Source organism: Calonectris borealis, chromosome 15, assembly GCF_964195595.1.
Source record: "Calonectris borealis chromosome 15, bCalBor7.hap1.2, whole genome shotgun sequence".
NCBI classification, from domain to species: Eukaryota; Metazoa; Chordata; class Aves; order Procellariiformes; family Procellariidae; genus Calonectris; species Calonectris borealis.
This window is the reverse complement of record NC_134326.1, coordinates 9,360,071-9,504,249: the sequence shown is the minus strand read 5'-3', so window position 1 is coordinate 9,504,249 and position 144,179 is coordinate 9,360,071. Positions and strand designations below refer to the sequence as shown.

Sequence of the window (144,179 nt, the reverse complement as noted above, 5' to 3'; positions counted from 1 at the left end):
TCTGGGTGAATGTGGATAAGCCACTTTTTCTATAATTGCTGCATTGGTGAAATGGTAATAATGATGCTGATCTGCTTACAAATGCTCCGAATTCATATTTCCTTCTTTAAACAAATGAAGATAAAGAGGAAGAATTATTTTGCGGTTCACTGGGTTTGAAGAAATCAGGCAAGGATCTACCCACTCTGCTCTCCCAGACTTCTTATATGACCTTTAGATTCTGCTGAGAAAAAATGTCACATATCAGCTAGGTATTATTGCTATTAGCTATAACAGCAACTAGAATCTGTGGCGAGTGATTGGGACTTCTCAGCAGTGACTGTTGTACAAAGAGGTAAGAGGCAGATGATTAGAAAAAAGGAAGAAAAGATGGTAATCTCACCACAGTAATGGTTGTGATTATGTATATTAGAAGTCTCAGCAGAGAAATGTGCTACTGATAGCCAAAAGTCTAGCCCATACTAGACAACAGTGTACAAGACTATTGTGGCTAAGGCAGTTTTAAAAGAGAATTTTAAATAAAACAAGAATACATTTTATGGAAACTTTTTTCATCCCAGCACGTTTCTAATTAAAAAAATCTAAGATTTTTGAGATAAATGGTTCTCACGCAGTTTATGAAATTCTTAGCAGAAGTCTAAAATATGTTCAAAACAACTTTGTGTTGTGTATTTACAGGGTAGACACATTCCCTGTCTTTCAAGGGGTTTCTTCATAAAGAAGTAAGTTTCTTAAGTTTGAATAGCCTCTGTGGGGACTGATTCCCAGCTGTAATATATTTCAAAAGAACTGTCTCAACTCTCTGTACTCATGAAGCTGTCACTTCTGACATCCCAGAAATCACCAGCCTGACTTACATTTCTTCTGCCACTCATGCCACTGCTGGCCAGTGCAGTGCAATAGGTCAAGGGGCATAGCTGTAAAGATATGCCAAGATGAGGAAAATCAATTTTGGAGCCCAAAAGGCAAAACTACTGATGCAGAAAATTACTAAACACAACCAGTTGCCTTATGGCACTTGAGTCTTCCAAGGAAGACACTGTGAGGCTGCTATTCAGTAACTATGAAATAAGGTCTTATGGCAAGTCAGAAAGAATAAGGTTGTGGTTTTTTTCCCTAATTACTTTTTGCTGGGGGGAAAAATGGTAGAGCTTATATCTGTATAAAATACATTAAAAATATTTCTATGGCTAACATTACAGAAAGAGCGCAAAATCTGCTGACCCTTAGACAAATCTGGGACTCTGCCAAGAGCACAATGTCCTTGGGGAAAAATAACTATGTCTTAAATATGTATATTTAGAGCTTAATTTGTGGGATAATGAGGGGGATCTCTCAAGCCTGATGGAACAATCCTAAACCTCTAACCAAATTATTAGAATGCTGTTAATAGATATTTTTTTAATGTAGATATATTTATACAGACATACATATGAATTTTCTCCCCAGCTTCAAGTGGTTCTTCTTTCTGCCATAGCTTCAGTATTAATTTGCACTTAAACTTTGTTGTCTAGTCACCTACTAATACAACAGGATTCATGTAGGGGATGCCATATTACGTAATTTCCTGAAAAGTGTGAACAGTCCCACAATTCCTCCTAAACTTTGTGGGAATCAATGGAAAGTTTTGGGTTTGGCACCCACTTCAAACTTACTTTCCTTTCTTCTCAAAGTAGTGAAGTGTATTAGAAGCTCAGGTAAAACATCCCACTACTCAATGGCTGCACCATCTGTTAAGATGGTGAGTTTTGATTTATTAAATTTAGTTTCAGTCTATTTATTAAGTTCTTTTCATAGATTTCAATGGTGAACCAGATCACATAATCTGAAAACTTCCCTTATTTGCCTCACTGTAATTATTAGCATTTTGATAACAAAGTGCAAGATCCTCTAAAAGTAATTTTTCTGATACGATGTTTATTCTTGCCTAGTACATTTAAATATTTTCAGTACCTGAAAACAGCGTGCTTGCATATGACTGCTCAGTGCCACTGAGACACAGGCATGACAACCACTGTCACCAACGTACCTTCCAACCCCATTTCATCCACCCAGCTGGAGTACACCTCTGATTTGCTGTGAATGCATTTGGCTGAGTGAGCTGTGAGCACAGCTGGGGTGAATCAATCTCTACATTTGTGGCCTGAGTTGTAACCACAATTTTAAATGAGCCAGAGAGCATCCTCTGGTTACTGAGTGATGCACATCTCAGTAACCCCCAAAACTTTGTTCCAATTTCCCATGGAGATAAATGGTGAGCTATTCAAATGTGTGAATGGCAATTATGTACCTGACCTGGAAGTCTGATTCTAAATGAATATTTCAACTTGTGATAGATGCAGAGCTCTTCATTCTGCTTTGCTACACTCATCTTTTCTTTCTCCTTTCTCCACAAAGTAACTGTTATTATATGGGCATACTTGGTTTGACAGTCTTGGGGTTTTCTACAAACCTGTTTTTCAAGCTCTGTTTACCTAGACAGAGTCGTCACTTGAACTAGGAAAATTAAAGTGGCCAAATGTGATGACTGGGCACATGATGGCCAGATATCTCTTCCTTAACTGTGATGAACCACTGAAATGTGGGTGCCTAAACAAGTTCGGGTCTTGAACCATGTAGGCTGAAATGTATTTTTGATTTTTCATTCTCAACATATCTTGTTAAAATAATAAATCATGGAAATATATTTCTGTGTGATATTAACAGAACATTTGAGCCAGAATTTCACTGCAGATTCTCTCTATTTTGCTAAACCTTCAATTACCTGCTTTTCTTTCACTCTTGCCTTTGCCAAGACTCGTTAGGGATAGATATAGGGAATGGACTCAGGACAAAAGTGAAATGACAGATTTTTTCATGCCACAAGGGACCATGGGATTAAAAAACACAAAGAGCTTGTGGAAAGATTTAGTGGCTGCAGGCAACCTATGTCAGGATTAGAGAGCAATAGTCCTGGGACAGCAGTGCCCCAGAGCTGTGACTTGTAATAACTGTGTATGGCCTAAATGCCAAAAAAACCCCATTTAGTCATCTCTGATCTAGTCAAAGGAGACAGTAAAACATAGAAAGGAATAACCAAGTAGCTGCTGCCCTCCTGGCCATTCTGAGTACCTTATCATGAACTAACACTGCCTTTGGATTTGACAAAAAATTAGCTTTTAGAGCAAAAGTGTTTTGTTACTCTCTGTAAGATGTTGTGAGACATCACCAAACCGGAACTTTGGCATGAGTACCATGAGTACTCCCCCCCATATTTTTTTTTTTTAATATAGTTTTCCTCCATATGGTAAATTTTACTTGGACTCAAGAAATGGAAGTGAAGGGAGGGGAAGATTGTGGCTTTTGCTTTGATTATACTGGGAAATTACCCCAGGTTTGACAGTTGATAGTCACCCCTGCAAGTATCATTCCTTCTACAAACGTACAGCAAGGGAAGCAGTAATTTGCAAAGATAAGGAGTGGGGAGGGAGATAAGGGTGCTTTCAGTTTCACTGAGTGAAATATCTCAGAAAAACAAAGTTTATCTGTGTCTCATTTGAGATCTAGCAATGGTAACATCCGTCATTGTACAGAAAACAGTAATTGTATACCTCTCATTGATCATGATTTACAATTGTTTGTGTTATTTAAGGTCTTGAAATGGTAAGCTATTTAGTATTATAACAAAGGATAAGACAACAGATATTTCTGACTAGATCTTTTAGACTGTTTTTTTCCTAGTGCACGAAATTAGTTTACCCCTAATGAGTGTTGAACAAATACTGGAATTTACATTTATTAGATCATACTTAATGAGCAGGTACTTTGAACACCAAGCTTCTTGGAGTCCAAGTCTTTATGAGTCAATAATGTACAGTTTGAAAAACCTGAATTAGGAATATCCATGTACCATTGCTCTAGTCTAAACCAAGTACAATTACACCATATATATAAGATATATGACTGAGCTATCACTATAAAAATAGCATCTTAAATACTGAAATATAAAATTTCACTGGCTGTGCTCATAAGGTTTTTTCTGCTGATTTTAAAAGACACAGATGTACTTTATTTTGAGGAATATATTCCTGCTCTAAAAGAATTGTGATCAGAAGTTGTAGCAATTTTATTTCAAAGTGAATAGAGGATATAAGATATTATGAAAAGAAGAGTGGAAGTCTAAATATGATGACTAAAATGTTGATAATATAGTAATATTATTAGTGTGGTATCAAGTGATTTACAAGAAATAAATAGCTGACTGAAAAAAAATCCTGCTCAACTTCCATGAGTTAATAAAACTTATTATAAATGTTAGGTATATTCTGCTAAATAAAACAAATTCTCACATTTGCATTCTGTCTTGTGTTTTATACTGAATGGTATAAAAAGTGTATTATGTACAAAAGACAAAAAGATGATCAGTGAGGCCTGCCAGGGAAAAAAAAGCAGCACAGTATCGGATTTCAGAGATTTGCCTGGAAAGGAAAATACTAAGAAGTGAAAAAAGCCCTATGTGCAAGAAAAGGAAGACTCAAAGAGGCTGCAGCAGAAAGAGGGAACAAACTCCCACCCCCAAATAAAGAAATTTGAGGATGTTCATATACATTCCAGGACTTTACTATTTAGCTGTATTTGTAAGTCTTCATTTTTGATTCATGTTGAGAAACCAAGATCTACGTAGTGATTTCATCTAAGAAGTCAGGCCCCTCTCCAGCTACATCACAACACTTTTGTTATTGTAGTAATTGAGCCAAAATACATATAATTCAAACACATACATATAATTTCAATTTATTTGGAGGAAAGACATATGGACAAACAAAAACATTCCTGTACATTAATCAAGGTAATTGCCACTATCATCTTCTACACGGCCAAAAGATCTGATGAAAAACTGCAGCCCTAATTAGGAAAAACAGTTCGAACCATCCAACTTTAGACCTGCATACAGAGTTGGAAATTATGTGGGTTATAGCTGTGGCCTTTTTGCACCTCAGCATTGAGCAGAGATTTGAATAATTTGATACAGTTTGCAGGTTGTGAGTATGATGCTGAGTCATGTGTGAAAAAAGTGCATGCTGAAATCAGGCTGGGATACAAGTAAAAGGTTTTTAGTGAAGTAACATTTTCAACTGTAGAGAAATAGAGGATTTCAGGGAGATTCAGTGGCCCTATTCATAACTTGGGCGGCAGTTTTTAGGCAAAAATCTATCATCATAATCTTATGAGGTGATTAAAGACAAAACCTCAATTAATGAGGATTGTTATAATATGATTTGAAGTGGATTATAGTATCATTTTACTTCCTGGGCTTAGATGATGGAGATAGCAGATGAGTGCAGATACAAATAAGATCCTTTTATTTAGCAGTAAAAGGAAAACCTACAAGCCAAAACTGGGAAGCTAAAACCAAAAAGCAAGCGAGAAAATTACTTACATGAGGTCTAGGCTTATGTTGCTGCATACTGACCAGGGTAGGGATTTGGGAGCTACTGCTGAAAATTTACAATTTCACTCCAATGCACTGCTGTCATGAAGGAGGAAAACGAAAATCAGAATCAAAGCTCCAAAGAGACAGAAATGGAATATAAATAAGAAAAAGAATTGATGGTGTTGTCTATTTTATTCTCACCTACAGCAGGTGAGATGTAAATACAGAAATGCTGTTCATCTCTGAATGAGAAAATTGAGACAAGGAATGAGCAGAGGTTACCCAGCAGTGACTGAGTAGCGTAACTAAATACATCACATTACTTAATACTAATCAGAATTAATTTTTAAAATACAGGAAGTTAAAAAATGAAAAAGTGTGATAGAAAAGGAAAGATTAAAATGTGTGGCAAGAACAAGGAAATATGTGCAGTAGTTCAGACAACTAAACATAAAATATGTTACCTGTTTCATTATGAAGCAGTAATCAAGCAAGTTAACTGGACCAATTAATACTATGTGGCAAATTCAAATTAATTGGCCTACTGGGATATTTTCTGTAAAAGTAGAATTATTGTTTATCAGGAAAGCCACATTCCTAATCTGAAGCAAAGGAAATTAATCTGCTTCATCACCAAATCCTGCTGACATGCAAAGTGTAAACCTCCGAGGACTGCTTCTTGTTCATTTCTCAGACTGCTGAGAAGCATACGCACAAACCAGTCTGGGAGCCCTCATTGTGTGTCATCTTGATCGATGACCAGTTAATTCCAGTTAAAAGAGATACTTGTAAATGCTTATTTAGATAGAAAAGCTTATTTGCTCTGCCTTGGGTGAAGCATGAGTTTCAGTCGGCACAACAGATAGTCCAGAGCCCCAGACAATACTGTGGCTTAGTTGAAACGGGCACTATACCAACCTGAAACTATACAAATCATGGGGAGGTCTTCGGGAAACTACCATTAGCAAAGCAAGAGAAAGAAAGGTTGAAAAGAGAATCAGACACACAGATAAGGGCAGAGCAGATCAATATCAGAAAGAGAAGCAAATCTTCCGAGTCTTGCCCGGAGTCTCCTCTATACGATGCTGTATCTCCATCATACTTGGAATATAAAATGTATATCTTAGGGTTCTCCTTTTTTGCTTTTCTCACTGTCCCAGTCATTGCTTTTTTCCTTGTCCTTTCAGACACTGGAAGATGACTAGACAACAGACTGGAGGCTCACTTTCCAGCTTTGCTGGAACAATCATCCAAATATTTGAAAGGGATTGCATATAACTTCTCTATAAAATTAATCTCCCCCCCTCAACAGACCCTTGCCACTCTGAAATACAAAATAAGTCTCTCCTGAATCCCCATAATAATGAAAGTGCTATAGCCCTTGTTATAAATAGATTTAAGTGATCTCAGCTCACTTGTTGCATCACTCTACCAGATAACCTTGCTATCACAAAGGGATTATCATAAATGGCCTGGAAAACTATGTTAACCCACAATGACTCCAGCGTTATTATAGAGCAAGACACCTTAAAGTAGTTATTTCTATTCTTAACACTTATTCGTAAAAGGAAAATCTGTACTTGGGGGAGTTCCTTTTTCTACTTTTCTTTCTCCAGATCTTATTTAACTTACAGAACAGGCACACTCCTAAGAAACAACAGATACTCTCTAAAAAACTTTTTTTCTAATTTCCTAATCTTCTTTCCTAATTTTGACTTTAAGAGACCAGAAGTCAAGGTTAGTTCTAAGGCATTTTCTTCAACATATAACAGAACCCATGTTCTTTGCACAGCCACACTCCAATTAGTTTGTGATTGACAGCTGTCAGACTGGTTCATAATCAGGATACCCTATAACAGATATTTAAAGAGACTTAAGAAGAAAAAAGCCATAGAAACTGAATTTTGGTAAGTAATCAGGCTACAGTGAGTTCATTGAGACTTTTTTGGTTTTGCACATGCTGCTTTATTGATTTCTAACACAGGCATGCAAAGAAGTAGTTAGCTTTTCCGTGCCAGAGACATCTAGTGAAATTTATAGATAAATGACATCATCCAGGAATGAAAAATCAAATTAGTTCACCCAACAGAATTACATCCTTCAGAAGGAATCTGTGAAATAACTTAAAATATTGAACACAGCATGTGCAAAGAAAGCAAATATATGTAAATATGTAAAAGACATATGTGTAGTATAATTTTACAAACAATAGAAAGGGATCTTAATACTGGAAATGAACATTTCTAAAAGTGTGTCTTGCTCTGCCAGACTTCCAACAATGTAGTATTTTATTTCTTCATTCAAACAAAAGGCAGTTAGCAGGAACTGCCACCTATTCTTCCTGAATGCCTTGTAATTCATCACTGACATTATTCGTTCTTCCTCCCTTTATTATTGTTTCTATCATAACCAGAGCCCATACTACATTGTGCAACGTACTGTACAAACATAGCCTGAAGAAATGGTGTAGTCTTACTGAGTTTTCAAGCCAAAATTCAAAACTAGTGCCAGCTGTCTTGACACAAAAAAACCACTATACATTTAACGATCAGTGTAGCTGGAAATGACCAAATGCATTTTCACACCTTCTCTAATTCCCTGCCTGCAACAACTGTTCACTAGAACACACACTAGTGTTTAAATTGCTATATTTTAGAAATTCTGTGCTCTGAATTTGGCCACCAACGACTAGTCTACAAGAACCAGTTCAGTCCTCATAGGAAACAGAAAAGCTCTCATGGAGTAACAATTACAGTTAACATCATCACATTCTGGATTGAGAACAATAGTCCTAACTATCGCTTTCTTTGCTTAAAAATTACCTCTGTGTTAGCCCCCCCTTTTCCATGTGTTCTCATGTGGAGACAAAGAAAAATCTAAGTATTCTGGAAGGTGACAACTAGACACAGTTTGGGAATTACTTTGTCTTACTGTGCTGATTTCACTGTGCTCCTAATTGTGGCATCAATAGTCATAATTAAAATGTCACCAAGAAACTAAAAATGTTGCTACTCAGCAACACAAATAAAGCTCTGTTTATTCAACCAGGAGAAGGATTTTTGACACAAAGTACCCTTCTCACACATATTTAATGAGCTCATTTTCTAGGGAGGATTAAACGATAGGATGTTTGGGTGGAACTTAATTATTCTTAGTGAGATAAAGTAACAAATTAAGGTAGACTGTGTGAATTAGTAAATAAGTAATCTATTTTTCTATATAATTAAGACCTAACTTAAAGCACCAAGAAAGATGAGTTGTGTTATCAAGAGACTGCAAGCTACATTTTCCCCAGCATTCCTGAGTTCCAGCATGTTAGTTTATAATCCAGAAGTTAAGGACATTTAAGAAAGAGGAGAAGATACAGCTAGAAAATGAGTGGGTACAAAATGCTATAAGTTTTCATGATAAATATTTACATATGAAGCAGATTTTCTATTCAGATTTCAGAAGCGTTTGAGCTGAAGAGGTCCAACTATTTTCAGAATCACAAGAAGACAAAATGATAGTCTTTTATATCTGTTCCATTGTTTATGTTAGGGTTTTTTTTGAAGATAAAGAGGTAAGTATAAATTCATTTTATCTATATAATCACAGAAAGATAGTTAATACAAATTGCATAATTTTCAAAGACACTAGTAATACTCCAATATCATTATGCATGATCATTCAGTATCCCATAACAAGGCTAGAAGCCATAGGCACAAATTCTGAGATTTTCTAAGGTTTTCTTGCTGAGATTTTTAAGTCTGAATTTTCATAAAAAGTTTCAGATCAATGAAAGCTCTTATTTTAGCTAGATCACCCACATTCAGCTTGCTTTTAAGTTGCATTTCTATGCTGGAATACATAAACCATAGCACCATGGGACAAACACCAAACCATGTTAATGAAAATTGGGAATTTTTCAGTTCAGTTTCATTTAAACTGAAACAGGCCCATAGTTTAAAGCCTACTCCATAACACCATTAGTAGTTATACACTTGGAGCTATTGAGCAATGCTCCAGCCATACCATGGTTCATTCAGGACTTAAAGCAAACAGGAAAGACATCAGTATCCAAAGCAGCTACCATTTTGCTCCTGCCAGGGAGCTGGAGGGACTGTGCAGAGCAGGCACGCCTCTAGCCAGTCAATAACACAAGTTCATATCCTCGTAAAAGTCACTTTGTGCTACTGCGTTAGCATTTACATTTGTAATCAAGCTATTAGCTGTCATTTCTGAAAACAATTACATAAATAATGATTGATTATGTAAATTAGAACATCTCATAATTTACATACGCTCTCTAAATATATCACAGGTTTCAGTCTACCCATGGCAGAAAGGTGGGGAAGGTCATACTGTTCCCAGTGCCTCATACCATTAGAATTTGAGGAGCTGCAATACTGCCCCCCACCCCCCACCCCTTTAATACCCAACAATAACCATTGCAGAAAGGACGTACCTACTGCCTTTTGACATTCAAGACGACTGTAATTTTACTCCAAGTATTTTCTTTAATTCTCATTTTTTTAACTTCAGATTCTTTCCCTTCTGGTATTTTTCTCAATAAACTATGTTGCTGACAACTAATCAACCAACTGGGTGCAACAATGAACCTAGTGACACACAAATGGTCAAAGAACATTAGCTATAAATGGTACAAAGACAGAAGATATGTTTAACTTTCACCTTTTCCACTGAAGCCTCAATACCTAAATGACCACAACACCTAGATGATGCTTCTCTCTGATTCTGTCATACCTTGTCTCTAATGCTTCTCTGGGTTTAATCAACCTTGTTTGTTTTGGTCCCTACAAGTGGATGTAATGCCCTGAAAACAATTACTCAAGTTGCTGGTCTGCTTGATTCTTTCAGGAGATGGCACAAAACTGGATGTCAGACATGTCATGTCTGTATTAGACAAACTGCTGGGCAATCAGTCAACAGCACAGTGGCAGAGAGGGAGGCAAATGATTGACTCCAACCTGGTTTCACATTGCTACCTTCCTTCCCACAGGCAAACATAAATCACCCTCACATGTCATTAGTTATTTAGCTTAAATCAATTAGCATATTCTAGTCATATTTGGCTGTATCCAATTGCAACCATATTTTTATATAAATTTATTATTCCTTTTCTGCAAGACAAAAACATTTATCTTATGGTGAGCTACAGCTCCCCTACCACAAAATTTCATTTCAACAACTGTTATTTTACAGTTGTCTGCTGCTTCTTTGCCCTAAAGCTTCAATACTCTTTTCTCAGAGTTAACTGCAGCCACTCAAAAAAAAGCCTGATGTTTATACCCATAGACCTTGTTTTGTTACTAAGGCTGCATGCTTGCCAACATCAATGACAAATGAAGAGGTAGAGTACAATCTAGTCACCACAGGGAAGATACATTAAGAGACTATATTGTTCTTTGGTTACCATGTTACCCTATTCAGTTCATAATCTACCATAACCCTTAAGTCACCACTCCTCAGAGATAGTACCCCACTCTTCCAGAATGGGTATCTAAACCAACCATAATAAAATGCTTGTTGCTCTTTTGTAACCTTTATTTAAAGAATTCAGATAATTCTGTATGGGTGAACTTTCCTATCCTTTCTTTACTACCTTCTTTTTTTGGCTCATATGCAAACCCTGCCAGGTAATTATTTTATATTCTTTTAATGGACCACAGAAAAGCATAAGTCTGTAAGGAATTGCTGTGGGAATTCATTAGGAACACATCCTTTCCATGATCTATATTTTATTTCCTACCTTTGCTTTGGAATTATTAGTTTGTAATTTTCTATAATAACTTTCAAGTGTCCCATCTTGATTTTCTACTGCAACAACTTGCAATTAAAAAGACAGTATGCTACCAAGCTAAATACCTTATACAAGCCGAGACAGATATTGAAGTTCTGTGTGCGAATTTATTTACACTTTCTGTAACTCTTCAGAAAATTGTATTAAACCCTTTATCAATTTGAAAGTCTTATTTTTGTTCTGAGGAAAATCTCCTTAAACTGGAATATATTCTGAAAATTTTTTCCTTTGAAGTGTGCTCTGTGCTTTTGATGGGTATATCTTTCTGGACATCATAGATTATTTTGCTCTTTTGATGGGGGAAAACAAACAAACAATCCAACTGATTTTAATTAGGAACTCCCCCAAACAGTTACAATATGCCATCTCATTTCAGAGAGAATCTTTGTCTGCAAGACCTAGACTGCAGGTCTAGGTTTTTCCTATGGTGTATTTTATCTTGTATATACTGTGTATTGTTATTCTTTCCTTAAACTAAAGAACTTTTTCATAAAAAGCAAAGCTGCACATTACTAGGTGCATAATGATGACCTGCTTGCATTACAGAATTGCTTAGCAGGTAACTAGTGTCTTACCCTCCAGAGAAGTCAACCAGCAGATGTAAGTTGCAATGCAGTTATTTAGATTGTATATGTCTATGAAAACTGTACCTATACTGTCCCTGACTGTACCTATAGTAAGGAGTTAATATAAACAAAATACCATCTTGAGCATAGAAAAGCAAAATAAGCAAATATCAAAGACAGAGGGAATAACGACAATTGATTAACCGTGGTCCTTTTATTAACACAAAATACTCTAACTGAATATTGGGCAGAGTTATAGAATCAAACAGATATGTCATTATACAGTCAGTGACCTAAAACTGATTAATTTGATTTCTCTGGCATTTTCAGTGTATGTATGGGGGCATCTATTGACTTAGTATAGAAATCATAATTCAGCAATTATTCCTTAGGCTGATCATGTGTTCAAATCTTTTTTTTGAGATTCACGACCAGGGTTGCTGCAAAATATGCTAAATTCATAAGTTGCATTTTCTGTCTTTATAATATAATGACAACCTTTTTGTCTTACTGGAACTAGGCGATGCAGGTTCTAGGGTAAGATAAAATACATTAGCCCTGTGATATGAAAAGAGGTTGTTTACCTGACAGATTTGCAAACATATCAACTCATTTTCAATTTCCTTGGATGTTTGATTGCAAACATGTCATTCAGCATCACATTTGCCTTGTCTTTTTTCCCCTCACTATTATAATACACAAATAAATTAATATCCAACAAATTAAACAAAAGCAGTTTATATTCTTCTCATACACAACTTATTTTCAACCGTTGTCATTCCTGCCTACCTTTTGCATTTTAACTTGGTGCTATAATTTTGAAAAAAATCGCTACTTTGGTTTACAAGAAAACATAAGATGCAAAAGTTTCTGGTCAAAATAAATCAAATGATTTAAACAGGATTGGGGAAAAAAAAAAACTGCTCAGACTACTGTAATAGTTAGTGAGGAAAAGGATTCCAGTGTATTGCATAGCTAGAAAGACAAGAAATTGGAGAATTAGCAATGCAGTAAAGTGACTATTTTTTGTAGACATTGAGTCTGATTTATAGTTCAGTTTCACTCTAGACAATCATTCACACCACTACAAGACGAATGCAAAGTTATTGTAAAAGACTATCAAAACTAATAGCACTTTATGTTTACTTGGACCTGGTAAAAAGATTACAGAAGGCACCCAACAAGAACAAACCAGAGCATGTGCCTTCTCTGCAGTCAACTTCTGAACAGTGTAACTCATTTAAAACATAATTTTCCTTGTAGAAAAGAATTGGAATTTTTAGCTCTTGTCTCTCATTAGAAGATTCACACAAGATAGATACTCAGGTAATTTGGTCAGTGAGGCTAAAGAGGTCTTTACACAAATAGGTAAGGAACTTTCCAAACCAAAATTATTATGGCAAGATTATCCTGAATCTGTCAATATCATTAATAAAATATCATTTGGAATAAATCTGTTATTAACCCAATAGATGATGTGTGCAATTTGAATTGCAATGTAAAAAAAAAGATTCTAAACTCTTTTCTTTTTTCCCCTCTTCAGTCATGATTTTATTTAATTTGAGACAGCAAGATCTGCACAGGAAATGGCTTTAATTCCTCCCAGTATTACCATAATTCAAAGGGGTAAAGAACATCTAGTCACCCATCCTGCCAAACAACTGCGGTGAAAATCATTAGAAAGGCTCCAGGTTGGAAACCTGTTATGAGACTCGATAACATCAGCAGAAGGAACCTGTCTGCGAGGTTGAGAGCAGCCGCCTTGCAGGAGCACAGAAGGCTGTGGCAAAACTTGCAGCAGCAGCTGGGCACAGACCTGGGGAGAGCCTGGGGGGCCAGGGGGCCAAAGAGCTTCAATTCCTGCTGCCCTTGTGCAGGTCCAAACTTCCTCCTCCTGCTTATTCCCAGCAATTCCATACACTCCTGCATATTTAACTTGGATTTCCCATGCTTATTTAAAACAAAACTGAGGTAAAACACTAGGCAATTCGATGTGGCTGAAACAGAAGGGGAAAAAATAAAATAAAAAAGGACTGAAAGAAGAATATTTCCTTGGAGAAAAGATTAACTGCTGTAGTAAGAAATGCTTCAGGAAAAGCCGATATGGAAGAACTCATGGAAAGTTGGGGAAGGTAATATGAGAATCTGTTTGCTTGTAGCATTTTTTTAAAGTTTTGGTGAATTTGGGCTTCTTTGTACCTGTATAATCTTGAATATGACAGTCTTTTCACAGATTGTAGCTCAGATTTCATGAAGAATGCATTTAGCAAAAAAAGCAATTAATAATGATACAGCCCTAACTCACATTAGTCAGAGGTAACAGTAGTAGGGTCTCAAAATACATTTATGGTTCCATTAAAAAAGAAACAGAACTTAAACTAGGATAATGAATGGTGCAACAGTGTCAGTGCCATGATAACACTTTTTTGAAAGTTATAGAACTTCCCTCAGACAAAACTAAATGGAGAGATTTGAAAATCTAGGGGTCATTGAAAAAACACTCATTTTCCTTCCCAAAACAATTGTAGGATGCCTGGCTATGAGGTTTTTCTGAATTTCTTCTCTTTCTAAAATTTGTTGCATCAACTTTTAAAGAACACAATCTTTTCAGAACAAGTTGCATCACAAGTGGTCATAAGAACTACTTACAAAGGTTTTGCTCCATTGGAAAAGGGGATACAGATGAGCGAAAGGAGATGTTTCAATCCAATTCATTAATAATCTGTCACCATCTATTCTGCTCAAGCCTAAACAGTGTCACCATGCACCTCTTTTTATTTTGAACTTGTCACTTAGGGCAACTAAACAGATTATTGATCTCTTCATCAAGCATCTCAGTCTCAAATTTGATTAATTGCTTGTGTTTCTTTCTGGGAGTGAGAATATCCCTGAACTGCAGTGACGGAGGAGAGGAAGCTGCGAGAGGCTCCTTCCAAACTCATGAGTGTTCACCTGAATGCCTGGGCAGGCCCTCAGAGGGTCTGAACACCATGCTTTGGCACATTTGCATTTGTACCTCATTTGAAACATAAGCGACTATTAAAGCTCAATGTCGACTCAAGGTCATAAAAATAGTTAAGCTCTGAGAATCCTTACAAATTTCAAAAGAAAGTACAACTGAGGCAGAACTTCCCATATCTCATTAATCACTCACTGAATTAAAACTAGGGTGATGAAAAAGCTTTCACCAAAACAAGGTTTTGCTCAGGAAAAAAAAAAAAAAAAAATCAGAAAACATGCATAGAATTTTGTTGTTGTTGCTGCTGCTGGTTTTAGAAAAGTTCTAGCTAATATACACAGGAATTTTCAGTAAGACTTTTGTCCAACAAAAGTAATTATTAACCCTTTGGATGACTTACAAGACCAGAACCCATAAGGAAAAACGAGAAATTCAACCTGATGGAAGAGGACACAAAACACCAGCCTCCTCTTGGGAACCACTGGATCTTTGTAAAAAGGTGAGGATTTGGAATTGTCATCAAGGAATATCCTTAGTTTCCCTTTTCCTATAATAGAAAGACCGCCTCTTTGGGAGATGCTCTTAGATATTCTTTCTGGTCTTTTTCCTTTTTTACCTGTTTTTGGTTTATTCTAGCCAGTTTATTTTCTCTGGGGAAGGAATTTATTTCCTTCCACATTTACTTAGCTGCATGTCATGAAACAAAGTTATCACTGATAAGTGAATCAAAATTAATGCAGTGCTTCAGTTTGCCCTTCACTAAGGCTTGTGTGCCCAGGAACCAAGACCGTACCCACTGAACATTAAGTGGCTCAAAAGATTCACAAAACCATGGCAGGCTCAGAAGTGGAAGACTAAAAGGTCTGAGGCTGAGGGGGTGGACATCACAGTGACCAAAAGGAAGAAATCTTGACCAATATGTGAAACCTGTATGGGTATCAAATAGCTACACAGGAAACACATTGAAGAAAAATAAAGAACTGTAATACCTCTATTAGCTTGGCCATATTTTTATGAGGACAGCACTGTAGGCCTAAATATATCTGTTGTCTTTTTTATTGCTTGGATCCCAAAGAAATATTACATATTATTTCAGTACTTCTGTCTTTGGTGAGGAGGGGAAATCAGAATTCAGAAAAATTAATTCAGTGGATTTGGAAAAGGTTGAGACATATTCAAGGCTATCTCTTGTGATCTTTCCCTGACTAAAAGCCCTCAAATACGTAATTGATGCTCATAATTCCACAAGTTTAATGTGTAATTTTTCTATTTATAATCTGAAGTAGAATACATTAAACAAAGCTGAGCAATCAGTGATGCTTTTCAAACTGCTGTTATTCTCTGCTGATACTGGGTCTGCTCCTTGCAATCCTGATGCAGGGGAAATTCTATTGACTTGACAACCTTTCTCAACCTTATCTCTTGAGTTAATATAGCTGAACTCTGATTTTTCCAAAGAAAGGGACTTTTTGGAACTATGATTTACTGTCAGCTCTATTCAGGATGGAGGGACCTCATTGTGTCCCATTTCCAGCTTGCTCAAGTACATCAGCTTGCAAAGGTCATGTCAAACTTCACAATTACTATCCCCACACTCTCCTCTGATGAGAAGAGGGGGAGAGGAGAGAGTTAACACATGGTGGGGACAGATGAACTGGAAAACACAGCGGGAAACAGTCTGTGAGAAGTTTACGCAAGAACTTTCAAAAAGGAGTACAGTACATCTTATAAATGGGAAGTTTACTTGTGCAGATATCCTTAAGGAGAACTTACCTAACATTTTGATGTATAACGGTTCTAAATTTGGCAACTATTTCCTGTGCAAAGAATTTTCTGAATTAAAAACCTTTCCAAATACCAGGGATCTCTGAAAGAACAAGACAAAACTCTCACTGGTTTCCTGATTTTAGGTGTTAATATTGTTCCCCATTCCCACCCCCATTGTGAAAGGGTGATTTTGGGGTATGAAAGAAGGGAGGAAAAAAAGTCTTTTACAAATGTATTTGCCAATGGTTAATAAGTTACTTGAGTAGGTGATCCTGTTAAATTTGAACTCCCTCTCAGAAGTAGAGGAAAACCCTTTAAGATATGTCTGTGGATTTTGCTACTTCTACCGTTCTCCAACCAGATGTGGCCTTTTCCAAAATAGATCATTTTCTTTTTAGCACTGATTTTATCTTGTGATACTACAGATAGAGCAGAAAGCAGCTCATTGTTCATTAATCCTAGTTCACTCTGCCACATTCCTTAAACAGCTATATTTACTATATAGAGAGATATATGTACTAGAGAAGAGATCCACCGTTTCAGCATAGCAATACTAAGACATTCAGCAGCTTATAAAAATCACCAGCAAAATGCCTTTTCAGTTTTAGTAATTTGGAAGAAACATAGCTAGTTCATCATTTGACAACTCGACATTATGAAAAGACCAAACTAACCAAGACCCCAAGCCATGTTGGTTTCATTTCTAATATTTAAACTATTACTTAAATAATTCAGTTTCTTTAGGAAAAAATATTACTTAGTACTTTTACTCCCCCACAAGAATCAAGGTGGGCTTTCCCTTACTCTCTGAATTTCATAGACTTTTTTCAACTAGAAAATTCAAAAAGTGGAGAAAATTGTGATTCTACTGAAGTGAGCTACATATTATCACTGACTTTGGGAGGATTTCGTGCTTCAAAGATGATTACATGCATATGTAATGTTATTCCTGAATTGCCTGTATCTCTGTAGGAATAGGAAGGAAGTATAAACAGGTAGACTGATCTTCACATTTCTCAGATGGTCCTTCTTCAAAGATTCTTATCTTTGAATTTTTAACTTTGAAGTGTTTAGATTCAATGGAACAAATATGATTATTCTCTGGGAGACTTTAACCATCTTAAGATTTTTTTCAGAAGTGTTCTGCGTATAAGCAGTAAACTAATTATATGCAATTAGAACACAGCAGAAGACTCAGAAAAAGAGAAGCTGATAGAAAGCTACAAAATCATACCAGAAAGAAAGCATAACTATTTTTAAATACAGAGTTCCATCTTTCAGTCTTGATTTCTTAAACCCTGCATCGTATAAAACAATTAGATAATTTAATGTTGGTAAACGAATGCAAATGACTATACATGTATATTTTAAATTAACTTACAACTTTGTGTTTGCTTTTCATTAATATTCTAGCAAATAGCCTAATATGAGAAAAATTGCAGAAGTTGCAACGCCAATATGAACGTTACAGAATATTAATAAAAAAGTGGTCATGAAAGCAGTCATATATATGAACATCTGTTAAAAAAAATTCTTTGTATTTTCCCTATCCAAAGAGAAGCACATCTGTATCTAAGTATTTAGGGTAGATCAGTTAGATTAGAAAATATCTAGAGCTCAAATGACTTCGGCATGTTTATGGCTTTTTTTAGAAATCCACTATTCCTTTTTATATTTTAAAAAAAAATTTACCACAAATTTATCTGAGCCCAACTGAGGTACTAGTAATGTGTGAGAGACCTAAATGACCTAGTAAGTGGCCAGTAGTGAGATCTTGAAAATCATGTAAGTGTATTAATCCACAAGCCAAATTCCAGCCATTTGCTTAAGCCCCAAAGCCTCATGATGTTTGCTGTGCGAATACACATATTGTCTGCCCCCCTCAAACACATTATAAAATACTTTAACAACATTCACATAAGAGAAAAATATCCCATTTGTGCAGTTTCACTGATTTCTAAGAAGCTAAACTCATTTACCCACTCAAGTCTCTAATCCACCACTGCATATCAAATAATGACAGGACTGGTAAAAGAAAGGAAAAAATGGCATGGTAACATTCATTAGTTAGGTTCAACATGGCTGTTTTCAACATTGCATTTCCAACTAATACTGTCCTTTAAAGTTCCTACAACATATATAATTATAGAAACACAATTTTTCTATTACCATTAAGGAAGAACCTTGGGAAACAAAACAAAGACCCTGCTGTTGGCAGAGAATGTCTCTGCCGCTCTTCACTCCTCGATGCAAAGGCTGGTATTGAAAAATGAAAACAGTAGCCTGGGGGCTGGGAACATCATCTGTCTTCATTAACCACCATCTCCAGTGCTATGGACTCAGAGATAGCCTGAGGGGAAACAAAGTGCCACAGAAAAATCTCTTCCAAATAAATCACATTTTTAAAGAATCAAGTCAAGCATTCAAACAAATGGCAGCCAGCTGCTAGTGTTAAAAAAAGAAATCCAGCCTTTACTTTATATGTGCACTTTTCAAAGCTTTTCAGCTTGTAATGGGAAATTATTGCCATTTGGAAGGAAAAAGCAACCAACAATAACAACCCTACTTGGCACCATTATACATTATGTCACAAATCAGTTTGTTTCTGATCAGAGTTTCTGATCAGGTATATAGTTTACTATAGTTTAGTATTCTCATACTGGAGCAGTCAAAAAATTCTAGACATAATCATAGGTGTGTGTGATTAAAGGATCTTAGCACTGCACAGTTTAGTGGCTGCTTTCTGTTTACATTCCTAGTGAATTTAAATGATGATGTTTGGTTAGCAAATTATTCCTCTTAAAGATCCTTCATATTTTAATTGTAGGAAAGCTAAATGAATGAACACTGCTAGATGATTTCAGAGTGCAATGGGACATCATAACCTTCAAGTTTGACTTTATGTAAAATGTAAGCAAGAGGGCCTTACTGAGGTATTTTTGCCTCAAGTATATACTTTGTTTAGAAACACTGATTTTTTTCTTCATAATCTTCAGGTATTGATTTCTGATTAAAAAAAAGCCCAGAAACTGTAAGATATGGAAAACCACCTTGTCGTCCCGAGTTAGGTTCTCTTGAGGTTAACTATCTACCCTATTAAAGTGATTTGCATCCTAGGTTTATGCAGTTATATTTTCCACATATTATAGTTCTGGTGGATTAGTCCCCTAGTATTCAAATTTTTCATACATATGCTTAATGTTTCTACCATGAATATTTCCATCTACCTTTTATTTTCAGAAGTGACTCATAGCTTTCCTAACTCCTTTTAATTCTCTCATGAAAAAAAAATAGATCAATTGAATTTTTTAGTGTATAAAAAAAAGAAAACCCCGCAAAAGTTCTAATAAAATGTGTTGAACAAGATTTAACAGAAGAATATATACTGAAAAAATGTTTCAGGAGGCACTTTGTTGCACATCTGTTTCCATAAAAAATAACCACCACCATTGTTTCTCTTAGATTATTTTTTTTCCCATTCTGTTTGGTAAAAACCCTTTTCTAGCTGGTATAAATCTTGGTACAGTGACTGTATTTTTGGCAGCTCAATATTAACTGTCTAACCCCATTCAGCTGCCAAATCAAATGCCAAACACTTCTGCCTACTCACGTTGCCAAGTATACCTTTAGGATTCCTTTAGATCAGTTCACTGATCTTTCAGCTTCCAGCTCCAAGTGATTGTTCCAGCTCCAAGTGATTGCGCTGTTTCCTCACTTTGAGGAAGTCACAGTAAAGACCAGCAAGGGATCTGAGCTGGAGCCCCACCGTTTAGAGAAAGGTGTTGGCATGTTACTCATGATGAAAAATCGTTATTCTTAGAACATGTTCTTCTCTGACATCCACCAGAAACATGACTTGTCTCTGATAACAAACAGCTGTCATCTCATAGACTGAGAAGAGAGTGAGCTGTGCTGGGAAAAAAAAAGTGACTAATCCTTATTTTGTGGGTTTTAGCTGATGTGATAGTCACCTCCGTATGACTGTGTTTCAGTGCTCTGCCCAGACACACCACCTGCTCCCACGCCCCGCGCGTGGCTGTGGGAACGGTTGCTTACTAGCTTAAACACTGCAGAATTGTCCCTCAACATTTTCTAGTCTTCCAAAAAACTCCACTGTACTGCAATTGGGCTAGTAATTATCACCATCTTCAGACATTCAATAAAGACACACCACCCTTGATGTACTCCTAATTTGTCAGCTCAAAGTATTTGAAAGATTAAAAACCAGCAGTTGGTTTTGCTGAATGCAGTTTTGAACTTAATTTTTAAAATAAGACTGGCTAACCTCCCTTAGCTTAATGAAATGGAAGCAGGATCTGACAAAAATACAGAATTTGGCACGAAGAGGAAGGTTTTACTTTGTAAAAAAATCATACTTTCTGACATTATGACAAACTGCCAAAGAACAGATGAGCTTCTAAAATACCAGTCTGTTTGGATCATATTCCCCAAAGCCCCCAGATTAAACCAGGAATCTTATGGTGTGGAACTCCAGAAGTAGCTATTGCTATAGTTTGCCAAAGACTTTTCTGAGACATACTTCTCTGCATGTATGCCTGGTTCTTTAGTAAGCCTGTTATTTCTAAAACTAAGGAAGCTGGTCTGAGAAAGGGTAAATTAATATAATCTAACCATAGCTGCATTTCAGAAACAGAAATATCTGCTAAATCATCTATGAGCTACTAACTGGCATCAGAAACAGGTTTGCCCTGGCCAGTGGCACTGCATAGAGCTGTTGGGAATGCCCAAGAACAGAATCAAGACAAACGACTTATTTCAAAATGACATTTCATATTTTAATCTAAGGTTCAGTTGTACTTAATGTAAAATCTTGCTTTGTAGTTTATAGTTTTTCTTCCTACTTAGATATTTTTTAAAATTTCTTCCCAACATCTAAACAAACAATAAAACAGAATTTTGTATAACTAGCCCCAAGCTTTGTGCATGGTGCTAAGGAGCCTGCATCTTGCATTACTTTAGCTATACTTGTTCTTCAATCACAAATTCCTGCTGCATTTATGAAAAACTGGCATCTCTGTTCCCAGCCAAGTTGTAGGATGGGTGCGGGACTGGCTTTTTGTCAGCTAACTCCCTGATGTTTGTTTGAGCTCTTAACACTTAGAAAAAAGGCTCAACAAGCAAAAAAGCCCACAGTGTGCCACGGAAAGAATGGAGCAGACATGTGACCTGTCTTTAGAGGGTTATAATTTCCCTGGCGACCCAAGAGGAGACTGACAGAACTCGCTTTAATCAATTAGCCACCAACTTAGCAGTCTGAGTGTGAGTCTGAAGAAGACATTCTTAAAAGATATAATGGATGAGTGTATGCAAAAAGGTATGCCTTATATGTATTATGTCTCACTCCAAGTTCTCTGTTTCTGAAAGTTTTATTCAGTACTCTGATGAAACTCAATTTTGAAGCCTACACACCTTTTTGGTCATTCCAAGTTGCTCACTGCAAAAGATAAAGTCTAGGGACTCCCACTCAGAGCTCTGACAAAATTGAGTCTTAGCACAGACACTTTATCACTAAAACATGTCAATCTTGTCAAATTTGGCATGGATGAGACTTTGTGCTGTGGGATAACAGAGATATATGTATAGAAATGTGAATACAAGGCATGCTCATGAAAGCACACCACAAACATTTAGAGAATAAATCAACTCCTAAAAACTAAGGCAGACTAGAATGATGTGCTACTTGCTAGACCAACACACAATCAAAGAGTTCCAGCTTTAGACTGTCTAAATAAGTGGAAGCAAAGGGTAGTGTGTGAATAGATGAACAGAAAACTGAATGATCTGGACAGGTCTCAGTAGATCAAGTGAAAAGTGAGAATTCAGTGCATGGTGCCTTTATCCCCATTCACTGCTCTTTAACCTAGGTTGCCTTTTACACTATGGACAAAAAACCATCAATAAAACCAAGTCTGACAGGCTGACTCAAGCAACAAGTTCAGCAGCTTTCCAGCATGCTTTCAGTTCTCTATTTCTGGCACTACGTGCTATGGACAGAAACAAAAATATTCAGCTGACAGTTATGTCAAAAATTTCTGTCCTGTACATCCTTTAAAGGGGAGTGGGGTGCGAGGGAGAGTCATCTGCAAAAGTGACAAAAGTAGAACAAAAATGACATGAAATAAAAATGCAGGTATAATCACAACAGGAATACCTGGTAAACTGCAGACTTGTGAAAAGAGCTGCTGACACAGACTTGGAACCTTTTAAAAGGTTCACTGCTTTTGTCAAGATAATGGCACAATTATTTTAAGTAAAAGTGTTTCTATAGATATGAAACTTGCAGTTTCGTTAATCAGCTTATATTTTTAGGAGAATCAATCAGATAATTTGATCGTTGTTCATATGTCTAAAACATAGTGTATTGCACTGTTCTTTATGAACTAAGCTCACCTCATCTCATTCTTGCAGACATTTCTACTAAACTAAATGAGGAAGAAGAGAAGTTCGGTAGAAATCACACTGCACAAAACACTCTTTTGGCAAAAGGTTCTGTCCAAAATACTCAGAGTCAAAGTTTGTAGCTTTATTTCTACCACATTGAAAACTGAAACAATGGCCAGCTTGATTCAGGCCACTATTTATAAAATGATGCAGCAGTGACATTTAGACCTTAAATGCTGTTTATTGTCATGCAGGAAGTGATTATACAGCAAATACCTTGTCTTGACACTGCTTGTGGGAATTGGAAAATTTTGCTTGTCTCAGCTCCTTTCCAGTTGAATTCTGTTCTTTATAGAAGAGAAAAGCCTAAAGCCAGTCTCCCTGCAGTCAGGATGCTAGTTGAGGAAAGACATCATTACCTACAAGGTACACTGAAAAGGATAATATTTTATTTACAGAATGTCAGCTGTTGCTGGAACAGTCATCAACAGCCATGTTTTCTCATGATTGTGCAGTTCTAAATGCAAAGTCTGGAGTGACATTTGTGGAAAATAAAACAGTTTTTCCCCAAACTATGCTGCAAGGTTCTAAGAATCAGTTGTACAAGTGCTTTGAAAATGGCGAAAAATAATTGATGCTTGGTGAAAAGGACAAAGACAGACTATCAAGTCAAAAGGGCAGAGTAGGAAAAGGTCCCTTGCCCAAATGTAGAACAGAATAGCACAAAGGAAACTGTCCTAATAAGAAATTATAAAAAAATACCCCTTACTTTTCATGCTGCTTAGTAGAAGATACAAAGATTGTTGTAGGATGAACTGGCAAGTACATGGTAATTATTGATGGAAGTTTGCAATTAGTAGGTCCCACTCTATATGATTAGTTTTGACATGAAAGCAAGTCATCTACTGCTTCATTCTAGAATTGAAGTGACCCATTTCAGTACTAGAATTGGACAAGTTAATTGTAGCAAATACTAGTTTAATTCATTTTTCTAAATTAATTTAATGTATTAATTAATTGAACTTTCATCTAAGCTATACAAATTTACTCATTTTAAATTACTTTGTGAATGGTTTATGTACCATAATTACACTGAATAAAAGGTAAATGTTTAAGTTCATCTTCTAGACACCTTGGACATATTGACTTTGTAAACAAAATGACACAATTGTAATTCTATTGAAAGTGGCCTTCTCCTAAAATGACTAGAGAGGAAGCTTATGTGCCTTTCAAATTGAGATGATTAAAATTAAACAAATGAATTCTACTGTAAGTCACTCCCTCCCTGAACGGAGATTGAAGAAATGGAGAGCCTTTCTCTTTGGGAGATCTAGCAAGTTGTAAGGCCTAAAACTTGGTATGAATAAACATTAAGTAAATGCATATTAGTTGTACCACGCCCTTGTTCAATGCTAGAAAAATTATACTTCATGACTATCCTTTATTGCATTTGTGACTCAGACCTTGAAGAATGTATTATCGCTATTTCTCAAAGACCCAAAGCTGTGGTTGCTGAAAAGCCATGTGCTGTTGGCATGGTGTAATCTGCCTAGTCTAGATTTAGTCCTTCCTTCACCTTGTCCTCTGATATATTTATTTAAATATTAGACCATTAGAGAGCCAACCAGACCCTCATACACTGCTGTAGATCAGTCAGTTTTCTGTACTTCAAAGAAAAGTGAAAATAGAATTGGGCCTACTGTGTCTTAGCTGAAAATCACCAGCTGTCTTCAAACTCTGATGTTAGCAACATATGCCATTTTTATTTATCACAGCCACCCTTCTGGAATATGCAAGAATGAAACATATATATACATTTTGGCCAGGGAGTTAAAAACACCCATGGAAAAAGTTAGTGAGCAGATTTGGCTTCTGTTAAATCTGCTTTTTACCTTGCACTGCTCTCACTATGCAAATTAGATAGTGATTATTTAAATAATGACATACATCACAGGATTCCAAAAGGGGTGGAGAATCTCAATATAAAGCCATACACACTTGTTTTGACAGCCTTCAGCACAGAGACATCAGGTATGAGCAGCTTTGTGATGATGTCCATCTGTTAAAGTAGCCCCTCAGAGATTATCACAGCTGGATGTGAAACAGCAGTCCCCAGGGAGCTCTTATTTACACCTGTGATTGAAGTGCCCAGCAGTAACATTGTGATAGAAAACTGCTTTTGCCATAACTGCCATCTGTTTCTTTGCCAAGTGTAGTTCTGCTGATTCAAATGGCCCCTAAAACTTACCATACTTCTTTTGTGCAAGATATTAAAGTCTTTAGTCACAGCTTGTAGAAATCACTTAATGACAATTCATTAGATTACAATAACTATTTATTTTGACAAGCTGTTTCAAGGTGACTTTGCTCTATATTAAAAAGAAAGAAAACAAAGAAACAGAATAAAAGTCTAGCAGCCTCTCCCTATCAACCTGCTACAGGCTGCTGTACTCAGCCAGCCCATTCTTCTATTGGTGACATCTCGAATTAAAACACGTTCATCTGTTTGTCGAGAACATTTTGTCAGCTTAGATTAAGATTCTGTTTTGTCATCCTTACCCAGACCAGTGAGTAGAGGCATGCATTCAGCTGAAGAAGTGAAATAGGACTGGGATCTATAGGACTGAAATCTATAAGACTTTATTATAAGCCAAATATTGAATTTAGCCCAGCCATCTTTTCACTGTGTAAATGCACACTGCATACAGAGTTGACTTTGCAAGAAGAGTAGCTTTGCACTTAAGTTACTGCATGATAATGTAGTCAGAAAGAGGATGCATTTGTGATCAGCTTACTACGTCCCTCAGTCTTTCCACCGAGACACCCACTCAAAGGAAAATTGCACCAGCTTTTGCACACACCTGAAGAGCATTAGAACAGGCATCCAAGTATGGATTTCACTCTGTAAAATCATTTGCAGAAGAAATTCATACTTTTCTCTGAAACATTCCAAACAAAGTTCTTTCAGATAAATATGTACTAAAGCCTTTCAGTAGCATGATGAGACCATTCAAATTAGCAAACAGAGTAACAAATGCAGGGAAATTTCCCCATATCCCCTTTCCAACTTTTTTCTTTTTTTTTTTTTTCCTTTTCTCTCTTTCTGTTAGCTCCATTAGGAGGAGCTCTTGCAGTATTTGGCCTAGATGGGATTCCGGTTTATCTAGTAACATTCAAACTAATCATTACCAGTAGAAAGGGAACTACTCAGCTTTAAAAGTCAGAGCGAATACATTTCAAGAAGTGTGACTTCAACGATACAGCTTTGATTAATATTACCTGCAGACAATAGTTTGACCAGTAAAACCAAAAACCCACTATAACAAATAGGACTGCTAATATTTTTGTGTTTCAGGGCATATGCACACCTTTAGAAACTCCCACAACATACCAACCTTAAAGAAACATCATATATATATATGCTGGGAACATAGAAAAATACTAAATCATGAAATATAGGCAGAGTCACTCATGAGCCATACCCTTTGTGCAATCACAGTGAAAATATATCTTCACAAAAAAGTAATGACACATCCCGGCATTGCAACAAATACTATGTTACTGCATGGTCCAGTTTCTGGTATGTTTGCTAACTCTATCATATTCCTCGATGGCATTGAATTGGCAAAGTTTAATGGACAAGAATATAAAGGTGGTTCTGAGAGATGAAATGGAATTCATCCAACTCTTACCAAACAAAGCACAGGAACATATGTGGAAAGACTCATTCCTGCACACACTAACCATAGCACATGGGATCACTACACGCTGGATGTAGTGATGAGACAACATTCAGTACCAGAACAGATGATTTCAGTACTACTGACTTCAGTAGACTTAAATTATTAAGTAATGGGTATTGCTACCCAGCATATCATCTACTTATTTGACTGACACAAAATCTGACACTTCATGAAGAAGGAAAAAACCCCAAAATATTAAGCTTCTGAGCACCTATTGCAAGTTGCTTCAGATGCATAACTGTGTGTAAATCAAAGGACAAAAGCTGCAAGCCTAAGTTCCTTTAATAGTCAATTGAGATATGTAAATGTCAAAGCACATACTTTAGTGCTATAAAATTACTTAGGTTACCTAAGGAAGGAAATGTGAAGCTCCTCTTGAGTCCAAACTACAGAAGTGACTTAAAGATAAATTTGATTTAATGTTTTAAAAATAATTTTCATAAATATTTCAGCTTTGGCAGTGGTTATGTTCAATGACATACTTATCTCCATGCTGGTTCTTTTTATGTAAACTCCACTTGACGGCCATGCACCATTAGCTTTTTCAGTAAAATAATATTTACTGTACTGTTTGGAGAAAAATAGGATACAGCATATCATAAACCTGTCCAGTCTGATGAAAATGTCTAATAAGGTGCCATTTCAGCTAGTGCTTGAGTTTTCAAAGTTTCTCATTTGAAGAAGCTTACATTTTAAGTTTGTCAGAATAAGGACCAAGAGTAAGGAAGAATAACGTGAAAAAACATTTTTCAGTGCTGGAAGCTGTTATATAAATTTAACTTCCCGAGATGACTTTTTTTTCTTTTTTTTTTTTTTTTTTTTTTTTAAAAAGCTGATACTGTATCCAAGTCTGTAGAAAATTTTCAAGGCAATAGATAGTTTAATTTCAGTCTCAGGATCAGGGTTCTCTTTCCACATCATAAATACTGAAACATAGACCTGAGCTAGATTAGCAGAATGCTGAATAAAAGGGGAAAATTGCAGGTGAAATTTGATTTAGCAGTTCAGTAGCCTTAATGTGTGTACTTTCCATAACTAATATCTGATTCATTCATGCAACCTAACTTCTTTTTCCCTCTAATGCTAGAGGAAAAATTTCTAATATTATTCTTACTTTTCCCTATACCCAAAGGTATAATTTGATAAAGAAAGGATTGACAACTTATGAATGGACAAATACCTAGTAGTTACATGGTCTAGACATTTACTTCTTAGAAATTATTGGTTTACATATTGTGCAATACCACCTTGAGACACAGAAATCCTTCTTGGTGTGCAATGCAGCAAGGTCTACTGTCTGTTATTCTTGCCGACACCCCTTCCACACGACCTCAAATGATGCCTCACACTGTTCCTGAGAAATATCTACAGGCTAAGATGGAGAAGGAAAAATTAGATTAAGTATCTCTCAGCACTTTTCACCCTCTTCAGCTCCTGCCATCTGTTGTATTTTATAAACCTCCACAGATTTCACAAATTTAAATGATTTAATCCAAAAAGAAATGTGATGGAGGGCAAAATTTGTGTCTACAACTTGTCCCAATCTCTGATTACGTTGTTCTTTTTTTTCTGATAGATGTATGGGTACATGGTAAATAAGTTGTGGGTTTCTTCTTTTTAATATATATACTTTTTAAAAATAGATTTAAAACACATTTCTTCATCTTCTACAGATTAAAGAGGAAGTGACATTTACAGCAAGGAAATGCTAAAAACAAAGTCTGCAATACTGAAGGTCTAATTTCAAAGGCAAGAATGTTCATATTTTGTCTGAAATATCTATAAACAATCCTGCAGAATACATATGAAAAGTTTTAACAACAATAAAACTAAATTCTTTTTAAAGGGCCTCAGTTATTAGGCTAGCAAGGACAAGTAAAGAATAAGTTAAATTTTAACATAAGTTTTTGTTGTCTAGTATATATAAATAACAACGTTAAATACTTTCAGATGTCCCATTCATTTTAAAAGCTCCAAATACATTGGCTAGACATAAATTATTCATGTAATTAAATAATGTGAACATCATTTCTTGCATGACAAGTTATGAAGAATGGGAATTGCCTCGGTGCTATTTTTCTCCTTGACTCAGTACTATTCCTTTGAAAATCCAGGGTAATTTTACACTTGATATTATTTTTCAGAGCCACCATTTTCATTAATTAAATAAATGTTTCACAAAGACAAGTCTATTGAGAGATTGTATCTTGTGAGACAAGTTAAAAGAATAGCCCAGTCATTTCTGTAGTCAGGGCTCTTCTCTAATTAGGTTTATATACAGTATATGTAGTGCCATTGCCAAACATCAAGTACCAAGGAAGTAAAAGGTCCAGTCATAGGAACATTAGAATAATTATGATGTTTTGATTTATCAAAAACCCTCCAAAATGAAGAGGACAGTGATACACTGCTGCTTCCTGACAATCAAAAGCTTTTGACAGAGAATGATAAAGTATAGTATCCTAAGAAACTCCACAGAGGCTTAGAATAAAACAGTTTAGCAACTTACTGGAAATATTAGGACAATTCAATGACTGTCTCAAAGAATAAAGGTGAAGACAATTACAGATGATCTTTTAAAACTTAATTCAAAATAAGTTTACATAACAATGCTTCATATTTCATAGGTTCTGATTCTGAAATGCTTGAAGACAAACTAACAGTGGGACAATATTACCCTGCAAGTTCATCAGTAGTCATAGCATTTTAGGAAACGACCCTTGTATTCTTGTTAACCATTTTGTGAAGTAAACTATTTAGCCATGACATGTTCCTCTACCATAGTTTTCATACCTCAGAGTAGATTTGGTAAAATTTAAAAATGAACATTTGACAGATTAATCCATCTCCAGGTGTGAAAGAATTTGAAAAATCATGCAAATACGAAAATCTAGAATTATAGAATTTTAAAGGGGAAGGTACCTTTAAAGGTCATCTAGTCCAACCCCCCTGCCATGGGCAGGGACATCTCCAACTAGATCAGGTTGCTCAGAGCCCCGTCCAACCTGACTTTGAATGTTTCCAGGGACGGGACATCTACCACCTCTCTGGGCCACCTGTGCCAGTGTTTCACCACCTTCATGGTAAAAAATGTCTTCCTTATATCTAGTCTGAATCTACCCTCTTTTAGTTTAAAACCATTCCCCCTTGTCCTGTTGCAACAGGCCCTGCTAAAAAGTTTGTCCCCATCTCTCTTACAGGCCCCCTTCAAGTACTGAAAGGCTGCAATAAGGTCTCCCCGAAGCCTTCTCTTCTCCAGGCTGAACAACCCCAACTCTCTCAGCCTTTCTTCATAGGAGAGGTGTTCCATCCCCCTGATCATTTTTGTGGCTCTCCTCTGGACCCGCTCCAACAGGTCCATGTCATTCCTGTGCTGAGGACCCCAGAGCTGGACACAGCACTGCAGGTGGGGTCTCACCAGAGCAGAGGGGCAGAATCACCTCCCTCGACCTGCTGGCCATGCTGCTGGTGATGCAGCCCAGGATACAGTTGGCCGCCTGGGCTGCGAGCGCACATTGTGGGCTCATGTCCAGCTTTTCGTCCACCAGTACCCCCATGTACTTCTGGGCGGGGCTGCTCTCAATCCCTTCATCCCCCAGCCTGTATTGATACAGGGGGTTGCCCCGACCCAGGTGCAGGACCCTGTACTTGGCCTTGTTGAACCTCCTGAGGTTCACATGGGCCCACTTCTTGAGCTTGTCCAGGTCCCTCTGTATGGCATCCCGTCCCTTTAGGCAGAGGTGTGAGATCCCCAAAGTGGTCTGCCTGAAGAAGTAATTTTGCAAATAAGACCACACCCAACAAAATACCAGGAAGGTGGCAGTAGAAAGAAAGGTGTCAGTGTTTTGTATTCAAATTATGATATTTATTGCTGAAAGATTCCCCTCCAAAGACAATGATGGCCATACAATAGAGCATTTGTTCGTTTGAACATGTAGATTAGAGGCTGACATCGCAGTGCAGGATGTGATGACTGATCTCTTGGTTCTGACTGACAGATTATAGAAAAGGTGACTGTAAAGTGAAAATGGAGACAAGTAGCTTGTATTTGGTGAAACAGGGAAGAAAAAGCAGATCAAGAAAGGTACAAGGTAACGAAAGCAATTTGTGAGGCAAATGACTTTTTATGGTGGTGTTCTGGATAACTCGACTAAGTCTTTTAGGCCAAAGAAAAAAAAGATTACAGCAACTAGATGCTAGAGGAAAAGAGTGGAGAAGACTCTTACTGATTGCACACATAAAAAAACCCTATCTTACATGTCTTTATTGATAATAATCATCGTGATAACCTAGATACGAAGGCCTTGATACAAGTCTGAGCAAAAAAGTGATGCAGAGGAGACAAATGAAAGAGCTGTAGTCTTTGAGAAAGGAGATAGCAAAGGGAAAACATGAATGGTTTTGCCTAAAGAGGAGATGGATTCATCTGTGAGGACAAGTCAGAAAAACATGTCATGATTTTACATTGAGCAGGTGGAATCATGTCACACTGTCATTCTAGAGGTGGGTTGAAACGTTTGTGCTTGCAAATAAGAACCTCCAGAAATATGGCATGAAGGTAGAAAAATAAAATAGCAAAAGTTTAGGGAAATATGAAAAAGATGCTAAGAAAATGACTGACAGCAGATTAAAAGTCAAGAGAAGATGACAGTGATAAATAGCATGATAAATTTTTATTACAATGAAACATACAAGAAAATTAAATGTTTTGCTCTGTCACATTCCTATGCTAATCTACTAGGATGCTTACTTATGGTGACTATAAGAGAAGTTGTTTCCTACCAACTGGCTTAATTTTTTCACACTCTAATTATTACTTAATGACACGAATTCCAAGCCAGATCACCTAATTTCTGCAAAAATCTAATCAAAGGCTTTGACTTGAAGTTCTTTTGTGATATCAAACATTTTACGCTGTTGTTCTTTAGTAAATAGCGATGTAAAATGTATCATCAGTCCCTGTGTGTACACTGGCAGTATCAGAATTTATTCTGGTAGACGTATTTATGAGCTACTTACATCTACACAGGATGAGCAGACTTGCTCATGATAAACACACAGAAACCTTCAAACTAATTATTTTGAAACATTTCATTAATCCTAAACGTTTATAATAAATAACTGATTATTCTATTGAGTGTTTGTCTTCAAGTGCAAGAGAAGGGACATTGCCCAAGCGACATTCATTGCAAATGAAATGGTAAGGGCTTGCAGGCTTTCAAGAAAAAACCCAGATCTGTTCACCCAAATGGATATTCACAGAGGGTATTAACATATACTCATATTTTGTGACTTCACATTCCTGAAAAAAACAGCAAAACCATCCCATATGACTACCTTAACATTTGGTAAAAAGGCTTCTAGAATATTGTTAATGCTGTAGGTCCAAAATATCCCAGATAAAGTTTCCTCCATTAATTCAGTGGGAGACTCCAGAAGGCCAAACGGACTTTAGTAGAAATAGATGATTAGTCAAATTAAATGAGTACTGAAGAACTGAGTTTCATGAGTTTGAACACCTGATCCTTTGAAAAATATTTTGACATCCTAAGAGTTCTTTTTTTTTTTTGCTATAAAAAACGTGTTGGTAAATTCAATTGCCAGGTTAAGTTAAAATAAAAGAGAAAACAATAATACTCCGAGAAAAGTTTATGAACAATTGAATCCCATTCTAGCAAAAAACTGGAAAGGCTTAGATACAAATATTTAAAACCATACAAAAACTTGAAATCTCTTAGAAGTCCCATTTGTTATAATCTTAGAGCTAGCCTATTTGAATTAGATTTCAAAATGCTGAACTTGTCCTTGAAAATGAATGTAGACTTCTTCAGACATTGAGATGTTTTTGTAAAAACAATGTTAACTGTTCTAGTGGCTAGACATAATCCTTTATAAGTCTAAAGGAGATGAATGGGATCAGATTGGATTCAGCTGATGAGTTGCTTCTTCAATGGTCACTATGATCCCTAGACACGAGTGATAGATCAGTATGAATTCTCTGACTCTGGCTATATTACTGTGTATTTCCCTCATCCTAAACTTGACCCTAGTGGCAACACGTAAAGTTCTAGAAAGTGTAATTCCATGATATTGGTCAGCTTACACATACACTAGATTTAAAACAGTATGACAGAAAATGGGTTGGTCTCTTATAAAAATCTTACTGCAGAGTCCAGTAATGACTATATGCATCCAGAGAAAAAAAGTAGAGTTATGGCACAGCCACGGGCAGAAAGTAGTCAAAAAGGAAAATAGGCACAGCTCTACACATTTTGAAGACAATCATGATTAAAACATATATGGGATCCAAGTTTTCAATATTTATTGTTTCCAAACCTACATATAAGGAAATCATTTACAAATTTCAAAAATTATTATCTATTCATTAAAAGGTAAGTTTTCCAAGTTTTCTATTGTTTTTTTCCCAGATTCTCTTTAAAAGGATGGTCAGATTGTGCTGTACAGCAAATTGTTTTTAGTTTTCCAATTATTAAAGTTATCATAGAGAAGATATCATGTACGTTTCAACAATTATTTAAAAACAGAAGTGAATCTAAAGGAGTTATTAGAAAGAAACCAATTTAATTACGTGAATGCATAAAAAGGCCTAATATTTAATCAAATATTCCTAAAACTGTTTATAATTGGAATATTCCTGTTCTAATTGTTTTCAACTGTCATTCCAATGGATACATTATTAAATTTTGAAGTTTCTTCCTTCTACCTGGCACAGAGCACTTGGCAAGCCACTTGGATACACCATTTCCTTCACATCGAATCTATTTAATTATTGTAGCGTTGCTGGGTAATGATGCTGTTGTACGACCTTATAACAATTTTAATGATTTAAATTTTCTTTTTCATGAGGCCTCAGAAAACCCTGGTAAGATGGATACTATCACGTCCACTTTACAGATGACTAAACTAAAACAGTAGTAGTTCACTGTTTTATTAAACCTAACCAATGAGTTTAAGTTGGAGCTAAACCTGAACTCGGTGATCTTAATCCCACACCTCCATTGCCAACCACTCTTCCAGGAAATACATAACAGTAATGCAGCTCAACATTTCTTGTAGTGCTGTTTCATAAGTTTGAATTCAATCACATACGTTTCCTTCAAACATCCTACTTTAGAGCTTGTTGCAATGAAAAGATTAGATCATTAAACATATCTTGGTAAGATCCCTACTCTCAATTAAGTCATACTTGAAAGCAAGTGCAAAAATAGGAATGGGAGCAGAAAGGGTGTTGATTTAAATGGAAGTTTCACCCGTGGTGTTTACATCAAGAATGACAGCAAAATTACTGAGTGACTTCAACGTTCATACATTTGGATAACTTCAGGGTAGTCAGTATAACAGAAACAGCGCTTGTGCTAGACAGTTTGTATACAGACATGAGAGTTCAAGTGATTCCCAAATCAACAGCAATTTGTTCTGTAATAAATTTTTTTTTCTTTTATGTAGAAGAAAAAGGATTTATGATATAATACATTTTGCGAATGTCTGGAAAGGTTGATAAAATTACAAATCACTATTCTTATGATCAGATCATAATATATTTCAAACAAACCACGGTAAATCAATCACCTATTAAACTCAGAAGTAAAATTTCCCTTATTTTTTATTAAATTGTGCTGCTAAATCCTTGAAGTAATACCAGAAGTCTAATTTGCATTGGTTTGCATTATATTTTTCCATTTCCCATCTCTTTAGCACATATGTTTGGCCATTCTGTTTTCAAACCATCAGCTACAGAATTCTCCAAGATTATTTTTCTTTTTAAGCATTGTTTGATTTACTATATTAATGCTAAAACTTGGCTATTTTACTTTTTTAAGATTTATAATCATAAGCTTAAAGAGAAAATTAATTGAAAAGAATTACAGAGGAAGTTGTTATCCATTGTTACCCTTGGATATTCCTTGCTGAGGAAAGGATTTGGTATAAAAAAGTATCCTGAAGTATTGAGAACTGCTTACCCTATTCCCTGATCAAAAAAGGCTGTCTAATCTTCTTGCCTCAAGCTTATCTGCACTATTGTAAAACCACGTGGATGTACAGGGTGTAGGTGTCGAGGGTTTGGCAGCAGGGGTGCCCTCTGTGAGAAGGGGCCAGGTCCGCCCCATGCTGAGCACGGCTGGTTCCAGCCACTGCCGCCCGGCTCCAGCAGAACCCTGTGGGACACCCCCGGGCCCATCAGCAGAGCTCCAGGGGCACTCCAGGTGCCAGAGCAGTGGCAGGAAGTGGTGGGCAGTGTTTTAATTTTTTTGTCTTTCTCACTACCTAAATCTATTTTAATTGGCAAAAATTAATTTTCCCCAAGTTGAGTCTGCTTTGCTGTGGTAGTAACAGGTAAGCAGTCTCTCTGTCTTTATCTTGACCTACGACCTTTTCCATCCTATTTCACCCCCCCGTCCAGTTGATAAGGGGGAGCGAGTGAGCAGTTGGGTAGACACACAGCTGCTGGCCAAAGTCAACCCACCACAGCAAGTCAGACTTTCTACTGCTTGATTGCACATAAGGGTTGTGGCTAGACACCCTAGCGTGGTCACATGATGTGTTATCCAGTCATTGCATCATTTTTATTTGGTCTTTTTTAACTCTGCCAGTGAGTGTAAACTACTGGTCACAATGAGGAATGCTTTAACAATTACTACAAGTTTAACAAACAATAAGGAGTGAGACTTTCTAGGAGGTCTAAATAAATCCACTTGCTTCCTTTGGATCAAAGGAGTAGCCTTCGTTTGGCCCTCATTTCACAAGAACAAGGAACACTAAGTGTTCAGATATACTTCGAGTGCCTCCATATGAACTCTGACGAGCAAGAGAAGTCATGGTAGATTAAAGACAGTAGAGAAAACTAAAAAAGATTAGAGACATTTGAAAGAGAGTATTTGGAGAAATTTTTCAGGCATCTTCAGTAGATGAAACAAAGCTGCTTTAGCTTTCATATCAGATTAGGTTTTGCCATAAAAAATACATAAGAAGTAAACCAAGATAACAAGCACAGAATTACCTCTGAAAATATGTAATGAAGTTACTTCATTTTTAAAATGTGAAAATGCACTTATGACTTCTATTAATTTAATCAGCTTTTTTTTCCTGTAATAGTAGCTTCAAGGAAATAATTTTGCCATAATTTAACATTGATCATAGAGTTTTACTTTTCAAAACAGCAGGTATTAACTACTTTCTACATAAGACCTATTTTTAAGAGCTACAGTCAAACTTCTCATGTAACATAGAACTGATTGGTTTCAGCCATCTCTATAAGTTTTTTCAACTAACACCTGAACTATAAAGTCCATATATCTGCTGAATGAATGTGCTATCAGGCTTTTTAACACGCAAATCTACTGCTATGATAATGACCACTTCTTCTGTTCAACAGGCTGGCTACTGCTCAAGTAAGTAGCCCTGGGTAGTCTCAGATCTACAGAAAAGTGTTACTTGCTCACACTGTTCTAGTTTCTCAAAATAACAGTTTAAAAAGCTACCAATACCATACTTTGCAAAGTAACGCCAAAGAAATGGTAATTCTGCTGCTATTTTGGGGGGAGATATGCTACTAGTGAACCTTCTTTCATCAAGAAGTCACAGTAAACTAGGCAATTATCTTTAGAAAGAAAACTAAAGACAGATTTTTGAGAAACTAGTGAAGATTAATACATCACTTTCTAAATAAGCCCGTCCAGATCAGAAGTATTAGCTGCACTCTGTAAGAAGGGAGAGAATAGAGCTGTATGCTACCTAAAGAATAATAAAATATAAGTAAAACATGTCAACAAAAACCTTTTTACTGTAGGCTCCTATAGTTTTTCCATTACACTACTACTAACAAATATCATAGAATGACAACTGAAATTTGAACCCTTGTTTCTTTTTAACAGCCTCTAGCCAAGCTCTCCAAATCCCCGCATTGCATTCACAGCACTTACCTCTCTCCTCTAGCAACTAAACCCAGATGTCCATTTAGTAAGCAATTTGTTCTGGTACCAGTCTTTTATAGACTTTGATGGTTTACCAAAGTGTCCGCACCTGAGCACGCTCTCTCTTTCAGTGGGGATACAGTCAACCAATTGCAGACATATCTTCTGATTAGGGATTACTGCTTAGAAGACAGCCTCTGCATTTCTCACAAGTATTTCTATAAACCAGAACTCTACAGAAATTAGTTCCATTGCAAATGACCAGAGGCGGAATTTCAAAGGTATTTAGGAGTGTGAACATAGATATATATTTAGTGCACTTTCCAAAGCACTCTCCCCCACCTGCTGCATCGTGAATTAAGTTATCAGCAAAATCAAGGACTGATGTGTAGCTAACTGCAAACAAGTGATATTAATGAAACGTCCTTTTCAAGACTTTAGAAGCAAAAAGATCTCATATTTATTTTATATTGACCTTATAATTCAACAAGAAGGAGCAGATACTCCATGATCTGAGCAAATTGAATTCATGTGACATTGAAAGGAAAGCAGTAGTTACAGTATAAGTGAAAAGGTGTCAATTTCTCTACTTTTCCTTTTGGTGAATTCTATTCCTCATCTCCATGTTTTGAATCTGAATATCCCTATCCCTTCTAATGATAGTTTGTCTAAGGAGCTTTCCTTATTTTTTGTCTTCTTTAATCAAATCTACGTGCTAGAGGTTAAAAAGAATTTCAGTTGGTGAAATTCAAGATAGCCTTAAATGTAGAAAAAAGAACTCTATTGATTTTACCATAGTTCTCTTTGTTTATAGCACTTCAGCATTTGGCTCGCAGTAATTTTTCAAGGTAAAATGCACATGGAGAAAGGCCATATTATCCACCGCCAAACTCAAAATCTCTGTCATCTCTGTTTTAAGAGAGAATAAGATGAGATGGCAGCTATTAGTTTTGTCAGCATCAGCAGCCTCATGGCACATGGCTGGAAACTCCCAGAGCTAATCTAAAAAGTTAAACTTTTTGCTGGTGAGAGAACATAAGGAGCAATCTGAGGACAGATTTCATTCTGGTATTGAGTGAATACCACCACTGATGTTTCTTTATTCTTTCCACATTAACATCAAATAAATAAACAAATAACAACTGTAAATAGAGTAAAACCAATGTACTTCTGAAGTGAATTAAGAAATGGCTTCCTGGGAAATGTGGTAAGGGCAAATCTTGATATAACTAAGAGCAAATATTCAAACTTGCCTCAGCATAGAATCTTTAATAAATTTTATTTCAACAGGTGAGGGGCAAATCGAAAGTGGAAGGCTTGAAAATTTTCAGCACAGCAGATCCAGTGCTGTGTCTCCTCATTTGTGGTATTTTTATTACAAACCTTTCAATGGACTCAGATGCAGAAAAGAGTCCACTCTAAGAAGAAAGCTATGCCCACCGTATTTGTGTCCAGAATAAGGTTTCTCTCTTCTGTGTGGCTAGCGTAGCAATAATAACTAAACAACGAATTTGTCCCATACTGTTCATGACTGGAACTGAGCATGAATTGAAATTGTAGACTTTAAAGAATAAATTTTCAAGACAAAATATTTTCTTCCAGTAATACTTAATCATTTATCCCTCCTTGAAGTTCTTTATTATTAAACATTATTTCTTAAATTAAATCCTTGACCATAAAAATACATTTCTTGAATGTTTGTCAGCCTTATTGAACTTTTTCCTACCTTTGGATTATTTCCATGTTAAGTGGCAGATAAAAGTATTTTTTCCCCCAAGTCTTTTGATTAAGTTCCGTGAATAATTTTATCCAAAGTATCCTAGAGGAGCACTTATGCAAATTGTCTTATAAATATGTACTATTTAGTTATTAATACTTGTAACTTTTGGTCCATATATTATAAGAATTATCTGGAAAAGATAAGAAAAATTCGAAAACACAAGCAGTCACTGGACAAAAACAATTCATCAGGAAGTGACCTTTAATATCTAGCGATAATCCTCCCCAAAGGAAGCTAAACTTCAATTTAAAAGTTAAAGAAAAATGGATTAAAATTCAAAGAACTGTCTCATTGCATGCATGGCTTTATTCTACCAAGAACAAGTTTTGCCAAAGGAATGAATGAATCAGGCAGACGCAGAAATCAAAATAATCTTTTGGATGTCTATTATTTAATAATGTGGAATGTTCTCTCATCAAGGTCACCTAACTGTTGTATATCATTGCTGAAGGGGAACATTAATTAAAATCACTGATGATGAATACTGTATCTTTAGATGTTAATAAATGAAACTAAATGCTTGTTAGATTTTCCAGAAGCCAATCACAGCTTTAAATTAAATATCACACTAAATACCCCAAACTGGCACACAGTGCTTTACTAAGACAAGTACTAGAATACAAATTCAACAGAATGGTAGATTAATACATCATTCTGAGCAGAAATTTTTTACTTATTTTTCTCTTTTCATTTGGATAACTCTATTTCAATTTTTTTTTCCTTTTATATAATAGATTCATCAGCATTATCAATGTTTCCCATTAATCACATATCTAATGAATGGTATGTCCCTGTTACCCTTGGGCACAATACTGTCATATGGGTTGTGGTATTGCTATGGAACACCATACAGTTTCCATTTATGCCCCCTGCCCTTAGAATAATTAATTTTAGAGCAGCACATTTTTTCCTCTTATCTCTTCTTATTAGAGTCAAGGTTGCAGGATCCTTATTCTGGTTACTTGCATTTTTTTGCTAAGATATGAGACATTCAATGGAGTTCATCTAATTCAACTATTACACTTTTCATTCAGTACTCTATTGTGATAAGTGCAGGATTTAATTTTCTAGGGCATAAGCAGGTTTCTTGAACTTACTGCCATATGTGCAAGCCCAACAACCGTACCAGGGAATGACAACCACACTGAACAAAGCAACATGCTCTAACATAAATAAAACCACCAGACCTGAATACTACAAAGATTTAGAGGTTGCCTCTGTTTCCGCTAGTAATATGTAGCATCTTTCATGCTAAAACTGCTTCACTCCAGTTTTGCTGTTTAGACTTCAGAGGAAAAGGCCAGCAGTTAAGTTATTAGTTTATGCCTTGAGGAGCCTAATTTCAATTACATTCTTTGCTGTTGACTTCCTGGTGACTGAAGGCAAGACAGTGGCCCCAAATATCCAGTATTAGCCTGTTGTCTAGCTCCTATTGATTTCAACAGATGAATAGACTATTAGATGATAGTATCTTCATGAATATGGAGCTAAGCTTAAAAATGTCCTGTGATAGACAATACATCCCATCTACACATACAGAGTATTGGACCCCAGTGAATGTTGCAAGTAGTTTCCTAATTTTTTTTATTCTTTCCATGTTATGTTAGTACCTGGGACCTAAAGTAAAATCTTAATCCCAAGTCCAAAGCAGTGAAAGAGCATAGCAGAAAGACAGATTCTGCCTTAACAGGGAGATATCATGCCCTGAAATGCTTTTACTAAGCTTTAAGAGCTTTAAGTGCCTCAAGTTCTTGGATTTCCTAAGTAACTTGCAGTGCATCACTTTGTTCATTGAGGTTATTATGCAATGAAATAAAAACAGGGGCTATTTGTAATTTCCCTTCCTCCCCAGCCCTAAATACTGGCTCTAAATCAGTCAGACTCACCTTCTTCATTAATGTGCTTTACCTCTTAGCTATTCAGCCTCCCTTCTTATTTTGTTGGTTGTTATTTTTGTTTGTTTTATCCTGATGATATCATTTCAGTCTTTTACTTTTTCCCCCTCTTCTTCCTCTTAATGAGAAAAAGAAGTACCATTTACCAAGTGGTATCAAAGAGCAAACAGTTAAGAGAAATTACCTACAATTTAAAGAACAGAGTAATTAATTACCTAACTCTACATTTGCCTTCCTTGTACACCACCTCCCAAGTTCAAGCAAGATTGAAGATCATCTGAGTGCAGTACAGCTGGGCAAGTACTCAGGTAACAAGGGCATCGCTGAGAGAGAGAACAGCTATATAGGATATGATGAAATTATACTTTCTGTGGGCTGGACTTGTTTCAGAGCATTGTGAAAATAATTTCTATTTCTGTTTCAAAACCCCTATTTAAAGAAAAACTCAGCTGGAAAACCTCACTAATGTTCATTATTGTAGAGCGGGATTTTTAAGAAAGTACTCGGGAGTAAACTCTGAAGCAATCAAAGCTAATGAGTTTTGCCAATTCCTTCTATAGCTCAATTCTTAAAAGTTTATCCCTAGTCCAGGACTTCAATTTTCAGCTACGTAAAATTTCTGAACTGCCACCTTTTACTACACCATTGCAACAGACCTCTGGTGTCTGTGGCAATTAATAGTGCTGGTCCCATACTTCTTAGAAATTAAAAAAAACTTTTACAACAAGAGTTGAGAAATTAAAAAGAGGGGGGAAGCTGGCAGGAGGCAAAAATAAGGTTAGTTGCCAGATAGAGCCTCTTTGTTCCCTTCATCCTTCGCATGGTCACCTGGACCACTGTTTGGGATACTGTAATTGTCCTTACACAGAAGCGTGTTTTCCCTGTTGAACTGCAAACTTCTGGTCTTGTCAATGTCTGCTGAATGATATGCTATTGAATTTTGTACCAGCCAGGCCCAGCTCAACTCTTTTCCTTACTCTCAGCTAGAGGTCTCCTAATGACTCAGAACTGGAAAGTCATTGTGTGTTCAACGTATCCTGTCTTGCCCTCTACCAGAAGCTCAAACCAACCCCATGAATTCCTGCCAAAGCACAGGCCAAAGCAACAAGGACGTGTCAAATCTCTTCATTTACTCGCTCACTGCATAGGAAGAAAGATAGTAAGACAGAAAGGCCTCAAATTGTTCATAAATAGAAATTTGATAGAAATGAATGAATGTGATTTTTGATAAATTATCTAAGCCCTCAGATAAGTCACTGACCATCTGGCACTTGGCAACACAGTAACTCATGAAACTACTTTGGTGAAGCTGTGGATTGAAATACTACATTCTTTCTCTCTTTTGCTTTTAACCGACTCATAATGCTGAACAGCTTACAAATTCCGTTACAACAAATGTAATAATGACTCCTATCCTCTTCACCTTCTTAAGTTCATTTTTTTAATAGTACTTTTAGCAATCCACTGTGACATGTTGTAGGTGGGTTAGTAGCTCAGAATAACTTTTACATACCTTCTGATTTCATGAAGCATTTGAAATAGAAGCCTGTAGGAGGGAAAACCCTTTGCTGGTACAGTATTTGCAGGTCATGCTGTATATGCCCCTATATAATTGCAAGATGGCAATGTTAACAGTTAAAATTAGGGATAACATTTACAAAAAAAAATATCTGCATAAGAGGTTTAGCAGTTTCAGCTTTCCAGAATATCATGTGCTTGGCAGTTGATACCAAGAATACAGCAGATAATTTTAAACATAATCTAAAATTGAATTTGAGCTACAAAAAGAACAATCAAGTAACATACTGCTGTAGACATTTGAACAATAATACTATGTTCCCAGCCAACAGAACAAAATTTTTAATATGTATATGTTTCTCTAATTTTTAAAAGAACTGATGAAGTTAGATATTGACTAGTCAGTTCTGAAGATGTAGACTTAATAAAGCACTTAGAATTGATAGAAATTTTCTTTGATAAGTATGACAGCACTTGTCATTTTGGAAATTCCTTCCATCATTTTTGGAGTTTTCCAAAAGCTTGTGTTGAAATATATTATTAAAAATAAAATTGTCTTTAAGGAAAAAAGCAATAAAAGTTGAGTAAGCAACAGAAAAATAAACATATTGTAACGGAAATGTATAAAAGGGAGTAAAGGTGTGCAGACTACAGATAATTTAGGATTATGTGATGTAAAAGAAAAATCTCATGGATAAGTAGAATACATCACTTGTTTTCTTAAATTCATCAAATTTTATATATTTATAGCATTATATACTTTTTTTCTTTCAATCCTTAATCAGGCTGGCTGAATTGCTTTCTTGTGTGCAAGCCTTTGACCTAGTAAAGCTGGAATTCCTCCCTACAGTACTTCTGCACGAGGAGGGCTCCACTGATAGACTGCTAGTCCTCTGTCTGCCTGCTTGACAGTTTGACTACTGCCCCCTCAGTGAAGCATTTAATTCATCTTCCCTGAAGGATGCACAATCTGATATGTTGTCAACTCTTTGGCCACCACCTGCAGATACTGGGAGTTAGTACTGCTGTCATGATCATAATTGTCTTTGTAAATGTTCTTGTAACATGTGACTGGTATGTTAGATATCTAGAAAAGGAGCAATCAATGACATCGAAGTCAAACTCTTGGCAGTGCAAACAAGGCCAGAATGTTACTCCACAAGTTCCATTGTGGTTTTTTTCAGTAGGAAGTACCTCACGTAAGCCTGACTATTATTTTAATATAAACACCGAATGACAGAAACAAACCTAAGTTTATGAATGTTGCAAATGTTATTGCCACAGGCACGAACACTTAGGATTTAGAGTTCTGAAAATCTAATACAAACAGCTTCCTAGCATTTTTGTAGGTAGGTTACCCTTACATGATAGCAATCAGTTCTCAAATTGACTTGAGAATTTGAAATAACTTCCTTGTATGAAACCAGAAATTCTAGCCTTTCCAGCAAAGAACAAAATAAACATCTGCAAAACAGGAACATGGTGCTCAAAGACCATAAAATATACAGATAAAGTATACAGATGAATCTGTGAATATGCTTCCCTGCTAACAAAATACATCTCTGGTTTCCTTCCATCTGTGATTAAGTCTCACCTTAATAAATTAATAAATAGAATCTATCACTGTAGCAGCTAAAGTCCTTTATTTGCAGAAAGTAAAATTCAACACTTGTGCATCAAAGGAAAACAAATAAATCCGTGCTTGAAAAGTCCTTCATAAATTGAGTTGCTGACATTTCTTACACATACCTATAACTAAGAAGGTTAAGAGACCATATATTTTGCGATTAATGAAAATTAGTAATGTAAAGATTTATTAAAGATGTCATAATATCAAATGCCTCTTATGTTTTCTTAATATCTTCAATCATATTGAACAAGAAGGGTAGCAACGTAGACTTTCCTTATATTGAATGACATTTAGATATAGTGTAAATAACGTTTCAGTGGGAGGCCTGACTGAAAATAATAATGCTTCCATTTGCTCACATGAGTCTTGTAGAATAAATTTTAAAAATTGAGATAACACCTGATGTTACAATGATGGTTGACAACTCCAAAAGAAACCAATAAGACCAATTGAATCAGAATATTCACCTTCCTTTTCTTTCCATTTTACTAGCAAAAATAATTATTCACAGTTATTGTCAGAATTGTCTCTGGGAGCAAAATAATTCCTCAATATCAAATAAAAACATGAAGAAAGATATACTACAAGTGATGGAAACATTTAAGAAGCAGGTAAAGAAGGAAGTAAAACTCCAGACCAATTTTCTTACACCTGGCATAGATGCGCCAAGTACAGAACTTCTGTCATCATGTCTTGATTTGTATTCTTCATGGAAAACAGAAAATTACGTGCTGGTTGTGAAGAACAGCTCATTTAATCATCAAGATTACTTGTAAGTGTCACTTAATAATGTTACCAAACTATAGAGGAAATGATGATTTGATTATAAGTGGAAAATCTGCATACAGTAACTCCTGTCATGATGTCATAGTTTTATTAAAAAGATCCAGCTTGATTTTGAGCTAAAGAGAGAGCCACTGTGATCTTATGCACAAGAGCAAAATGCAGATGGTTGACTAAGATTTCTCTAGCACTTAGAAGCCTAATCTGATTTAAATTCTTCCTAGTTAATTTATCTGTATTACAATAGCGCTCACAGCTGAGAACAGAACTGGCACATGTAGTTCATGTCTACATCAAGAACCGGTTATTTCTTCTGAGATCTTACAATATATTTTGAGAAAATAAAGAAAAACATGCTTTTTAACTGTGTTTTACAGACAGGGAAATGAGATATACAAAGTCTGTGGCAGAAGAGGTAGCACTTAAGTTATCTACCTACTTGTATATTATCTTCTTCATCTGTTAGTCCTGGATCAAGCCTAGAAGTAGAACATCTTTGTTCCTGTTGATTAATGTAATAAACTGGTGTTTACCAGATACTTTCACAAAATGTAGGTGATTCAAGTTCTATTAATTTTTCTAGTTTTTATCTGATTCAGGCTGGGGATTAGAAACAAAGAGACTGATGGCAACACTACAGATCTTCTTCCTCAGTTTAGTAATTGTTTAAAAGAATACACAACAATCAATAGCAACACCCAGGGGAAATGGTGAGTGAGCACCTTACTCCATGTTACCCCACAACGCACTGGTTAGAAGGCTTTTGTAGGTGCTGTAGGTTGAGATCCCCTTATGCAGTAGAAGGAATTGAACCTAGGTGTTACACAATGTCGGATAAATCACAGTTTTAAAGATCCTTTTTCTTCTTTTTTTTTCCCTTTTTCCCTGAAGGGAGAGGAAGGGTCTTGCCTGTGCTTTTGGCAATTTGTGAATCTAACTCTTCGTTGCCTTTGCTTCAAATGTTTGATAATTTTAAAAAAAAGGAAATATTCGGGTTATATGAAGATTTTATTTGTACTAATTCAAGTTTTCTTTTCTGTTAATAGCTTAACTGAAACCATTACTCATTTATACAGTATTAGTAATAAAACCTGTATACAAAGGAGCTCTCCATTCATTGCTGAAAAAAGTTAACAAGTTTAAGAGTATAAGCATAATTTGAAAGTAGGATAGATGAACAAAAAAAAAAATACCGTAAATGATTTAATAGATGAATGTTTTATATCGACTCACATGTTCCTTTGTATTGTTTATGAATGTTTCATATTAGTATTGATTTAAAGTTGGCTCGTAAAGTATTCTGATGCCTATAATTCCTACCAATAGTTTGGCTTTTTTCTTGAAACATATGACTTGTCATGAAAATTGCTGTACCCAATTTTTATTCTCAATGCACATAAACTACAAATCTATTTATATTACTAAAAATTTTAATTGTGATTCATCTAGGGTACTTTGAAATGTTTTCAAACTTTCTATTCTTACCCTCCTGCAGAATATCAGCCATTTGCATCATAATTTCTAATGGAGCTCATGTGAGAATGGTAAGTAATCATGGGAAAAAATCAACTTATTGCTAAGCTCTGTTATACTAGCCCAAAAAGAAAAATCCTTGTAGTTAATCCATGTCTCCCTTGTTCTCATTATTGAACCTTATTTTCAAAATAGTGGAAAAGAACTTATTTCTAATGAAACTGAATTAATACCAAGGGAAAATAAAAAAGATGGGAGTGAAAATAAAGCTTAAAGGCAGATAGGAATTCAAAAGCAACTGGAGAAGTAAAATGTTACCAGTGTTATGCTATCAATATCCAAGAATATGCAGACTCACTACATTACACTCTCACTTTTCTTGCTCATAATAGATAGCCTAATCATCAACTAATACATACAGAGCTATGCGTATTTACTGTCATTGTGTTTACAAACCCTTTAACCCATGATAAATATGTTTACAGCTGTATGATTTACCTTGAGTCAGTGCAAGCCTACAGGAAAAGAAAAAACTAGTTGATTTGGCACCAGAGATATTCCTGACTCTTGCAGCTACTTGATGTATATGCACACAGCAAAAAGTTTGAGAAGTTTCCAGAAACATAGGAACAGAAAATACGCAGTACAGAAAACCTTCATGGCATGCTTTTTATTTCACCAGTTTTGTTGTAATGTCTGCTCAATCAAAGGGAATAAACTTTATTAAAATTAAAGAACAGAGTGTATGGTTCCTAAATTGTAAGACAGTTTATAAAAGGTCATTGGATATTATTTTTGTATCATGATATGAATGGCCTATTACAATGAAGCACTCTTCTCAAAAAGCAAAATACAACTACACAATTTAGACAGTTACTGTATGGATGATAACTGACCATTTAAAGGCCTTTTTCCACTCAGACCCACTTCTAGGTTCAGTAATATAATGGTATACTCTTCACCTTGCCTTGAGGCTTGTTTATTGTATTTCCACAAGATTTCTCTCCCTCTGACAGAATTAACATACGTTGCTGGTTCAGCAGAGCCTGAAAGAAGTTTATGGGAACACTTCTGTCAAACCCAGTTATATTTAACAGATAATGTTATTTACAGTTGGTTCAATTGCTATGGGAAAATTATCAGTTGACTCTTGACTTCAGTTTTTCCTCTCCACCACTAGCCTAAATAAGAACAATTTTGCAACAAAATAAAATTGTCCTCCCTGGAAATGAGTCATTTACATTATTGTGGCCTTCTAGGAGGTGAGCATCTGTACATAAAAGAATAGTTGAATATATATATTTGTCTTAATTATGATATATTTCTCCTTCTAGTGTCATTAAACTATATCAAGAATAAAATAAAATAAACATGGCACAAAGACTAATAAATCAGGTCAGACGTGCAAATACATTTAAGTCCTATACTAATTCATTATGGAAAGATTTATTGATAGGTTCATCTGGAATTTGGTGAAATTTGATCTCTCATTTGGTTTGCATAGTTCTGGAATTGATACAAACATTTTTCAGCTAAGCTAAGACAAGTTAATAATCACATGGAAAAACAACATCTCTTCCTTTACTTTACTCTGAGACATCACTGATAAAGAAGAGATATTTTAATGTTAAAGAGTACAGTATTGTCCAAGAAAGTGAGAGTAAGTATAGAAAGAAAACTTTCCAAAAAGCTGCAGAGAGAAAAAAAACCTTTGGTTGATTTTAGGCAGAGTGTTGTGTACTTTTAAAGGTTCATTTCCTGAGGTCTTTCTTCCTATTATGCCTCTGATGCAACATAAATCTCCCCAAAATTAATGGTGTGCTTGATTTTATCAGGGTGGCTATTTTTCACAGGTTCTTGCCTAGTGTTTAAACAACAGAATATTCACAGCAAGATTTAGGAAGAAATTTAGAATTTATTGCAGAAATATAATCCAGTAAGGCTAGAAAAGTCGTTCAAGGCATGTGAAAGTATAGCTCTTAAATTCAATTTACCAGCAGTACTCTGTCAGCGAGTAGGCAAGTAGGCCAACGAAACGTCTACAAGAAAGATGATGGAGACTGTCAAAGCCGTCTAAAAACTGCTTGAAAATCTGAAAAATCCTGCCATTACTATGTTAAAGTTTATGAACACTAGAGGTTCAGCTGAAGTGAGGATCTGACTGCAGTCTGGTTTTCTGATCTGTGTATAGCACAGCTCTATTTTATAATGTACTTTATTTTAGTCCTTAATGTATCTATTAAATGAACCAATGAACTATACTTCATCCAGATAAACCCCTTTGTCTACGTTTTGTCTGAATCATGCTCTCATTAATGTTTGCCTATGCTTTTCAACAAATATTGCTGGCATAAATGGAAGCAAATCCAGAGGAAACAACTTTTTATTTTTTTCCTGGTATAAAAAAGCTTCTAAAAGTAGAGAGACAGTTTCTTCAGGCAGCTAAATCTGTTAATGATCAGCCTCCTTCTCAACACTCTTTAAAATCATGTTATCTTAAGAAATTATGTAATTTAATTACCAATTATATATTTGAAAATACTTCTTTGAAGATATACAATAAGAACATGATATTAAACATAATTACAAAAACAAAATATAAAATTACATAAACAAATAATTTATGCATTCATTCTCATTGCACAGATGAACATGACCCACCATAGTTGCTCAGAGAACAACTTTGATTCCTATGACATTTTGACTAGCATATTGTAAATAACACATTCTTTGAATGGCAAAGAAATCAAACGATAAAGGAAAATGGCTATTTATAATGTAGGGGAGCATTACTTTGTTCAAAGCTGTGAATTTAATGAAACTATCTGATTTTCCGTATGACATAGGCACAGTCATAAAGAGGTTTATGGCTATATTCTGGACAGCTGCTCAGGTCTTATCTAATTGGAAAGATGCATTGTAGCCAAACTAAATGGCTCAGTGAAATGTGTTTAATACTTGTATTAAAAATTGCTTTAGACAGGAATAGAGAGATAGCACGTCTTAAATGAATAAGTAAAAAAAGGTTCTTAGTTAATAAATTAGTGAAGAACATCTGATTTCAATACTAAATTTTACCATCTAAAGATGTAACTCATATTGTGTTTTGGGCCTTAATGGATTCACTAAAATTCTTGATCTTCAGTAGGTAAATGTATGTTTTACAAATTTTTTTTCATTTTACCCTTTCTTCATCCTCTGTTCTTAATTATATCTTCACGGTATTTGTCCAGACTTAGAAAAGGATTCAAGGACCTGAAGGGAACTTTCATTTTAGGTGCAGGCATGTACGTTTTGATGTGTGACTCTTGACACCAGTCATTCAGCTTCTGCGTGACCTTGATGGGGCCCAGATGCTGTCAGCAAGAGATTCCTGATGCTCCTGATTCTGCTTTTACCCCGAGTACCAGTTTTGACCATGCTGATCAGTTCTGTACGTAGTCTTCCCAAACATCATCATCAGAAGTGGTATACTTCATGTTCTGCTTCCAGCCTCATCCTAGCTAATCAGGCTGGTGAAGGTTTTTGGAGCACATGTAATGAAGAGTGTTTTGACAAATTTCAGATGTGGTTGATTTCTCCTTTAAACCAGGAAGGCCTGCATTTTTCATTAAAAAAACAGCTTTAAAACATTCATTTCTTTTACAGGTTCAAGGCCCTTTGCTGCCTAAATACTACATTGCATACCTCCAAAGAGCATATCCTAAGCAACTGCCTAAAAGCTAGGTACTTCAAAATACTTCAGTGTTTTGGATTGCAACTTTCTCAGGCATGATATGATGATTATCCACTACCCCAGACCATTTTCAGAATCATTGCATCTCTGGTACTACTCTTTACATTTTAAACATGACCTACATTCTTTAATCTTATATATATAACTGTTTCAATATGATGCCAGTGACAATTTAACTGAGGATCTATCCATTTTACATAATGACACCAAAAAAAAGCTTTTGTCTAGCCCCAGCCACCATGTTGACTAACCTGTCACTGCACAGAATATGCAAGTGAGTCTACTCTGTTTTTCTTTTCACATGATAAAATAAGAAGTGCTGCCTGAATTCAACTGGAAGTTTCTTGGCAATGCTACAAAATTTTGGGTAGTAACTGCGGTCCTAAAAAAAGAGTTAGATATTGGAGAAATCAAGCATGAAGTGTGTAGACAGCTTCAAGCCAGAAGCTACAGACACTCCTTTTTCCTTTGGAGAGACATTGTGCCAGAGTGTCTCTGATGGATATTACCGTGAATTTAATTTGCAAATGCGTCGTGCAGATCTGATCATGTAAAATAATAAATATTTTCTTTCAAATAAATGCAAAACTCTTAAAAAACCACAAAGAACAGATACTCATAATTATTGTAGGTATCCTTGCAATTCCAATTTAACTAATTAACCAGTTTCATGTTGAAATTGGTACTATTTAGCAGTGTGATTTTCAGTCTTCATATCCATACAAGGTAGAGAGAATAACTATCATTTATTAAAGCTATCTATTTACTTCATTATTGTAGATGAGCTTGGATAAGAGAGTATCAACAGAACATTTCTACTATTAAAAAGGTTGTTATTTATCTTTTCAGTTTCCCTCCTACCACTTTATGTAATATAATATCTAAAAATGTTAACTTAGGCCATCTGTTCTTACTCTTATTTTCAGCACACTTTTTTTTTTTTTTTTTGCTGTTTCATTCCCCTAGTTAACTCATTTTAGCAGTACTGGAGCTCATTCTGTGACATTTTGCTACAGGGAAAATCCATGTTTATTTCCATACAATTTAATAGACCCAATCAAACAATGAATATGCAAATTCCGGAAATAGCAAGACTTCTGAAAAAGAGAGCTGTGAAAAAAAAAGAAAACTGTCTACTTATAAATACAGAACCAAAATGTTAGAGAGCAGCTGTAGTGAATGTTACGACACAGAACAAGTATTATAATTAGCCTCTATACACTACAAAGGAATATACGAAACACTGCCCAGATCAACAAACAGAATAAAGAAAATATGATTTAATTACACTTAAAAATGAATGGGGATGGAACTAGAACTCTGTGAAGTTTAACAGATTAATGGTTTATTCACTGCCAAAAGGAGAACAGAAGTGACGAGAAATATTTGCATATAGGGACGGCATTTCAAGCAAAAAAAGGGAGAACTTTCTATTTCAACATTTTGCTTTCTATGTTGGTGAGAAGGACAAGAATAAGTGGCAAAAAACCTGGCCTAAGCTTGGCTGGTATTACCTTTGGGATCCTGATGCCAAGAATTTCCCAGCTGCTTAAGCAAATTTCTGTCTGTACTTCGAAGCGGTGTAAAAGAACCAGGGTTGGGAACGTGTTCTGACAGAACACATCTGAAAATTCAGTTAAACCATCCATGAACAAAATGGAAGGAAGTAACTAAGCAAACATGTTGTTATGTATAAATAACTCTGGGTCCATGTGCAGTCATTTGACTGATTAAAAAAGCCTAATTTATTTGTTTTCCCAGGATTTCCTTTCACAGATGCTGCAAAGAGATTTTTTTTCTCCTGTTTCTCTCTGCAGGATTGTGAATGCAATGTCCATTAGGAAAGATTATTTCGAGAAATAGTCTCCCCATCTGTTAAGTAGTATTTTTCCTCCCTGGAAAAACTGCCCACATATTCCATTACCCCTGTGCAGCAGCGGCCTGGAATGAACACCTAGGAAATGCAACTGAGTGGAGCAGTCTCAAAGAACAATGTTTGTTTAACTGAAAGTAAGAATGGTCTTACATTCAGATAGAAAATTATACTCATAAAAACAAAGACTGCGCCTATTAATGCACTGTAACCTGTGGTTTAAATCCCTTCATATCTCAACAATGCACTCTGCCTGCAAGAAATGCCACTTTTTGTTCTCTTCTCTGGTGAAGCCTTGGTGGAGAAGAGTGGGAGCTGGCAGCATAAGGGCACAACTGTGCTCTTTCTCACCCTTCAGGGAGAAATTGTCCAAGAAGCGCTGGGGTAGCTGCATGTTTCCCTGCCTGGGTACTTCAGAGCCAAACTCTTGGGCAGTAGGGTGAACATATCTATTTCAAGAGTGGAAAGAAAGAAATTTCACATGTAAAAAACTATTTCAGGGCCAGTAGGATAATCAGCTTTAAAACAAGTTAAAATTTCTGAATTTTTGATTTCCCATATCTCCACTGAAGTCTGTGAAATTTCAGTTTTGAATCTAAACTTGTGAGTTTTGCCACACCTCTCTGTGTTTTTCCTAGAATTTGATTTAGACCTTGATGAATAATACATAAACAATTAAAGGTTTTGCTGGTGGTTATGCAAACATGCTACCTCAGAGGCATAAAAAGTTGCTTCTGTTATTCCTCAGTCTTGCTCTGAAATTATACAAAACTTAGTTAAGAAGCATTTCTGAAAAAAAAAAAAACATTTCATTTCCTTTTGAATTCTAGTTTAAATAATGGTGCAGGTGCCTACTGCTAAACATCCAGATATAAAAGCAGCAGGTTAGCCTTTATTCCTGGAATCACTCTGACATCACTGTTGTTGACATCATCTGACAAAGATGAAAGTGTACAGTCCATTAGTTTCTTGGCTTGCTCTTTGAGAAAAGTATGAAAAATTAAATCATTATTTCCTGAATGAAAAAGATCAAAAGTTTCAGGAAAATAAATCTTGGTTTATAGCTTCTGAAACACATTCTAAAGAAAGAGGAGTGTGTAACATTTAACCAGTAATTAAAAAGTACTTGAAAGCCTCCTTCTAATGGTTTCTTGCAGTATCAATTCACTAGTAGATTCACTACTGTGTCAGAGGACAGTACACTTCATTTTCTTTCAGATTCTCCCATTCTAATTTCTACCTGGTTCTCTGTATCTGGCAGTGACAGCAGATACAGGGATATTCAAAATGAAGCTTTCTCATAGTACTTGGTTTAATTCCATTTTTCTTGTTTTGCTTTATTCTTTATTAATATATACATTAATATTCATTTTAGTCCAAGTCCCTGGAATAATAGCACACACTTCTCAACGCCTTCAGAGTTCAAACTAGGCAATGCCACCTAATCATGATTATCACATGATCAATTTTAATAATAGCACATTTGTTTAATAATTACCACTAATAATAATCAGTATCCTAACCTGACTAGGCATTATAGTGTTTTGTATGTTTAAATTTATTTGAACTGACATTATTTTTTCAGTTCTTTTTGCTTTAAAATGCAGTTTAATTTACTGAGGTTCTAATGGGATTGTGTTGAAACATGAACTCATTAGTTGTAACAACCCCTCTGATAATAAAGCCTTTACTGTAAGAGAACTGGGGAACTAAACTAGCTTCCTTTGAAAATAAAGGAAGTTTACAGATTATTTTTTTTTTTACTGTGAGAAGGTGCACAAAGTACCTAGCATACAAAGCAGGCACAAATAAAAAAACGCCAAAATATACCCCTGGGCAGTGCCAGAGAAAAGGGTCATTAATCAAAGAGGGATAAAAAATAATTCGCTATGAGCGTAATTAAGGATTGGAATGAATTGCCCAGAGATGTTGTGAAATCTTTATCCTTGAAGCTTTTCTAGACGTGGCCAGGCAAAGTCTGGTTTAAATTCAGTCAGTGTTAACACTGCTTTTGAGTAGGAGGCTGGATGAGAGACTTCATGCCATCCCTTCCTGCCTGTCGCCAGATTCTATGAGTACGTCCCAACAACGTACCCAGGCCTCAGGTTTTAGCCTGACAATAAATTACATTTTTCTATGACAGGTTTTTAGAGATATTTTGTGTTCTCAGTCCCAGTTTGGAGAGCTTTATAGTACTGAAAAGAGTCAAATACTCAATTCCTACAATTTCTTTGCTTCCTGTCACTGTATCACCTCAAAGCAGCTCCTGAAGCCTCATTTCATCTGAGAAAATAAACTGTGGTAGCCAGTTAAAGACAAAGATGGGAGAATAAGCCTTCACAGTAGGGGAAATGTTTCTTTCAGTATACACTTGATTTACTAAGTGGTGTATATGGATGATATAAAACTACATCACTTCATTTTCCCTTGATGAGTCATTGTTTAAAATATATTACGAAGTTTATATTTTGGGGCATTAGGATTCTTGAAAATTTAAACCCATAGAGAAACATTGAAACAGAAACCTGTTAACATAGGTAAAAGCTAGAATCTAGTCTGCAGCTGAGATCATCACACAATCTACATTTCAGTGGAGAAGGGATGATTCAGACCTCATTTTTTTGTTATTATATGGTGCGTGTCATTTATAGGTGCAAAAGAGGACACTATAAGAGAGTGATGCTACTCTTTAATGTTTACAAAACAAACACACAATAAAAGACAAGCAGACAAACAAACAGGAAAGAGGAATAAGAACCTTACAGGTCTCTTGCAGTCCCAGCAATTTGAAGAGATTTTCAATGCAGCTACAGTTCTGAGTGTGTTGTAAGTAACAGAAGACCAAATAATATGAAAAGTAATAAGGTTCAGGTTTTTCTTAGGAATATTTTCCTGAAAGTCACTACTTAGCAGTGTACTTTCATGTGAGAAAACTGAACTTGAGAGACAGAGATTAAAAGAGGCTATCAACTTTACATAAGATCTTTGGAAATCAGTATTTTTCCTTTCTTTTTCTTTTCATCTTGTAAGCAATACTCTGAATTTCCCATTACTTTTTCTCCATTTGCTTTTTAATTCATATGCCTCATTTCTCATTACCTTTAATATGTGTGTTTTCCTCATTTTTTTTTCTCATCTAAATAATGAAAAATGCATGCCTTTATTTTTGTGGCATCAAATGTTTTCATTGCCCTTTAACCTATCAAATGAATGAATTGCTATCAGTTCTTACAGATAAAAAGATATGTAGGAGACCGCCTTTTTATTTTTGTGTTTAAAAGCTTACCTGAACAATTCTCTGTTTGTTTAATTTCAGCCCATTATTTAACTTACTTATACATAGCACTTATCTATCAATCATAGAAAGCAACATTGAAGGGACCTCATATACATACCTGACCTCAGCAAACTGTTCCAGTCTGGGATTCCTACAACAGGAAATTTTTTCCAAGTTATCCAAACGTAATTAATCTAAGAAGATGTGATAAATCTCTATCATTCTACAAAACAGAAATACCAGCTATTCCCTTCCTCATTCCACCAGCACATATTTGTAAACTTGGCATAATTCCTCTCAGACTAAACTGCATTTGCCCCATTTGCTCACTTTTCCTTTGAAAACATTTTTCAAGACTTCTGGCCATTCTTTCTGAACGTTCTGAAATTCATCATATTTTTTCAGATCCAATTCTATTTTTTTAACATCTAACCCTATTCCCTACCATGCCCAACTCCGTCCTGCCTCTGGCTTGGCATCCTTACTGAATATAGTAAGGATATTATTCATACTATCATCCAGATCATTAATTAATATGTTTAGTAATAAAAAGTCCTGAATAAACACCTGATGAATCCTACTCAGTACCCACCTGTATTTTTAAAGCAAACCACTGAAAATAACTGAAAATAAATTTCTAGAACTAGATCATATATCCCTAGTTTGCTCATGAGAATATCATACACAATATGAAAAGTCCAGAGTCAAAATGTGTACTCCTTGCCTGCTAGCACACATGGACTGTTATCAGATATCTTTTCCAATGTGTATTTGCATCCACTGCATGGAATGTGATCCTTCAAAATGCTGAAAGTTTGTTTATAGATATCAAAAGAGCTTACCCTGAACAGAAAACATGGTCATACTATGAGACTTTTTCTTCAGCATTATATAAAGGCAAAAACATGTACAGAAAATAAGCCAACCTTACAACTCAAACATAGACATGAAAAACAGATGTTGAATCCTGTACTGATAACTATTTATACTGTCGTGTATCCTTACTCTTGCATAATAAACATAACACTTTAGCACAGTTTTTTTCTAGTTTTTCTTCTTTCTTAAAAGGAGAGAATGGAGTGCTTCCTTTCTGCAGGAAAAAACATTCTTTATGGCCTACTACTTCCATTAATGTTTTGGAGGAACATATCAAAAAACATTAGTAATGATTATACAGAATGGACATAACATTCTCTCGGCAAGGCTGCCTGTAAGATTTCACAGCATAGGCTGCACAGACCTCAGTACTCTGGATCCGTTCCTGATGTAGGCATTCCCGCTCCACCCAACCTGCACAAAAACATATTTGTGCCCAAATGTGTTCTTACACAAACGGCAGGAAGTTTTTCCTCACATTTACACTGGGAAGGAGATACGGCCTTGCTGATGGAAATAGACTTTGAATATTACAGTCATAGGAAATAATGATACATCAAAACAGATCTTAAGATTATGTAAACTGTCTAAAGGAAATATCGAATCTACCATGGAAATACAGAGCTTTTTGCTCTGTGTTAGTGAACACTAAGTAAAATGTCAAACCTACATGGTATGTCAAATCAGATTTTCTATACAAAAAGGATGACAACCACAGAAAAAGTCAATGAGGTTGGGTCTAACAGAAAGAGTGGCATGCTCTGAATGTTTGCTATAATACAGATGTTGGAGACCGGTGTCTTAAAATACTCACTGATGAACAAAGTCAGGTTTTGTATTACTAAATCTCACCTTTTTACTTTTACATCTCACTTTCCTGGTAAGAGAGAAAATCAGAAACAGCAAAAATGTCTTTACTGAGAAAATAGTGATTACAATTGTGAAAAACTGACATTCTGAAGTTGAACTGGTTTTTGTCAAGTAATGGCCTTTTCTTGCATTAATGAAAAAAAAGGCCGTACCTCCTTGTGCAAATTAAGAATGGGACTTAGATAATCATGATGTTATAGATAGCAGTTAAACATGCTCTTAATTCTCATCAAAGTTTGTGAGACTTGACCTTGGGCTTTATTCTAAGCACGCATTTCAAGTTGCTTCTTGTGGCCTCTTGTCAGGAAATTGCAGACTTTACTTTTCTGAAAAATGCATATATTTGTGGAAATACTGATAAAATACTTCTTTCTGAAAGGATTAATCACTCTTACAATAGCTGAGGTCTTTTTCTTGTGTGGAAACCAAGTATCTGGTCTTGATGTTGTCCTTGTTGCATTATAGATTGGGGAAAATGAATGAATGAATCAACCATGTTTTCCTTGTCTATCAGAATTTTCATTCTTCATCTGGGAATAAAAATAATATTGTAGATGTGTACAGTTTACATGAACAGATTTAGCATCCTCAAGAGTGCTATTTTTTTGTTAAGAGTAAATAAGAAAAATTCTTAAATTTTTAGTTTTCCAAAAGCATAAAAAATCACACTGTATAAAGAAAATTAAAAGATTGAACAACTAAAGAAAAGAAGCAGGACTCTATTCCTTTATCACTTACCTATACCTTAATATAAAATAGAGTGATAGCGAATGCTTTTGATATAATGGCAAACTGGCCATTAGCAGTATGAAATAACTGAGTGTTGATAGCTCTCTGCTATATACACAGTGCTTTAGAACATTAACAAATCATTTACAGAACACATTAATCCTGCCCTTTGTGAGTGTATACAGATGAAAATATATTTGCAAGCATATTGGTCCATCAAATGTGCTGTTTCTTAGATGATTTCAAGAATACCTGTTTGGTTTCATTCCAATACACATATATTCAAGTACCAGAACACAGTTATTGAAAAGTACCAGTTCAAAATTATTTCCTCAGAATTCTAATCTGTCTTTCCCTTTGGTATTCAGTGCTGATTCTGTACACATTGTATTTCTTCCTCTATCATTGCTAAATAGAGAATATATGCCGTTACAAGTTTACTTATGCCATGCAGGTACTGAAAGATAACTTCCAAAAGAAGTATGCAAGTAGGTTGAATGACCACTGATCATAATCATACTTGAAACAATTGAGCCAGACTCGTCCCACTGAAAGTACATGTTATGCAAATAGGGTTCCCTCATTCCTCCATGTAAAGATCCTGGCATCATCCCAGAAGTGACAACAGCATTGCCTGTCTGCTATCCCTCACTTTTTACTCTCAGGAGTGAGAGGAGGACAACTCTAGCATTCTCCTTTCCCCTTCAGTTCAGTGCTTGACTAGAAGAAGCAGAGACTGCCTTCTTGGGATGGTTTCAAAAGCCATTGGTCTTAAATTTAGAGATTAGCACAACGTATGGGGAGAAAGCTATAGTTTGAACACAGAGTTTTGACCTAAGCTCTTTATACAGTATAAACACACCCAAAATACTGTGCGTAAGAAACCCTGCTACGGACTAATATATATGAATATATATCAATATATGGCTCCTGAAAATCATGCTTTTTTGAAACTCTTGTGGAGCAGAGCTTTCTCTTAGGCATTAATAAAACTGTTCAGAAAACAACCACTATTGTGTTCCTCAGAAAGTATCTTATTATGGTGATTTCTTCACATAAGAATTTAGTGTAATGGAACTAGGTCCTCTAGGTTATATTACAGGATAAGAAAGCTTCCTCAGGTCAGTGGCAGGGAGATGGGGAATGCAGTTTGCTGAAATAGTTTTATGATAAAAGAATCTTAGATGTTTACAGCACAAAATAGCATTTGTTAAGTCTGTTGCTGGCAAGAGCTTGTAAATCTAAGTACAGTGAGGGAGCTCTTAGCCAAAAACTTGTTTTCTTTACTGTTTTAGCACAAGATCAAAGCATATAAACAAACACAGTATTTTGGGTTTGTGTTTTGGTTGTATTTAAGCTACCAGCATTTTTTCTTGTAAGTCAAATACTCAGAAAGTGATTGCTTGGAATAGAAACCTGATGAAAGAGTTGAAATAAAAATCTTTCTGAAAAAATGTTCACTTTGCATAAAAAAACTGAAATACCACTGTATACATATTTTAGGAAAGAATTGCCATTGTTTTATTGCTAAGCTCTGAAATAATGATTTAAAAAATAATTTCCCAAGCAGCACAAGATTTTGACTTTTTAAAAAATGCAGTAGGTTGAATCGTCTAAGAAGTTGGCTTCAGCTTGATGGCTTTCTTGAAAGAATTATTATTTTTGCTTTTTTAGTCTTATTCTTTCTTTTATCCTGACAGCTCAAGTGAATCATCTTAATTCTAATAAATACCACTGAAACAATTCTTAAATTATAGTTTTTCAGTTAAGTAATAAAATCCATCTGGAGTCCTACTTTGCCAATCTAGAATATCCACATTCAACACAATGATATGCAATTTTTCTGACTCCTTCATCCAATATTTACCAGGGAAAAGTAGCAGGGAGATTCAATATTAAGAAGTTACTATTTTTAGTTATATAACAATAAATTATTAGATTTAAGTTACATTTGCCAAAATAGACAGATCTGTATTTGGATACATGATGCTCATGTAGTTTTGAGCTCATGTACTTAGTACTGATATGAATGTATAAATTCGTACAATTGCAATAAAGCTCAGTTAGACTTGATTAAAAAAACTCTTTGAAAATCCCACATTTCCTGTCCATTAAGAAGTCAATAATCATCTCTAAAATATTATTTCAGTCTCGCACTAAAGAGTGTACTTTCTATTCAGTCCACCTCCATACCACTCCTTCATGAAATATCTGTATTTTGTGCATATGAATTAAAAGAGAACTAGATGTCTAGGTCTTCTAAATGAAATGTCCACCTACAGTCCCTTGACTTGGCAGTAAGTAGTCAGACCTGACAGTTCCTGCTGTAGTACAAAATTTTCTATATCAGTGAGATAACTAATAAACTAATAGGAAAACACAGACACCCTCTCATACACAACCACAAACATATATGTACATTAATAAACGTACAAAAACATGAGCTACCTGTCTTATAGGAATTTTGCAAGATTCATTTTTAGTTGTTTTTATTTTTTAATATACATTTATACCCTTATCGATGAGCAGAAAATGTATTAGAAGACAGGCCATGGGAAAAGTGAGAGATTGTATCAAATCCTAGAATTCCATCTAAGAAATGTCTTATATTGGATGGTATTTTCCTCAGGAATTCAGTATTAATATATTTCCCCAGGACTAGAATATGATAGGAAAATCCTGGAGGAAACCAAAATGTTATCAATGTTATTACTACTACTATAAAATATGTATTTATATATAGCTTTAAACAAGCTATTTTTTAAAATATGTGGATTCATGCAGTTCAAAAAGCTTTTTTTTATAACTAGGATATTTTATTTCTTGATAAAAATAATTTGAAACATTTAATGTCTTTTTCCAAGTATCACAACATTACTTGATAGGTAATTAACAGTCCCCTAAATCATCACTAGACAATTTAGCTACCTAGATGTTTCCTTCTTTTGCCTTTAAGAAACCATCCTTAACATGACCCGTAAAAAACAGTTGCCTCTTACCCAAATCTTGTGCCATTTGAGAGATAGTGAAATTAGCATTTTATTTTTGTCTTTTTTCTAAAGCAACACAAGGAATTGCAAGCTGAAACAGAAAGAACTTCCAGATACAAACATGTGATAAAAGAAAAAAAAAAAAAGTAAACTTTTTGTGGATAACTTGGCAATATATTGACATTGACAGTATCCTTTTTTACACTTTATCTATCTTTCATAATATTCCTATTTTTGCATTTGCTTTTTCACATATATCTTTTGTCTTCTATGTTAATGTATGATGTAATATTTGATACACAGGAAAAAAAAATTTTAGAGTAAGGAAGAGCCATGTTTTTTGGGGGCTTAAAGATACAGTCACCTAGCAAAACCAATGGTAGCTGAGAACTTCCTTGTAAATGCTCAAGCTGTCTGCCAAAGTATAGTAAGATACTCTTGTGAATATTATTCTGGTCTGATATAGAATGCATGTTTTTGGAACAATCACTTCTGTGTTTAATTATTCTTCCTAAGACATTTTTTCCATAAAAAAACTTTAAGTCATTTGTTGTGAAGATACCACATTTGTGCTCAGGGGCAAATTACTATGTGGGATTGGTTTATCACACAAAAGGTGTCAGGAAAACATTTCACACTAGGCAGTGTCCTCATGTAAATTTGGTCCTTTGTGATAATTTATTATGATGGAATTCTAAAACATCACTGTCTGATCTGAGCTTGTGTGCACAAAAAGCAGAACCCTGTGCTTCAAAGACAACATGTTTTCAAACAGAAAACAGCCTATTAGATTTTTGTTTTCTGTAGCAGTTATATCTGCTACAGATAAACAAATTTTTTCCCAGCAAAAGGTATCATCATCACCAGAGATTATAATATTGAAATGCATTACGCATAAAACCTGGTTTTGCTTTCTCTTTCTTAAGGCCTAAGGTCAAGGTTGCAAAGAACTGCAAGGACAATTTTGCATTTGAAATTACTTACAGACAAAATTATTATTGCTTAATTATTAGTGGATAAGTTTTATGTATCGTGGTCAAATATTTTGACATCTAAATGATGTTAGCTCTGATATCTACTATCTAGGAGCACTGAAAAACCTGACTTGGCCTTTGTGTGGTCCACTGCTTGTCCATCAAAACCCACTGATATCCAGTTGTCCTGATTTCGGCTGGGACAGAGTTAATTTTCTTCCTAGTAGCTGGTATAGTGCTGTGTTTTGGAATTAGGATGAGAATAATGTTGATAAACATTGATGTTTTAGTTGTTACTGAGCAGTGCTTACACTACGTCAAGGACTTTTCAGCTTCTCATACTGCCCTCCAGTGAGGAGGCTGGAGGTGCACAAGAATCCGGGAGGGGACACAGCCAGGACAGCTGACCCCAACTGACCAAAGGGATACCCCATACCATATGATGTCATGCTGAACAAAAACTGGGGTGAATTGGCCGGGGGGTCACAGCCACTGCTCGGGAACTGGCTGGGCATTGGACAGTGGGTGCTGAGCAATTGCATTGTGCATCACTTGTTTTGTATGTTCTTTTATCATTATTACTATTTTCCCTTCCTTTTATGTCCTATTAAATTGTCTTTATCTCAACCCACAAGTTTTACCTTTTTTCCGATTCTCTCCCCCTCCCCACTGGGGGGAGTGGGTGAGCAGCTGTGTGGTGTTTAGCTGCCTGACAGGTTAAACCACGACACCAATTAGCAATGTGAATAGAAGGTACAGCTAATAAAATACCTACAGGAATAATATTACCAATGGGCTATGTCTCTGTACATCTTAACGAACTCTAGGTAGTCAAGGATTAGTATTACGGTATCTAACTTTTTTGACATACCCTCTATGTGAAGGGAAGCCTGGAAAAAAGTCTTAAGATTTGACACCAGCAGGTTTTTCTTCTACTGCAGAACCCTTGCCTCTCTCAACAAGAATAATGAGCTGAATCTCTGGAGTAAAACTGCATAACAATTTTGTAGGAAGTCTAGGAACTATTTTCAGACAAGAAGGATGTGAAACATTTTGCTATGGAACAAATTTCAGTAAATAAAGTGCAGTGTAAAGCTGATATTCCCTGTTACAGCAGACATAGTTGCTATAGCTAAGACAATTACTATTTGCACAGTTCAAATTCTTAGCTATCAACAATTTTGATTCCCTCATCAAAATATACACAGCTTTATTAACCTTCAGAGGAATGTTTTGATAACTGATGAGAGAGATTACAGCAAAAAAATCACAAAAGTATCATGTTCACAGGTAATGAAGTGAACCACAAGCAAATGTTGATATTTGAATAAGCATACATACATACATATATATATATATAGTGAGAGAGAGAGAGATGCGGGAAGAGCATTTAGAATATTTTATAGCTTTTTATCTCTGAAGTGGCTGTATTTCACAAGTTGATGAAGTGACTTAATTAAGAATAGGACCATTGACTGGAAATATTAAGAACCAGGTTCATAGCTTGTTACTTTGTTTGGAAACACTGATAAAATACAGTGATAGTTTAGATATGGGCTCAAATTATCACAGTTCTATCCAGGGGCCAAGATGTATTTCATTCAACTAATAACATTGGTCTATCACTTATTGTTGTAGTTAAATATATCATGTTTGGAAACGAAAAAAATTAGCTTGATGGCTGAAGGCTTGATCTATGTTTTTTGAGAATCTGGGACAGCAACTACTGTAACTATCTATTTTTGACAGAAAAATTTCATTCTGCATTTGGACATTAGGAATTACCAGATTGGCCTGGGTATTGGCAGGTGTCAAATTTGGTTCAGACTAGACTCAGTTCAGAGGGAAATGTTGATGCTTTTATTCTATTAGGAGCATTTCACTTTCTCTCCATTTAAGTGTTCTTTAGAAGAATTATTTCTTTATTTCTCCATTGAGTTTTAGAAAGATGGGCCTTGAACTGAAACAGTGTCAGGTCACATGTCCTACTTCCTGATGATTATGTTTGCACATCAATCTCCCAGTGTATAAACAGCATTGGGGAGGCTTGATGCTGTCTACATTTGCTTTGGTTTTAGCCAGAAAAAAACGGGGAGATAAAAAGTTTGTTATTGTACGTCATGGTTCAAGCACCTGTTTTAGACTGAGGTGCTCTTACTTTGGGAAATCATGAGATTCCCTGAATTTTTTACTTCACTAGTAGCTGCTAAATTGCATTTTTGGACAATGGAACTTGGGATTCCGGTTCCAAAATTTGGCAAGGTCCAGCTTTTATAACCACCTAGTGTTTCCCCTCTGGCCAGGAAGCATTTTCCGTGTCTGTGTAGCCTGATTTTATTAGGGGGAGGGGAGAAAAAACGTTGCATATTCCCCCTAATCCTATCACACACTAAATCACCTCATTCATAGTGACTCCACCAATGCTGCTTTCCCCATTTCCTGGGTTACTTAGCAACAACCATCCCTCCCTTTTCCACTCCCCCATCCATCCTTTCATTTTTTTTCCCTTTGCAATCACGATTTCCAGGCTGTTTAGAAAAAATGAGGATGCTCAGCAGCATAGGGAAACCTTTTTCTTCCATCCTCCCTTTTTATGCCTGCCAAATCCTTCTCGCCTCCAAAATGAAAATCCAGGCTGCCTGCATATGTGTAATCAAAGGTTAAAAAGCACCCCGGCTGACACCACGCATGTGTTAATCTGTGCTGCAGCAGAGTGCATCATTTCCACTTTGACCTCAGAGTTAATCTGCATTCAGGCAGAAGCTCCATTGCTTTATTCTTTCTTTTCTTTTTTTTCTCTCGTTTACTCTTTCTATTGCTTTATTGGATTTTGTGGCATGTGTGTGAGTGGTTCTGTAAATATGTGCATGTGTATGTGTTTCTTCTTTCCTTGACTGTTTTTATTCTGTTAGTGTCTGTGGTTTTGTGGTTTTTTTTTCTTTTCTCCCAATTATATTATTCCCCTAGATTTGGAAGCTACTGCCTGCTGCCTGAGCTGACGTTTTCTGATTATATCTGCAAAGGGCTTGTGCAGATCTAATTTCTGTCCCCCTGCATATTAATTCCCGCAGCTGGGCGCAATGTATCATCCCACTGACGGGACCTGGTAGGGAGGGGGGGAGAACCACTACCAAAAAAAAAATTAAAGAAGGGGACGGTTCCATCTGCAACCAAGAGGAAAGGGGAAAAAACCGGGGGGGGGGGGGAGAAAAAGAGATGATTCCTCCAAATCCAACAAGGCTGGGGAGCACTGCATTCTTGAATCCTGCATTTTCTCTCAAAATGATGGTGTGGGCACTTCTGTTCCTCTCTCTCATCCAGTGGTAAGATGTGCTTTCTGATTCTGTTGGGGGGGGGGGGTGGAGAGGGAGGGCTGGGGGGTGAAGAATCTGTTTGCAAATTTGCAGAGCTGTGGTGAGAATGCCGGAGGTTTGGATAGTGGCATTGCATTTATCTATCTCCTAGCAGCTGAGATCTTACAATGTTTTATTTCTCTTACAATTGTTGTCGCTCTGAAACGGACAGGGAGGGTAAGCAGCGGGTGTGTATGATGGTGGTACATGCCGGGTGTTTCATAGAATTTGATGCCATATTAATGAAGCCTTTTATCTCTGAATTATCATTTGCTACAGTGCATGGAGTTATAATACAGCTGTGTTTTGTGGGCAGAATGTCAGTGCATTCATGCTTGTTTTCACCTAAGCAGCCACATCATGGCTGTGCCTGGGCTACAGGCTCCGAAGCGCCGTACGTTTGTTCCATCTATAAGGAGCCAGTGCACAGATTTAGGACCAAGGACAGAGATGCAGATCTCTGCACAACCCTCCCAAGGCAGGCAGCGAGGTGCTGCCTGCATTTCCCAGTTACTGAAAGGCTTTTAATGCTGATGGAAGAAGCAATGGGATGTAATAGTATTCACTGATCATATGAGATGAATGTTTACAATAGCATTTACCTCCCCACACTGACACATGTACTGTTTGAAGACAACCTGTGCATGCTGCATGTCTACTGTATACATAAATGTAAAGAGGTAAAAATCTTAACAGCAGAGGAAGAAGTAGTTTATATGTGGATGAGTAGAAAGTGGAGGGGGGGAGTGAGTATTGCTGCAGTGCCAAGCATTACGCTGAACCAGACATTCTTGCAAAAATTTGTGGACTGTGCATTTAACAGGTTAGATGAGAAAGTAGCACTGCATTGCAAAGTACCTGGCCTTTCAAGTGGTAATAGACTTTTCCTCACAGCTGCATAAGCCATGTTGTCATTGATACATTAGAGAAGTTAGAGCCCATTCTCTTTTCTACAATTAACCTTGTATTCATACAGGCTCCTCATTCAAATTTACCTTCTTTCTTCTTCCCTCCTTTTACCTGGACACCACCATACTAAAAAGTGGGTTCTTTCTGTTTGCTTTTTTGTTTGTTTGTTTAAGAAAAATCAGACTTTGTAGCAGCAGTGGTAGGATTTTAGTTCTAAACAATATGAAAGGCCAAAATTATTGGCCAGGGAAATTAAAAGCTGTTGGGTTTTAGAGTAACTTTCTTAACACAAAAAGGACTTTGTGAAGAATTCCTGTGAAAAGAAACTTTAAATGGTTGAAAATGGAGTAGAAAGTGAAATCAAACTTGGTGAGCCTACCATGAGGGGTACTTTGTAATTGGGAGTAAGACAGGTGTAAGGTATCTCTGATTCTTACAGAATCACTTATGATTACTATGTGAACACAGCAATGGAAAATGAGCTTTTACAGGATATCACGAACACAGGGTCTCAGATTGTTTTGACAGAAAACTTCTACTAAAATAATCCCAGATATTTATTTTAACACACTTCCTTCTTTTCACTCATCTTTCAGAATAACATAGCCTGAGAGGAATTTTGCCAAAATTATTTCATAAGCTTTAAAAGAAGCTCTTCATAATGCAAATTAAAGTTTTATCTCAGCAAAAGGTTCTGTTTTCCGTTCATAGCCATCTGATAGCCAAGATGGTTTCCTCTGACAGCTTCCTGACATGATTTTAAAGAATAAATAATAGAGAAACTATATTAAAAATCTACAAGTAAAGAGGAAAATTATCCTTAGTGCTTTACGAAAAACATTTTAAATGAGTCAACATGCAAATATGATTTTAATTCTAATAGTCAGGACACTTTTCTTCTTCTGTTGTGGAAGAAAACTTACTATTAGTTTTGGAAACTGATGGACCAAGACAGAGTTAGAAAAGCTGAACTTAGATACTGTTTATTTATAGCCAGGATGAAAGTTTTTCTTTGTTAAAAACTCAGCAAACACTTCAGAAGGTGGGGAATTTCATTGTATTATGTTTCATTTGTCTTGGACACTGAAATTCTTAAAGGCCAATGCAACTGAACACTAAAGTATGTGCTCCATGTTATGCATGTGAATAAATGTGTTGACATCAATCAGAATACAGACAAAAGTTTAAGTATTTGCAGAATCTGATCAAAGTAACTGGACACATAAAAATTGATTACCAATATTGTGCAGAAGTTTTTCCTCTTACTAGAGAATTACTAGAGAAGTTAATTGTTGTGCAATTGTTGATATTTAGAAAATTGGAGAAAGAAGAGGAAAGTTAAGGCATCATTCAGGCATTAATGGAAGTAGCTAAAATTCTGGCATTGATTTCAGCAAACCATGATTTGAATGAATTCAGAACAAATGTTATATTACAAATGTTATGTATTAGTTTTATTACTTGCACAGAGTACATCTTTACAATTGTGCACAGTAAAGTTTTAGGAAGTGCTTTCTTCCACTTTGTTTCTTGACATTCATAACTGTACTGCAAACTTCTTGCATAAAGTTCCCCCATCGTCTTATCACTCAGACCAGCGTAACAGCATCGTGCAGTCCATCACATTGCCTGAAGCTGTGTTTCAGTGAAAACAAGTCAAACCAAACTCCAAATTTCTGAAAATTGTGCACTAAAATTTTTGGGTTTAGAAACACTTTAAAAATGTAAATAAAATAGTTTAATATTTGCACACCTCAATATGGGGTTTAATTGGAACTAATTATTTGATTACACTTTACATGTTACATGTAATAGAGCTCACTCACCAGCAAATTTTCAAATAGATTTAAAGCTATACTCTGCACACTATTTACATATAGGTTTTATTAGTTATTTTTGCATAGTCCTTAGCTTTAACAAATTTTTAGCAAAAATCACATGAACACAGCACGAAGTAACGTCCAGATGTGAAATGTTGGACACTAACTACTTTTATTTTTTCACTTGTTAGTGCCCAGGCAGTGTCATGGAATGTTTCTATGCTGCAGCTAGGTACCTAAAACTGAAAACTGCCAAGACTGGTCAGAAAAAAAAGCATAAATAAAGCAATCATTTTAGCACCAAATTAGTGTGGTACATATACGAATATATGTATTTTTACTAGTAAATTACTGAACATGGGAGTAAATAAAATTGTTTTGTTCCTGTAAAGCACTAGCAGTGTCAGTTGGGTTCTTGCACTGTGATATACTGTGCATAAGTGATATAATAACAATGATTAAAAGGGGCATGAATATCCCTGAGCTGAGCAGTCATTTAGAATTACTGTAAAGTTTGCTAACATTGGTTTGGTATTAATCCTGCAGCTGTAGTTATATTCATACACTAGCTTCCAATACTTTCACATAGTGTATAGCACTAAAGTTAATTTAGAGGTCTCACTGAAGTCACTTGGAGCATTATTGGAATATCACACTCAGAAAGAGACAATTTCTAAAGTTACAAGAAATTGTCCCGTTTAAAGAAGTGTCATGATGGAAGATGTGAATCTAGGTACTGCTAAATGATGACTTTATCCTTGTCTATGATACTATGAAATTGAATATTTATTGCTGACTGGCCGATATACTACAGTGTTTGTTTCAGCATTGCTGAGGCTGTATGGACACAGGACTTTGAACAGTTCAGGAGTAGCAAGGAGGATGAGACTGTCTTTCTGTTTTTCATAGCCATGCTGCATTCCTGACTGCTATCAGTTGTAATGCTGGCATACAAACTTGGAACAACTATTATAGTAATAAAAAGACTACCAAAAACACTGATCTAAAGTACATTTGAACAATTAAGTAAAATTCTCACTATTTCATTATTAATAACTTGATGGGGCAAAAAAGATTACAGACATTGTTTCTCTACTTGCAAGGTTATAATGATGGGGAGATGTGGATTAAGCCCTTTAACTAACTTCTGCTTTAGTGACTATACCACCTAACCATTACCTGCATGACAAAATTAACGTATTCAAAAATGTTTTTGATTTGTGCTGATCTGGAAAAAATATCTTGTTGATTTGGATTGCGATTGCATTGTTTTCTTCTTTATGCTACATTTGCTCTGTTGGCATACATCAAGAAATTCTGTAACAGTTGCACAAAAACTTTAAAGGGAAGAAGACTCTGATAGGAGTGAACAAATGAAGGGAAAAGAAGCAAATGTCTGGTCAAAGGAAACTCATTCCAAGTCTCAGTTCCAGCACAACTAAATTCTTATACACTTAAGTAATGACCACCACTTTCTCCAACAAAGAACTGAATTGTGAATTGAAAGCATGAATTATTAAAGGATTAGATAAAGCATTAGACACAGGTGAGCAATAACAGATGCACATGCTTATAGGAAGGTTGATTTTTTTTTCATATTCTGCCTCTTTTGCCTGCTCTACCTTGTAGAGATACATTCAATTAAGCTCCAAAGCAGAGGCAGTTTTAAGGTCAATACCTCTGACTGGCATTGTCCTGCAATGTGAAGATGCACTAGCTCATTTGAAGCCAGCTCAGTACCCTGTAGCCTTTCCCTTGTTATGTTCAGCCACTCCAGCTATAAAAGTTCGATATATTCCTAGATACAAAGATTCTATTAGGGTGATCTTTTTTTTTTAAAAAAACATTCAACAGAATAACTAGAGTGTACTGTGGTTCTCTGCTTCACTGGTATTCTGAATTGCTGCTTTACAACTATTCTACCTGCAGCCCCACTCACAGTCTTACACAGAAAAAGAGGTGGGTTTTGTGAGAATGGCAGTGAAGAATACAATGCTAGCTGGGGGCTTGCTTAATACGAATTCGGGCTTAGAAAATATACACATTAAAAAATGATTGACATAGGGATGTTAGAACTGAAGGTTTTTTCATAATTTTCATGCTTCATAGCCTAGCTAGTGTTGTACTTCTTTTATGGACATTTGTTGCAGTATGAATTCCCTTTAACGCGGAGGTAAGGTTTGATTGTCCATTTTCCCAGTTATGTCTACTAAGAAATCAAGACCTTATCCTATACCTAAAGCTGAAAATCTCAGCACTTTTAGGAATCTCCTCACATGACGGGCCTAGTTTTATTCTGTCAGTAATCTCTGACCCCCTGAAGTCAGCCTGTTGCTGAGGAAAAGCCAGGACCTATACAGCATAAATTCTTACAGGTAGTTATGTGTTCATAAGTAAGAACTGGGAAATAACCCAAAGTTAAATTATAACTCAGTAAGAATCTTCAAGAAGTGTTTCTTACACTGAATAATGCTTTTACTTTTTGCAGAAAGCTCTCAACCTACATTCCAACTAACTGATTTACAATACCTCTAAACACTTTTTTTTCTTCATTTCTTCTTTTTTATTCTGTAGAGAAGATCAGCTTAAACTTTACACTCCACTTCAGCCCATAGACTGTAATGTAAATTGATCCTAAGTGGCACATAGGTCTTGTCCTGGCCCTTTGGACATAAAGGAATTTCTCTATTCAAGAACAGAGCTTGTTTTCTGTGAATGGAAGTTCTGAACAAGAACTAGGGAGATTTTGTGGCAGTAAAAGAGAAAGAAACATGTTTATTTATCTCTTTTCAGAAAAGGTATGACAACTGATGATAGAAATAGATGTTCAGGTAACTTCACTGGAAGTAGAGGTATGCTTCTGGGCTCAAAGGTGAAGGCTGTTTACTTAGAATAAGATACATTCATTATATGATGAATAAAAAAACTCCAGAAAGTCCCGGGAAAGAACCATAAATTGCAGGAAAAAAAGTCCAGCACCATAGACAGGTAACTATAATTATTATTAGGTAAGGAAGAGCTTATTTCATAGAATGAGACTCAAAACAAACTTGTTGAGCACTAATGAAATTAGGGACTACAATTGCCCCTAGTGAATATATCCAAAGCACAAAAAACAGAATTAAGAGCTATTTTAGCTGAAGGAGAGATGAGAAAGGAACAGCATAAAGTATCCATTCTAAATGCACTGATTTTTTAGACTTTAGACTCAATGACTTAAAACTTAACATTCATTGCATGCTTCCTTTTGATACTAGGTTACAGCCCAAATTGTCATGATGTTAATAAAAAGCATACCATGAGAGTCTGAATTCACCTAGTGTGCACACCTACCGAGGCATATTGTCTTTCAGGCATTTTATTTAGGTGAGCTCCTGGCTCAGAAGAGCTCCAGTGCAATAACTAAGAGCTTTGCTGTTGTTTGAATTGGGTCCAGTTTTCTATTTGTGATGTCTAGAAGTAACCTGCTTGTTTGATTCTTCCAATTAAGAAGAAATTCAGCTTTGCACTAAGCCAGAAAGTGGAGAAAACAACTTTTAATTTATCTTTGGAAATAAGAAAATATATTACTTGCTTTTAAACTTGACATATGAAGTGGTTAGAAATTCATTTATATCAGAATGTATAACCATATCCTTCAATGTGAGAAATTCACAAAAAATTATCTTTTTTTTTTTTTGTCCATATGAAAAAAGAGTGGGAAGAGGGAGATAGTGGGTACATATTTTCACAAGTCCCAGCACCTGCCAACTGGCTGAGACAAACGGAGGTAAAAGAGGGGCGAAGGTGGTAGGTTGAAGAAAGCTATTAAGAGAACAGTGAGGATTACATATAGTGTGATTCTGGGGTATTTGTATAGTTGGGACAGGAAGTTAATATGCGAGTCTTGTCAGACTGAGTATTGGGTATTCAGTCTGACACACGGTGATATCCTGTTATTCATATAACTGGGTAATATTTTTAGCACAACTACTGTCAAAAAAATTGGGCTTTAATGCTACTGAAAACCACCAGTGAGTGCATAAGTAGAAAAGAAATGTAGCAAACACCTTCCCATGTAAATGAGCACCTCAGTTGCATAATGCTTTTTCATGTGATGTCCTAAGCAACATGGAAAAAGTTGACTGCAGAAGCGTTACTTGTTTTCTCTTATATGAAGGGCATAGAGCACCCAATGAAATTATCATTAGCTGCCTGAAAACTTATGAAAATGGTTTTCTTTCTAATCAGTGAGGTAATGCAGAGCCCAAAGATTTATATAGATTCAAAAAAAAGAAAAATACTTCAAAGTTCATTAAACTCAGTGGTAACATTTCATTACAGGAAACCTCTAGCTGCATGTTTCTGGAAGCAGAGAGATTTTACCAGGGAAGCATCATTATATTCTTGCCCTGATCTTTTGGTCTTAGCTTCTGCTATTAGCATCTGCCAGATGCAAAATACATGGCACAATATATAGCTGATGTGACCCAGAGTAATCATTACATTATGATTACTCTAAAGTGATAGCAGGTAATAGAACTTCAGTAATTTATACAAGAATCTCAATGCAACAAATTATTACCATTAAGGAAGAAAATCACTAATGTGTAAGTCAGATTTTCTTATCTACAGGTTCAGTTCTATTTTTTCAGATTTAGTGGAAGGACATTTTCACACATATTCAGTAAAGTACAACACAATGTGTAGGCCTAGCTGTGAAATCTGGCCATTGTATATGAAACTAAATATTACTCTTACAAGATAGAGCTTTCATCTGTTCGCAGACAGCCAGCAAAACATTAAAGAAATAGCATTTTTACAAAACCTAAGCCAAAATATACAGATTATTACCAGAAATAAAACACCAATACATGGGCAAAAAATATTTAAAAGAAATGATGGATAATAATGAGCATTTGGAAGGAATGGAGTGAGAAGAAGATATCTACTTTTTATGCTTGCATTAGCTCTTTCCAGATGATGCAGGTGATCATGTATGAAATTGTATTTTTTACTGAATGTCATCTTGGACTTTGGTGTGAATCCTTAAGATGAAAAGTTAGCTTTTTTCTGAGCTATTTATCATCTTAAGCTTTTTGAATTCTCCATGTTCTACAGAAAAATACCTATGGTTCTATACATTGATGAGAAATGCATCTTAAAGAGGATCTCATGCAGACCCAAAATAACCTTCTGACAGAATTTCCTGGAAAACAGAGGGTGGTATGAGAAAATTAATGTTTTCCTTCAACAGTGATTCAACGTTATATTGTGTAACACAAATGGCATTTTCTGGTCATATGAAGCTTTTGTTAATCTGTCGTAAAATATCTTCAGATCTAAACAGAAATCTGCCTGCTGTGGCAGATTGAGGATTATCTGCTGAATTCCACTTCCATTTAATTCCCTTAGATTATTTTTCAAGACAGAGAAAAAGACATAGAAGGAGAAAGAATGAGAAAGAGAACAATTAAGAACAATCAATATTAATGAGATAATGCTAGAAAGCCTTACTAAACTAATCAATGTATTATTCAATATATTATTAAGTGATAATGCACTTCTGGGACCTACTGATCCATGCATTTGTTTGATAAAGCTGGAGACAGTGTGTCACCAAACCAGAATGAATTATACTCGTAATGGTCAGATAAAGAGATCAGTCATCTCTTGGCTATTTCGTGTACATCCTATGAAAGGGTGGTAGAGGATGTACTCTGCTTTTTCTTTCCAGAAATTGAGGAAGACACAAAAGACGTCACACTGTAGATTAACAGTAAAAAGGCTTCAATCAGGTGTACAGCAGATACTGAGGCAGGCAAGGGAGAACAGTTGATCAAGGAGTCTGCAATCATCTTTCCCCTTCTGCTATTCTGAACGTCTCTGGTTTCTACTTTTATAGGCCTGAGAGCCATTCTTCCAAAATTTAGGCATTCAAACTGCCTCTGTGTGCAGAAAAGTAATCACCTGGCTCAAAAAAGTCAATTATATAATTCTATATTCAAATCATTAGCTCATGCTTATTTGTCGTAATGGCCAATATTTTCAAAACAATTGCGAAACCATTGCCCAAATAGATACCACACCAAAGGCAAACAAGCACATACATGTCAGCGAATGAAGAATGCCTCCAAATAATTGATATATAATTAAAATTACAGTCAGTTTGACCTTTTACAGATGAATCACCGATAGCTCTTAGAGTTCCTTAATATGGAGGGTAAGGACTTTAGCTATGAGCCCAGAAAGGCTGTACAGCTACTGCGAATAGGAGGCAGAACTGAAGGAGATACGGAAGTGAATTATGAAGGCTGGAATTATACAGCATTTTCAACATAGTGACAAGAAGCCTGCTATTACTTCAAATAGAAAAACAGTGCAGGGATTCAGAAAGATGAGTTATTATGATCAAATTAACAAAGATGACAAATGTAGGACAATCTTTTGCATGAAGTGAAGATAGCCTGCGTATATGTTTTGGAAGTTAGAGGCCAGGGAAATGCCACACTCAAATAAGAACAGAAGTGAGAAAGCTAGTAGTAGCTCTCAGTTATGCAGTAAAAGGAGAGAGAAGCAGAGAAGATAACTCCCTTACTACAATAAGTAACTTTGATTGGAGACGTGGTCATACTGTAAGGTGGCTTGGAAAAGAAGATGAGGCATGTGATCCATGTAATAATATTTATACTGCCAAGAAATGTCTTAGTAGCTGAACTTGAAGACTGAAAAGACACCTTTTGGCTTCTGTATACGTAACTGAAATGATGCATTTTGCTCCTACATCCTGTGAGGGCTGTGAACCCAAATATGTTTGAGCATTACAATTTTGTTTTGCAAGGTAGTAAAGGAATCAGTATTTTCTTGGAAGGTAAGTATTTGGAAGAGGGGAGGATTACCAGCGGTAAAATATTTGGAGGACCTTAGAATACAATCACAAATATTGCTGCTCTTTTATTGGACCAATATAATTAAGTAGTATCGAAGACTGCATTGTATTGAATAAACGTATCAGCTATTTGTAAGCTCTTTGGAGCAAGGACAATCAACATTACATTAATAATAGCTTTTTTCATTTTATTTCCCTGGTTTCTAAAGAAAATACTAAAAAACCTCACTAAGCTGCTTTGAAGACTTAAAGCATGCATTTAAAATGACTTAAAACCTTAATAAAGCTCTAATGCAGCACATGAGATTAAAGTCACCCCAAATCTTTAGGGCCAAATTCTTAACTTCCAAGTCCAGCATAACTAATGAGGCTCTGAACACCGTATTTAAGAGGCAATGGTGAGCAACATGAAAATATTCTTCTCTGCCACTGGTTATTGTGATACAGATCCACAACTCTGCCTCCTTGATGTCAAAAGGTTGTAAAACTAAGATACTTCTATTTTGCCCAGGTGAGGACAGTGTTTCTTTCCTCTCTCAACATGCCACCACTGCCTCTAGAGAGAGTTCATTTCTCAGAAATTAAATTCCAAATTATTTGCTATTAATATCCAATCACTTTTAACCACTTTTATACCCACTTAATACACTTTAACCACTTAATATCCAATCACTTTTGTTTTGGGTATACTTCTTAATAAGGATTATTTCTATAATGAGTTCCAGAATTTATTATTCAGTCATCTAGGGATTATATATGTGAAAACAAACCCTATATAGATTTTATTTTTAAAGGGAATAGGAATAATTTTAGCCTTACAAATTTCAAAAAGTGGATTTTATTTTAAGCTTGGAAATAGAATTAATCTTTGGCCAGAAACCAAGAATTTTAGCTTGCATGGTAACTTTGAAAAAGTTCTGAGTATGTGAAGGCTTTTGGAGAGTATTAGAAGAGAAAATTGATTATAGCTTTAATTATACAATTTGTTAAGGAAGAAAAAAAAAAAGGAAACATATTATATCTGTAAAATCAATTCTTCTGTTATGGTCCCCAAAGCACTATCTCTTTTAATCTCTCTAAAGTAGATAAGCAGCAGAGGTGATTAAATTCAATGCAATATGTATTCAGATTAAAAAAATGAGAAACATTTGTTATCTGCAATTGTTACCTGTATATGCAATGTTCTGAGCTCCTCAATAAAATAGTAATGAAAGGATTTAATGAAAAAAAAAACAGAAGTTTAATAGTCAAATTACATCCATATTTTAAATAGGACTTCTCATTTTGGTTTACCTGCAAGAATTCCAAACAGCATGTGAAGAATGTATTTCTTTAACAGAGACGTCATATCTGCAATGACCCCTTGGGAAACTGGCTGAGGCAGCTAAACTGGGGTTCAATTCTGCAATGTTTTAACCATTCAAACCTTCACCCAGGAAAGCACTTTCACTTGCGTTTAAATATTTACCAACATGGTTTTCTGCACCAGGATCAGAATAACTGAGCTGTTGGCAGTATGAACAGCCATAATCTTGGAAAATCTGACAGATATAAGCTAAAAATGCCAACGTTGCCAGCAAGTGTATTCTAGTTATGTCATCTCTTATAAAGTATTTCACTGGTAATGTCTCCTGGAAAACTGTAGGGCTTGAAATAGCACCTGTTCTTTATTTAACAAATTATTTTGAGGTATGTTTGCCAAATTCCCCAGGAATTCAGGAGGATAAATTGCAGGTAGAAGTTTTGCTTCAGTGGCTTCCAGTGGAATTTCTTCTCATCAATACTCAGCCAGTTATGTTGCATAAGTCTGTAGCTCATAAAAAGCTGCTGGAGCTCTAGCAAGGGAAACTGAAGATGAATTTATCCATGTGAGAGCTATGCTATGATTAGTAAAACCTCTTTATCGTTTCTTAGTTCTGCTCATGTTCCATTAATTTCAGGGGTTTGCCCTCTTTCCAAGTTTTCAGGTCTCCATCCTCACCTGATTGTCCCATCTGGCATCTGCTCAAGTCATGAGAAGTCTCATACTGTTTTTAAAAAGAAGTTCCTGATTGTGCAGTTTGGATAAGACCCACAAAGGACCAACAAAATCTCTGAAGCATCATGGTGCCTTCTCTGTACCCATAGAAAATGGAGTCTGAAACCATCTGCATTTTGCCAATTAGCTTATTCTTAGTTGCCATGATGCTTTGTGTGGCTACCCTAAATATCTTCACGGATCTTGCTTCAGTGCTCACAAACAGTACCATCTCCATAAATGACACCACATGTAGCTGGTGCTCATATCTCTTAAATGGAGCCCCCTCAGCTGGCAACGGACTAGTTCAGGATGACCCAGTAATGTCAGAAGGTAGCAGCTGCCCATCACTGCTTGGTCTTCTATCGATTCACCTTTAAAGCTTATTGCTGTCATGCCATGGTGGATGTTCCACAGAGCTCTGAGAAAGGGCCAAGGAAACCTGCTGGGGATCTGGACATTGTGGCCTGAATATACGGACGTTTTGGTTTACATCTGAAACAGTCTCTGCAGCACATTTAGTGGATCCTTTGATTTAGCAGCACTATAGAGCTGCAGTGAAGACGAGGAGAAAAAAAAAATCCTCTTATATAATCTTTCGAACTGAAGGAAACATTTTCACCTCTGTATATCTTTCTGCACTTTGTATCATTCTCTGTAGTATCATCTGCACTCTGTTTTATTCCATTGCTAAACATATTTTGAAACTCTAGTTACATGAGTCTACATCTCCTAGACCTTAATGTGGTTTCTCCCCTCCAGGAATTTCAGAAATAAATCAGTAATCGTTGTACCTTATACACTTGGTTCCCAATGCAGTTTTTCAAAATAATGTTTTTGGAATACATTTATGGCTACATCTACTGATATTTCTGACCCTTGTAGTCAGTTCCACACATTGATCAAACCCACTCTTAACTTCTGCTTGTATTCAGTTATTGTTCTGATTCTTGCCCTCTTTTTGAGTTATGAGGCATCCATCTTTTTTCATCCCTGAATACCATCTACCTATAAGTTTCTAGTAGCTTTCTCTTTAAAAGTTTCTTTCCTTTTAAAAAGACAAACTTCTCTGATCATAATCAGAACAATGACAATTTATAATATAAAATTCTATTATATTGATGAGAGAGAGTCAAAAATGATACGCCAAAATATTTCTGGAGGAAAAAGAAAAGTCTGGGAGATATATGTTTGTATGTGTGTGAAATAGAAATTGTTCCTATTTTCCTGGTGTTTTGACTAACCTTAATAGTTATATTTAAATATAAGGGATGGGAAGATAGGCTTTACAGTGATCATTATGCCTAGCCCACTCAAATGTCAAAAATTTCAGAGCTAAGTAGAATTTGCATGTTATGTGCCTTACATTTTACTTATTGGAGACTGATAGAAAGGCCAAAAAGAGAGAAATAAGACACTGAGTGAACCCATACACAGTTTCTTCTCATTAAAATAAAGTTGCAGAGTCACCATATTATTTATTAGTTAACACCATTAAAACAATTTACCATTTTTCAGAAAAAGATTTTGAAGTTCTTGCATAAAAAGCTGAACATACTTAATACTGAGGTTTTGTTTCTGTGGAATAAATATCCAAAGTATGTGGTTTACATCTTTTTCTGTACCCCGGCATTTCTTTTTGAAATTGTGTTCCAAAACATTTGTCATAGTGGGGCACAAATAGGAAAGGAAGATGTAGCAGCTTTGCATCAATATCTGCCTTGGAGGGAACATTGGTGAATTGTAGCCCTGCAATACAGCATTGCCGTTGCTAATGACAGGCCATAATCTTTGCACTGAGCTTGCAAGGCCTCAGGACAGGGGCTTGTCAGGCCTGCTAGGTCTGAACTTTTCTTCACCTGCCCACAGCTTTGTTTTACTTGCTTTAGCTGCCACAGCAATTTCTCTAATTGACCAGGCATCTATGGCTAATTTGTTTGACTTTTTGTATGGTACATCCATAGTTTTATATAGTCAATGGAAACAAGCAGTGATTCTATGAAGAATGAGTTATTTACAGTTATGTAGTGTGGAGAAATACAAGCCTAGTATGACAGCAGAGGCCTTGAGAAGTGGACACAGGATGCAGCACAGAGGGGTACAGGCATGGGGTGACATTGCCATTGAATAACCCTGCCTGGGTGCATATTACAGCAGAGGTGCTAACGATCCTTACCCAGAAGCTAGGCTGTTCATACACCCCACAGAGTTAAGGAGACCCGGACACGAAGCCATCCTGATATTACCAACCACCAAGGAAAGTCCATCAGAATTCCACAACAAAACCAACGTAGGCCATTTCATCAAAATCAATAAATTCCATAGGGGAAATACAGGCACACTTGTTGACAATTTTCCTACTCAGCTGACACAGAGACATTAGCTTGCCACTTACATTCTTAATGTATCACACATCTACCCTGTTATCAGAACTAAATTCCACATCCACCCCTGCACAGTCTGTTTTATGAGCATGAGCGCAAACAGTGTCTTGCATGATATAAATCAGTTTATGTGAGAACGCATGGGTTACTAATGGTTACCATGCATTAAAAATGAAGTTAAATCAGAAGCATTGTTTAAAAAAAAAACAACAAAAAACAGTTTAATGTTCACCATTTGCTTACACTCATTTTGTGAATGAATTAGCTTCATCATGAGTTAATTAAAGACATGTGTATCAAGCAACTATTTTCTGTTCATTCAGCTCTTTCTTCAAGACACATTTCTACCTAATAAAGTAATGATACTTCCATGATCTGAAAGAAGCAAGAATTAAGAATATACTCAGAATAAACTTATACTGGTTTTAAATTTATTTTTGACTGGTTCCCTAATCATTCAGGGTTTATCTGACCCACTTGGTTTACTGGAGATATGGGCTATAACATTGCTGGTAAGAGCGATGGAAGTGTGATTCCCAGCAATGCAATGTCATTTCCTAAGGCTTTGTTAGTGATTGTTTCTTCCTCCATAATGAGATAGTTTACCATCATGCCTAGTCTTCACCAAACACAAATTTAAGTTGTAAAAATGGTTTATACTTACACGCAGAGATGATATAACTTGGCTTATCATAGCAAGTAGGACAGTAGTCCTTTAACTGGGGTGAGCATTCAACGTTCCTGACTCCCAGCCCAACACTGGGAACACCACATTAAAGTGCTTTGCTGTGTGCTGAGACATAGAAGAGGAGAATGAAAACATTCCCTGACAGATTTAATTCTAATGAGGATTTATATTCAGTTTAACTTGAATTTTAAAGCTCACATCTGTAGACAAAAAGAGGTATTCTAAATCTCAAAAAAATGCTCAGGAGGGTTACTCAATAAGCAAAACTGCTGACATTTCTAGCACTTCACATGTTTGTTTTTAAACATTGACAGATAGTGATGTGAAGATGACTACATCATGAATGATTGATTCCAGAAGTGACTTCCTTCTGGGTGAAATTACCATGCTGACAAAATATAAAAAAAAGATGTGCAAGTATTCTGAAAAGCCGTGAATATGAGTACCTCATAGGGCATTACAGAACAAGAATCTTTATCCTTTCATTTTTCAAATCTAATTGAGCAATAGAATTGGGGTTTTTGAGCTAATGTTGTTTAAATAGATGGCTGGAGGGCATCCATGTTTTCCTAATCTTACTCATTGAGAATGGAATTAAGCTTTTTGCTCCTCTTGTTAATTTATAGTGAGATTTTAGAGCAATCTTTTCTAAAAGCAATGTACCTCATTGGGGAAGAGAAATTACATATAATAGTAAGAGTTGACAGTTACATACCATAAAACACAGTCAGAAAAAATGAAGAGAGCTCACACTAAAAAAGACCTAGTCGGATCACATTTCAGTAATGGCCATTCACTTAACTCCTTCTCTTGAGCTCTCCCAGCTATAGCGGAAATCTGCAGGAGCTGAGTAACAGCACCAGGCAAAAAGCGTGCCCCAAGTGCCTTAGATTTCACATGCAGAGATGCATAGAACCGTTTTAAAAGAAATTACAAAAGAGGAAAGAAGGGGATAGGAAGGGGGCGGGAGGGGAGAGAAGTGGAGAGGAGAGGAAGGTAAACAAAGAAATAAAACTTCTGAGGTTCACATAATTCCAAGGTTACACCTTTTACAATTAGATATAGCTAGATAATTTCAAATAAAGTAGAAGATCAACTCAGGCTAACCCTATGATGCAGACGAATATCTGAACCTATTTCTCACTTTTCTGTTTTTTTCTATCTAATGCTTTCCTTCACTTGCCACTAAAGCAGTAGCCATAGCCGCAGTAAAAAGAGATACGTGAGTAGATTATATAACCTCCAGGAAACAAAAAGTAAGAAAACATATTCATACAAAATTCCAGTTCAAAAAAAATTTGAAATAATCATCTTAAGTTATGAAGGCTTATCTAAATCATCTGATCATATCTTAGACTCCTCCAGACTTCTCATAAGTATAAATGCTGCACTTCAAGCTCAGGCTGTTGAAAATGAATGACGTGTGCTTGTTTCTAGAATTCTCTCTCTTGTTCCTTACTGGCTATACAAGCCTCTTTCATCCCTCTACATTTTGCTGTCCTCCCTGGGGGTAGCATAAATTTCCTCTCCCTGCCCACAAGTTTTATATTTTGGTGTAATTCAGTTTTGGTCAATTACATCGGTCTGTTCTGACAGATCTGAAGATGGAAATCCTTTATCAACTTATTTCACCAATGTGCCTCAACTTTCTGCTGGAGAAACTGATTCTAGACTGGGTGCTACATTTCAGCTTTTGGTTCTTTGCCAGGACCGCTAACAGTGGTCGCTGTTTCTGGTAATTTTGGTGACAATTGGTCATAAGCCCATTTTGTCGGTACTAGAAATATTTAAAAAGGGACAATAATCGTCATGCTCACTCACGACCTGAATCCAATCAATGCAAAAATTGCACTGTAATTTCTCAGTACAGTGAACTAGAAAACACAGTAAATGCTACAAATCAGAAGTTTTATTGGTAGCACTCTCAATAAATGCACTCCAAAGGGCTTTTTTAAAAAGTGTTTTTACAAACTTACTGGAAGGAAACAAAACTTAAACCAAGTCAAATTTTTCATTTTCAACCTTTCTGTGTAAACACTTGCTGTAGCCACATTCAGCTGAATCTGCAAATATGAAAAACAGATGCTTTAACTACGAAGGGCTAAGATTTATAACGTGATAAAGTGCAGTAGCTAATGTGAGTGCAGATCTTGGGGAAGATGGAGAATGACTGTAAGATAAACCGGTCTGCTATGATTGACAGTTTTATAGCGACTAATACAAAAACATTATTGCCATGTAATATTTTAGAAGTCTGTGAAGAGGTTTAAGAATTGGACTGCTTTACTCAAAATGGCTGACAAGTACCAGTGAGGGTACTGTGAGTTGCTGAATGACTAGAAGGCAGCCTGTAAAATCCACAGCATGATACTTAGGTGCTGTGTTGCCAGGTATCATCTTACTCTGTGGAAGACAGTGTAAATGTTCACAGGAATCTGGCCGGCCTTTAAATGTCAACGTAGGCATAGTTTTCAGAAATGACTGTTTGATTGCTGGCAATCTAGGGCCTTCATGTACTGTAATGACTGAAAAGTCATCTGCTGGGAGTACTCATCTGTGCTACTCTAGTGATTTCTGGGTCTTGAATACCCGTTTTGAGACTTGTGTGCTCAGTGCCTACTTAATCTTAGTGTTTCAACTGTAGTGATTTATTTATGAGAACTGTAGTATTATTTTAATAATTTTTTTCTTGTACACTTCAGTACTTCTGTGACATAGGAATGACAGAAAAACTCAGCTTTGTTTTGTTTTTAAGCAGGGATCATTTCATGACAAGTTTTTAAACACTTTACATGATTTGAATAGTTCATGGAATGATAGCTGTAGCAGTAGCAGTTGCCTAGGAAATAAACTATCTTCTAGGTGACCTGCCTAAAATCCAACCTAACCAAACCATTAAATAGAAGTAAAAACTATTTTCTTTCTCCTTGTGAACTTCCTCAGCCCCCCTTGCTACATGACTACGTCAAGTGGCCAAAATACAGCTAATGCTCCCTAGTGGTCAAGTCTGAAACAAGCTTTTCTGGAAACACTGTGAATCTGGTATTTCAGGCTCTTCTGAAACAAAGCTCCATCCAGGTACCGAGAATATAGACACAGTTAGATTTCCACAGACACTGTAATCTTCTGCAAATACGCTATTCTCTACATATCACATGTCACATCTGCATACAGCATCTCGGTATCCACAGTAGGAAATTGGAATATGTCCTTCCCTCACAGTGACCGTATTATCATCATGAATAATGTATGACCTATAGATTGGGATAATTTTTTATGCACATCAGAGAATGAATTTAGCTTGACTATTCATTCAGTTAAACAGTGCTGTTAGGTAAAATAGCAAGCCTTGTTTCAGTCCTTCACTGAGAGGTAGAAAACATTGGTGCTTTAAGTGGAAGACTCACTGTATGTATGAGTAGCTTATTAAATCTTTGCTGTAGGCTCTGTAGCTTCTACAGCCACCTTGGTATAAAAGACAAAACTGGTCAGATTTTTTTGACAAATAAACTTAAGTTTTTGATTAGAGTTAAACTAATTAGTTGTTGGCTATTCAGTACTGCTACAGGTCTTTTTCTTTAGGCACTTTGTGGCTACTCTGATTCTGCTTGTAAACAGCAATGCAATAGCAGGCAGATTCCAGCAGGGATAATTGACTCTTATGTGAAGTTTCTTAATAGAACACATGGAAATAGTTAAAATTCATTTTCTCAATTTAGAAACGTTAAAGGACAGAGCCACAGCAGGTACAAATTAACGTATCTTATTTAATGTCACTGGAATTATAGAGATTTTGACCAGCTAAATGTATGACCTCACATCTGAATGTTGAAAGACTGAGCAGTCATGGTAGGTTTTTGCGTCAGAGAAAAGTATCATTTCCCTTCTATTACTTGTAACAAGTTGTGAAATCATGTTCCTGTGGATTAAGAAATATTTACCTTATTTCAAAGGGATATCCTTTGTGAGTTATTGCTCACTAATGAAATAAGATGTACCCAATCTGTCCCTCAGTTTAGACTGAAAAATGGTTGCTGCTTCTCTGTGACTTTAAATAATGTATAGTGTACCTTTACCAACATATGGTAGTGTCTTTCCAAGAAATGCTACGTATGATTCTTCTGAGAGTTACATTAGAGTGTCTCTGATACAGACATGTCATGGAACAGCAGAGATCATCAAAAGTTGTAATGCTGAATTTATGTTAGCAGTTAACTAAAACACAGTAGTTTTGAAATAGATAATCCACCCTTTATTTTGAATTTTGAACTAAAGAATTTAAGCCAAAGGGCTTGAAAGGATAATAATGTAAGACAGCTAAATACCATTAATACAATTATTTGTTAAATTTTACTGAAGTGATGATTATTTTTATGTAGGTATCAATCTTACTTCCATTGAAATGAAAGCAAAACAGAAAAGAAATCATACTGAATCTATTAAAAAGAGGAATGGATTCCCAAACTGTAATGTGGACTTCCATGGTTTTGGACTGCTAAGAGAATAGTGTATCAGCACATCAACGAAACCTTTGACTAATGGGCTTTGCTGTGTCTTCTGGACAAGGTTCAGAAAAGAAGATGGAAAAAAATTGTTTTCCTAACGCATCAATGATTTCTCAGCAGAGATATCCTCTGGGAGTGATTGAACTAATCTTCTACTACTTCAACTTATTTCCAGTATAGAAATAATGCCTTTAGCATTAAGGGGTCTGTAAAAGAGGCTATGCCAATGAAATAGAGCATCTTTTCATTGGTTCTTTATGCCTTGATTGGTGAACCCAGTTCTACCTACAGTAGGCACCTCTGCTCACAGAGGTTACACTTACTGCATGAATGACTAAATGTTGCCCAGATGGTATTGGAAAAAACTTATGGATGACGTGCACTAGAAAAGATCTGGAGAATCCAGTCCTGAACATTTAGTTTATATAATCTCAGTTTGTGCTAAAGTTACACCTCACCAATGAGCACTCAAAAGAGCTACATAAATGTTATAAATCAAGTAATAACTTCGTTAATGCAGAATTAGGATTAGTATGTGTATTTTATAGTGAGGAAGATAAGAAACATGAGTTAAAAGTCTTTCTAGCCCCGCCGTGGTAAAAATCTCATTGGCAGAAAGAGGTTTGTATGTAATTGTAGAGTGAGATACCAGTTCATAGATCTTTGCACATTTTATCAAAAAAGTTTAAAAAATGTGACTCAATCTTCTGCTGTCATCCCCCCCACAGATATTCCTGTAGTCCAAATTAATGCACTTTCTGATCTAAATAAATAAATGCTTATTAGCATGTAGTGATTTCTGCCCTCTATCTGCTTTGTGAAGATGTATTTCAAGTAATTTGACACATACAAAGAGCCCCCCTGAATGTTAGGCACAGTCATGGTTATATATATATGTAATTACAATCATGGCTACTTCACGCAGGCTTTGCTGGCAAACTGAGCAGGGATTGGACCAGATGACCTGCAAAAGTGCCTTCTAATTTTAATTACTCTATGACTTGAAGTTTCAAGTTTGGGCTCCAACCCTCTTAAGCCATCTCTTTTCCAAATAGAGAAACTGGATTTATGTAGAGCAGTCTTGCACACACCTTGCAAAGGCATTAATGTCAGAAGTGGGAATATCTCAAACAGTGAGATTTTGTATCAGTGTCTGAAACATTAATTTTCAAAAAATTATACTGTAATTTACAAATAGGTGAAAATGTGTTTCTTTGCATACCCATATTACTAGATTTGAAAACTTCTAGCAGTCATAAAAATAAAAATAGGTTTCAATATGCACTTGGGTATAATCTGGGCTTTATTGAATTTGTTCTGGACATTAAAAGCACTTGCAAAATTTAGGCCATATAATCAGAAGGATTGATCTGAAAGTCTTAAGGAGATGAAAAGGGCTTTGTCATTATAAGTTTCGTTAGTATTAACGGTATTGCACAGCTAAAGCCCTGCTCATCTGGATAGAGATGCACCTCTGTTCTGGCTGGTATACAGTTTTACACAGACAGACATTTAGACAATTGGATACCCATGCTAAATTAGGATCCACATGGAATTCAGATAAAAGCTGGAATTCAGTGGCCTTTTTCCCCAGTTACATTGGCTGTGTTCCCTCTCCTCTCTCTCATACTAATCTCATAAAGCATTTGTTGTTTTTTGAGAACTGGAGTGCCAAAATTGCTTGAAACGGCAGATGAGCAAACATCTTTCTTTCCTACAAATAATTACCAAGAGGAAATAGAAGTTTTAGTGACTGTGGGCTGCTGTTCAATAAGGTTGTTCTAGATTTGAGACAAGTCCTAGACAGACATACTTTTTCATCCTCTAATCTTGCACTGTACACCAGACTTTACTAACTAGCTGTTTGACTTTGAAGCTTTCTCATCACATTAATATTCAGGAACACATTGCCTTTGTGAAAGAATGTATTTGATTTACTTTTTCTTTTCCATTCAGAAAAAGTATTCTTTTCAGAGAATGGATGTTTAATTGGTTATAAAACAGGAGTATGGCTTTTTATACATAAAGTTAGTTTTTTTCATGCACTTTACACAGACTGAAAACATGTAATCTAGTGTCTTCTGTTTGCAAAGACTTTATTTAGAAGGATTTCCTTTCCTCCAGGAGGGAGAACCTTGCTTCAGTTATGTTCCTTTGAATTACAATTAGATCTTTGAACTCCAGACAACTGAATAAACAGATTTCCCCCAGCAATTTAATTATCCTGGCCTGTTTGTCAGTACCAGCAGAATACTATGGAGCACACTGCCAATTAAAACTCCACCTTTGATTGCCAGTAAAACACTACAGGTTCAGGCCTGTGTAGCCAGACGGAGGAGTTTGGGTTGCCTATTCTTGATCTGCGAAGCTGAAGCTCCTAGATGCATATTGCTGGCGCAGGGTGGGTTAGGTGGTGCCTGGAGGCTGTGGTCAGTGGTACTCAGTACATGTAATGAAGGTGTAGATTAACCTAGCTTCGCTAGCAGCTTCCAAGCTCAACTGAATGCAATGCAAGACCAGCTCTCTCATGCATGCTATGCATTCCTAGTTGCTACGGCCCCATGTGCAGTCTGAGGCTGCTTCAAATTTCACTGCACCTCCTGGGAAACAGTCTTATACATAGAGACATAGATGTGCTGTGGCTCTTTCCTGTCAGGCTGTGCCCACGGGGAAGAAAGAAGCTAAAGCCTCTTTTGTAGTTAAGTTGTATTTGTGCAGTTGGCTTACAGTTCCCAAATGCCCAGCAAGGGGAAGCCTTCAGGTCATCCGCTCTGGGTAGGTATAAGCAGGATGCAGCACTGTTGGGAGGAGTGGGCAAGACCTCAGCTGAGCGAAGGTCTGTGTTAACAGAATGGCTCTCTAAGATCTGGGACTAGTCATCCCTTCACTGTTGCACCCATGACCATGGTCAGCTGTGTCTGCCAAGCATGAGTTCCAGCCCCCATGAGAATCTACTTCTCTGTGCTCTTTCCCACTTCTGTACAGATTCTGGCTGAAACAGGAAAATAGATAAATTTTCTGCTTTTGACCTATTCGTATCCAAACTCCACCCACTGGCTTAAGAAATTTGTAGTATCATTAAGATTTGCCATATCCAGCAGCATTCAAACCATCACAGAAGCAGGTCAGGAAAGAAGGGCACTGGCATATTATGCAAAAAACTTACAGTTGCCTAGCACCATTCAGCTGATTACCACTGACATTCTGAAATGAAAATATCTGACGATGTCATATTCTAAAGTAGTTTCTATGTTCTCCTCTAGAGCTGGAAGCACAGATTTTAAGAAAACAAAACATCCATTAAGGCTAGTGTATACACTTCTGATTCCTAACTTGCCTTTTTTATTGTGCGAAGCAGGTTGAATTATACTAGATCTGCTGTCATACTGCTCAGTAACAGAAAAAAACTTAGACAGACATTTTATTCTCTCTGGGTTCCGATTAGCAAAAGTGAAAATGAAAACCATTGGCAAAAATTTGTACTGAACTTTCCAAATGCACAATAAGCTCAAAGTTCATCAGAGAGGAGAAAAGCTGTGTGACAGTTTGTTTGAATGAATCTAATTATTGGTCTTGTCAGTAATGTGTTGCATCAAATCGTTCTCTCAAAGAGAAGTAATGCAACAACACTGTGTATGTACTAAGTGATATTTTGGTGGAGAGTTGCATAAGCTAAGCGGCAATTAGATTTATTTCATAACAGGTCCCACCTGAGTCAGTGAGAGAAAAAATAGGCATGCCAAAGGTGATAAGCATTGATGTTCTTTCTAATAGACAGAATATGATCTCAACTGTACTAAAAGGAAATGTTGCTAAAGCGAACTGTAACCTCAACTGTTATGTGACATCTTTACTGTGAGTCTCCTTTTATAAAGCAGGCAATTTTTCAATGTTTTGTACAGTACTATTAAAACCTGAATTATGTATGTATTGTCTCTGAAGAGGTTGCCTACAAATTCATATTTTTCAAGGCTTTCCATTTCTTCATTTTTATTTCTTTAACAGTTCCACCCAAAAGGGAGATGATGACTATGAAGATTACACTTCAAATAAGACTTGGGTTTTGACTCCCAAAGTCCATGAGAGTGATGTCACTCTTATTTTAAATGGCTTGCTGGAAGGATATGACAACAAATTGAGACCTGACATAGGAGGTATGTTGGTTTTCTTCTTAGACCACTTTTGTTTAAGCGGTGAAGAGAAAGAGTTTTCATACCATATTATGCTACACAGGAAGCAGGATTCATTCAAAGTAGTTATGAAAACAAAATACAATGTAGTAAAACATCAGTGGCACAAAAAATAGTCACAAATTTGGAAGCTGACATAAATTAAGATTGCTAAATCTATTCTGAGACATCTAATGAGACTGTTGTGATTTGCTGAATCAGGCTGCTTGTAATGATGCACCTGCATAGGAAGTTCGGAATTTAACTTTTGGGGAATGAAAAAGCAAGTTTTTATCTTCTCTGTATATCTAAGTGAGGGTGTTAGAGAATCACAAATAATATATTGGAAACAAGGCCAAAATGAGGATAATGCAGCCTGATCCTTGCATGATGTGATGGACACAAACAGAGCCTCTAACAGCAGCAGGTCTGCATTGACTGATGCAGCACGGGCCCTCACTTGCACAGCAGGGCAAGTGACTGGGGAATGGGGCACAGAGGAAGAGGTTCACCAAAGATAACTGCAGTCAAGTAAGGCCAACCTCTCTAGATTTCCCCCACAGCCAGTATAAGTATATAGACCCAAGTTTGGACTCATAATGGAAGTCTTATTTGACTGAATCACCTTTTGCAGCAATCTTCCTCTCCACTGATAACTGAGGGAGCTCAAAGAGATAAATCTCCCTGAGTTTCTGCAAGTCAGTTTGAGAAGGCCCCATGTGTGCATGTCGTGGTTTAACCTGGCAGGCAGCCAAATACCACGCAGCCGCTCGCTCACTCCCCCCACCCCCAGCGGGATGGGGAGAGAATCAGAAGGGTAAGAGTGAGAAAAACTCGTGGGTTGAGATAAAGACAGTTTAATAGAACAGGGAAAAAAAAAGGGAAAATAATAATGATAATGATAAAATATACAAAATGAGTGATGCACAATGCAATTGCTCACCACCCGCGCTGACCGATAACCAAGTAGCGATCGGTACTTCCTGGATCACGCCTACCATTCATATACTGAGCATGACGTCACATGGTATGGAATACCCCATTAGCCAGCTGGGCTGGCTGTCCAGATTATGTTCCCTCCCATCTTGTGTACCTAGCTCAGTCAGTAGGCACGGGAGCTGTCCTTGGACTAGGAGGGCACTTAGCAACAACTGAAAACATCAGTGTGTTATCAACATTCTCCTCATACTAAATCCAAAACACAGCACTAGGAAGAAATTTAACCCTATCCCAGCCGAAACCAGGACAGTGCACAGAACAGGCACAGCAGAAGAGGAGTATAGAAAAACGCAGAGAATTCATGGATGAGGCAGGCAGAGGAAAGCGGAGACCAGCAAGGTTACTGAAGGAAGCTGTTTCTAACAAGCTTATAGAGGTCTATAAACTAAGGAATCTTTCACAGTGAGGGATAACATGAGTATTTAACCTTCAACGTATGTATATAGTGTAAATTAGCAGAGGAATTTGTCTTATTCTCCCAATCCAAGACTTTAGGCACAGAAAGAAATTAAGCACTCATAAAAGCATCTGGGAAAAAACAATCATGTTTTAGTTAAGGTGTATAAGAATAATAAAGCTACAAGAGTAATTTCAAAATAAATTAATCTAACAACTGTTTTTCATTCCTGTTTTAGAGCCTTGAGTATTATTTTTGCTTTGGGCTCATGAAATTATTACTTACCTACAGCCATCTCTGCAGGCAACAGCAGTCATGTGGCAGTTGGCATTATAATGTAAAACGAGTGATGCAAGTCATCGTAAGAAGAATAAGTTTGCTTTTTGATAGTGTTTTATCAGATGCGTTGCTGTGACCTGACACAAAATATACATACTCTCAGTCAGATATGACTCACTCTAAGGTAACGACACTGGTTTTAGTATTTGTTCTCACAGCATAAGTGAATTTGTTCTGATAGAATAAATTATATAAGAATTTGTCTCCAACTAATTTCAAACTGGAGACATCACTGCAAATTTATATTTATTGCATATGCACATTTAAATGTGAAGCAACCATAACCATGCAAGAGAGGTACTAGAATAATCTTTTACTTGTGTTTGACTTTCATGTAGTTGATTTTGACCTTCACTAATGTTACTGATTCTTGTTTTTTCTCTTACAGTTAAACCAACAGTAATTCACACTGACATGTACGTAAATAGCATTGGGCCTGTGAATGCTATCAATATGGTAGGTAAATGATTACCAATTTTCCTACAAAGTTCACTTTGTTACAAAGCCTCCATCATTTTTGACATGACAAAGCTTCCATTAGTTTTAATGTTGTGCTATACCTATATTATTTTTAAAATCTCATTATTGTTATGGATGTGAGGACTATATGAGCTATGAATCTCTACAAGACAGGCAAACTGAGCTCTATGCTGAAAAAAATGTAATAATAATAGTTTTAACATATCCTCACACTTTTACATGCTCTACTTTCAAGTGCTTTGTGACAGTTTAACTCCTGTAAAACTGAGCTTCCAGATTGCTACAAAATAAGGAAAACCATTCACCAGTGATATTGCCACTCTTGCCACCAAGAGATAAAACAAAAAAAGCCTCGATCCTCTCTCCTCTCCTCCTTCCGAAGTTCCTACAGCAAAATTTAATTATATCTTCGTACAGGTGAAAGAAAATGGTCTAGCCTTAGCACAATATCTACTTCATTCTTGCAGTTTTCATGTGGAGAAAGAAATCTCAGATTGCTCTTTTCCATTCTATAATTCCCTTTGCAGCTTCTGGCTGCCCAGTGGTGCCAGGGAAGGTGAGACTTCGCCACTTCTGATATTGACTGGAGGGCACAGGCAATTAAGGCAGCCAAGTCAGCTCGAATTTTTCCTGTCCTAGATCCAAAGAAATAAATAATTGTTTGCTGATCTGATCAGGCGTGGGTTGAGGTGTGGGGACACAGAATTAGAAAGGTGCATATACCAGTTAGTTGCATCTTAGTTTCACGTGTCAGTGGGAAAATAACAGAATAAATTTTTTTTAAACAATAAACTTTGGTAAACCATGCCCTCAAAAATTGACAAAAAATTGTTTTTATCAATTCTAGTATCATCTTCTGCAGTTCACATTTTTTTCACATGAAATTAAGGAAAGCATATCAGGAGTTATGTGAAATGCTGAGTGCTATGTTTTCATCAGTATTTCTGGTTAACACAACAGGAATATACAATTGATATATTTTTCGCCCAAACGTGGTATGACAGACGTCTGAAGTTCAACAGCACTATAAAAGTGCTCAGATTAAACAGCAACATGGTTGGGAAGATCTGGATACCAGATACATTCTTCCGAAATTCCAAGAAAGCTGATGCTCATTGGATAACAACTCCTAATAGGATGCTCAGGATCTGGAATGACGGCAGAGTGTTGTACACATTGAGGTATTTATACCTGACTTTAATTTCTGTTCCTCTAGGGAAAGCCAAAGAGAAAGGTCCTGTGAATTCAGGTCATTTGACATTAACCTGAAGGAAAAAACAGTGTTTTTCTTATTTACTTATGCATACAGCCCTGAAAAAGGGAAATATTTAGAAGATACTACTTGCATGCAATTTATTTTATATTGGCACAGTAAAGAGTTTTATTTCTCCCTATAGATTGTACTGTCTTCTCCACAATAGTCACATTCCTATACTAAAATGAATATAAACATTGTTACAGTAATTCATCTTCATTTTCAAGTATATTTTTTATTGTTTGCCACTGGTTTGGTCCATATTGCCTTTTGCCTTTTTATTGGGTTAAAATGATGAATTCGAAATATCCTTCAATTAAGTAGATGGTATAAAAGGAGGAATTATATACATCAAAGACCTCTTATTCTGAATTGATTACAATTTAGCTAGATGAAGCTCCACCCTTCAAAAGCATTTCATTCCTCAAAGATCTTATGAAAATAAAGATTATCATTTCAGCATTGGTCATTTAATATTTAATCCAAAACCTACAGATATGCCCTGTTCCACTAAAATTTTCATGAATCTGAACTTGATATGCTCATCTCCAGATTTCTTAGGCACGTGTATAGCTTTTCTTTTGGGACAGATTACTTTTAAAAACTATCTTTTCAATAATTAAGTTATGCGTATGCCTACATTTAAGTGTAACATATGCAATATGTAACAACTCAAATATCACATTCCCAATGACCATAAGATACTTCCTAAATGTGAAAATCCTAAATGCATATTTTTTTACTTTTTCTTACATGTGATATAATATTTGGTTCTATGTAAAATGTAGATAAAGACAGCATTTGTTCAAGAGAATTTATAATTTAAAATGAGAGTACAGAATCAAAGATGTTAGACATAAGACCACCTGAATTTTAGACTGCATTTTTTTCAAAGTGTTTTTTCCACTTTTGTTTTATTGGGTGCCAGAAATAAAGTTTTGAAGAAAAGTACGCTCATTATAATTTTAATGAATAGATCTGAAGCTTTGGTTAAGACAACCTTTTAATGTTGCAACTGTCTGAATTACAAAAAGGAGTTTTATTTCACAGTTATTTTACATTCATTACATATTGCATCGCCAGAAGAGATAAGAGAATGATTGGAATTGAAATCCAGTGCAAATCAAAGTCAGTCTGATAAAGAAGATCCTAGGTCCACTTTTGAAACGTTACATTTGGACTTAGCTACACTACTGTCTCTTTGGACTTCGTTACCTTTCTCTTCAAATGCCTCAGTTCCTCTCTTTAGAAAGAGATATATCTGATAGAAACAGTTATCTGTTATTAACGTATACTTAGTTGTTCTAGTGAGTCACAGCAAGCACCAGTAAGGATTCAACCTGGATTAATCCAGAAGTGCAATGTGATCGTATCATCACAGATCTGGGAGTCTGTCCTGAAGAGAAGAGCGCTCTGGAAGAGCTGGTTGATTTTCTCAGTCACCTCCCCCCAAGCTCAAGAAGAGTCCATCCTGACCAGCAGGAAATCAGGCAAAGTTAGCAGGCAGTCTGCAAGGATCAACACACAGCTCCTGACAAAACTCAAATGTGAAAAAAAAATGTACTAGATGTGGAAGCAGGGACAGGTGACCCAGGAGGAATACAGAGATGCTGTCTGAGCACTCGGGAACAGGGTTAGAAAAGCCAAAGTTCATCTGGAGTCAAATCTGACTAGAGACATGAAAGCAAGAAGGGTTTCTACACATATATCCTCAGCAAAAGGAAGACTAGGGAAAATATGGGCCCACTGCTGAACAGGAATGGGGACCTTGTCACAAAGGACACTGAAAAGGCCAAAGTACACAATGCCTTCTTTGCTTCAGTCTTTACTGGTAAAACCCTGCCTTCAGCAATCCAGGTCCCTGAGACTAGTAGGAAAGTGGAGCAAGGAAGACTTACCTTTGGTGGAGGAGGATCAGGTGTGGGCTAAATAAGGGGACATAGAGGTGGATTGAATATGCCTGAACTGCTAGGCTCAAAGGGTTGGGATCAGTGGCATGAAGGTCAACTGGAAAGTACTCACTAGTGGTGTACTCCCCAGTTTTGTACTAGGCCAATACAGTTTAACATCTTCATTAATGACCTGGGCAATGGGACAGAGTGCACACTCAGCATGTCTGCAGATAATACAAAACTGGGAGGAGTGATTGGTATGTCATAAGGTTGTGCTATCACTCAGAGGGACTGCAACATGCTGGAGAAATGGGCCAACAAGAATCTCATGGAGTTCAACAAAGGAAAATGTCACCCTGAACCAGGGGAGGAATAGCCCCATGCAGCAGTACAGGGTGGGGACCGACCAGCTGAAAAGCACCTTGCAGAAAAAGACCTGAGGATCCTGATGGACGTTCACCATGAGCCAGCAAAGTGCCCTTGAAGCAAAGGCAAACAGCATCCTGGACTGCATTAGGAGGACCGTTGCCAGCAGGTCAATGGAGATGATCCTTCTCCTCTGCCCAGCACTAGTGAGACACATCTGGAATGTTGCGTCCAGTGCTAGGCTCCCCCGTACAAGAGGGATATGAGCTCACTGGAGCAAGTGCAGTGAAGGCTAACTAAGATGCTGAAGGACTGGCAGCATCTGATGTGCAAGGAGAGGCTGAGGGAGCTGGGATTGTTCAGCCTAGAGAAGGGAAGGCTTGGGGGATCTTATCAATGTGTGTAATGTGGGTGGGGGTAAAGAAGGCAGGGGATGAAAGGGGTAAAGAAGGCAGAGACATAATCTCAGTGGTATCCAGTGATAGGAGAGGATGCAATGGGCACAAACTGAAGTACAGGAAATTCTGTTTAAACATAGGAAGAAACTTCTTTACTGTGAGAACGGTCAAACAGTGGAACAGATTTCCCAGAAAACTCCATGCTCGGAAGTGTTCGAAGCCTGGATTGTGCTTTGTGCTTTTTCCGCAAGAGAAAACAAATAAAAAACAGCAGTAAATCTGAGCCTATCCCAAATTCAAAGTGTTACATATATTCACCAGAAAAAAGGCAATATTGAAGAAAGAACTTAATAATTTTTTGGATCCATATTATGATTATCTTGAAACAAAACTGAAGATGAAGGAAATCAGAAGAGAAAGAAAGGGCAATAATATTAGCACACAAAATCTCTTTCTGTGGCACAAACAGAACCTCCCTTAGTTTCAAAGGAAATTAGATTTGTTCCTAAATCCCTAATGCAGAAAAGTTTCCTTCAGACTTCATTAACTTGGTGGCTAGTAGTCACAGCATCCCTCTGCATCCCACAGTATGAGGCTCAGGGAGACATTTGCACACTGCACCTACATGCAGGAGCCAGGAGACAAACCCACCTCACAGGGTTGCTCATTTGGACACCCAGGAATCAGCAAAGACCAGAAACCTTCAGTTTTCCTAGAGACTCATGGCACAACTAAACATCACTCTGCTCTTTTTTTTTTTCTCCTTTTTCTTTTTCCCTCTCTCACCCCACCTCCTCCCTCCTTTCCAAAGCCCAAGTATCGTACAGTTCATGGCAGGCCTGGGGCTACGTATAGGCTAGCAACAATTAAGGGAACGAATGAAAAATGGTAGAGTTTTTAGAAGGCACATCAGGGGATACATCTCATCTAATTTTGGATTTCTAAAAGTACATGTCTCTACCTGATCTATAGCACCTACACCAGCTGAGTTATCATGGAGACCCTCCTGATATTCAGTGGAGAGAAACACCTTTTGGCACATTCTTCTTCTGATCCAATTTAAATGTCTTAATCTGGGATGAAATGAAGTATATCCTCAGAGTGCCTTTCCACTAGCTATGAAGGTAGTCTAGATGGCTGTCTTGGATGCAAATGTCTAAATTTGGACTCCCATCCATCATTTCTGAAATAGAATTTTTGTCACGTAAAATACATTTCCCTAGTGCATTATGGCATGTTGTGACACAGAGATTTGTCACTGCTCATGAGACGACCTGTATATATACTTATGGATTTGCCTGTTATGAGTAACGCTGCCATTTCAGACGCATAGGAACAGAACTTTAATACCTTATTCTATTACACAGTCCAGAAAGTAGATGATCAGGGCCTATGCAACCAAAAAAGAAACACTGCATATCTGTAACCATGATGTCTTCCTATGCTTGGAATATCCAAATTAATACATACATATCAATAGTTTACTTTTGCTTTCTCTATATATATAAAATATATTTGCATATTTCATAGTCAGGTTCCATATTAATAAGAATCTTGTTTTGCTTGCCATGATGTAGCTTTGTAGGACAAACTTCTCAAGTGCATTCTGTATATCCTGATCTCTTTCTCCTCAGGCTGACAATTGATGCTGAGTGTCAGCTACAGTTACACAACTTCCCAATGGATGCCCATTCCTGCCCCCTGGAATTTTCAAGCTGTAAGTAACATGCTTAGAAATATCCCTTTTCTGACCCACACTGAACCACTTACTTACATAGTTAGAGTCAGCGTGGGTTATGTTCTTGACTAGACACAGTCCAATGGTTTTCAGTTTTATTTTGATCTTATTTTCAAGTACATGAATCATATATCTTCACAAATATAATTGAGGAATGCTATACAAAAAAATGATAAAAAATTCTGGGACCTATGTGATTAATTTATGCTTATATCTTAGCATAACAGTTGAAATTTTTACTTTCAGCATCATGGCCTGATACTTTCTCTCTGTGCATGGGTGTTTTATTATTGCAAAAGTTGGAGTCAAGAGTTTGACATTTTGCAGTGAGGTCAAGGTGTGAATTCCTGGTCTAGCTGCAGACTTTTTGGCCATAATTGAAGGATGGGCAAAATTGCATCCTATTGGGTCCACAAAAGTGGTAAACTCATTTTTGAAAAATCTATCTCAAGTGCTATTTTAATTTATAATAAATAAAATAAAATGTGACATTAAGTAAAAGTCATTACTAAGTAACTTGAGAAAAACATATCTATAATTTATTTGCAATATGCTTCTCCAGTTTTTTCCAGAAATAGAAAATAGTATTTTTACTCCCCAAAGTACACTAAAATCCTAGCAATGACTATGAAACAAAGCATTCTGTATTTTCCATTGCAATAAGATGGCTACCCAAGAGAAGAGATCATTTACCAATGGAAGCGCAGCTCAGTGGAGGTGGGGGACACCAGGTCCTGGAGGCTTTACCAGTTCTCCTTTACAGGATTAAGAAATACAACTGAGGTGGTGAAGACTACTTCAGGTAAGGCAACTGATTTGTTTACCTTCAAATTAATTTAGGATTTTATTAACAGAAAGAAAAAAAGAAAGATATTTCTGTTTAGAACTTAGCATTGGCACGTCACTGAACAATTACAGGCTTTTAAATACCTATGGAACTTTCAGGCTTTAGCATTTCTGAAGAAGAACTCACTGGAAGACAAAAAAGTTGTTGTCTACTGTCCATTCTTGTCCTCCAAGAAATGCATAGAACTGTCAGGAGAAAGCCACTACTACAAGGGGCGGGTGGTCTAGGGAACTTCCTATCCTGCTTCAGTGTAGAAAACAGCACAACTGAGCCACTAAATGATAATCTGATATTGATTTGAATATTTTACAATCCTCTTCCAACTTCTAGAAGCAGAAAGTAGGCCTGCACAGAAATGAAATTCGAAGTCCCAACCTCTTTACTACAGCAGCTCCAAGTTTATTTTGTTCCGTAAAACAGGGCACATTCAATTCTCATTAAAGAGAACAGCCTTACAAATCAATGTCTCAGATGATTTTCCTGCATATTTCTGTCTCCTTGGAAACAAGTAATGGAATTTAAAATTATAAATGAGGAAGTACTCACTGTTTAATAAAAATAGCAATTTTAACCCTACTACCTAAGCAGGAAAATACATTCTTCTGGACATATGTATTGTTTTATTTCTCAGTGGAAAAAAAATCAGTGAATATGAGAAAGGATGTAAAGAGGAATTGCACATTAATATTCTTGCATGTGCACGATTTCCCTTGTCTTTGATTTCTTATTTTCAAAAACAACAGTGAAGTGAAAGCAGTTTTTCTTTTCAGGTTGCTTTTGATTTTTACCTTATTTTATTGTTCTACAAATATATTGATTTAAATTCAGACATCTGTGTTCATTCTGACTTCAGAAATATCCCCATCCACTTTATTTCTAAAAGGTCAGCATTGCTGTTATATTCAAAAGGACAGTGAGATACGCTAGAGTTTAGAGGAGCCTGCTGTGCATTACACTGGAGTGCAAACAAAGAAGTTGAGAATTAACTCAAGTTCCAACTCCTGAATCACTGGACATTAAGCACCAATGACGTGTTTAGTCTTGTGAGCAAGGCAAAAATGGAATGAAGCCTCCCAGCTGTAGCCACATTTGCCTTATAACATCTTCTACCATTTTAGCTGAGAAGATATTTAGTCAGCTATTCAAGAAAGCATTTGACCTTTCTCATTTTCCCAGGAAAATAAAAATAAAGGTGCAAAAGAAGACAAGAGAGCAGTGTGTGTGCGAGCCATACTGCTAATAACCACCAATATAGATGACCTGGTGGAATTGCTCTCAAAGCAAGAATATAAACAGCAATACATCTCACCTCAGACTGCCCCTGCAACAGGCAGAGCACAAAAGGCAGCAGTGTCCCCAAGTGTGGTCTAAGGTCTCATCCTGCCCAGGTTGAAAACTAACTTTACTTGAGCCTGAATTCTAGTTTCTTTTATTTGCTCTTTTTCTTTCCTTTTCTGCTTGAGCCATTCTCTAATAAACTTTTCTTTGGCCAGAGATAGAAAGTAATAAAATCTTAACATGCTACAAGCTTCAGATCCACTGATTCAGCGCATCTTGCACTGGTGAATCAAAAGCACCCTCTAATGTTCTGCTAACGTGAAGAAAGTGCATACTGAGAAACAAACAGTAAAACACAGAAAGCAAAAAATACTTTCCCATGCAAAGAAAACCTTTTCTTTTTCCGGGGGATAGCCATTCAAGCTTGTAGTACTCACCTGGAGTACTACCATAATGTTGCATCAGTACTTTTTAATAGGACAACACACACCAGCCCTTTTAATTTGCTTTAAAAAAAAGTAATTAGCAACTAGCATGCACTTTAAAGCAGGAAAGAGTCACTCTAGTCATCACTGGATTCCTAAGAAAAAATGCTTGTGAAAGCTATTCAGCCTGCTAAGCTGCTTTCAAAGACCTGCTGAGTATAAAGACTTGGAAAAACGTCCTGTGTATATATTTCTTCTGCTGCAGTTACATTTGGTTTTCCTTGCTCCTCTTGTTTTTTATGGCCACAGATATGCAAGAAAATTAGATTTTATTTTGATCTAGGTGCAGTCTCTAAATAATAGAAGGTGGAAAAAAAAACCACCAACAAAATAGGTATTGTCATGCATCTGGTCTATCTCCTACAAATATTTTGCTAAAGCTGGCAGAGCCTAAAGAGTGTTCATTGCTTACTTAAGTGCCTTATTAGCACGCTGGGAACTACATTAAGTCCAATATTCCTCAGCTAGACCCATACTCTACCTATAATTACTCTCTTACATGCACACATTTTCAATAGAGTTTCCCCAAAAGAAATGACAAGAAAAATATTCCAAGCTTATAGATTTATTAGCAACCTATGTGCAGCCTGAGTACACAAGTTAAATGTTTTAATGCCCATATAGCCAAAATAAGTCTTGAGACTATGCAACTAATTGCAGTGCTGCGTATAATAGAATTTAGGTACAAACTAATGACAGCACTACTGCCAGTGCTTCGGTGGGGATATGAGCTGAGGTACAGTGGAGGAGGCAATGGAAAGATTAAGGACTATACTATACTTCCAAGATCTCTTCCCCAAAACTGTATTTAGATGACAACAGAAACCAGAGAAACTTGAACACAAGAAGGGTGTTAGAATTAGAGAACATGAGATTGAACAGTTACAGAACAGAAGGAGCCTGGGAGTAGCGTTAAAGCATTTGAATCTAGAGTAAACTTTCCATATCTGCATTTACTCCATTTCAGAACAAACTCTTGTTTCCAGCTTCATGCCTCCCAGTGACTAATACATTCTAGTCCTTGTGGGCTATGCTTACTTGGTGACTGGAGAAGAGAAGAGAATCAGAAAGGATGGCTGAGACTTGGTGATTACAAACTCCATTACCTCTTTTTCTGTCATGCCATAGCTGAACATTTGAGATCTGGGGTGAATTATGGGCAGAGAAGGACAAGGATTGTTTGAGTGTAACCTTCATAAGATCTGACGGACTTGCTGAAGTGACTATATTTATCTGCTGCTCTTCCTTTGGATGCGCTGCAGAAATATAAGATTAACTGAAAGGGCCAGATGTTGGAATTCTGTCCCTGATCAGTTAGCAAATCCCGACAACAGCAGAAAAAAGCAACTGGAATATTACAAACCATCCTGTCTGTTTCTCTTATCTGAAGTGAGTCACCTTGAATTGTCGGCTTGTTTCTCTCCAAACTGAACATTCACATGTGCCTCTAATTTTCTTCAAAAGTCACAGACCAAGCAATAAGAAATGACTTAGCTAATGGAATCCACTGTCCATTAAGAGAGGGGACTGTTAAGAAAAGTTAACTCTCAACCTTCTGTCCTATGAACATTTTATTAAAATGACTAAATAATCTGTACATTTAATAATACATTACCTGTATATATTTTTTACTTTTTCACTACAACTTACGCTGTGTAAACAGCAGTGGTTTAGTTCAGATTATGTGCAATAAAGTGCATGTTAAAACAGAATATCATCTGAGTTATATAAACTACTATAGTTGACCTCACACACTTATAAACTGAGATGGGTTTAAGATTTATTGTATTATTGAAGTATGTCCATAATCACTGCTCAAACAGTGCATATCTCGGTCATTTATTAAGAAACTACCTTTTATCTTGTGTGACCTTTTTGCTCACAGTGTAAGGCCCCATCCACTGAATGGTAGTGAGATTCTCCAATAAAAAAGATATGAACTAATGGAAAAGTCTAGAGAATAAAAATTCACCAACTTCAGAAATTTGGATGGATGCTGCCATGAGTAGTCCTTACAAAGAAAGCATCAGGTTTACAAAATTCTACTTCAAACCTAATGCTGAGATTGCATAGTAAAGCCAGTTGCTTTACTGACATGTTCAGAGTTTCATGTTATGTTACAACATCTTTAGTTATTTAAGGGTGTGTGATTTATTAGATTTTACATTGTCCCTATATATGGGACAAATGTAAAACTAACTGGCAAATGTGGCAGAAAGTGGACACTTAGCATAAAAAGAGAGAGAGTTGTATCATACAATAAGAAGCAATAATAAAGAGAAGAAAACCAAAAATTACTGTTTTAGCACAGGACGTACCCTTCCATCCTCCATATTCTCATTTAGTATTGCACAATACATTTAATTCAAATGAATGTCAGTTCTTTTTTGCTTTAAAAACTATTCTATATCTAATTTCTGACCTTTTATATTCTCTGTGGATTAAAAATAAGAAACAAATTAGGTGAGAAAATAGTCCAGCAAGTCCACCACTTGTGAATCATATTAGCAAATGTTGCTGTTCTTCACTTTTTTTCAAAAGGAAAATATTATAGAGCTTAGCTAGAATCACATTATAGAACAAAAAGTGTCTATTGCTTAGGAGGGACTGCAAGAAAGTTTTTCTAGAGAACTCTCTCAACTCAGATTTGACTAGCGAAAAAGATAAACTCTAATTTTTCTGATTGTTACTGCAATGCAACAAGTGATACAGAAGTACAATACTTGCAAACTATAATGCACAAGTGGATGACACCGATCGTGGACATGTTGTACTTTGGAAACAGGAAAATAGGAAAATTCCAAAATTTGTAATTAGTTACTTCAAATAAAGAGTGAAAGATTGTAGGAAGGAAATAATCAAATGTACAAATATAAAAAGATCCATAGCTGTGTAAAAAAATTCTGGGGGCTGTAGCAGTCCACAAACACACAAGGATAGAGAATGTGATACTGTTGCAAAAAAACACCTTTTCTGGGATGCATCATTCAGAGTGTTGTGTGTAAACTTGGGAAAAATATTCACTGTTCTACTCCGTGAAAACTGATGTCAAAGGCTTGCTGCATTCTGCTTGATTAAAAAAAAGTTCACTTTTAAGTGTAAAATTTTAAGAAAGACAGGGGAGTGCAGGAGAGTGTAATAAGTATAGGGTTTAGAAACCATGACCTATGGAAATATTTGGAAGTATGGAACTAGTCTGGAAGAAAATATAATTGGTGATCAAAGGAGTAAAACAAACATACTGTTTTTAAACCATAACAATAATCAGCACTAGCACATACTATTTAGGGAGATTGTAGAAACCCTAAAATCAGAGGGTTTATGAAATCATACTTCAGACCAGGAGGAAAGGACTAGCTTATATCTTGAAATTCTTTCCATCAATAAGTTTCTATGAATTTCATAAAATTACTAGACAACCTGCATTTCTACTCACTATTCCAGTGTTTTTGAACGTACAAAATACTGTACTATGCAAAACAGTTTGTGAATGTGTAATTATTCAAGACAGATGGAGCTTCTGGTATTCCCAGTTCATTTCTGTGAATGGGTAGTTACTTTTTTAGACCAGACATTGTCTATTGCTTATTCACAGACCCAGTCCAGAATTTTTAATTAGATACAAAGGCATTATAAGACTAATCAATAAATACCAATTCAACAAGCTGCACAGGATCCACGAGACTGGTGAGCCAATATCTACAAATTCCTTTTAATTTTCTTCCTGTTCTGTGTTTTACAGAGCTAATCGGAGCCGTGCAGTAGAGACAGTGTATTGCTCATAATTGTTAAACAGTGTCAAATTGGTAATTAAATATTTATCTTGCTATGCATCTATTAAGTCACATAAATAGTTCTGGTTCTGGTTTCTGTTTTATCATGAAAATGTGGTCAAGGCTATTATTTTGTGGAAGAGGACGAATTTGCAGACTTATATACTATATTTTAATGCTGTATTATAACGAATTGAACTGTTGGCAGGCATGTAGTCCTCAGAGGTTTCATAATGCTCAAAAAAACCAGGAGTCTTCTCCCTATGCTTCTTTATCAACTCAAAATATGATAGGACAGGTGCATATCGTATGTGAAGATCTGTGTTGGGAAATAGGTCTGACATTAAAAAATGGCCATAGGCGGATTGCCACTGTGCCTAGAAATCCCTGACAGCCCCATACACAGCTTTAGGTTCTAGTATGGGTTGATTATAGCATATGGCATTGTCAGGGAGATCCCTCTGAGAATTGAAAACATTCCTTGTCTGAAGACTTTGATCTAGTGAGTAGGTACAAGATACTAGTACCTGCATTTTGCTTTTGGCAGAATTTAAACATATGTTGTATCCGCTTTGCAGAGGAGCAAATGATGACATAAGCTTTAAGTCAGAAAACGAAGTCAACTATTAAATTGTTCTGTGTATTTTTATTGTTCTCTTTATGGTTTAGGAGGGTATTTATCTCAAAATCCTTGATTTTTTGAAAAGCTATATTAAATTATTGCCTTAAACATACTTGCTAAAAGAATACTGTCTCTGTAGGACACTGAAACATTTAAAACAGTAAGCAGACACAATGGACAGAAAGGCCTGTTTTTATGTTTGCTACTTCAAACAAAATCCTCAGCTCTAAGCTAATATCCTTAATTAACCCTAAAGTATCTTAATAGCTATATCTTAAGATTTTACTCCTAACATAAATATTCTTGTCACCCACTCAGAAAGAGAGCACCAGGGAATATTTTTGCTTATAAATTATTCTTTTTTTTTTCATTTAAACTCTCCCTTATTTTATCTTACATGAACCACTGTTTAAAATTACTGTACCCAACATACCATTATTTGAAAGAAAATACGGGAGGAGTTGAGTTATTTAACTTTCATATACCACCATTGTGAAGGGTTACAGACAATTCTGTGAGCAGGCGGAGGATTTTTGTTATGGTGGTAGCTTACAATAGTTTGATATTGCTGTCAGGGAATAAAACCAGACTAAATTTTTTGAAGGAAAATGAATAACAAATATTTATCAAATATGAATAACAAAGTTTTCTCAAATAATACAGATACTCATATCTGTTCAGTCATTCATCAAACCATAGCAATTAATGAACATTTGCTAAAGTTACAACTGTTGAAAAGTTTGCTCATTGAAAAGAATTAGTCTATGTTTCAGGATCATGTCTTCAAAGAGTAAAGATGTAGTACAATTCCCTCCCTCCCATACCTATTGTATACTCCACATTTTCTCATCCAGGTTGGTTAATTGTGTGGCAAATGAGTATTTATAGATGAATTCACATGATTGCATAAATGAACTAATTCAGTAAGCAGGGTTTTTGGTTCCTCCCTGTCATGCAGACGACCAAGATCTATGTACATGCGCTTTTTCAGAACTGCCAAATCAGAACACCCTAGAATCATTTATCCTTACATAATCCCTGTGAGGCAGACAAGACGACAGGGGCAAGCTGAAGGCTTCCTGAGAAACTGGACAATGAGTTGCAGACAAGAGGGACAGAGGCCTCTCCTGGAATGGCTGGGAAGGACTCGAGTCAACTGCGTTCAGGTCTCTTCTGTACTGGCTGCTTCAGCCCTTGGCAGCATTCCAAAAGACCTGAGAAAATCTGCACGGTTGCCTTCCTACTTTCTTTATTCATCCAAACACCTCTCTGTTCATCATCAGGTCTGTACTTGGTGTTGAAATCACTATGGACCCATTCCTGTGACAGCAGAGCAATAGGAAAATCCATGCCACCTTAACAGTATAGGCGAAGGAGCAGGGAATTTAACACAAATGATATATCCAACAAGAAAGCCTGTGGATCCAAGTAATACATATAATTGATAGCCAGTTTGGCCAGTTTTTCTGCTCCATGCTCAGTTATGACCACAATAAAAAAGATCTTTCCCGTTTATATGGCAAGTGTAGTTGCAGCCATATGAAATATGTTTCCATAATGTTGTTAGCTGCTGTAAGACTTCTTGGAAAGAGCTTGATGGTAAGCAGTGAGAACCGCCAAGCTACGGCAGTAGCAATGGAGCTGTGACTGAGGATTGAAGGGCCATCACCACTTTGGTGTTAATGCAAAAAAGCATCCAGAGCACAAAGACGCCTTAACTTTGCTCTCTCTTTCACAGTGACAGGCTAGATCTTTGTGGTTTAATGGGCAGGAAAAAAAAAAACCAACACTATTCCTGTGGAATCAATAGCTTTAAAATTGTTACAGATTGAAAGAATCTGACTTTTCTGTTCAGGTTTATATCTGTATAGCTTCAGGTTTAGGCATTCAAGTTCACCTGCTTCTAATTAATCATATAAAGAGTTGAAAGGCTCTTTGATGATTATTTTTTATCTTTTGAGAAGGGTTAAAGGTTTTCTTAAAATTCCAGTATGTCCTGGAAGGGGGCTGGGGGAAGAAGAAAGAGCAGGGGGATGTTTGGAGTGATGGTGTTTGTCTTCCCAAGTCACCCTTACGCGTGATGGAGCCCTGCTTTCCTGGAGATGGCTGAACACTTGCCTGCCAGTGGGAAGGAGCGAATGAATTCCTTGTTTTGCTTTGCTTGCATGCGCGGCTTTTGCTTTACCCATTAAACTTTATCTCAACCCATGAGTTTTCTCACTTTTACCCTTCCGATTCTCTCCCCCATCCCACCAGGGGGGGAATGAGCGAGCGGCTGGGTGGGGCTTAGTTGCTGCCTGGGGTTAAACTACGACACAGTGACAATAATTCAGCCCTTTTTTACTCTCAGTTTTTCCTAGACTCAATATCAACAGAGTCACCCCAGCAAAGTGAAATCATGACTGTCCCTATAGAAAAGGGTTGTTGGGGTCTGAGACCTCTTTCAACCCATGCCAGTCTGACTTCCCAATTGAACAAAGACTCTCGAGGGTTAGGTTTATTTTTCTGAATTTGTCTTTCTGAAGGTTTGCCATATCTGAAAGCACGGCTTGCTACAGTTTGAGCTTTAGAAAGGTCAGTTAAGGATAAAAAGGATTAATATACAAGTAACCAGAGAATAAGGGATAATGTGGACTCTTATCCACTGAACCTAATGCAGGGAATTCCAAAAGCACAGATGTTAAAGGCAAGACTGGTTTTGTAATAAATATAGTTTTGTGGACACAACAGAACCGTGCCTTTAGAAAATACTACTTGTTCATTAAATAGCAAGAAAATAATTAGATCTTTTAGGAAATTTGAATTATTTAAAAATAAAGAAAAAACATAATTTCGAATGTTTAATTTTATGATAAAATCAGCAAATTAACAGAGTGATTCTGTCTTAAAGGCTTTCCTGCAAACAACTAAGCATACAAATTTCTGTGATGCCTCTAATGCCCCTATGAATATATTTTCATAAGTACTGATGACTCTTTGAGACACAAAGCATATTAACATCCCAACTCTCTTTTTTAATTCCCGTTTGGTAATAAAATCATCATACCCTATCCACTGATTGACTTTCACAGAAACTGTTGCTATATCACAAGAGAAAATCACTGTAATTCCACTCTTTGCAGCTGGAGCTAGATCTAATTATAATGAATTGTGGTGAGAAATCTTTGGTTCAAAAGGATTAGACACAACGGCTTAGTAGTTAAAGAACAATGTATATTCACAATTATTTTAGCATTAAAATATCTCTAAATATTAAGCATTTTTTTAGAAAAATTTTATTCATAGTGAATAAGTACGTTTAAATTATTGACTTAAATAAACAAATGTTTTATTGTTCTGTTTAAATAATTAAACTTCAAGCAATCCTATGATAAATTGGAGGGTTCCCGAGCACTTCAGCCTTTCAGCTGTAGAGTCCAAGGTAATCTCTGCAACCTGTAAATTGATCAGCACAGCTCTGACGGTCGATTTCCTCACTGATGTTTCACTTTTAGACCCTTTTTGTGTTCAGAAAAATACGTTTGTAGTACAATGATTTTAAGATAATTTCTTTCACCTTTTTTCCCTCAGCCTTACCTTAATCATCATCTACCTGCTCTTTCAGTGGAGAAAAACAAATTTGTTAATCATAGAATCATAGAATAGCTTGGGTTGGAAGGGACCTTTAAAGGTCATCTAGTCCAACCCCCCTGCCGTGGGCAGGGACATCTCCAACTAGATCAGGTTGCTCAGAGCCCCGTCCGACCTGACCTTGAATGTTTCCAGGGATGGGGCATCTACCACCTCTCTGGGCAACCTGTGCTAATGTTTCACTGTAAAACATTGTAAAAAATTTCTTCCTTATATCTAGTCTAAATCTACCCTCTTTTAGTTTAAAACCACTACCCCTTGCCCTGTTGCTACAGGCCCTGCTAAAAAGTTTGTCCCCATCTTTCTTATAGGCCCCATTTAAGTACTGAAAGGCTGCAGTAAGGTCTTCCCGAAGCCTTCTCTTCTCCAGGCTGAACAACCCCAACTCTCTCACCCTTTCCTCACAGGAGAGGCGTTCCATCCCCCTGATCATTTTTGTGGCCTCCTCTGGACCCGCTCCAACAGGTCCATGTCTTTCCTGTGCTGCGGGCTCCAGAGCTGGATGCAGCACTGCAGGGTGGGGTCTCACCAGAGCAGAGCAGAGGGGCAGAATCACCTCCCTCGACCTTCTGGCCACGCTGCTGGTGATGCAGCCCAGGATACAGTTGGCCTTCTGGGCTGCGAGCGCACATCGTGGGCTCATGTCCAGCTTTTCATCCACCAGTACCCCCCAGTCCTTCCCGGCAGGGCTGCTCTCAATCCCTTCATTCCCAAGCTTGTATTGATACAGGGGGTTGCCCCGACCCAGGTGCAGGACCTTGCACTTGGCTTTGTTGAACCTCATGAGGTTCACATGGGCCCACTTCTCAAGCTTGTCCAGGTCCCTCTGTATGGCATCCCGTCCCTCAGGACTGTCAACTGCACCACTCAGCTTGCTGTTGTCTGCAAACTTGCTGAGGATGTTTGAAGGTGATGACAGCTTAGTGTTCATGACGTGTATAGTGTAGGGATAGTTCATTTGAAATAATTTTGGATTTGCCTGGGGCACATATGTGTCCTAAATAATAAACATATGCCTCTAAGGCTGTTCTTACACAGTTAAATCCCTTCATCTTGCAAGGGCAATTTCTAGCTTCTCAACCTCATGTCATTACGCAGCATTTTTAGTAACCTACTTATCTAGGATGCTGTTTAGTTGGGGTAGGTTGTCACCATATTTGAATAGATATAATTGAAAGGCTGAGTGAAAGTAAGAAATACAAGTCTGCGTAACAAGAGTATCCAAATCAGGCAGCGTTGATGGGAGACAATAATACTCAAATCCAGCCAAATATCCCATGTAAAAAACAAATCAAACTGATTTAACACCACTAAGTTTAAAGAGACCTTCCCGGTGAGCTTTGGGAGAACAGGAGAAACTAAAAGAAAATAGACTAGGGTGTTAAATGAAAATGTGTACAGTAGGTACAAACTTCTAAAATGCTCTGCAGCACCTTGTGATTAAAATTTCTACTTACATTTTTCAATACGTTATCTACAATTCTATAAAACCATCCTGTAATGTTGACGACACATTCTTACAGAGGAATATAGTAGCATAATGTTAAGCATAGTAGTAATGTACAAATATTTGTCATTATCATTTTATGTTTCACAAACTTTAACTCCCTCATTTTTATTGTTAAAACAAATTCTTAGTTGTAAATTGTGTGTGCTTTAACATCATGCCTTAACATTATGCCTTTTTAAACAAGGCATAATCGTCCTCATTTTGATGTACATTATAGAAGCTATAAATATGCCACTTATCTCAAAAAGTGATACAGTCTATTAAGTAAGTTCTTTGCTACCCTCAAGAAGACTGCATAATTAAGGCTAAAGAGCTGCAGGATAAAATTTATGTAATAATACTTTCTTGCATCATGCCCTACATAAGAGTATTTTAAAATATTTTTTCAAGATTTATTGCACAAAGTACCACAACACCCTTTGTGTATCTTAATGCTAGTGACTAGAAATGATCATGGAGCTAGTCAGCAAATTGCTATTTGTTCTTTCTTGTATATAGTTCTAAGAATTGAGAAAATGATCAAAAAACTTGACTATTGCAAATAATGTGTTCTTGTTGATTGTATCTCAATTTCTTCTCTTTTAATCTTGAGAATATGAGTTTGAAGAGGAAGTAGAGTCGTACCATGTAGGTAACAATCAGCATACAAGGTTGCTTCTGTTCTGTGAGTGTATAAGTTAAAAAAAACCCAAACAACTCTCTTCCCTTGCCCCCCTCCAAAAGCCCTAAAATGAGTTCACATCCTGTCCATTCAAATTTCAGATAGCAATAATTATTTGACCTTACTTAACATCCCTTCTCTAGTTATGCAAAACACAAAAATATACAGTCAGTAAAGAACTGGTAGTGATTTCTTAGATTATTTTCTGCTGTTATCCAGTACATTTATTTAACAACAAAATAAAACAAGTTTGAATACTTTCAACTACCCTTGTAGTTCACCAAAATTTCCTTTCTTATATCACTGTAGCAAACTACTGGTCTGGAACAGAGCTATTAGACTGCCCCAGCTGCAAAATCATAAAGTGAAACAGCAGTGTCTTGGAACTGCATAACTTAACTTTGGTTGTACAAGTGCAATAGCAATAACCAGGGCAATTCATGAGAGCATACTGTCACTCTGGTTATGTTTGCTCTAGTGTTAAGGGTTTGAGCTATGAAATAAGAGTTCTTGAATAACTCTCACTATTTGTTGTCATCCTGGGAAAAGCAAGAATATTATTGAATATGAAGAAAAGAAATTACTTTTTGTTTTCCTATTATTATTTTTTTAAAATAATAGTTGTCAAAAACTGTATGACTAGATTTAGAAATACTGCGGGGAAAAAAAGTAGACTTTCAAGTATAGGTGTAGGAAATCTATTATATCCTTCAGTTCTGAGAGACACACTATCTCTGTTGACAAGAAAAGCAAAGAATTTCACCAGGACAATTTATTACTAGTGAATAGTGCAAATACTAAAAACCCATTATGGCTCTATAAGTCAGAGAAGAAAAGTGAAAGAAGAAAGGATCAACCCTCTGAATACCGGAATATGGAAACACGGCATTTCGCTGAGTTCATGAATTGGTTCATTTTATGTGCCAAGAGCAAATCCCACCAGTGCCCCAGAGAGGGAAGGTACCATAGTACCATCCCACAGAGGGTATGGCAGTTTGTGTTAGAACATAGTCCCGTCGGTCGCGGTAGCATTATTTCAAGGCTTTGTAATGACTAGGACTGTTGATGTTGAACTTCCTACCATCCAGCTGATCTAGGACAACCCAGCTGGCATGTCATTAGATGAGGTAGTGCCTGTTCTGTGCAGGAGGACGAATCATTTTATACTTGCAATAGTTACCACAGCTCAGTTTACGTTCTGAAACAAGTCAATATAAAAGCAACCACAAGCAGACATTCCCCTGCTGAGTTTGCCAGCTTTGGTGCCCACCTCTTCTTCATTAGGTAGCTTTACAATTAACCATACCCCCTAAACATAATACTGTGCTGATGAGTTGGGAGGAAAAAAATCTCTACCTCTTATCTCTTTCTCTCTGGCCCACCTTGTTCCTAGTGCCACAACCTTAAAATTTTAAAATGTATTTTTGTTTCCTGGTTTGATAAGAGATTTTCTCTAGGGAGTATTAACTAAGAAAAATTAATAGTTCTATGAGCAGAAGGGCTGATTTCTTATAGATTTGCATCTCATGGCAGAATTCCCCACTGTCTAATGAACACGTAAATGCCAATTTAAGCTTTTTCAGCAGCTGAAACATTCCTCACAGGTGTTCTCTAAGTCATTTCTCTGGAGTCTAACAAGAACCAAATTCATGCCTTAACCTTTCTTAGAAGGAAGCGTGTATGGAGTGGCTGATGTTGTGGAAAGCAGTACGGTAGCATTACATGACAGTCCCTCAAATCCCTCTACCTGTCTTTTTGACACTTTGCAACTTCTGTCTTAATAGTTAAAATTGATCAATATTTTCAACAAACAAGGAGGACCTGAGATAATATAACCTTGATTTATCTTAGAGGAACAGGGTAAAAAGCAATATGCTTCTCTAAGTTTTAACAAAAGCTTAAACAGTACCAGTTTTGAGGCTTATAAAAAAGGGCTATTCATTATTTGTTTCATTTTTAATTACATTTCACAAGCCATTGTAATTCCAACCTCCAGATGGGACTCAAGCTCTATGAGCCAAAATATCCCAATGAGAATATTGGGAATTAAACTGAAATCAGGAGACAACTGAAATAATCTGAGAAGTGTTCAGCCTAATATTTGTAGGTTGAAGAATGGCAATTATTTTATGCACAGTTCAGATAAAAGTTTGGATTTAGTGTGTGGAATTAAAGAGAGAGTAGTTTCTAATATATACTGAACTTTTGTATAAAGATTCTCTAGCAGACTTGAGAACAAAAATTTTACATAGAAATGTTCTTAAAGTAATATTTGACTCTAGCACCTCTGAAAATGAGGAAATTCAGCCCAAGCTAAAGTTCTTCATATTAGAGCCTACACTTCAGACTAGGTTAGTTAAATGAGGGAGCTTTATTCCACCTGTACTAGCTAAAATCAGAGATAAATGCATGATAATTTTTAATACGCCTATCTGAATGCAGTGCCACAGGTGCGACCCATGCACAAAACTTAAAATACAATATAAAAATAAATTTAAAGGAAAAAGTAGCTTTTCAGAAAAGGGCAATGAGGAATATTATTTTTGATATGGCAAAGCTGTAATTCTATAATTCACTTACTTGGGGAACGCAAACTTGGGGGATTCTTCTAGATATAATTTCTATGATAGTGGAATTTTAATCCAAGATCAGGGTTGCCAGCTCATGGTAATACAACTAAACAACAAATAAATTGTTTCATGTTGAGAGCTGCTTGGAGAACTTTTTTTACACCTGTGTTCGTATTTTCAAACATTCACTTTGCTTAAAAAGATGTTCACGTAGAGTAGTTAGGATCAAGAAACAGGGAGGAAACTACATCAGTAAAACATGTATTTTTCAAAAACTACCATCAGTCATCTTCTTTTGAACTTATTCTACTTCTAGAACTAATAAAATGTTTAAAATTCATCTGGCTGGGAACTGTTGGGATGCAATTTGAGAACACTGCTGTCATTTCTACAGTAAAAACTGAAAGTCATGACAAAAAACCAAACCTCCGACTCTCTACTGAAGTATTTTAAATGCTCTCTTGGCTCTGGCTACTCTTTCTCTCCCACCTGCCGTATGTGCATATGAATGACAAAGCGCTTGCTAAGGAATGGGGCCAGCAGAACTGAACCAGAAGGGAGGCCTGCTGCTGGGCACAGCGCAGTGGAGGAGTGCTGCATTTGCCTGGTGGGAATGTTGGTTTCTTGAAGGGAACTGGATGGCATTTCCATATTCACATCCCTTCCAGGAAACTCATGAGCCCCTTCAAAGCAAATATTGTTTTGTTGGGCATAGGAAGTTATTGCTTGTAATTTTACTGCTTTGCCTCTTGGGTTTAGAGTATCCTTCTCTCTTATGGCATCTGAGGTAACATCATGACTGACTTTGTCTCACAGAGAATCTCTATGACAAGCTACACCTGCAAGATATGAATGACCACTGCATCATTTCTGCATCCAACCTATCATCTCAACCCTTAAGTCTTTTATGATAGCAACCTCCACAGCAAGATAAATGCAAAAAGCATTGGATGACTCTTTTGAGCACATTGATCTTTTCTGGTGCCTAGCATCAGTTGCAGCCTTATTTCTCTGTGGAATTACAAATACAGCAGCTGAACTTCTAAAAAACAATGTAGGAGACCTTACAGAGATCTCGCTTCCAGTGACTTCATATTACATCACCGATGTGTAGGTATACTCCAGCCTACGTGGTAAAGCTCAACCTACAGTTCCGTCACCACAGTCCTGTGGGACTGCAAATGCATCCTCCTCTGTATGCCACACAGTGTTTCAGATCCAGAATTGCCAGTTCATTTTTAAAAGCTTTCCAGGACATAACATTTTCAAATGTTAAAAGAGGAAAGTCTTAAAAAGACATAACCCATGGGATTCACAGTGTTATAACCTCACTTTTAAGAAAAGATTAAGAGGTTGCACTTCCTGGCCTCAAAACATACAATGTGATGGTACTCACACTGCGACATGGAATGGAGACTCCCAGGGGAACCTGTTTTGTAGTAGCTGTGAACGTTATCCTGAATATGTCTATTTGAGAAATAAATAGTTCTTCAAAGGTCTCCTCTTGAAAAGGGCAAGCCATTTAAATACCTTGTAGAATTTGGACTAGGATGGTTACATACACCTAGAAGCTCTACCTTTATTCCTGTGAAGCTAGTAACTGAAACTTTCGAGATGGTATCTGTAGTCTTTAAAGAATTTTTTTACATCCTAGGCTTGATCTGTTTGACTTCAAATGGCAATACTGGTTATAAATCATTCATGATTCATAGCTGTCTCTTCTGAGACATGATCTTCAAACTAAGCATCCTCTTCATCTCTATTCTTCCCTTCAGGCCTGTTCCATGCAGGCCTGTGGCCTGTTTTACTCTTGCTCTTGGTATTAAGTATAATTTTAGAGTATCATCTCACTGTTTGCCATTTTTGATTGTTTATTTCTCTCTCACTATCTCTGACATCTTCTACTTTTTTAACTCTACGTTTGTTTACTATTTGAACCATAACCTAGTTCCTTCTGCTTCAGTGCCTTTATTTCTTCTTGTTCTCTGATTTTAAAAATCATTTTTTCCCCTTTTAATAGCTAAAGAGATTCTGTGTTTGACAGCTGCTTTTTCTTTCCTCCAACGATTTTACTTTCTACCTGATGTCAATAATATCCTCCTAGAAATCTCAAGAGGCTAAAAATACACCCAAACACATTTGCCATCTCCTTTTGTAGCATATAAATAACTGTTCTATTAGAGCTAGTTTTTTCCATTTCATTTCCTCAGCAATCACACCTTAGACTATTTTGCAACACCTACTTTTGCCAGCGGATGTTTCTGCTGTTACATGTTAGCTGTGATTGTGAACAAGATTAATTTGCACATTGCTGAAGGTTTGCACCTGGCTTCTACAAGACAAAATGCTTAAGAAACCAGAAACAATTTTGAATCTGCACGCAGAGCAGGCATTTTCCTCAGGCAAACCAATAGCATGAAAATGAGGATGCTGTTTACCTCTCAAATATTAGTCCACAATAGCCTTTTCCAGAGGAGTGTCTCAAATTGGAAAACAGATACATTTGTGATATTTTTGTTTAAAATTGTTCTAAGTTATAAAAACCCACAAGTATGACTCAGAATATCTTATTTTTAATAGTCATGGATGTGAACTCAAAACTGAAGTAGCTTTATAGGTTACAGGCATAGGTGGGAAGCTTCCTTGTACTTGATAGTCTAAGAAACCAGTACTTCTGTCAGGCAACTGTTTCTAAGGGTCATTCTACCAATGTCTGTGTCTCAAAAAAAGTTCCATTCGTAAACAGTAACATGGCATTAGATGTAAGTAGAAAACAAAAATTACCTAGCCCATAAATGAGTAATACTCATGCTGGGAACCCTGATAGCAGCTACATTTGGCTGCAGGTTCAGAAAGGTGTCATACAACGTTAGCAGAAGGAGCAGAGGGCTCACTTTCCTAGTATACAAATGCACCATAAGTTGCTACATACAAATAGTGAGATTACCATGGTAATCACTATTATAATTTAAAATAAAAAAATCGATGAATACTAAAACTTCACAAATAGTTACAAAAAGTGTATTATTCTTCTCCCTTCTTCCTTTTACCTTATGTATGATGTACATACACAGACATGTCCAAGGCTCATTCAAACAGCAACTCCTCCTGGTGTAACCAATTTACACGTTCGTCTGCTAATGCAGATGAACACGAAGATATGCACTGGAATTCCTACACAAGTACTAATAAATCTTAAACAAGAAGTTAGCATTAGAACTCAGTTTAATAAGGTGTGTGAACATCCTCTCTTCCTACCTGTGTATCTGGGTAAACAACAGGTTTCTGAAGAACTTAATATGTCAACAAGTAGAAGTGGAAAGCTGATTGGGAGGACTCCCTGCAGAATTCTGCAAGCTTTTCAACACTGAAAGCCTTTATGATAAAACCATGAATTTTTAAGTAACAGAATTATCTTTTGCTATGTAATTTCATTTTAAGTCAATATTCAACAGAGACAAATAACAGAAGTTTAAAATGCACTTATGTATTTCTGCAAGCTGTGTCTGTCATTGATAAAAGAAGCAGAAAATTGCAGACTCTCTCTCTTAATGGCATAATCACTACCTGGTTTATGCATCTACTTACATTTTAATTAACTACTAAATTAATCATTTGGTTACCCTTCAACTACATAGGGGTAGGCTGCAAGAATCAGGAGTATCAGGAAGTTCAGAATTATCATAATCATTCAAGAACCGATATCATTTAGTGGTTAGCCAGATTCTGAATATCGACAAGTTCTTCAGTGGAAGGTGCAGGGATCTAAGCCTAGATGATAATGAAATAATCTAACTCTCATGCATGTGTCACCTTTAATATTCTTATTTTTTTGTAAACACCAGTGCACGAGGTTTTTTATTCTTTTCCAAAATTCTGTTTTCTGAATTTTCTTATCATCTATACGTGTCACCTTGTTTCCATATTGTACAAAAAACTTTTTTGAAGCATACAGCCTGCATTTTTCTGGCAACCCAGAAACATGACAAGACATGAACATGACAAAACTGAATGAAGTTTGGTTTTTACCTTGTATTTTAAGAAAAAAATGTTTGGAAAATGCAGAAAGTTTCAGACCAATCCTTATAGCACTGATTATGGGCTCTGATTTTAAATAGGAATATTTGTGAGTTTATTTCATTTTGCTTCTTTTCATGACGATGCCTACATTGGTACTTTTTAGTATCACCAGAAATAGAATAATAATAATCAAAATTTTTGAGTTTTCTTTTGTGTGAGATGCCAAAGGAAAATTATTATATAATAAACATAAATATAAATCCTAAGTATTATGTAATTACATAAAATATTATTTTTTTCTTTTTCAACCACTCCCATTAAATATTTCCATGTAAATTTAGAGCAAAAGCTGACAGATGTTGTTGAAGCACATAGTATGCACATGTTCCAAAGAATCTCCATGGGAGGAAAGATGGGTTGAGAGAAGAGAAATAGCTGTCCTACAGCTCTACAGCTGTTCAGTGAGAGAGCTGGGACTAGACCTGAGATATCTTGCCTGCTGCTTCAGTGTCCTAATCAATAATCCACACTGCTTCTTTGAGGTATTTTTGGGCTATGTTGTTTTCCAACAAGCCAATTTACTTTTTACTACGTATCTTTGTTGGGTTCTGGTGCTCAAAGTCATCTTACTGAGCTGCCCTAGCTCTCTGAAGCCCATGACATATTGTAGCTGATCACACTGAGCTCTGAAGATATTTGGGTTTGATCTGTACTACTTTTGCTCCTTGATGTTTTGCCTTCCAAGATCTCATACCCGGGTGAGTTTTAGTCTTTTCTTGGTTACTTAGATTGGTTTCCTGGGGATTTAAAACTAAATATTCACTGATGAAATCATCTAAAATATTTAAAGAAGTCAAAAATAAATTAAATTGAAGTCCTAAAAAAAAAAAAAAAGTGCTGGAAGTCGAGCAATAAAGCATGTTGTATTCCTCCCAGCATCCCTCAGGCTCTTTGTTTATGGTACTGCCTTTCCAGTAATCTCCCTGTGCATTCAGTGGAAGCGAGATGTTGGTGTTGGAGTGGTACTTTCTTGTATAAATATTTCTTCTGCTGGTGGGTTCAGGCAGAATAAATCTGTGAAATCCGTAGCTCTCCTGCAGAATATTGCCTCCATGCAGTCATGCCTTCTCTCCTTTGGAGAGGAAGTAGAAGACAACATCAAGTTTTATTGCAGCCTCGGGTTATGTAATACTGTCTCCTGGCTCTGAAAATAACTGGAAACATCAAGATCAAAGATTAAATGTGCTGTATTCCTCAAATTCCTCTTCTCTCAGAATGAGAGGAATTACAGAATGACCTTTGCCGTGCAAGACAATTTATAAAGATGTAAAAGCAAATCTGAGTAGTAGTGTTTTATGAACTGCATTAGTCCCGTGCAGTCATTTCAGGAACCAGAACATGTACAAAGCTCGTTAAACAGTACTAATTTCAAGAGAATTTTTAACATGTCTGTAAGTCTCTTGTTATTTAGACCAAAAATACTAAATACTTTCTTTTTTTCTATAGTGGCGTTCACCAAATAGGCCTGTATCTAATTTTCAACCACTTCTGAAATTTTAGGAAGCCTATAGTAGAGTACATAGATGGCATGTGGGTCTCTTGTTCAGCCAGTATGGGAGCAGTTCTGTCCACAGACTCATCCGTTGACCACAAACAGAGCCCTGACGTCTAATGTCAGATTAGCTGAGATCACACCATGAAGGGAATTGGTCCACCTAAGATCTGACTCCCTTTGGGAGTTGTCTGTCCCTTTTGGTTGACCGTTTGCTTATTTCAGGTACTTAATGTTAGCAGTTTTTAACCTGGGCCTCAAAGTGCCACCTTTAACATTTTTACATCTTACATTTATCTTATTACCCCTGGAGTTGCCCACATTCCCTTTTCACACAAATCCTTTGCACGGTTGTCTAGAAAGTCCAAATATGTAGACCCATGATACAGTATAAATGTTGTGCTTTACCACCCCTGTAAAACAGAAACAGCCACCATTTTGTGCTCTTTTCCTTGATGCAAACTGCTGAAAATTTCAACATGATAAAATTTACGTAGCTTTGACAATTCGTATTTCATCCCATTTCATAATCCTGATAGTGTGCTTGATCTAAAGTACCAGGGATGTGGCGTACTTCATGCTTTGAAGTATGGAAACAAACCAGTTATTTCCAATTCTCTCTGTATATAAAAGCAGGCAGGGTTGGATGTTGCCAGGAAGTGGGTATACCACCTGGATACCTTGAAATGAGTGAAATATAATAAAATATATTTTTTATTTGCTCACATTGGTGATTGCACCGTATCTCAAAACCTTTATTATTATAATGATAATAGGTCAAATATTCAAAATTAATCAAGTCAATGTTTTAAACATGCATGGAGCCCTTAGCTATAGGTGCGTAATTTTTTTGAAGCAAACAGCTTTTCCTTACGTATTCAGAAAACAACCAGGCATCCAAAAGAGCCAAGGACCCAGGATGCCTGACTGTGTCAGGCACAGCAAGAACAGCACCCCAACTAGTTACGTTGCCTGGAAATTGTGGTGCTCTACTTTCTCATGTTACTTGAGATTTCTGTCATCCTCAGATTTTCTCATCCCTTTGTTCCAATTTTCTATCACAGTAAGTCAAACAGGTTATTTAGAAACCTAACCATTCCTAACCATTCAGAGATGAGGCGCTGAGCTTTAATCCTGGGCTGATGCTTCCTAGGCAGGAGGGGAGTGGGAAATGGAGCAGAAGGTTCTATAACTTGCAGATTATTTACACACGGGAGCATAATGGTTCACTCACAGCAGTTGCAACCTATTACATTGTGCTGCTGCCCCTGAACACTAATCCTGCATACTAAAAATCCTCCTGTGTTTGCTAATGCCAGTGTAGTAGCTTAGCTTCAAAAACAAACAAAAAAGACCAGTTGTTTGTAATTATGTCCCAAACTAGGAAAAAATCATATGTAAATATATAGGGGTCAGTAACGTTCATTTTCCTTTCAAACATCTAGTATTCACAGATGGAACCTTAGAAACAAACACACCTAAGTTTACCTTCAATCACCTCAATATACTTCCACATACTGATATTTTTCAGCAACAAAAAATTCTTAGGGTGAATCTTGTCTCTGTGAATTCAAAGAGAAGGTGGGAACAACAGTAATAGATTTTAATTACTGTCTAGTGTCATTAGATTCTTTCCTCCTATAATTAGAAACTAATGAGAAGTGGAACACATTCTGTCAAATGAACTGAGAAAACAGCACTTCAAGTGGAATGAGTGGCCAAGGACCAAACAAAATCCAGAACTGCTGGGCAGAAAGTCATGTCATATATAAAGAAATTTCATTTGCCTGGATGGCTGTAATGATTCATCTCATTTTGCAGGAGTTTCATCAGCTGGGGTTGTCATTTCACACAAACATAAACTAATTCCAGTTCTCTTCTCCCTGCTCCCGCAGGAAATCAAGGTGTTTGATGTCAGACACATTCACACACAGACATACACATTCGTCTTTAAAAACAGAAAAAAAAGAGAAAATCTCCTCCCATCGCCTGCCCTCCGCCCTGCTGTGCAATGTAGTTAGGATTCATCCTTTGGAATGTAAATTGAAAACCAGGCTTGCAGCTCTCTGAATCCCAGAGATAATCTTATATAAATGGACTATAGTGCAAGGTTTGTCAAAGTCTTAATATTGTTTTACCTCATTACATAATCAATCTATAATCACAGTTTAGAAATGGATATTTAGAATTGGGGTGAAATCACTTAGTACAGTTGCTGTGCTGTATCAGCAATGACCATGAATCGCCCCATTCTTTATGTAACGCCCAGACAGAGCGAGTGCCAAGTCAGGTAGAGCACGGCACCGCTTCCAAGTGCTTCAAGTCTGTTGGAAGCAAATATCTACAATGCCGTGGCACATTTTCTTTCTTTCTTTGCCCTAAAGGCTAAACATTCACATTATTTTATTTCACATCATGACTTCCCTATGACACAATAGTGGTATTTTGCTGCTAAACCTCAGAGGGAAAGAGATTGTTGAGCATTTTTGAAAAGGAAGAGGCTTAATTATTTTTTGAAACTGTATGATTCTTATGCAGTCTAAAAATGAGTCAATGAAAGAACAGAAAACTGTGAAGGACAGAAACAATGAAAAGGGCATTTGGCAAAGGATGAGATAATGAGAAGGTCTCATGGATACCTAGGGGACAGTGTTTCTTCTGATTTTTGCCTTTTCCCCAGACTTTTCATTTCTGGCTGTGGACACCGATAAATCTCATAAATATCAGCTTATGATCAGCACTGTGATCAAATTCCTGTCCATTCTTCATGAAAATTCACTCATGTGCCCACTGATCAAATACTTCAGCTGAAATTATTTTCCTGTGATGTATGTAAAAACATATTGCACTGGAGGAGTTAAATCATCTTTTCATGTGATAAATGACCAATTTTAGAAGTATTGTTTCATTAGTACTGAACTAGACAGACTTAAGAACTTTCTGATCTGTTGGAAGAAGAAAAAAAAACATCAAAAATAGGTCACTTTAGGTTTTATACAAGAGAATAATTTGAATAGGTTATATCTGAATCATCATAGAAAATTGCGTGTTCAGAAAAAATACTATGTTTTCCTCATGCCACCCTAACAGTGCAAGACTTCTCACTGAACTGCATTTTCAGGCTGACTCAATACCCTCACCAAACAGTAAATGCCAGCAGAATTCCAAATACAGACCCTGTCAAGGCAAGAAAAGAGATGGGGACAAAAACCAAATGAAGATACTTCAGGACAAATACACCAATCTTAAACTATTTACATGATTTTTCATCTAGATTAGACCTGCACTGTACAATGTAGTCCGCAGTCTGACACTGGCCTGTTTTGGGAGAGAGAGGGCTGACTCCGGTCTCCCATTCTCCCTTTTCCTGCCTTTCCTGGGGGCAGTAATTTGCATCCAGCCACTGCTGAGCAGAGCATACACCAAAGTTCTGGTACCATCACCTGTTTTGACATGAAAGAGAAAAGGCTTTGTCCATATTTTACCATTCCGGGTTTTTTTTTAATTTTATTTCTCCACTTTAGCAGTTTCTGGGTAATCCTGCTGCCCTCCAGTGTGCCGGAAGTGGAAGAAGGGCACACAATGTGAAGGAAATCGGTTGTTTTACAGGCAATGCCCCACAAGCTTACCAGCTAGTTATTATTTATTATTACAGAATATCTGTATAAAAATGGCACCAAGCCTGACTCTTTTTTAAGGAAGAAGGATGCATTTAGGATCCTTTTCGTCCCATTTGCTATTATTTTTATAGTCAATACTGGTCCAGTAGGTTGGCATTTTAAGAGCTAGAGAGAATTAGAAGTTCATCTGGATTCGGTAGGATTTGGGTACGTAGCTCCAGCCCAGAAATGTAAGGCACTGAATTAATACACAGCAAGATGCAATAATGTCAGCTCTAGAAAAATAACAGATGTTTTTCGCATGTTCTAGAAATCTGAATATTGTGGACTTAGCCAATAAACCCTTTGGGTCTGGGATCATCTTGTTTCATGTGTGGGTACATCATGAAACAAACTGGTCAATGATTAAAGCCTTTCAGTTCTAAATATTTTAGACATTTTTAAAAGCTTTTTTTTCAAATTCATCATGAGTGTCTTTTTTTTTTTTTTGAAAGATGATTAATTCAGAGTGAGAGTTTACTCTGAGTACTAACAACAATGAACTTACAACAAAGCTCCTACCTTAAAGGAGGTATTTATAGAAATCATATGTTACTATTTTAATGGTATTTCCATGTGCCATGACTAAAACCAAGAAAACACATCTTTTCCATTAAACTACAATTTACGTGTTCATTCTTTTAAAAAAACCAAACAACAGTGCTAGCTGTGATCTCTGCCTAACAGAAAATGAGACTGTTGGCCAGGTTAACAGTAAAAGAGAGAGAGAACAAGAATGTACCTATTAGTTATTTATGATGAAAAGAAGACAAATTCTGCTGCCACAGTTGTTCTTCATTAACAATTTATGCAGTTTATACTCATTACTTGTAGCACAAAGGTGATGTTACTTTGGCAATATTTCTATCATACGAGAGTCAGTTTAGTTCTTACAAGTGCTCCTCTATTAACAGAGCCATAGAAGTCAGTTATGCCATTTGAGAGTTTGTATAAACACTCAATGGGGAGAATAATTAGAAATTTTTAAGATTCGGTTTTCCACTGGCAGACTTGCAATTGCTTCTCATTTATATTCTGAGGTGACAGTGCCCTCCTGTGGCAAGATTTTTTTAATTTGCTTTTTTCCTATGTATACTCCATCCAGAGAGATGAACTGGATAGAGTTTCCCATATATAAACACGTCATTTATTCATGTACTTGTTTATATGAGTTAATTTTGAGAAAAAGTTCAATTTCTACCTATATTTTCATGTGGTTCTCTAAACAAATCTTTTAAAAGTTCTTGCTCTTTTCTGTATGGTTTCTGTGTAAAATTAGAAGAGAAAAACCCATTGGAAATCTGAACAACTGGTACATATCTGGGTCTGTATGAACCATGTGGCTGTTATTGGCCACACTAAAAAAATGTGCCTATTAGTTACCACATAAACAGTGATATACGTTAATCCTAGTTGCTAGTCTTATGATCATAAAGAACAAATGATGGCCTGAAATTTTGGGAGAGTTTGACTCATACATTACTCTTCTCCTGTCTTTTTTTTTTTCTTGGCAGTTTCACAAATCCATCTAGTAGAGGAAAACTTCAAGTTTTAGAAAGATATAATAAAGATACTTGGTAGCATTTTTCTGCCAGTTATTGATTCATCATCAATATTCTCCTATATAATTTATTTTCTCCACAGATTTTTACATTTCAGGCATAAAAAGTGTTAAGTTATAAACATTACCAGAATTACTAAAACACATATTGATTTTCATACTATTAAACACCGGCAAAAATATTTAAGGTAACCAAATACTCAAGGAAAATCCCGTTCAGAACACATCCAGTTCCTGGGGGAGAAGAGCTCCACAATGAAGCTCCCTGACACCACAGAATCACCATGAGGTGAGGAGCTCATACTTTCAGCACACAGAGAAATTCTGGAGATTTTAGGTAGTGGACTGTATGATGAAACAAATAAAGTTTGAGAAGAACAGAGCCACCTCTACCATCCATCTGTTTTTGCTGTGCCCTTCAGAGTGGTGCATAGCTTTGTAAGAAAGAGAGATAGCACAGGGCTAGTCAGAATAAAGTCATCTTATAAACTTTCAAAAAACTTCTTATGTCTATGGACATATGTCTATGCAGACATTGGTTGTTTTCCAAAACTTTTAACTTAGCCACAAAAGATTTTCATAGAAATATCAACATATGAAAAGGCTAGCCCTTCACCTAGCTGAATTTCCCTGTTCAAAACTCCATATATTTAACAGAAATGAAACACTGAATTTTCTCCACTTCAAAACTATCTAAGAGAATGAACTGAAATGACATATACAAATAACTTCACCAGGTGGCCAACATATAATTTTTGAAGCTTTTCTGCAGTTCTTTCAATAATTTAAATCTAGCAGTGTTTTAAACACCAGAAAAAAGAATCTTATAATAGTAAGTGTGAGACAATCTCAGCTATAAGTGTTGCTACCTGAACTATAATTAAGACACCAATTTCCTGTGATGTTAGAAAGCTGTTCTTTTCTCTAGCATTTGTACTAGCTTCCAAATCACTTCTGAGTACAAATTAGAGGCTTGTTTCCCCAGTACCTTACACTCTGCACAGTCACTTAAACATGCATAAAGAGAGTACTAATGGGTATGATTTCCCATTCACTTCGCACAGGTATAAATGATTCCACAACCAGAAAGCAATGAAGGATCACACCCACTGTGCTGATTAAATCAGTTAAGTGCAGTGTACATTCCCCCTGGCTATGCTTCCTGGCAGGACTAATACCTCCTATTGAACCTTTGGGACTTAGGCTAGGACGTACGCACAGATGGTTCCTCAAATCAGGAATCCACTTTCCCTACTGTCTAACAGAGCCTGAAACCTGGTATTCAAATTACTGTATCACACAAGTGTATGGTAGGAGGAGCTTCCCAATTTCCAAAGTTTGCATAGACTGCTTTGAGTCTGTGTGAATTAGGATGGCACAGGACTGTTAGAAATAATATCTTTTGTAAGGGCTTACTAAGGTCATGAACACTGGATACTGATGGTATGCATCTCCTTTTCAAAATATCTCCTTCTCTATAAGTGACTTAAGGCCCATGCACTTTCTCTGTGTGCAGCAGGGATTATTGCCACCAAGAGAAATCTTCAGCTTCCCACTCAGAGTAGCAATATGAGGCATCTCGTGGCCTTCCAAACATAATTGGCAGGAATATGCATTTAGTAGAAAACATGATATGAGCATGTATACGTGAGGATAAACATGACCTAGATAGCTTTTCCCAAGGGACTGCATTCTGGTTGAAATAGAAGTCACTGAAGAAACTGATTAACTGGTTATCGTATCTTCAGATACGACTACGAAGAAGACTATGTCTATCTATCTATATATATACAACCATAGATGAACACAGAGGAACAGGAGAAATACATATATTCGTACAGAGAGAGAGAGAGAGAGAGAGAGAGAGAGAGAGATGAGGTCTAAATATATTAAGGATGACTTATGCTCTTCAATGTAATAAGATTATTTTTTCCAGGGAAATTTTGTATTTCTTTAAAAATTGAAAATTATCTAGGTATTATTTTCTAGACATAGGTAATAGTTTTATATACCTTAGAATGGGTGGCAGGACTGTAAGGTCTCTGGTGAAAGGCTAAGTAATCCAAAATCTTCTAATCAGGGTCCCAAATGTTAAGTACTTAAGAATGTTGTCTTACAAAGATACTATCAGGTTACATTATTATTGATTTCTAGAAAAATCCAAAAGTATATTAGCCCTCCAAACAGCAGTCTGAGAAGCTTTCTTGCTGCAGTAGACAATACTGGATAAACAAGAGCCAGAGCTCAAGGAAAGAGGATGAAGTAATAATGAAAAGATTATCAATTTGCCAAGTGAGGGCTAATGAATGACACTGTGCTAAGGATCAAGTCTGGTCATTTTTTACTAAAATAATGTCTTCATTTGACAGCTTCATGCAGGCATCATACCAGGAGTGAAAAATTACCTCAGGCACAGAGATAATATGAAAATAACAGAAAGTATTTAAGCTGGTCCCAGCTGAAGAGCAGAGAAGTCCATGAATAGAGTCAGAAAAAACAAATGTGGATAAAAACAGGGCTGGGGCAAGATTCCATCATGAAAGGTGTGATTAAAGCAAAGTACTGTCAAGTCCATGTTCCACAGAGGACTTAATGCATTTTATGTTTTGGATATATGTGTTATGACAACAGATACTAGGTCCTAAATTGCACATCCTTGGTCTTGCATTAATTTGCATGCTTAGAGTACTTTTCTTATTCAAAATCTCAGAAGGCCTGCTGTTACATCATTCCAACATCACTTCCATAAGCTAGGCAATACCAGCAAGATGCTTCTCTGGAGCATCCCACCACTTAGTCCTATTTTCCTTAATGCTTTATTTACAATTGTTCATATTACTTCAAGAGTGGAAGAGATATTCAATACATTACAGAATTATTGACTTGCTTTGTCTTGGCATTTCCTAACTTATATTTGTTATTCTCACTCTTAACTTGAAAAAAATCATCAGTACATCCCACTTCCCAAAATCCCAACCAAGCAAGGTAAGAAATAAACAAAACACTTCTCTCTGGTATTACATTATTCCTGAATTTAGTGAAATTCTCTGAAATAATGGAATTTACTCTAGAACGCAACAGTGTCTGCAGTACCAGCAGGCTTTCAGATTAGAAAGCAACATGTAATTTAAAAGAATTTATGCATTCTTGAATGATTCTTCAGACTGGTCAACTCCACACTGCCTGGCAAGTTATAGTTGACACTGAAGTTTTTACTTCTTCTGATTTAACTTCTCTGTTAGTAGAAACCTTAAAGCCCGTATAAAGTATATATGGTCTCTTATTTCCTCGAACTTTCAGTAAAATGTTTCCAATTCTACAAGGCATGAGAAATAAGGTCTACCGGAATAATTCTGTGCACTTTGTCTATAAATATCAGGAGCTGATATAGTGTTTCCTATGGATAACATTCTGGAGTGTTTTGCATTTTTTTACACATATATCCATTAGGAAAGAAAGTCTTTGCATAAAGGAAGGTGCAATAACATTTGTGAGGGTTGAACAAAATCTAGAACAACTACATCACTTTCTAAATTTTTGGAACATGTTAGCAGAGATATACTATTTCTAAATATAATTGATTAAGAAATTCAGTATTAAAAAAAAAAAGCAGAGAGAATTGTGTTCAATTAGATATAAAACACTTCCACCTGGAGTGTCTGCAGTTTGTGTAGCAAATGCTCTGTGACAGGACACTGCTGTTGCTTTATGCATGGATCGTCCTCTGAAGTGTCATCTTTGAGATGACAGAGAATTCAAAGTAAAGTTTCATTGCTGCTGAATAAACCAAGGCCTTTACAAGTTAGTTAACATTTTAAAAGCTCTTATGCATTATATTTGAAAAAAAAATATTTTTAGTTTAAAATAATGCATAAAATATTGTAAAAATATGATTGTAATAGCTTACTGTATAAAAAACACTCTTTATGTTAAGGGAAAATCCAGACAAGTCTCCACGGAGACCAGATGATCACCACCAAGCTTTCTAGAAAAAACACGATAAAACAACGTATGTGGAAACGGTCTATAAAATGGAAGGACCGAGGCTACTCTCTCTATACACACATATACATATATTCGTATGTTATCCACACAACCATTTGGCTTGGTTTGCATATGCTGTTATTGAACAAGGACAATGCAGTATGCCTTGGTCTAGGTCATCTGGATTTACCTGTTTGTTTTCTCAGCACAGGTGCTGAGTTTTGGATTTGACTCTAATATCTGTAAGAAAGTGCTGGCTTGCGTAGTAGTTTCCGATATTTTCTGTTCTTTTGAATAAAAGATCCTAGAAGACAAGAGTGCTAGAACTACCAAAACAGTTGGGCAAAAAGACCTGTCCAAGTACAGGACAAAAAATATGGAGAAAATAGTTACCTAGGATCTGATACATCTGTTCAGCTACTCCAAAAAAGTCTATAGCAGTTGCAGCTTCAGAAAGAAAACAACCGATTTTTTAATTTCAATTCTGAGCTAATCTTTTATACCTTTTTATGTCCTCATCTATATTGGGGTTTATATTTCACCTCTTTCTTCTGGTAATTTTTTGCCTCATTGAAGTAATATAATAACACTGAGCATGAAAACAGTCTTTTCCTTAAAACTGCTTGCATGGAAGTAATACATCTACTGCTTAAAGTAATCTCTACCATAGTATAGCAGGAAAAAAAAGCCAATTTTGAAATACCAATGCTATTAATAGTATATATGAAGGTGAATGAATTGGTTAATTCCCAAAATTGACAAAATAATCACTTCTCAGGAAGTTAATATATGAGCCAGAGAGATGAAGAATAAGTCATACTGTAATTTTATGGTTTCAGTTTTACAGTGTTCCTGATCAGTGGTGGGTTTTTGGTTTTGGTTTGCTTTCGGTATATGAAGGACATACACATATAATGCAAACTTATCTGTGAATTAAGGGATAATCAGACTGTAGTTATTAAAATTGGTTGCTTATATTCAGCCATATCTCCCTGTAAACTACACATATATAATTTGTTTTTTAAGTTTTTGGTTTAATTATAACATAATATAATTAAATTAAGACCAGTTAATCCCTTGATATGGACATTCACATTGAAAAAAAAATATAACAAAGAAGCACCAACTGAAAAATTATCTCTGAAGTTTCTTCTGTGTCCAGGTTCAAACAGATTATTCTGGGGAAAATTAAAATTTTAATTATGCCTGAAAACAGAGAACTCAATGTTAACTAAAAGTTCTGATCTAAGCAGAATACACATTAGCTACAGAGTCTTTTTGATAACGCTGGAAAACTATCTCACTCTAAATTTGCAAATCCTATTCTGTTTCAGTTTGAGACTTCTCTGGACTCCATTTCACTGAATTGCAATGAAGTCTTTTGTAGCCTGGGGTTCTGTAGTTCTTTTGCAATCAAGATTTCCCAGGAGTGCTGTAATCTGAAGTAAAGATGAGAACTAGTTTTTTTTTAGTTTAGAAAAAATACATCAAAAACCGACGCTTTGTGTATTCCTGAATCCAGATGGAATTTACTTAATAGTTTGAGAGGGAAAAAAACCTGGAAAAAGAATCACAAAACTATTGAATGGGAATGATGTGTTATGCACACCAAAGTAACATATAGCCTGGCTTTTTTGGGCACTTAGGAGATGTGGATTCAAATCCTTTTAGAGGAGATAATACAACAGAAGATCTGCAGGCAAATAAAAAATTAATTATTGACACAACCTAGCCCTGAAGAATAGCTGAGAACATGAAAAATTTAGAAAGTACATCTGAAAGCATGCATTATTTGAGAGCAGAGCTGAGAGTATGCTAACAGGGACAGCATGGTGACTGGAGGTTTGCTGGACCACCACCACTCACTCAGTTGCTCTAACAGGACTGTATCAGGCATTTGCAAGTTATGAGGAATGACTTGGGTAGTAAGAAGATGGCTGTGCTATACAAGGGAGGTTACCCTTGAAATCTTAAAGTACAAGTTACCTAAGTGAACTTGCAAGACTGTTTACTTTCACAGCGTGCAAAATCGACAAGTTCTTGAGCTCTATCAGCATTTGAAGAAGTAGTATGCATGTATTTTCTGCCAGTGTATCTGGTGAATCAGTTTAACATATATACCCTGGACATAGAATAGGAAAATCCTAGCTATTATATAGAAATTCTATGTTGGGTTTTTATTCTATCTCAGTATGCTTTTATTTTACAGGAGACTATGTCGTCATGTCTGTTTACTTTAACCTGAGCAGGAGAATGGGTTATTTCACTATTCAGACCTACATTCCCTGCACACTTATTGTCGTGTTGTCCTGGGTCTCTTTCTGGATTAATAAAGACGCAGTTCCAGCCAGAACATCACTGGGTGAGTTGTTTTTTCCTCCTGCTTTTATTCATGCGTTATGATGTTTAATTGACACCTCTGCAGATCACCAGTTTGTAAATGTAAGAGGAGAGATGATTTCACACGAGCTCTCCTCGTTTAGAGGGATGTAGTCATTTCCAAGGAATAACACAGCCTAGACCATATTCGCATCTCTTCCTTTTTACTATGTCAGATCCTAACTCTGAGTGTTGTAGACTGCCTACAGTAAAAACTTTTGCATCTTTTCTCATGACAGCAGTATTTTTTATAAACATCAAGAGGATGAGGAACATTGCTGGATTAGAGGCAGGGACGCATTAGTTTTATTTGCTCTACTTCCATATCACAGTGACTAGCAATGCAAATGAAATAAATACCAAGAAGGGATCAATCCTTCTGGCTGTCTGCGTGCCGTAGTGGTAAGAAAGGGAGAATGTAGTACCCTGACTTCTACTTTAGGAACCAATAATCAAATGTAGCCTTCAGGCCACAAAATCAACTGAATTTGGTGGTGTCTAAAATCCTATACATGAAAATGTGACATGCAATTAACCAGAATTAGCAATTTCTACACATTTAGGAACTGTTCCACAAATAAACTAAAAGAGAGACCAAATTAACCTTGCTTGTGCAAAGCACCTGCAGCTGTAAGAATTAGCAAAGTAGAAACATTCAACTAGAGAAAGTTAAACCATTTTCAACTTCTGCATTAAATCCACAGAAGTGAGAATCATTTTAGCTTTTCCTTCTGCATTTTCATTTCTTCACAGAACTACAGCACAGAGCACTGGAGTGCAAAATGAAGGATAGCGTTTTCATTCCAGAGCTCTCTTGAAAGAAACACAGGAATAGAGGACCAGTGGCTCCCATGACAGAAAGTTTTAAGCGTTTTATTGCCCTTTTCATGTCCACTCTAAAAAGAAGTTATAAAATCTGCTTTAAAGTAGTATAAAATTCATAAAGGCATTCAGCTGTTATTTTAAATTTTACTTAGGTATACAAAACAGACCAGTCCGTCTGTTGAGAATTAGTCTATTTGTACCACTGAGGAGGTAAAATCAGTGGTATGAAATTTGCCATATAAAATGTGATGGATTTAAACTGTTCTGATGCATTTTTAATGTTCTTCACATTAATGTTCTTCACCGGGAATAACGTTCTGAAAGGAGAAGGGTTGGTGAGGTATGTCATAGTACTTCTCAGCTATAGACTACAGACACTTATGAAGGCCAGAAGAGATGCTGCTTTGGCACAGAGAAAAATCTGACCTCACAGTATTGGAATTATAAGAAGCCCTGAGATACTCTCCCTTCTGGCTTTATATGCAAGAAATCACTTAAATAACGAGCAGCAGATAATTTGTGTGGGGCTAGCATCTTTTGCATAAAACTAGAATGCTTTTAGGCAAGAGAAAGGAAACAGGTTTTTTTCTTTATGTAGCACACATACAAATCTACACACATTTTGTCCTGAAGTTCCTGCTGGATTACATGCTTTCTTAAGAATTTTCATTAATTTCTACCTCAGATAATGGCTGCAAGTATGTCTCTTACTGACATTCGTATCGTTACCCTGCAACTAAAAATAAGCAAAACTTATCCCAACAGCACAAAAAGTTTGAGATTGGTCTTGAGGTTACTTTGAAGAATGAAGTAAAGCAATTTTTATTCTCCACCATGATTTTCTCACTCTGACACAAGTTCTCTTCTCTCTAGCTTTGTTTATGGGCTTGAGCACACAAACTCTAAAATTAAATTTCTCAATTAAAAATAAATAAAGACCCCATAGAAGTAAACTACAAAACTAAAAATCTAAATTAAATTTCTTAGAATCAGTACATCTAACCAAAGTATTCTGCAGAGCAGCACTTGCAGTAACCATGCAAAAATGTTTCATATCCCGTGTTAATCCTCAAAGTTCTCATTGAATCCACATTTCACTGCTGGGATGTGCTGTTTAATATCTTTGCTATATGTTTGAACTCCAGGCATACTTCAAAACCAGTCAGAGAGAGATAACTGGCAAAATTAGTTTGTTACTTGAAGTAATAATATTTCTGTTGTTTTCTATCTATCTACCAGGTATTACAACTGTCCTGACAATGACCACCCTAAGTACAATTGCACGTAAATCTCTTCCCAAAGTCTCCTATGTGACAGCAATGGATCTTTTTGTGTCAGTCTGCTTTATTTTTGTTTTCTCTGCGCTGGTGGAATATGGAACTTTGCACTACTTCGTCAGCAACAGAAAGCCCAGCAAGGATAAAGACAAAAAGAAGAAAAATCCAGTATGTATCTTTTTACCAGAGGGGTCTAAAATTCAATTAGGTTTTCTGAAAGAGCATTTAAATCCCTCTTTATGCCTTACTTTTTTTTCAGACTTTGCTATTACATATATACTCTTCCTTTGTATTAATAGGAATGCAAACATTCACCTTGAGAATGAAAAGCTCATATCTTAAGATTGTCTGGATGACAGAGAAACTAATTTCTTAGAATAAGGATCCTTAACCAAAGCGTTCTGCAAATCACAACTATCACCAAACCATTATTTATGTTACAGATCCAGCTCTTGCTGTGACCTTTATAGAAGAACTGTCAGTTTTTTCTGTCTTAACTTTAGCAATAGTCTCTGCCATTAACTTATGTATGTATTATTGACATGACTCTGTTTTTCTTATTATCAGGACTACAGTTAAACTTTTATATTCAAACTATGGACTGTGCTTTTTCTAATTTCTCCTTAAGCATCTGTTTCCTTTTCATTGTTTCCTTATCTTCTTTTTCTTGTATTTCTTACCTCCTTTATCTACTTCTTTCCCTTAGAAAGAGATTTGGCTAGAAGTTTACAATGTTACTTATGGATGCATGCTACACAATAATAAAAAAATGTATATAATAGCCACGATAAAAAAAATCCTGGAAATACCCTCAATAGAGGTTTGGGGTTTTGCCCACATAGGGAAAAAGGTGGTTGTTTATTTTGTCCAGGACAGATTTCTCCTTGCCTTTTGCAACTGAGCTGAAAAGTCTGTTGTCTAGAATCTCTAGGGTAAAATTCTAGAGGGAAAAGTAGCCGCATTGTCTGCAAAAAAACCCAAATATGCCTGTGAAAATGTGAAGAACAAGTGTTTTACATTAATAGAGAGTACTTTCAAATCCATTTCAGGCATCTAGGAAACAATGAAGTCACTTGGATTTGCTCTGCTAAAATCTTCAAGGACTTTTGAAGATATTCTCTTTTAGTTGTAACATACAGCACAAAAAGAATATAGAAAAATAGTAATTAAAGAACCTTTTATTAAGCATTATTGCTATAATTTCAACTTTAAAAGCTGTAGAGAGATAGACTCTAAAAAAAAAAAATGTACTCTGTAGTGGATAAACAGCCAGAAAAACATCTATAAGACTATATAAGACTATAGAGGAAGAATTCTCACCTAAATTTAGGTATGTTAAAGTTGGATTTGATCATAGGCCTCTCTTTCAGTCAAAAGAAAGAAAGAGGCACTTCCAGAGGGTGATGAGTCCTGGCCTGTCTTAGGCTGAAATAAAAGGTTGTCTGTGTCCATGTGTGTCTTTCACAGTCAATTAAAGGAGCAAAGATTAACTACCTCAAATTTAGTTGTCTCACTTGAAGATGTCCATATAAGGGCAGATTACTTGTTCTTTACATTACTTATCTGTGAGCATTTGGGGACAAACAGAACTATAAATGATTGCCTGGAACCTAATCACAGAGTCTAAAAAACTTAAAAGTAGAGTGTTCAGTACCCAGTCTGCAGGTAAAAAGAATTTTTTCTAAAAAGTGTTTTTATAAACTGTGAATGGTCTCTTTCAAAACAGTTCAACATAAAAGATTGGAATCCCCTGGGAATATGAAAAGATCTAAATGGAGTTTGATATTTTATGTCTTTGGCCCAGGTGTAGTTACAAGACAGTGATGAGTCAAAAATGTGGGGGTTTTATATTACAGATACTTGTTTAAATTGCTATTATCCCAACCTTTCTATAAATTTAGTTCCTTTTGACTTACTATATTTTAGAAACATATTTTTAATTTACATTATTTTTGTCTCTTTCTTTCTTTCCTTCCTTTCTTTAATTTAAAACAAAACCCTCTGATTCTCTTTTCTGTCTACAAAATGAAAGCTTCTTCGGATGTTTTCCTTCAAGGTATAATGTTTTTTGGAATGGAAATTCACTGCATGCGACTGCTGAATTTAACTATTAGAGCTTATATGAAAGTAGTGTTTTGTTGTTTTTTTTTTAATGAGACATCTAAGCATTCTACACAAGGTTAACTTCCTAATTAAGTAGAATGGTTACGTATTTCTAAACAATTTGTAGAGTTGATTCAGCAGCCCAAATACTGATTCACTATGGTTCTGAACTTACCTAAGTTCAAAAGTGACCAACATTATTGGATCGCATGAATTAAGAGAGTTTAATGTCAAAACATTTCTGCTCCTCTCTTTCTCAATTTGCCATGGGATCCAATAGCACCAGCTACACCAGAAACCTGCAATACACCCTTTTAGAACTCAACTCTTACCCCACCTTTTTAACCTTTGTGATTTCACTCCAAATTATAAAACCAAATCTGTTCTGATGTTGACCTGAACAAAATTCAATGTCATCATCAGCTACTCAAATGCTGTTCCTTATGCAAAAAAGTCAGAGTTTTGAAAGGGTTTAAAATGCAGATATATTTTTAATGCTGTCACTGGATCAACACACTCTTAGCAAATTAGCAAATATATCTAGTTATGTTCCACATCTAAACTTTATCTTCATTCAGAAATGCAAAGATTTTGTCAAAAAAAAACCAGGGAAAAAATGAAACCACATAAAATAAAAGCCAAGAAATTTACATACTTATGGAATGGAATTGTTGTTATTTTATGCTAATAACTATCAGCAGGAAATTTCAATGCCTGTCATCCTAGTGTTCGCCAAGTGCTAAAATGTGTTTTAAATACTTAATTTGCTCAATTCATTCCAAATATATATGTGTATATATATGTACAGCTACTATATAAAATTTGGAACATGTTGAACCTTCTAGTTGGTGAACATTAGTAGATGGTGAACTGCATATATTCAAAAAATTGGACAGTCTTATAGAGATTCTCCTAATCTTATTCAAAACACCCAGTTTCTACCTTTTTTCCTGTATATATATTTGCTCCTGTCTCAACACAAACCAGCCCTATATTAAATCCTGCATTTCCAATTGATTATTTCAGTTCTTTCCATGTGCAATACACAAATTGCCTTCAGATATCCAGCAGCTATGTAAAATATAAAACACAAAAGAAATTCAAAATACCATCAATTACATTCCTGAATGTTTCCTTTAACCTCTAATGTTTACTTAGTTTGGCTTTAAAGCTAATTGTCCACAGCTGTTAACTTTATATTGATTTGTGCTGCTTTCCTGTAAAGTTAAAGTGTATGATGCAATTGATTTTAATAAGTAGAAGGTAATATTAGAACTCCTCAGCAATTTCCCATGTACCCCATGCAGAACCATCACTCACGTGTTGACCATTAGTCTCTATCTCCCTGTTGGTCTGGTGATAATAACAGAGTCTCTCCCTCCTGCCATCTTTTTCTTTTTTTGCCACTCCACCTTAGGCACCTACAATTGACATCCGGCCTCGATCAGCAACTATTCAAATGAACAATGCTACACACCTCCAAGAAAGGGATGAAGAATATGGGTATGAGTGTCTTGATGGCAAGGACTGTGCCAGTTTTTTTTGCTGCTTTGAGGATTGTCGAACGGGAGCATGGAGGCATGGAAGAATACATATCCGCATTGCCAAAATGGACTCCTATGCCCGCATCTTCTTCCCAACTGCCTTTTGTTTGTTTAACCTGGTGTATTGGGTATCATATCTTTACCTTTAAAAGCAGAAGGAAATCAGTGATATGAGCCTTACTCATTGAATTTCTTAAAGAGATGGTTTCCTAAGTCCACTTGAAGTATTTATGACACGCTTTATAGTGGTCTGAATTCTTTAGTGCCATAACCCAGTCAATACCAAGCATATCATTTGTCCAAAAATTGCCATCAGGTTATTGTGAATTAAATGTCCGTTCAACATGCTGAAATAATTTGAAATAAAAATTATATAAACAGGCAATATACAGCTATACCTGCTGGAATAGAGAGAAACAAAGCAGACAGGGCAAGGGGAGCATGGCAACAGCACTTAATAGCTGGGACTGCTATTTCAAACAGGAGTGAGAGGGAGGAGAATTCCCAGGTAAAGTGCTGTACAGTTTGTTAACATTGGCTATAATTATGCTATAGCTTTATTCTCTGTGGGCTTTTCTTTTTGGAAGAGTCATCTCTCACTTTGAGTAGGTATTATTAAGCTAGAAAAGTAACTTCTACTCCCACCAAGATAAAGATAGACCTTTCCCTTTGCCATCCCTTTAAGAGCACATGTACAATGCTGTAAATATTTCAATACCTTGTAGTACATAAAGTCTAGTGCATGCATCTTTTGGGGGCCAAAATAAATGAAACAAAGGTACCATAAAGTTTTGTCTTTTATTTTGTGTCTCTGGATGTGCTATTGTAATTGAAATGTGGACAAATTTTTTTTTTCCTTGAAAAATTACCCCTTTCCCTCATGCATGGAAGATCCAAGCAGACAGCACTTTCATGTAAGACATTAGAGAAGCCTTAAGGATTCAAATAAATAACATGTAGACAAATCTGTATGGCCAATATAATAGCTCATAAAGTATACTGTACGTGTCTGCTGCAGTTGTAGCCTTCATTTACCATTTATAATGTCGCTATATTTCAACTGAATTTCCAGTAATTATACATTGCAAGATCAGCTTTAGGATTTAATCCATGTGCTTCTATTGTTCTTTTTCCACATTGAGCTCTACTTTTTCCTTACACAAGTGTTTGTGGGGTTTTTTTAATTCTTTAATCCAGTCCAAGAAACAGCTTTTATTCTAGACATTATTTTTACATAAGAGTTTCAAGTTCATTTTGAAACATCAGATTTTGTATTATATATACACATATAATTCTCTGCCCATTCATGTCCTTGATCAGCAATAGTTGTGGTCAGTGCTGCTTTTCACTCGGTGAGTACCTTTACTAAAAAAAACCTTTACCATGGCTAGCACACAGTTTATAGATAGCCTTGAAAATAAAAGGGAACAAAGGGTGTCTTGGCTACTAAATCACATGTATGCAGTTTATGTGTATTTAAAACCTTCAACCCACCTGGGTGAATCTTGAAAACCATTTATCCACTAGTTTTCAGAACCTGTATGATGCTCAATTATGCAACCTTAAGCACATGTAAATATGACTGACCTTTTTTTTAATTGTCAAAGATATAAAATGTCACCTCCAGGAAAATGGGTTTGCAGATTGAAAAGGGAGATATATAATTTATCATTACAGCATTATTAATAGCTAAAATGGAGGAAAAGGAAAGATTTCCAATGTTTGTATAGTTTTGGAAATAAAAATGTATAAAACAGGAATAATTCTTGATCATCAATTGCTCCTTGTCCAATGTATTTGAAAACATTTTAATAAAGGAATTGCACACACCTGTGGACTTTTTCAATAAAACTGCTGCACTCAATTCCAGTTTCCTTGTGATTAGTTTGTTAAAAGCATGCTTCAAGAACTAGACTGCTTGACTAGTTTGATTAATCATTGCCTAAATATAAGTGATTATAATCCTCATAACCCTCTGCATTGTCTCATTTTGTAGTCAAATGGCTCACCCACATAACTTTCAAGGATGGAGACTAAATCTTTAAAACCATTTTGAAGATTACCTTATTCTTTTAAAAAAAAAAAAAAATCCCTGAATTGGAAGTATCTTAATGAAGAGAGATAACCTTCGTTTATCTACTTTAAGTAGAGAGTGTCTCCACTCCCTGAATGAGTGTCAATCATCTTTCACACAGAAATGTGTTTCAGCTGGTGCCAGACAGATCACTAAGGGGTTTTTTTTGCAGTGGTCAATGACTTAACAGCTTTCCATTAGTTCCTTGCAGTTAATAAGAGTGGCTGATGTGTAAACCTACATTTAAGGTTTCAATTTTTACCTGGATCTTTTCCCTGCTACCAAATAGGTTTTATACAGATCATTATGAATCTCAGCCCAAACCAGCCCTTTAATTCCCTCAGTCCAAGTGCATTTCAGTTAACATATTTAGATTTTTTTTTTGTCAAGGTCTGTGAATTTAAGGATTCAGTGACACTAAGTACTTTACTCTAGTTCAGCCATTAGATTACATGTGCCTATAGAAAGCCTACAATAATGAGGAACAAAGGATCAGATCCAGCAAGGGAGGAGTTTAGTTAAAGATTGAAATACCCCCATCTCAATAATGCAAACCACACAAAATGGAAGAGCATGCCACACCTGCAGTTAAGAAGTTGAGTGAACCTTTCTCACCATATATCACTACACAAAGTAAAGGAAATAAGCCCTTAATCAGTCATTATGCAACACCTCGGCTCCTGCCACACTTATTTAGGTGATTTGTTATTTCCTCCTGGGAAAAATGGATAAGATTCAAAAGGACAGTTCATGGAGAAACATGTAATTCCCAGTGAGAAAATGACACCAAAGCACAATCTAGTGCTAACTAAACAAAAAGTATAGCGTTCCTCTGAATAGAGATTATATTAGCTACTCAGCACAGAATCAAAAGATGACCTTTGTATTGTAAAGCTAGACTGCCACCACAGCAAACAAAATAGCAAGCGAAATAGCATTTGGGTATGATAAGGGTTACTATCCAGAAGAAAACTGCTCAGAAACCTATCTATATAGACATATTCACACATACATATTATATAAAATATTATATTAATGTATACATTATACATATTAACTCTCCCAGTTGCATTCTAGGGAAGAAACTCACTCCTGATGCAACAGACTTGCTAAAATGTTTTCAAGCTCATCACATCACAGATAGCTATTACTGCTCTGGGATATGTCTGAGGATGTACAGACGGTCATTAAGAGTTTTGTCAAGAATACACTAGTGGCACAATTATCTACTTGCTATTTATATTCCAAGAGTACGTAGATGTCCTGACTGAGACAAGGCATTGTTGTCGCAGGGATTATGTCGTATACACATATCAAAAGAGAACACCCTCAAAGCATTTATAAATCTTTATACATTTATAACATTTACAAACCCCAGTTTGTAAATAAACAGCTGGTATTCAGAGGGATAACGTGACTTAACAATAGTTCTCCTATTTTCAATGTTAGGCAACCACAAAACAATGTATTTTAACTAGCCAGTATTGAATAATTTTAACCTCTGTACAACACAAAACGCTAAAGCTCCTAAAGGTGCAGTTCCCAGCACAGATTATATACACATACATAAAAAAAAAGGAGAAGAAGAGAAAAAAAAAAGGCAAGTGGTCTTCTTTTTAATCCACTCATTTCTACCTCATTTTTTTCACAGTCACATAAATCTAGCTAACATGAATGGACTGGTCAAATAAACTATGTGTATCAGTTTCAATGACACAGCTATAGCAGCAAATATTGGCATATATTGGAGGTCCAAATATTTGGACCTCCTTCCTCCTGTGCCCCCAAAGCCCTTCAGTTTAAAAACACGGGTAGGAAAAGGAAAAAGAATATAAAATACTCAAGTAAATGAATAATGTGAGAAATGGAAAAAGAAAGCTTTGTTAACTGCACAAATTTTAGTAGATAACATTACTTTACATGGAACAAAAAAAAAGAATTGGGAAAATATAGTTTTAGATTATTTGCTTTGCCACAAAATCTGGGTTTTATAGGATCGTGGTAGAGATGACCTGTAAACTGGGATTTGAAAGAGGATAAGCAAGGGTTTTTTCAGGTTTGCTGAAGTGTTTCTCATGCTACAGAGGAATGGGAGGACTAAGTAAGAAAGTCTTTGTGGGAGAAGCTGGTAGTTGATGAATGAAACTAAGGCATGACTATGACACAGAGGCTGAAGTCAATATTGAGCTGATCTGCTCTATCCAGCCTGCAGCTAAGAACTGAATTAGGGAAGCAAACAAAAGAATTTGCTGAATTATGTAAGAATTATTTTGTTAATGGACTAAAGAGGCAGCCCAAAGCAACAAGCTAAGAAGAGGAATATGATCCATAGAAAATATAATAATTGTCAAAGCCAGAATAATGAAGGTTGCAGTTCTCTGAACTGAATAGAGCATGTTTAGCATTCAGGATTCATCTACATGGATGAAGAACCAGATTTTGGTGATGTTGTGGCAGAAAGTTAATGTTATTTGGAAATGAATCGCTAGGTCCAAGATAAGGACTTAGTGAAAAATAAAGCCTGTTCAATAGGCTTCTGCAGCTGGAAGAATAAAGCCTGTTATTTTAAGCTAAGGGATCCAAGGCAGAATCCAATAATAAGTATGAACACAAGAAGAAAAGTAAAAATATATAGGAGCCATCTAAATGAAACTTAATTACAGCCCAGGAGAAAAAGTGACATTTTAAAATGCAAGTGTTGTCTTTCAAACAAAATTTCACTTGCTTTGCAAAGAGAATTTAATTAAATCTTATGAAAAGCTTCACAGGTAAATCAGTTTGTTATACCCATGAGAGATCTATTGTTCCATTTATAAAAATTAAAAGCCAATGCACTTTTCCTCCTTATTTAGAAGGATCCTGTAGATGAAAAGATTTAGACTTCCTACTTACACATTATTGTGTTTTCTTTTTAAAGTCAAGATTTACAATGAGCAACATCTGTTGAATATGTAAAAGAAAGTTCATGACCTTTAAAAGATCTTGAATAACAGACATGAACTAAAAGCTTTGCTTACAAGTCAGTAAACCCACTTGAATAATTCATTCCAGAATGTTGAATTAGTTCAGACAAACATATAAAAAAAGGTTGCCTCTCTTGTAGGGAAAAGAAAAGCACAGTGTGATAAGACTGGATAAGATTTTCTCATTTGGACTCACATAAAATTCATATTGATTATCAAAATGAGAAAAGGAAAATAAGAAATGGGAAAAGATTAATATAGCTTTAATTCAACCAGTATGAAAAACATTAGAAATATTGATCTTTCCACCAGACACATGCTTTTTGATACTGGCATATTGAAATCTATATCTGATGAGTTTTAATCAGCCATCACTCTCTTTAGAATTTTCAGGCATATGCTATAAGCCTAACTATAGACTCCGTCATTTTGCCGTGAGAAGCCTAACCTTGATTTACCCACAGGAAGAAAAAAAAAAAAAAAACAAACCCTCCCCCCAAAAAAGCTCCAAACCAAGACTTCTCATTTCATTCCTAAAATGAGGCAGAAACACATAGAGACATCTATCCAGCTAATATATTTACAAGATGTCTATTAAAATAGTAGGTGAGGCTATAAACTGCTTGAAAGTCAGATAGACCTGCTAGAGAGGATTTAGCATAGCTGGATACTTTGCTGTATTAAAGAAGAAAAAAACCCACATGTAAATTTACCATGCCTTTATTAAAAAAAAACCAAATGTCTGCATGTTTGTATTGACAAAAGTATGCATATTCATAAATTCTCAGAATTCATTTCAGTGTTTCCCTTAAGACTAGAAGTGAAAGACTAGACCGACAATTTCAGCAATTGTACAATCTCACAAACCTATACAGATTTCACAGATTTTTCTACGTCTCCTTCTGTTCTACTTATATCAGTGCTCTTTAACCTGCTGCCACAGTGAGATTTCTTGTAGAAAAAGGCATTTTCCTTTTGCTTTTTCCAATTCCTTTGCCCTCACTGAACATTCACCTGAATTTGATAGCTTTCCTGCTGATCTAGCAGCTCTGAATCTTTCTTGCATATACACTGCTTCTGTCCCATAAATCACCATCCTCACAGCTTCACCCAAATTTGTGATTCCATTTCAACTCTGAATAATTACTGTAATCTGAAAACTATCACTTTTAAAGAAACTGCAGGTGAAGTTGTAAAGTTAATGGACGCAATACTAGGAAGCTAAAAAGAGATGACAGACCTATTGCTAACTTCAAGCTTGCCTTTACTTTGCTTGTTTTCAGGAGAGCTGATGCCAGCTCTTGTTAAGGCCCGGTCTCTCTACACCGAATTGTAATAGCCCAGAGAGTACCCATATTCGCACAATCTGCAAACCCTGGCAACATCTAGGTGTGGCATAAATCTCACCAAAGCTGTACCCTCCCCATATAGCAGCACTCTGCTGGTGTCAAGCACCTGAGGATGCTGTCTACAGATGCTGAAGTTCCTCGAATATTTCTGGAAAGCAAAGATAATGGTCACACCGAAACAGTGTGACCTTCAAACCCCAAGTAAGACTTCATGAGGGTTTTTTGGCTGCCCTTCCAGGTTCCAGTAGCTTTGCCAGTTTCTTAGGAGTCTTTAGCGGCTCTTTTGGAATATACACTAGCTGAGCACACCCTGGATGGCCCCTGGGAGAGTCTCAATATCAGAGAATCACAGGTACAGGCTATACAGGGATGAGAGAAGGTAGTTTACTAAATGTTATATAAGGTTTGAATCAAAACAAAACATTTGTTCTTCAGCTCAAACACTTGGGATATAGAAGGAATATTAAGTCTAAAGAATAAAAACACTTAACAAAATGATACTGCAAGAGCAGCTTAAGAAACGGTCATTTAGTTATAAAAGTGTTTTTCTCCCTTTATTTCTACAGATTATTTTGCAAAAATGCCACAGGGAAAAAAAGAAAAAAAAAAGAAAAGATCTGTATTAAAACAAACTACAAAGAATATCAAGTACACCTCTAAGTTTGATTTGTCAGAATAATTTGTTTATTTTTAAATTTACTGTAGAAACATCCTAAGTTAGACTTTGTTACAAAGGTGAGTGAGCAATAGGGAGTGTGACGGTCTATTTGTTCTGCTCCCCTCTAGGTCCCATGGAGCATTTGGACAGACAGGTCCAAACCACCAAAACAGGTGGTTTCCCTGAGAGAATGCTACGTGGGGACACATATTAGCTCAAATTACAAATCTATCCAAAATCTGTACAGTGGAAAGCAAAACTGTGTCAAAGAAACTACCTTGCAAACTCCTAATACGCATGGAAAGATTTCTTTCAAACTACTCTATATGATCTGCCATAGTTGATCAGAACTTCCTCTATTTGAAGACTCATCTTGTTCTAGTACATTAGTCTGTGTTTTAATAAAATGACATTTTTAAGCATTGGAAGCCTTTTCTGTCCTTTGGAGCATTCCTTTAAAGAAAAGATAGGGCAGTTCTTCCTTCCAGCTGTCGTTAACTGCATACCCTATCACTTGTGTGCAAAAAAACAAACCCAAGTCCCAAATATATCCAAGAGTAGGACTGAACAGAACTCTCAAAAAATCTGTGAGATTCTTTTAACCAAAATCATAGCTTTCTTCCAAAATCCTCTAAAGAGCCTTCTCACCTGCCCATGAAGGAAATCGTGGAAATCATGGAAAAATGATTCTCATTAAGTGTGCTGCAGCTTGTGGAAGCAGCTGTGTGTTCCACTAGCATATCCTGTCCATTGCGTTATTGAATTATTACTCAAGTGCTACTGGTGCCTTCTCACTCATGTTTGCTGGTCCAATGTTCCTAAACCAATGCAGTGACACAAGTTCTGTGCAGCATGTAGAAGCATAATGTGGAAAAAGTAATATGATTAGAATGGTACAGAGTCATTGATGAACAGGAAAATTTATTAGTGATTCAGTGTTATTATATAGTAATAGTTATTTGTAAAATGATGTTGGTTTCTACACATAATTTTAAGAATCATAAGTTTTTGTTAGTTACTCTACACCACTCTTGTTTAGCTTCTGGCTGCTCCTTTTAGTAATGGTATCAGTTGGGACCAAAAATTGCCAAAGTGTAAATAGTAGCATACATCTTATCTGTTATTGCATATTTTAGAGCTATCATGAAGTGAACAAAAATACAGGATGCCCGCCCAGTAAAATTTAAGTGGCTAGTTCTGCTCAAGAACTCTGAGACTTGAGAATCATTTGATCCACTTTTTTGTGTGTGATTTTGTCCTTCACTGGGAATTTAAGGATAAAACACTGATCTTTCTGAGAAGTCTTAAAATTCATCCCAAACATGAAATAAAATATGCTATGGTAAAATTTCCTAAGGGATGAGCTGGATACAAGCTTATTGTGTGAACATATAATTTAATCTCCAGAGTTTATTTTTCGTACCTGTAAAGAGAGGAACAACCAATAATGCTGAGCAGTTAATGCAGACACATGGGCTTTGATTATGTAAACAGGTTGAAGTTCACATCCCTTGTACATTTGAAATAATTGTAAAAATTCTTCTGAGGATTTTGCCAAATAAATGCTAAGTATTTTGTTATTGATCCTTTCCTCCCACTCTCATTGGCACCTAGGCACAGAAGGAGCTAGCCCTCAGTACACTTCAATACACATGTGGTGCAAAGGAAGAGTACAATGTGAGAAGATACGCCTTTTCAAAGATGCCCTTATTTCACGCTGTCTTTTAGGGGAAAAAAAATGCATAGAACTGAAAAGTGGTATTTGGGGAACTTTTAAAATAGAAAAACTTTAACTCTGCAATCAACTTTTCTAGGTAAAGAAAGAAAAAAGTATTGGCAGCCTAATTCCTGTTCTTTATTTGTCTTACTAAAAATCTTAGAAAATTAAGACGCTAGTAATTTAGAAAACTAATCTTGGTAGACTAAGACCATCATAACCAATCCTATAAAAAGTACAGTAGATCCCTACATCATTTTGAGTACTAGTACAATTAAATGTCTACCCTGTCTGAATAATTTGTCACAGTTCCAATAAATGGAATGACATTCTGATGTTGCCTAGAAAATGTGTTCAATGAACATTTTGAAACAGAAATGGGAAGTACCAGTTTTTCAATTTTAGTAACAAAAATCTTATTAACTTCTAAAGCTCTGTTTAATTCATAGGTAGCAGGCAAAATACTAATCAAAATGCTAATCAAAATCATTCATGCTATAGTAGAACATAATGCATTTTATTCTAAACAGCAACGGCCAGTTTCTAAAGATGCTTAGCAATTATTATCAGTTATGAGGAATAATATGCTTTTCAAAGAGTTAAAATACAAAAGGAGTCCTTTACTTATTAAGGAAAAAAAAAGAAAATAATTACATAAGAAATAAAAGTCAAAAGAAAGGCGAAAATATGGTAAAATAATGGAACCCATAAATTTAAAAACTCACTAGCTACATTTTTTAGAGTTAACACACTTGAAAAAGTTTACATTCCTCTTTTCCCCTAATTTGAAATATATCACTATTCAAAAATCAGAACCATTGGAGAGTTATGTCACGGATATCAATGAATACATCCCCACCTGAAGGTAAGTTAGCATCCGTACTTAGCTCTGTAGATATATATTTTTATTTAGTTTTATCATGTTCAGAAAAAGGCACCAATTCTCTTCCTAAAGCTTTCCTTAAACACATATTTTTTTTAAATGAATCTCATTTTGCCTGTTCCTTAGTATGTGTAGACAACCAAAACTTAAGGAGAGAAGTTAGAACACTAAAGAACTCATGTAACTTGAAGAGTTACCAGTTAGTCATCTATATGAACTGCAGAATTCATATTTCCACATTTTCTCCAGAGCTTTTATAGAGAAAACACTGACATTTCATTGTCATATGTTGGAAAACTGGGGAAAAAATGGCCTTTAAACTAATAAAGGACCTAGACACTTTCTGCTACATGCCCCTTTTTGCAATTAGCCTAAAATCTCACACGCCCATCTATATGAGCTTAGAGGTACCAAAGAAATCCCTGCTGAGATCTACCACACAAGCACACAACTGCAGAAGACTATTGTAATCCGCGTCAGCAAAAATGGCCCCCAAAACTATAGAACCATCTGTTTGTTGTGACTTGTTGCATTTTGTCAGGGATCTTGCTGACTACACCCAAGCTCACAGAGATATATAGATGGCAACAGAGATACATGGCTTAGCATAAAAAGAGAAAGGTAGGAGACAGTTACAAGGTGCTTTATAAGTTAATGAGCATTTTTTTCCTCTTCTCAGATTGTTGGAC

At 36.3% G+C, this 144,179-nt stretch overlaps 1 protein-coding gene across 2 annotated transcripts; it reads left to right on the top strand.

Annotated features, from left to right (window-relative positions):
* Nucleotides 1–63,611: 63,611 nt before the first annotated feature.
* Nucleotides 63,612–136,338, top strand: GABRG2 (gamma-aminobutyric acid type A receptor subunit gamma2). Of its 2 annotated transcripts, XM_075164126.1 has the most exons (10): nucleotides 63,612–64,312; nucleotides 87,539–87,687; nucleotides 89,826–89,893; nucleotides 90,878–91,098; nucleotides 95,463–95,545; nucleotides 96,231–96,368; nucleotides 127,928–128,080; nucleotides 130,162–130,367; nucleotides 132,232–132,255; nucleotides 133,720–136,338. In XM_075164126.1, the coding sequence occupies exons 1-10, from the start codon at nucleotides 64,206–64,208 to the stop codon at nucleotides 133,993–133,995; spliced, it is 1,425 nt and encodes a 474-aa protein (XP_075020227.1). In that variant the 5' UTR covers nucleotides 63,612–64,205; the 3' UTR covers nucleotides 133,996–136,338. The 2 variants fall into 2 exon arrangements, with proteins under 2 accessions (XP_075020227.1, XP_075020228.1); XM_075164127.1 differs by lacking the exon at nucleotides 132,232–132,255.
* Nucleotides 136,339–144,179: the final 7,841 nt, after the last annotated feature.

Coding starts and splice junctions, on each gene's coding strand:
- GABRG2 (XM_075164126.1), top strand. CDS start 64,206: ATGATTCCTCCAAATCCAACAAGGCTGGGGAGCACTGCATTCTTGAAT. Junction 64,313..87,538: donor TTCCTCTCTCTCATCCAGTG/GTAAGATGTGCT, acceptor TTTCTTTAACAG/TTCCACCCAAAAGGGAGATG. Junction 89,894..90,877: donor CTGTGAATGCTATCAATATG/GTAGGTAAATGA, acceptor TTAACACAACAG/GAATATACAATTGATATATT.